Source organism: Pollachius pollachius (genome assembly GCF_949987615.1).
Source record: "Pollachius pollachius genome assembly, chromosome: 10".
Classification (NCBI taxonomy): Eukaryota; Metazoa; Chordata; class Actinopteri; order Gadiformes; family Gadidae; genus Pollachius; species Pollachius pollachius.
In genome coordinates, this window is record NC_136943.1 from 17,888,180 (window position 1) to 18,032,358 (window position 144,179).

Below are 144,179 nucleotides of genomic sequence, written 5' to 3' on the forward strand. Positions count from 1 at the left end.
CACTGATCAGGAGACGTCACAGAGCACACTGATCAGGTGATGCCACAGAGCACAGAGCACACTGATCAGGTGACGTCACAGAGCACAGAGCACACTGATCAGGTGACGTCACAGAGCACAGAGCACACTGATCAGGAGACTTTACAGAGCACACTGATCAGGAGACGTCACAGAGCAAACTGATCAGGTGATGCCACAGAGCACAGAGCACACTGATCAGGTGACGTCACAGAGCACAGAGCACACTGATCAGGTGACGTCACAGAGCACACTGATCAGGTGACGTCACAGAGCACACTGATCCGGTGACGTCACGCTACTGAGCACACTAAAGCACACCAATCTCTACAGTATGTGTGAACACGTTCATGTGTGGAGGGTCGATACAAGGATTAGATTACAGCCTTACTATCTGGTCGAGAAGATGTAGTCCAGGAGCATCTTTTTGAAGTTAGAGGGTAGAAGGTAAACATATTTATACATCTAAAAGTGTCAACGTCAAGTTTTGTATGTACGTTTTCGAGTGAGAAAGAGAATGTACTGGTATTAAAGACTAAATCCACGTCCTCCTCATAAAGACCGTACTGGTATTAAAGACTAAATCCACGTCCACCTCATAAAGACTGTACTGGTAGTATAGACTTACTCCACGTCCTCCTCAGACTTCAAGAAGGGGTTGCAGGCGGGGCCCATCCGGGCCGTGGACATCTACAACCTCATGTGCTCGACGGCGGGCGTGGCACCGCTGCCCAACAACGGATCCTGGGCGCGGGTAGAGTTCCTGCTGAGCGGCGGCAGCCCCCCGCCCTGCCTGCTCCTCTGGAGCCTTCTTACCACCCTGCTGCTTGCCCTGCTGGGGGTGGGCCGCCACTGAGGGGGTCTCAGCCAAGAAGACCTCAGTGGTGGGCCGCCACTGAGGGGGTCTCAGGCAGGAAGGCCGTCTCAGTGGTGGGCCGCCACTGAGGGGGTCTCAGGCAGGAAGGCCGCCTCAGTGGTGGGCCGCCACTGAGGGGGTCTCAGGCAGGAAGGCCGTCTCAGTGGTGGGCCGCCACTGAGGCGGTCTCAGGCAGGAAGGCCGTCCCAGTGGTGGGCCGTCACTGAGGAGGTCTCAGGCAGGAAGACCCCCACCGGGGAGGAGGGAGGAGCTGTGGAGAGAAGACTGACCGGGACTCGCTATCAAATACTGTTAGATGACAACGGTGTAGAAAGACCGAGAGACATCACACATTGAACCACTGATTTGACAGATTAAAGTCGTGGCCACGACCCCTTGTATGAATATCGAACATTCGTAACATCTGAGAACGGCCCCAGGCTCCATCGGGAGGCTGCAGGTTTGAATCCCATCCCACGGCGGCGCAGAGCGATTTCACGGGGACGTGCTGACGATGACAGACTGTGAATATCTGTCTTCAGTGGAGGATCAGGGCTATAATGAGCTATACATCTTCTAGTGTGTTCCCAGCTCCACTCTTGCAAGACAAAGAATGTTTAACCCACTGATGCACTTTTTAGTGTGCTGACCTCGTGCCACCCCTCCCAAAAGAAATCCTCCATCAAGAAAGGAAAAGGGAGCTGGACATGGGGTGAGAGCGTACAGCCTGGCCCCCCCCTAGTTCTGTTCTGTGTTCTACTCTGACCTCAAGCCTTCAATCCCTCCAACAAGAGTCAGAAGGTCTTCCAGAAGAGAACAGGGCGCCTTATCAGGACGTCGTACCGCAGTTGTCCAGAGAACATTGATTTTCAAGCAATGACATTGAATTTAAAAATAAATCTGAAAAGCAATTTCAACATTTCTAGATAGTGTGAAAAGATGCAGGCTCTCACATGCCATGACACACACACACACACACACACACACAGACCATCTCATATCTCATCTGTTAGGTTCATGTTCTCTTCTCTTGTCATTAACTCTGTAAATGATTGAATGTTTTGTAAGAAACACTTTGGAAATAAAACTAGTCTTAAAAAGATGGGCCTTATTCAATGTGTTTTCAAAAACATGAGGTTGTTGGTGTCTAGATATATTTAGGCATAGTATTTTTGAATTTAAAATACTTGAATAACAATTTAAGATTTAAACCTAAATATTCCTTGTGTAACCTAATACCTAAACTATGAACCATATTTAATCTAATAGGCCTACCTTAATACAACCATATCCAACCCAATAAGGCTACCTTTACAGCACCATATCTAATCCAATAGGCCTACCTGAACACAAACATATCTAACCCAATAGGCCTACCTTAACAGCACCATATCTAACCCAATAAGCCTACCTTAACAGCACCATATTTAACCCAATAAGCCTACCTTAACAGCACCACATCTAACACAATAGGCCTAGCATAACAGAACCATATCTAACCCAATAGGCCTACCTTAACAGCACTATATCTACCCCAATAAGCCTACCTTAACAGCACCACATCTAACACAATAGGCCTAGCATAACAGAACCATATCTAACCCAATAGGGCTACCTTAACAGAACCATATCTAACCCAATAAGCATACCTTAACAGAACCATATCTAACCCAATAAGCATAGCTTAACCATTCATAGAAGTATAGCTAAACTTTAGGTGACAATATGTCAATTAGTTTTTCCATCAGTTGCCTTCTCTTGCCACGTTTTCCAGCACTCACTCCATAACAACCAGCAGCCAAATCCAACACTGCAGTCCTTTGTTGATTTCTGTCTCCCTCCACCATCGCCAGCATAATCCTAGTTGTACCCTTTTTTTTTACCTTGTCTGTTTTCTCATACACTGAGGTACACACACATTAAGGATCATTAACCCTGAAGAGGTTCCACAGTATTTGGAGGCCAAGCAATCGTCTTCCTTAGCTTGTCCTCACACTTCAAGAGACAAGAGTAAGACATGTGAAATCTATAGACAAATCATGAGATATCAAATAAAGTAATAAAATAAGTAGTGTAGGGGGAACCAAAAGTGTATACTCACATTCCAGACGTTGACCCCCTATATGAAGATGCAGTATAAAGGCAGAAGTGAACCGATTGGGGCAGTCTCCCAATCAACAGGCCCTCTTTAAAACGAGTGTCCTCTCGTGGCCTCAGAGGATTACTGCCGTTTAGAATCCATGTAATGATGAACCAAACACAGCAGCGTAACCAAACATTGTTAATTTTTATTATCTTAAAAAGTAACACAATCCCCATGGGGTAATATATCACATACACTACAACAACGGTAACACCAGCACTACACACAGAGGGACTTTTTTATGGGGTGCCCTTTGTCTAGTTGAGCATGTGCAAAATAACAACATTAAAGCTTCAAATTGCCTTTCTTAAAAATGGTGCATCAGATGGAGGTGTCAGAAGAAGAATTGTTTCTTTTTAAAAGACGCATTTTGTAGCTAAATGTGTTTTCTTTTTGCTGGACGTGCTTAGCTGGACAAACAACACCGCCCAAAAACCTTTTCCCCAATATTATAGACATTTACAAAAGAATCCCTCTTTTTATTGTTTAAATTATTCTGACTAGGCATGACAGATAAACATCATTTACAAGTATGACATTAACGTCACTGTTAGAAACAATGCTATTGTGGAACCTCCAGCGTTAGAACCGTTTGTCAATGTCAACGGAAGACATTTCATGGAGCGTCGAGTGTGGAAGAGGAGGTGGTTGTTGTCGTAGGTGGTTGTGGTGGTGTGTGCGTGCGTGCGTGTGTGTGGAACGGAGGCCTGGTGGGGGGGGGGGGGGGGGGGGGGGCAGTGCAAAACATGAGAAACAAAGGTGAGGGTTTGAGGGCCGTGAACTCAGACATTACAATCTCCTTAAGTAACTTGTTTAAGGTTTAAAGAAGAAGTGGGACCCCCTCACCTCCTGCATTGGCCACACTAGAACCACAACGTAGTGGTATCATTAACAGGGACCATAAAGTAGGGGTCTGCGCTATATTGCTAGTCGGGTTCTACACCCTAGTACACAGTACTAAAACTAGGACTAAGGAGCCAAGGCCATAGGGGTCTTAAGGAATCCAATCACAGAGATATGGTGTGAGGCGTTGCCCCACAACCAATCACAAGTACACTATGGTTATCCGACATGTTGGATGTGGTGCCAGTCCCTTGATTATAGTGTTGGCTCTAGAATATTCAACTTGTTCTCGTACACCCGTTTTAAAGCTAGTTTGGGACAAACCAGGAACTTTTCTAGATTGGTGACTTTCTATTGGTCATTTGCACAGAGGTGGACTCTCCTGTTCAGGAATGCCAAGTCCTTCTGCACGATTTGGAGTCAAACATCTGCACGTGCTAATTGGCAAACGTTGTGAATTTAGCTTTTTGTACCCGTTTCTATTTTCCTCTGCCGAATGCCATTTAAAGTTCAGCAAGGGGGAAAGTGTAAGGGGAATGTAGTTTTTCTAGTGTTCTACTGTTCACCATCAGAGGTTAGTAGGAAGAGAGGGAGATGTATGGAACGAGATGAAAGGACGGTCCAGCACTTAAATGCATTGTCTGTGTCTGAGTGTGTGGCGGCATCTGTGGCTATAAAAGTGTGTGTGTGTGTGTGTGTGTCTGTGTTTGTGTGTGTCTGTGTGTGTCAGTGTGTGCGTGTGTGTGTGTACGCAAGACATTCACAGGCTAGAGGCTGATGACAGTGTACTCATTAGAAAGGGGCTGGGTTGTGTTTTTGCTGCTTTGGAGGTAGTTGTAGAAGAGCCCGTTGGAAACGACGCGCAGTGGGATTTCAAATGATTGACAAATTATTCGACCTATAGAAGTGCAGGACTCAGATGGGCGGGTCCGGCTTTGCGCGGCACTGGATCACAAACTACAGACATTGGACGTTGGTGTCGGTTTTTTTTTGCGAGTTTGCCGCACATGCCCCGCGTCAGAGGTCGCCCGCGGCTTGTTGCAGGCCAGCATCCATCAGCGGGCCTGAGGGGTTGAGTCAGCTTCAAACGTCTTAAGCCTCACTGGTCAAGGGTCATTCGTTGTCCCGGGCAGACCGGGCACAGTGGCAGCCATGTTGGAACACGCGTGACGGGGCGTCTCGCCGCCGGTGGTTTGATCTGCTTTGACGTTGTGGTCGTCCCCATGGTGACGAGAGTACAGGATGGATCATTGTTAAATAACAACGACCGCAGAAGACATCCAGAGTGTCCTAAGCACCGGGAGGGGCCAGTGGCTCACGGGGTTCAACCCAAACACTAAAAAATAAAACTACAAAAAATGTAAATCGGATGTAAAGTAAACAATGAGTCCCCAAAAATTAATGAAAGAAAAAAAACAAAGTCAATTGTTAAAACAAGACAAAGGAAACAAAAGAAGATCCCTGTATGCTCCGTACAACACTGGACTGGCGCGGGTCGATCGGGTTGGCTCACGTCTTTGCATTTTGAGATTTGGAAACTCAGCCGCAGTACCGGCACGGTAACGGCAGCTTCATGTTCCAGCGTGAGTCTTCCTCTTTGCATCGACAGTAGGTACAAAAAGAATTACCATATGCAATCCTGCAAAAATTTCAGTTTCCTTTTGAGTGGAACAATGTTGGTTTGCGGTTCTGAGGGCCCACAGCAATAGGAGCCATTTGTTTTGTAATGACGGGACGATTCCAAAATCCATTGCTTTCCGAGCCCCTTCACCATGGTACAAGAAACACTTCCTCTCAGATTCAGCTGCTACAGCTCGCTTTACAACCTCAGAAACACATGGAGCGCGCTTACATGCTCACCATATTCTGATCACTTTAACAATCGGGTAAGGGCTTGAACCGACTGCCATGTTTATACGCACTCTGCCAATGCAATAGCTGGGAGTCTAGATTGAATGTTTATCCTTAAAGAGGAAAGCCAGTGCTGTACCAGCGCTCCCATTTGCAGGGAAGAGTATTGCCTGTTTATATAATATTTTTACAGTCATCTGTGTGCGTGTTAATGTGCTCAGGTGTGGTTGTAGTTGGTAGAGGTTATACTCTGACAGGCTGTAGCAGACAGAACAACCACCTCAGAGGTGTTAACTATTGCAGTTGTAGGCCGTCCAGAACAAATGATCTCAAGAGTTGCAGCTCTCTAAGCTGGTCCGTCTATCTCCATGGCAACACGTTTGAGGCAGTGCAGATGGCCAACATGATGTCAAGCAGGTAGAAGGAATGGTTACCTGGGACGGGATGAATATTGATATCAAAGAGGGCCTTGTAAAAAAATATTCTCAGTTACATAATGTTAGCAAAACTAGCCATCTGCATTGCCTAAAATGTGTTGTCTATGAATGGGAATTAACCCTCAAATTTTTCGTTCAAATATAGAAAATACATTTAGATACATCAATTATTTCTGTATAGCTGTGATGGACCTGGGTTACGTTATTTCCCTTGTTTCTACATACTGGTGGCGATGTCCGTGTGGTCGTGTCTGCCCCTCCTGGAGACGTTTTAACAGGAGCTATAACAGCTATGGTTGCCATTATCTTCCTGTAAGAGCGATGGGTCGTTGTACCGTGGGTCAACAGTAGGATTTGTACCGTGGGTGACAGAAGACAATCTCTGCTCCCCGTGCTCTATAGCAGTGTAATACTAGAACACACCACTACGGGAAACTCTTCCAATTTAACAGTGTATTACTAGGATATAACACTAGGGGGAACGCTTCCTCTATACCAGTGTAATACTAGAACACACCACTAGGGAGAAACCTTCCTCTTTACCAGTGCAATACTAGGATACACCACTAGGGGGAACTCTTCATCTATAGCAATGTAATACTAGAACACACCACTAGGGAGAAACCTTCCTCTTTACCAGTGCAATACTAGGATACACCACTAGGGGGGACTCTTCCTCTGTAGCAGTGGGGGGGGGCGGGGACACCCTTCCTCTGTAGTGGTGTAATACTAATTCACAACTTCGGGGGACACTTGAGTCTGAGCAGCGGGAATGAGTGGAGATAACATGACCTGAGATTACAGAATATACACACATATGCGCACACACTCACACATCCAGACACGCTAACACAAACACTCCCACATATATATTTATATATGTATATATATATATATATATATATATATTATATCTACAGGCAGCAGTCAGTCATATTATCCAAGTGAAACAACACAACAGCAGTGTGTAAACTAGAGGTTGTAGAATGACATGGTCAAAGTCTGCCCAGTGGCTTGGTGTGTGTGTGTGTGTGTGCGTGTATGTATCTGTGTGTGTCTGTGTGTGTGGGTGCGTGTGTGTGTAAACACATGTGAGAAACAAAAGCGGTTTAATTTGTGGCCTCGATTTCCATCTGTGTATCAGTCCATTTGAGGGAGAGAGAGAGAGTGTGTGTGTGTGTGTGTGTGTGTGTGTGTGTGTGTGTGTGTGTGTGTGTGTGTGTGTGTAATTGTAACAGCTGTAGTTCCATCAGCGGACCTCCAGGCGGCGCTCCACTGAGTTCATTAGTTCTGAAATGTAACAGTCCTTGGGCATCTTGGGACAGGTATATACATATAGATATATATAGATATCTACATGGATCTATCTATATATATATATATATTTCCCTTCACAACCATGTCCCAAAAAGAGCTCCACCTTCCACCTCCGCCCTCAGGGCGCGGTCAGACGCTGGTGATGGAGGCCAGGCAGGCGCTGGGCTTCTGGAGCTTCTCAGGCTGCGGAGCGGGCGGCTCCGGGACGGCGCGGAAGGAGAAGGGCGGCCCGTTGCCTGTGGCGAGGCCCAGGTGTCCCGGGCTGAGGGCCAGGTTCTGCCGGCGGTTGCTCTCCACAATGGAGGAGGTGTTGGAGGCCAGGCTCTCCCTGGTGCTGCAGGGGGGGGGAGAGGCAAACGTTTGAAGTGTGTTAAAGGATTTACCTTCAGTTACATTCAGTTTGTCTTTGATACGTGTGATGTGCAAGAGGGACAGACGGGGCTGTTGGCCGTTGCCCAAATTAGGTTTTTACTGGCAAAGCCACTAACGTGGTGGTGGATAAATTGGGCAAACATTCTTTGTTCGGGTGTTGGTGTTTGTTGGGGCGAGCGACGCACATGGACCTTAAAGGCTTAGTTATTGTGGCACGTTGACACAACGCAAGGGGGTTTACGGACCCATTACGCCCTTTCGGACCCTCCTTGTGTCCACAGCAAGGGCCTGACGTGCGCCTCCCAAAAGTGCTAGCCTTGCGTTGAAGCAAGCAGCAGCAAGGGCAATGATTGGTCCGCTTACTATAACCATAACTGAGCCTTTACTCTACTCTTTACCATGGTGCTGTCTTTGATACATTTCCTGTATTCAACATTTATCCTGTTTACTCTGCTGCTCTCCTATACTTCCCAAAATGTGATCCCCGGTTGGGATCAGTTAAGTATATCTAGTCTCATGCTCTGGCCATTGAGGTCATCAACGTTGAGCTATGAAGAAAAACTTCCTCATTTGGTCCGCGTCAAAAACACAGCCTGCTTTACAGCCTACACATTAGAGCAGACATCTGGCATCCATTTTCACAGTCTAACACCAGTGCGGTTATCCAATCAGATCAGATTCTGTTTCTCTAGTGAAGTCTACGTTTCTATCTCGCTAGTGAAGTCTACTTTTCTGTCTCTCTAGTGAAGTCTACCGGCATTAACATTGGTAGCCGACCACGGCACTATCTGGGATCCTGTCCCTCCACTCACAGAAAATGCCCCCTTAAGTGCACAAGTCTTTGCTCAGGAAAAGGTACGTGGTTAACGATCAGACTCCTCGTATCCCCGGATCAAACCTCATCAAACCTGAGTACTCAGAATGTTACCGCGTTTTGATGACTTCACAACTACCATGCAAACTCAAAGAAGCAGAAAATCCCTGGTGGAGATTCACATTTGACACAGGGAAAAATGTAACAATAATTCAATCGATACTTACGGATACAGAAAACTATTTTGGTCAAATGAATAGTTCCATCTCACTGCAGTAGGTATATGCGATGTGCGTGTGCACGCGTGTGCATGCGCGTGCGTGCGTGTGTGTCCCTCACCGTGGAGAGTTGAATCCACTGTCCACCGTCACAGAGCTGCTGTCCATGCTGTCCAGCCTGGCGGAGTGCGCCGACTGCTGGTTCTGGCTGGGCTCCGGGAGGTTCTCTTTAGCACTGGGGAAGGTGAGGTTGCGCTCAAACCTGCGCTGAAGGTCCCTCTCCTTCTCCCTCTCCAGCAGCCACTGCATGGTCCCGCCTCCGCCCACCCCACCTCCGCCCGCCTTTCCCCCCTCTCCGCCCGCCTTTCCATCTGTGCCCCGGCCCTTTGCGCCGCCCTCCTCCAGCTCGTCGTCGTCGGAGACGTTGTAGTAGTCGAAGGAGGCCTCGGCCGCTCCGCTGCCGCCGCCGCCGGGCTCCAACCCGGCGGGGGCGGCGCTGGCGGAGGGCGTGGCCACCAGGGGCTTGGGCGCGTCGAAGGCCTCCGGGGAGTCGAGTGCGTCGCACGAGGACGACAGCGCCGAGGCGGCCAGGGCAGGGGTCTTCCTCAAGGAGCTGTAGCCGGGCAGCGGCAAGCTGGGCGGGGGCTTGAACAGCGTGTCCTTGCTGAAGATCTCCTTGCGTTTCTCGGGGCCCGCCGACGTGCTGTGGACGGGCCGGCCGTTGGGCAGCGGGGGGTCGGGCACGGACAGCGGGATGGGCGGCAGGCTGCCCCCTTTGGGGCCCGGCTTCCCCACGTCCTCCTTGTACTCCGGAGGGTGGGGCGTCTGTCTGTCCGTCTGCCGGTCCACGCCACCCGGTTTGAGCCCCTCGTGGCTGCTCTTACCCAGGGAGCCGTGGGGGTTGGCGGCGGTGAGCACCGCCTCAGAGGAGGCGGAGCACTGGAAGTAGTCGTCTGAGGGGATGGAGGCGGCCGGGGGCTTTGGGGAGTACGCCGGGAGACTGTCCCGGCTCTTGTTCTTCTCCAAGCTTCTGCCGCCCTCCAACCCCAGCGCCTCATTGGCGAGTTTTGCTTTGCTGGGGGTGATCCGAGAGTAGTGAGAAGAACTCTGATTGGCTCGCAAGGTCCCATCGTCTGTGTAATAGCGACTGCGGTCGTCGTAGTAGTCTGGCGGTCCTATAAGCCCGGCCCCCAGGGGTCCTTTGGAGTTGTCCATGGATCTAGAACGTTCCTTGGCTTTGTCGCTGCGCTCCGTCCTCGACTTCCTCTCCTGGGTGTGCGAGTGAGAGCGGTGGACTTTGGAGTGCTGGGCAGAGGGGCCGTGGCTGGGTTCAGGGAAAGGCATCTCTGTCCGCCGCTTGGCCAGCTCGCCCGACACGTCCCACTCAGGCGTGACCGGCAGGTGGGCGGCGTCCAGGATGTTGGGGTTGCTGTGGGCCAGGTGGAGCCGCGCCCGCTGGCGCTCCATGGCCAGGGCGTGTTCCCGGGGCGAGCGGGCCAGGGACGACGAGTAGGCCCGGTAGTCCCGCTCCGTGAGCTCCGGGTGGGAGCCGTCGCTGGGCTCCCCCCGGGGGGCTCTGGTTTTACTGTGGGAGCGGCTGGGCTTGGCCTGCGACGGCTTCCTGTGCCTCCCGCCGCTCCTCCGGCTCCGCGAGCTCTGGTTGGCCGAGGAGGCCTTGCTCCTCTGAGCGCGCTCCTCCTCCAGGCGCTTCATGACAGCCGTGTGCCGGGCCAGGTTCTCCACCGTGAGGTCGGGGTTGATCCGGCGGATGATCTCCATCTCCACGTTCCGAGGCAGCTGGCTGGGAACCTCCTCGTCCCGGAGGGGCCACTCCTCCGGCGGGAACTGAGCCGAGAAGGTGGCCAGCTGCTTGGTCTTGTCCTTCTTAAAGCTCAGGCGGAACAGCTTGAGGCCGAACTTGCGGCTGGCGCTGTTCGAGCCGCTCCCGCCCCCCGACTGCTTCTCCGCCTCCCCGCCCCCGCCCCCCCGGTGCTTGGTGAGCGTGTCCGTCTTGAAGGGGAAGCTCAGGGCGCTGCGGCTCTTCTCGGCGGTGCCGCCCCCCTGCGTGGGCGGGGTCTGGGGGGAGTGGGGCGAGGAGTAGGCCTCCCGGGGGTCTTTAGGGGAGCGCCGCTGCAGCGTGGCGTGGTGGCTGGGGGGGTCGTCCACGCCGCCCCCGCGGTAGCTGTTGTTGTAGGACTCCCCGGCCCCGCAGTGGTTCTGACTGGGCTTGGGGTGCGCCCGGTCCCGCCCCGCTCCGGACGTGGAGGGGGTGACGGTGCCGGAGAGCGGGGAGGTGCACTGCGTCTGCTGGCTCTGGTGCTGCTGCTGCTGCTGGAGGCGGTCGCCGGCCCGCTCGTCTAAGTGGTACCACTTTGAGCTGGTCCTGATGAGGCTGGGGGTGATGAAGTACGTCTGGGGCGTCACGATAAAGTAGCCGTCCGGGGTCGGGTAGATTTTGCGCTCACGCACCAGCGTGTTCAGCGTGTGGTGCAGCACTTCGTCCGTTGGCGTGGGGACACCTGCCGTACCAGAGAGAGGGTCGTTAGTACGGTCACAGGCTCGGGGACGGACACCAAATACCACGACCATCTAGTTCTCCGATCCTCAAGCGTCATGCCAAGTTAATGAGGGCACTTGACGCATTATAAAACTGTAACACCTGTAGCATTGATTGTGATATTGCTCACAAAGTCTTGACCCCGTATTCACGTCACATTGTTCACTAGTAGATATTTCTTGAACCTAGGAAGGACCAATATAACAACAGCAGCCATCAAGGGTCATTAGATAAAGCTCAGAATGAGAAAAGAGTAGTATTAGCGAATATATTTGTGCGTCTCCATCTTAATCTTATTTCGGTCTTCCTCAGTAAATCTGTGTAATCATGGATTTTATTTGGAATTTTCTCTTTCCCATTCCGCAGATTTTAATCAGACTTTCTCTCAAGGTATTACTGCCTGTTACATCATGGCCCATCATACAGGCCGGCTAGAGTGATGCAACACTTATAATGACACACACATTCACGCGCACACACACACACACACGTCCGTTAGAAATGGTGTTGAATTTCTGAAATTGATGCATTCAGCAGTCTTGTTTTAGTAAATGTGGAGATTCCATCCAAGTGTCTGAAGGAGGGGAGGGAATAGCCTGGTGTTTGTGGGGGATTCCCCTCATACTATTGACACTTTGACATGGAGGATCCTGGGCCAATCATGTTAAGAATTGGCTAATGTTCATGATAGCATGTGGGGATAGTCGGGAACCAGTTCCCTTGAATCAAAGACTGTCACCAGATAATGCTATTTAAAACACTGTAAATTTATTCCTGCCTCCAGGTTGACAGTTATATTCAATAAAAAAAATATATTAACAATTGAGTCCTAATGAGCATCAGCCATTCAAGGTCTTCCCTCGATAGACCACATGGTCATTGCTTCGGTGGTGGTTTGTACACAACGTTGAGATTCCGTAGAAGGCATTTACATGAAGGTGGTGTAAGCCAAAGTGTCCCCTAATTGTTACAGTTTATGGTCCAAGCATTAAATGGGTTACGGCTGTACATTTACCCTCCTGATTACAAAACACTAGGTTTACTAAACATATAGAAATAAGTCTATTGTATTGAGTAGGTGGGCCCAACGTGGTTTAGGTAGAACTCATAATAAGCGTTGATGCTGGGTGATGGGCAGAGGGCCAGTGTAGCGGAGATGGTAGGAGGCAGAAGAAAAAAACTGTCAATAGAGAGTGATGCATGTTCAATCAGTGCTGAGCTACCTTCAGGTATTAACCAACCGCTATTTCCAGCAGCAGCAGGTTGTTAACTGTGCACGCCATGCCTGGGACTCATGCACGGAGCGGCACTAAGGAGCTTTGTCATCAGCAATACCGCGCTATTCTGGTTCTACCAGACTCTCGTACCTCATTTCATTTGCACAGAGAGTCTGGACCTACTCAATTGACTAACTCACTTGAAGGCGGGTGTCTGTTGAAGTTTAAAACTATTGGATCTTCCCAGTGCCACACTGGATCTGCCATAACCAATCGCTAACGTTTGGCCGGGAATGACGTTCCGCGCAGGATGTAATCAAACCAAACACCGTGCGTGAAGATGTCCGTCAACGAGAGCTGACTTTAACGTCATTGTTCTCAGCCACTTCCTCTGTTCGCTGATTGGACGCAGAGAATTTGGACGGAGAAAACCCACTAACATACCGCAGACCCAGACCTAGTACTGAAGGGAAATCAAAATTGAGTGGAAGTACTTAGGCGGGCGGAGCCAGGCTAATACTGTGCCTCATAAACCACTGAAATACTATTACTTTTTTAAGGTACAAGGAATATGCACAAAACCCACAGGATCACAGCATTTGATCAGCGGTGGCAGAACATCACAACTCCTGGTCACACTTTGATGCTCCATCAAAATTTCATGTTGCAGGTTCTGCGGGTTCATGCAATGTGCATCCTGACTGCAGGAACGTCCACCAGAGATGTTGCCGTGATTTTAATGTTCATTTCACTACCGTAATCCGCCTCTAATGTAGTTTCTGTACATTTAACTAGCCTCACAGCAACAACCAGACCACATATTAACACGCCAGCCCAGTACCTCGGCCTCTTCACCAGCAGACATTCTGACACCAGCCAACCGGACCACTGATGATGCAACATTTGGTTTGCACAACCAAATACCTTCCGCACAAATTGTCGGAAACTGTCAGAAATGGTGACCGGATAGGTCGCCAGCGACTGTCCGTCCTCGCCACGGTCTGGGCTGACTTCAGGTCTGCCACCTTAACAGCGTTCCATGGCGTCTGACAGCTGCGCTCTCATCACAGAGGAATCGCGGTTTTCCCAGAGAAATTAACATTAAATTAATTTAGGTGCAACAGCTCTGGTGGATAATCCTGCTGTCAGCATGTTGATTGCATACTCCCTTACAACTGAATACATCATGGACTAGCCATGCCATACCTTTGTAATAATCATGTTGTTGAATGAGCGTCTTGATATGCCACACCTGTCAAGTGGACGAATGATCTCAAAGGACAAGTGCTCACAAACACAGATTATAACAAATTCTTCCTCAGAATTTGAAAGAAATAAGCCTTTTGTGTGTTAGGAAAATGTCTTAAATCTTTTATTTCAACCCATGAAATATAGATACAAAAATGATTGTGCTCTGACATGAGACGAATGTCCCTAACGAACAGACCATCCATCACATTCAGAGAGGTTGTTTACCAACACCACATTGCACTTGTTGTCCTTAATGGAGTTGATTGGAGGCTTCATTCTTTTACTAATCAATGGGTACAGTGAATGGCTGATTGGTGTTTATATGGCACTATGTAGTCGATTCTAAACAGATACATTGATATGCTTTATCATACACTGTCTGAACCGCCAGTTCAGACTAATTGACAGACGCTGCACCAGACTGGCACACAGACGTCCTTGCATGTATGTGTGTGGGTATGTATATGTCTATGTGTGTGTGTGTGTGTGTTGCCTGTCATTACATCAGACCTGTGCAGTTGCTTTAGCGACATGATGCAAGAGGCCTTTTAAACAGGTACTCTGAATGACATGCACAGCAGACAAAAACACACAGGCTCACACATACACAGAAGTTCGGCATTGATGCTGCTCTGTGTGTTTGTGTGTGTGCGCGTGTGTTCGTGAGCATGTGTGTACTAAATAATAATTTGTTTCATGACCAAGGCTCATATTATAGAAGAGATATTGTTTTTATGCCAATGACCAACTACTTCATGAACTTTGTTCTCTGCTCCCAGATCAGGTCTGGTTCATGGACTGTTTGACATCACCCCGAAGTGACCCTGAGTGGGATGTCAAAGTGCCCATGACCTGAGCTCTGTGGAGCGATCAACGTTGTTGTGTCCCAGAGAGGGTTGAGTTTCCTGGGCACGTGTATGGTGCATTTCAGATGCAACAAGGGTCATTATAATGCTCCTCATCAAAAGTGCGTACTAGCTTAAAGAACACGAGGATAGCCCCTCTCCCTTCCTCCGTGGAGTCACAGCACACAACGCTGAAACAGGCTCACATACCCTTTAATATACCAATGTAACTCCATTTCTAATGAATGTAGTATATTTTTTTCTTTACTTAACTTACTTTATTTACACTCAGTGAATATTGAATATACACAACGCTTATAGTATGTTGCGATTATGCTTTTCTTTTTCTTTCCCTAAATTTCTGAATGAATATATGTTTAGCACAATTTTCACAACAACTATTTTTATTTTGGTTGAAATCAATACAAATACAACTAAACCTAACTATATTTCTGTGTTGCCTGGGGTATAAACAAACTTCAAAACTGTTCTTGATTCATGAGCAAACGACAGACTGTTTATAAATAAAGTCGGTCAATAAAAAGTAATGAGTGGAAAACAGGAGAGTTCTGTGATCTAATGGTGAGGGTTTGGAAGGCTAAACATGACATGAAGTGTCTCTGTCTATTACCAAGAAGAGGTGAATGAAATACCCTTTTAATGGTCTAGTCCAGTTGTCTTTACATTGCCCTAGTCCTATCGTCTCACCACAGTCTCTTCCTAAATAGATTTGAGGCTTCACGTAACCTTAACGCCAATTTAAGGAGCTTCTTTATTTGTGCAGGCAGCAGTTTCATGTAGCTACAACAACGCTGGCTGCTATTGTAAAGGTAATAGTGCCAATGATCTATAATGTCTGGAATCAGAAATGAAATGAATACAATTAAAATAGTAAATATGATACATACAGCGTACATAAGAATCAATTTGCTGGCGTGGCTCTCTGGGATAAAGGCTACACTTACCAAGGAAGCATCACAAGTATTCAACACATTTAGAGCATCCTCTGCCTGCTACTGAACTGGGACACTCTCCCTCCACCATATCACTGAGTATTGTCATCTGTATAGGACACTCTCCCTCCACCATATCACTGAGTAGTGTCATCTGTATAGGACACTCTCCCTCCACCATATCACTGAGTAGTGTCATCTGTATAGGACACTCTCCCTCCACCATATCACTGAGTAGTGTCATCTGTATAGGACACTCTCCCTCCACCATATCACTGAGTAGTGTCATCTGTATAGGACACTCTCCCTCCACCATATCACTGAGTAGTGTCATCTGTATAGGACACTCTCCCTCCACCATATCACTGAGTAGTGTCATCTGTATGGAAGGCCTCCCAGCCATTGGGATGCCAGCATGTACACAATTTTACTGGTTATATTGCAGTCAGGTTGTTGACTGCACATATGCATGGGAGGATGCACACATACATGCAAACCAATTATGTTTGGGGACAGATGAACAGGCAGCAGAAAACGTCTTGTGTGATTTGGCGTCATTACCTGGAAAGCATGTTTGCAGGTGTTCGGTGAGTGCCTCCTGGGTGACAGGTTTGTGGGCGGAGTTCATAGCAGAGATAGCCAATAGCAGCACCTCTCCCAGAGGGATGAACTGCGATTGGCTGATCGGGGACATGCTGATAGGTGACACATCACCTGTGGAAAGAGAGATATTGTACTTTGCGTTAATTATCATGATGGTAAACAAACAACAATAACCAACCAGAATACCTTTGTCATCTCCTCATTACAAATCCTAACAAGATGGTGGTCACGTCACCAATCAGGACGATGGTTGGTTGTACCCCGGCGAGGCTACAACAGACAACCTTGTCACGGCGTCCTTGAGGAAGAGTCTTAACCCTAATTTATAGTCACCGCGACTGTAGTGCTGCTGACGGGGCATGTGAAGGTAATGTAATCATGGCCCCAGTGGTCTGTTGTCCTGCAACTCCCCGTTCAAAGAAGACCGTCAGGAACTTTGAACCAATAGTTAAGAAATGTTAACAAAAGCTTCTAATTCTTTAGGAGTTAAATAACCACAACAACACAGCGATCGAAACAAAAAACAAAAACATGGAAATATGAGGTTTTACCATTTGTACGTGTGTGTATATTATTATAAACAGAGTAATGGGGCATTTCCAGTAGTTTACACATTCATTGCAAAGACTAGAGCCTAATCTAACTAGCTCACCCTACATGGGTTCACACGTACGTACACCCTAACATGGGTTCACACGTACGTACACCCTAACATGGGTTCACACTGTTCGTACACCCTGCCCCCAGGTGGCTTTCCCCTTCCATTAGGAGGTTGTCATCGCATACTCACAATACATGTATATACAAACAATACAGACTCCACCGGTCACTAGTGGCAAGGCCTAGGTTGGTACAAACAGAAGTGAGATCACTGAACGCTCAACATTAGGTATCCAAAGGTGCACTATACCAGGCGTATACAAAGGGAGAGCTTCAAGCATTTGAGAACTGAATAAAATAAGACAATTAGAGATAGAAATCCACGTTGGGATCCAAACACTGCTTCTGCTCCACAACATAGTAAACACTTTTAAAAGGATGTCTTGTAGTGATTTCACAGGCGACCGGACACTCTCAATGCATCCTTGAAATGCGCTTTAACATTAGCATGCAGTCCACTAGTATGAGCGTACGCCCTGTACTGGAAGCACTGGGGCATTGTATTATTTACAAATCAGTTGTTTGCAAGTTTGTGAAATTTCAAATATATGTGTATTATTTGGATTATTATCCATATCTTCCTGGTAGTAGGAGACAACTGTATCCCCAGACATGTTGTGAGTGCATTGACAGGTTGGGCCAGTCCTGCTCAAGTGGTTGCCTATGGCGATGAGCCTTGTTTCAGAGCACAGGAGACGTATGGAGTATGAGGGCTACCGGGTCGGCTTGGATGGCCCCGCTAAATGTATCCTACATCCTACATGTACTTTGAGGAAGGGTTCACTCAAGGGTTGGGTACATAATTCCAGTGCCACATTGAATCGTTTATATACTTTTTTTGGTAATAATAATAGCAAATTCTAACCCAAACTCTAACAAAGGCGCTATTTGAAGATAATTAATGTAACTAACATAAACCTAGTTACAAAAAATTCGAGGGGTATAACTCAAACATGCAAACGCATCGTTTTTTAAAAAGCACATTTTGGGTATTTGAATTCTTATCATGACAATACATCGTACACAGAGCTCTACCACTAAAAGCAGTTACCAAGCAACAGCTTTTGCTGAACTCTGTAACAAGTGTTCATCATGATCGTCCCAACAAATCCTTACCTAGATTCTAATCAAACCAAATGGATGCACTGGATGTAATCCACTGTGTTCCTGTGAGCCGTTTACTGTACTTTAGTTTAACATCAATTATCCAGTCCTTTCAGAGGGGGGATCGCACTGTCTCATACTTTAACCATTCCTGACTTAACTCCTCACCCTAAGAAGACGCTTGCACACTGGCCCGAATGACAGAAAACGTACCCCCACACGGGGCCATGTGCCGTTCATCGTGGTGGTTGGCTTTAGTCTGGTTCATGTTGGTGAATATAGTGTTGGTGGTTGTAGTGACCAAGCACCTAAAGGCTCAAGTTTACTCACAACTACATTTGAAATGGGGTGTAGGCACAGACAAAGCGGTCGGTTCGAGAACCAATCAAGAAACCACACAGGCTTTTAGCGCCCCATGGTGCTCATGGTGCCCAGTGGAAAAAGACTTTCCCACCGCCACCCAAATTCCCAGCTTTCAGCATTAGTCCAAATTAACATGTGAATGATAACATCCGTATCTGGTATCTGTTTACATTCAGTATCTGTCAAGTAGGGACTATTGCATCCTGCGCTATTTGTTCCAAGATGAACCAGTTGGAAGCTAGACCTGCTGAGGTTATGTTAGGGATTATGCACGTTTGAATGACCAATCGATCAGGGACTACAAGGACACGGAGATGTAAGGAAACACCTGAAGTCATTAAACGAAGACAAGATCTCAGTCACTCTGTTTCAACCGGTCAAAGATCCCCCAATTCAGCGGCCGCAAATTTCTATTCCGTTTTAAGCATGTAGGTGTATGTATTTAATATTTTAACTCAAATATTTCTTATCTAGGCCTGATACTTAAACTTAAAAATGTTTCATTAAACACCGGCCAGGTTTGACTGTCTGCAGAAGTCTATTTATGTATCTACCTAAAAACGAGTTTTCCTTAAACCTAAATAACATTTCTGCGTCAGAAGTTATGTCAAGATCTGCGAAGATCCACGTGGCTACGCAGACCCTGCTTTAGCCTGCAGTGTGTGGGGAAACAGGCAGTAGTGGTCAATGAAGCTGAGAGTCCCAAACCTGGTCCCAAACTCATCTCTGGGTCCCTTTTCTACAGCACAAAGAACCACCAGTATCAAGTCAACTATTCTCCGTCATAGAGAGCTGCCAGCACCCAAGGATATTTGACGAGTTTGAGTAAACTAATCAACCAAAGCTGGAGGTATTCTTCATATGCAAGTTAAGTGTTTCCATTTGAACTAGTGCTGTTATACCAAACTAATATTAAGATGTGATGACCCCAAAAACTCAAGGTTCCCTCCATCTGCTCACCAAATATGTAACGTAAAGTATTCAACCATCAATTGAAATGACCACGAAACAAGGGGAAACCGCTGTAGAAACCGCTCTAAGAACCGCTAGTAGAACCGCTGAGTGAACCGCTGAAGGAACCGCTGGTAGAACCGCTGTATGAACTGCTCTAGGAACCGCTGGATGAACCGCTGGTAGAACCACTGAAGGAACCGCTGGATGAACCGCTGGATGAACCGCTGGATGAACCGCTGGATGAACCGCTGTAGGAACCGCTGGATGAACCGCTGGATGAACCGCTGTAGGAACCGCTGTAGGAACCGCTGTATGATGGACTGTGGTGAGTACAACCTTTCCAGTGTGTGCCAGCATGCGGGAATAACTAAAGTTACTATGAATGAGGTCCTAGGCCACAGAAAGAAATATTGAAATAAGAAAAGTGAAAAGCAATTGAAGCGAAAAAAGAGATTGCTCGCATAGGTCATCTACATTCTACAATAATAGGTGAGTGACCAAATTTGTGGGTTAAGTTAATTGATCTTTAAGGTAACGTAATGAACATGCATTTGACCTCTTGAGACGAGACAGCAGCCTATAGACCACTGGTAGACCGGGTTGAAACACCCCCATCAGGCTTCCACCCAGCTACACCCATCAGGCCTCCACCCAGCTTCATCCATCAGGCCTCCACCCAGCTACACCCATCAGGCCTCCACCCAGCTTCACCCATCAGGCCTAGACCCAGCTTCACCCATCAGGCCTAGACCCAGCTTTACCCATCAGGCCTAGAACCAGCTTCACCCGTCAGGCCTCCACCCAGCTTCACCCATCAGGCCTAGAACCAGCTTCACCGCTCATCCTCACTGGGTAGAGTTGATAAATCAGGTTGCTGTGTTTGGCCAGAAGGACCACAGACTACGTGTGGATAAGGGGATGATCAGGTAAGGTATGTCTTGACTTCCACCACAACCACCAAATGCCAAAAGGACTACAGCAAGGGGCCGGGGACGGAGACACCCAGTAGAGGCTGCTAAGAAAACATCCAACACTCAGAGAAAATATCTACTCAATCCTAAAAGGCCCAGGATCAGATAGAAAGACAGACAGCTGTTGGCGTCGATGTGCTCTGTGCAAACAAACAGGGATCGGGACAGACAGGCAGACGTAGTACGTGTAGAGAGCATTTCTGTAGCAGCTGTTAGCTATCAACCGCCCCCCCCTCCATTACTATTACTGCACCATCCAGGGCAGAGCAGTAGAGGACATGTGTTACAGAGCAAGATAATTAAAGAGACAGGTGCATAGACAGACAGGCAGCCAACCAAAAGTGTAACACTGAAACACTGAGAGAGAGAGAGAGAGAGAGAGAGAGAGAGAGAGAGAGAGAGAGAGAGAGAGAGAGAGAGAGAGAGAGAGAGAGAGAGAGAGAGAGAGATAGAGAGAGAGAAAGAAAGAAAGAAAGAAAGAAAGAAAGAAAGAAAGAAAGAAAGAAAGAAAGAGAGAGAGAGAATGATGTAAGGGGCAGACGACAGGAAAGATGAACAGCAGCAGGGAGGGGGGGGCAACATCAAGTGGCAGAAGAACCAACCGGGGGAGATAATATGGAAGGGGGTAGAGGGAACGATTGAGGGGAAGAGGAAAATGAGAGGCAGAGAGAGAGAGAGAGACACTGGACATGGCAGAGCGCTGGAGCAGTTTGTCGTGGCTGGTCTCCCTTTACTGCAATGGTAGTAAACAATTGGCTTGCCTCCTTTGTCCAGAGCGCTAAACCACACCCCCTCCTTTTGTCATGCTCGCCTCTTCCCATTCTCTCACCTCTCTCTCTCCCTCTCTCTCCCCCTCTCCCTCTTCGCATTCTCCTTCCTCTCACGAGCCAAATACTACAGTTTCCGTCTCCTTATGATTCTGAAGATCTCCCCCTTCATCCCCCATTTTGGCTCTGAGAAGGTTTTACGATCCTCTCTCTCTCTCCCGCTCTCTCCCTCATCACCCCTGTGTCTCTTTCTCTCTCTGCAGAACAGTAATGCTACGCAGCTAAGCGCTAACTAACTAGCATCTGCCACTCACTCCCTAGCCGGAGAGAGCTATACAGACGAGACACTGGAAACGCAATCACACGAAGACGTAGGAAAAATATGCCAAACCTTGGTTGATAATATATCCTTTAGGTAAAAAAAATAAAATGTATATGTTCCAGATTGGCTTCCCAATGTAGCCTACGTTCGTAACACAGCTCTCTCTCTCTCTCTCTTTCACACACACACACACACACACAAGATTGTCCTGTTTCACACACACACGCTCTCTCTCTCACACACACACACACACACACACACTCTGCTCCTCCCTCTCCCCTCCCCTTTCTCTCTCTCTCTCACACACACACAAATGAGCATTCACTCAAGGGCCTACCCACAATGCCTTGCTCCACACAAAGACAGGGGGGTGTGACCAATCACACTGCCTCTCTCTGCACTCGTTTTCTCCCCCCTCTCCCTCCCTCCCTCGCCCGCTCCCTGCGTAATGCCCACTGACACACAAGCTTGTGGGCGGGCTGCCGAGAGAGTTGTCATGACAACGCATCCCCAGTTGCTCCTAACGCCTCCCGTTTCAGTTCTCTCTAATGTTCTCCGTCTCTCTCTCTCTTTCTCTCTCTCTCTCTCTCTCTCTCTCTCTCGCTCTTCATCTCTCTTAAGCTAACAAACATAAACACACACACACACACATGAAAACACTTCTACCTCAAACCATGTTTTACTATCTCTACCGCTCATTCCTGCTAACAGTGTGCACCACTGCACCGCTGATACAGTGTGTGTGTGTGTGTGTGTGTGTGTGTGTGGGGGGGGGGGGGGGCAGTGTTGCAGTGCTGCAGTTGGTTCTGATGTGACCCAGTTAGAACTCAGACTAGATGTAGGACATACACCAGCAGAGAGACGCATAACCAAGAGAATATCCCAGCATCATGAAATGAAGACCTTGTGAAGACGCTCCACATACCTAACAGTCACAAGGAGCATGGAGACTCATGTGTGGGGAGACAAAGAAGACATCCTAGGAAAGTATTACTCAATGTTGAAGACCCAAAGTCAAGGCAAAGGGACACAGACAGACAGATGGACAGATAGACAGACGGGAAACAGAGACATGGACACAGACAGACAGACAGACGAGAGACACAGAGACACAAACAGATAGATGGGACACAGAGACAGAGACACAGACACACAGACAGACGGGACACAGAGACCGACAGTCCGACGGGAAACAGAGAGACATGGACACAGACAGACAGACGGACGAGACACAGAGACACAAACAGATAGACCGGACACAGAGACAGAGACACACAGACAAGTCCGACAGACGGACGGGACACAGAGAGACCGACAGTCCGACAGACAGACGGGAAACAGAGAGACCGACAGTCCGACAGACAGACGGGACCCAGAGAGACCGACAGTCCGACGGGAAACAGAGAGACAGACAGTCCGACAGACCGACGGGACGCATAGAGAGACAAAGCAGGGGATACTAGGGCAGGGTTTGGGGTAAACAGGCCCATTAGCATGTGAAAAGGACAGGCCAACAGTGTGTGTCAGGCTGGTTAGTGCTTGTTGAACAAAGAGTCGCTGACACGGAGGGTAAACCACACAACTTGAGAATAGGTTGGTGGGGGAGGGTGTATAGATGTGTGTGTGTGTGTGTGTGTGTGTGTGGGGGGGGGGTCCCTAACTTCACACTAAGCCCATGTCCACATGGCGACTTCAACAAACACCACATGTTTTTAAATGTTCACCATCCTCTTGGTTTCTGCTTTGGCCGCATACATTAAAAAGCCAGACCTCACATCTGCGTCCTTAGTGAAGACCAGCGAATAGCCACGTTAGAGCTAGTACACCTTGAGGACTTATGTGTAGACAAAGGCCTGCAGCCCTGCTAGAGCTCAGCAACACACTGACCTCCTCAGGGGTAACATGTCCAGACACTGAACCAAAACACTGTTTGGTCACCAAACAGTAGTGTGTTTGACTGATACTGCGATATCTGATTCACATGGATAAAATGCTTTTTTACATCCTTTTAAATGACGAACATTCATTCGATTCCGGTAAAGGAATTAAACGTCAGTTTGAGTACATTTGGGGTCAACAACGCTACACTGCCCCCTTGTGTTCATGGTCATGTGACAATTGGAATAGTTGTTGCTCGCAGAAGTGGGAATTTATTTGCAGATTACACTATGGAAGATGTTGAAAGAAACAGCTCTCCATCAAAAGTCGATGAATGTTGAGATGGTGTTCTACTAGCCTGTCTGACCTCAGGAAACAATGACGCATTAGTGCCGTGAGATCCAGCCGGCATAAGGGTCTGTGTATGTGAAAGAGAGACATGTCTCATTGTGAACAGAAAAATGCAAGAATTGGTGCAACTTGATAGCTTGGAGAGCTTGGAGAGCTATCAAGTTGCAGCTCTCCAACGCAACATCCTCTCCTCTAACATAGGCATCTCTTTCCCCACGGACCACAATGATTCAGGAAGATCCCTGGGTTAATGGAACCATTTAACAATTATTATTATTTTGAATTAAGCAATTACAAATGAGGGCCAGTCAGGGCTATTCTAGCTATGAACCATATAAGGAAATGCTTTGGCACCCCTTTAAAAATGAATGAATACATCAATTTACGTTTAAAATTGTTCAGTGATTTTGATAAAGATTCATCTCCAAATGTGTTAAACTTTAGCTTTTGTGGAACAATTCTGAAAAAGTTCTCCCGGACCCCTGACTGGTTTCTCCAGCCATAAACGATGGCTACATCTTAAGCTTAATAAAGAAACTGAAAGGCCCCCAGAAGGTCAAAAATGGCGCTGATGACAAGAGTTGGTTTGATCAAATGTGAACAAACAACAAAGAAAGGTGCAATAAACAGGAAGATCCTTGTTCTCAAGTTACGAACAGATAACTAACATTGCAACCCTTTATGAAACTGAAACCGACCATCTGTTTTAACTGACAGCCATGAAGATTGTCAGCACACCTGGTGATTCCCATCTAAGAATAGTCCCAGGTGGTTAATGACAGCTAACAGCTGATTGGCCGCCACGCCGCCCAACCAGGTGGCCTTGCTACAGAGCACAAGCACCGTTTGACATCGGCCCAAGAAAGCAATAAAAGAAACATGAACAGTTGCATTTACTTAAATACGTTTAACTCCAGGACTAATATTGGCAGCGTATTTACAGACAGAAGGTAGTAATTTTAAAGACAGTCCTGTTGAAATTTTTAGGTGCTGAATTGCGCCCCATTTTGCCTGCTCGTGAACTTGAACATTCTTTTCCCAGCTATGCAAGTGCACTATTAAAATGTCAATCTTTCACAAAATATTTCACAAAAAATTGATACATTTAAATAACAGATTTACAATTAAAATATATCATTTATCTAATGTTGCATTTAGGATAACTTTCAAAGCATTTACAGTTGCCATCTCACTTTTGTTTGAACATGTCCTCCTCATTCAAATTAATGAGTTTGTGTCCTTGAGGATTTACGGTGATGTTTAGATCACCGTATCCAACAGGCTTATCCAAGCCATTTGCCTCTGTGGCAAACTGCTTCCTAATTAACTATACTACCCGCCTGATTCGCCCCCAGTGTACATTCCCATACACACAGGGTCACACTGCCTCATCACCTGACAGCTAGCTGGGCTTTTCTGGGGCTATTAAAGCAACATAAAGTCCAAAATTCAGGACAGAGTAATGAGAGCAGAGTTTACATTTTTACTACAGGCCACAATATTTTGCCTTGTTTGATGGAACTGTGCTAAGTCAGCCTTGCATCTGAGACTAATTATCATTCCTTTTTTGCAATATATTTGTATGTATTTTTGTATCATGGTCAATTTAGGCTCAAAGTTGTTAATTTTGTGTGACCATGGAATTGAACATGTTCTTGTTCAGCTCAATGCAATGTGATGGAGACATGTCCCCCTAGTGCTTCCATGTTGCGTTGCACTGTGCTCCACTGATCATTACATAAAAATGTACTTTTAATGTGAATGTAAGGGGCTGAATGTGCTGGCTAAGCTGTAGGCTACCAGGCCAACTGCCAGCTTCACTGATAACATAAAGAACACTAGACTTACACTTCTGCTTAACAGGTAAAATATATACCATCATGATAGGGTAAGGAATACCTTACAATAAGACAAGATAAGATACTTAGTTTATTTATTATTTTAACACTACATCTACTCAACACCCAGATACAGCTCAGTTAATTTTTGCTTGAAGACAACTTCTAACAATTCAGCCTAACAATTGGGAAAGAGTTACCCCATTAGTGCCTTAAAACTCCATTCCTGCCCTTATGTATGGAAGCATATATGTAGCAAAATTCAAATGGCAATGCAATTTGCAACTGCCAATTCCATAAGTCATTGCATTATGCAATTGACAATTTATTATGCAATTTAATAATGTAACTTGAAAATACGTTATTCAAAGTGTATTTTTATATGCAAAGTGACAATGAAATTAAATTAATTAAATTTGAAAAAGTTATAACAATAAAAATATAATTAAAATAAATTCTAATGTTTTGAGTGCCGTTATTCAAATGGAAAAGCTACAGTGCCCCCGTGATTGCAATGCACTTCGCCATGCTCCGTGTGTTGCAAAATTCAAATAACATTTCAATCCGCAAAACGCTTTGCATAAGATTTAGCAGCGAATCACTTCTGGGCAGGAACTATGTCGGCAGATGTTCCACAGCATTTGCAACCAAGCAAATTAAAATTCAGTTGGAAGTATATCAGTATATCAGCCTTGAATGGGCAGTTCAACCATTTAACACATTAAGGCCAAGTGAAAACTGCTCAGAAAAATCCAAATTCTTTGACATATAGCAACTTTCTTTTTTACAGTAATGCAAATAGTTACTTTCCCTGGTAACTAGTTACTTTTATTATAGAGTAATTCAGTTACTAACACAGTTACTTTTTGGAACAAATAGTGAGTAACTATAACTAATGACTTTTTTAAAGGAACGTTCCCAACACTGGTCAAACGATAGAATTATTTATTGCTTGTGTTTATTGAATAATACAGAACATGAGGCACTTTAAAAGTAAAAATCTCATACTAAATCGCAATCGCAATATTGGTTGAAATAATCGCAATTTGATTATTTCCCCAAACAACCCTACTATGCAACATCTCTGACCCAATACCACCTCTAACCACGGCCTAATCCAACATCTCTGACCCAATACCACCTCTAACCACGGCCTAACCCAACATCTCTGACCCAATACCACCTCTAACCACGGCCTAACCCAACATCTCTGACCCAATACCACCTCTAACCATGGCCTAACCCAACATCTCTGACCCAGTACCACCTCTAACCACGGCCTAACCCAACATCTCTGACCCAATACCACCTCTAACCACGGCCTAACCCAACATCTCTGACCCAATACCACCTCTAACCACGGCCTAACCCAACATCTCTGACCCAATACCACCTCTAACCACGGCCTAACCCAACATCTCTGACCCAATACCACCTCTAACCACGGCCTAACCCAACATCTCTGACCCAATACCACCTCTAACCACGGCCTAACCCAACATCTCTGACTGAATACCACCTCTAACCACGGCCTAACCCAACATCTCTGACCCAATACCACCTCTAACCACGGCCTAACCCAACATCTCTGACCCAATACCACCTCTAACCACGGCCTAACCCAACATCTCTGACTGAATACCACCTCTAACCACGGCCTAACCCAACATCTCTGACCCAATACCACCTCTAACCACGGCCTAACCCAACATCTCTGACCCAATACCACCTCTAACCACGGCCTAACCCAACATCTCTGACTGAATACCACCTCTAACCACGGCCTAACCCAACATCTCTGACCCAATACCACCTCTAACCACGGCCTAACCCAACATCTCTGACCCAATACCACCTCTAACCACGGCCTAACCCAACATCTCTGACTGAATACCACCTCTAACCACGGCCTAACCCAACATCTCTGACCCAATACCACCTCTAACCACGGCCTAACCCAACATCTCTGACCCAATACCACCTCTAACCACGGCCTAACCCAACATCTCTGACCCAATACCACCTCTAACCACGGCCTAACCCAACATCTCTGACCCAGTACCACCTCTAACCACGGCCTAACCCAACATCTCTGACTGAATACCACCTCTAACCACGGCCTAACCCAACATCTCTTACCCAATACCACCTCTAACCACGGCCTAACCCAACATCTCTGACCCAATACCACCTCTAACCACGGCCTAACCCAACATCTCTGACCCAATACCACCTCTAACCACGGCCTAACCCAACATCTCTGACCCAATACCACCTCTAACCACGGCCTAACCCAACATCTCTGACCCAATACCACCTCTAACCACGGCCTAACCCAACATCTCTGACCCAATACCACCTCTAACCACGGCCTAACCCAACATCTCTGACCCAATACCACCTCTAACCACGGCCAAACCCAACATCTCTGACCCAATACCACCTCTAACCACGGCCTAACCCAACATCTCTGACCCAATACCACCTCTAACCACGGCCTAACCCAACATCTCTGACCCAATACCATCTCTAACCAAGGCCTAACCCAACATCTCTGACTGAATACCACCTATAACCAAGACCTTAACCCAACATCTGACCCAATAACACCTCTAACCAAGACCTTAACCCAACATCTGACCTAATAACACCTCTAACCAAGGCCTTTACCCAACATCTCTGACTGAATACCAACTCTAACCAAGGCCTTTACCCAACATCTGACCCAATAACACCTCTAATCAAGACCTTAACCCAACATCTGACCCAATAACACCTCTTATCAAGACATTAACCCAACATCTGACCCAATAACACCTCTAATCAAGGCCTAAACCCAACATCTCTGACTGAACACCTTAACTGAACACCTAAACCATTTCAAACTTTACCTTGACATAACCATCACTTAACGACACTCAAGCGTTATTGCAAAACTGAAATGCCAGACTAAAAACATCTTTATACTTAAGGTTTTAATGGCATAAAGTACAATCATTAGTTTAATGTTGTACTGTGGGCCCAGCGATCAAATCTACTGCTTAGTTTTACAGACCTCGGGTGAATAATATCCATGGAAAGAACTATATCTGAAGTAAATGATAGGCTTCTAAATGATTACAATGGAGTTTCGGGGTACTGCTGATGCTTTGTAATGCGATGCTACTACAGAAGCATCTCCTCAAATCACTTCTTACCCGTTCTGCTGCGTCAGTACAACACCACACCCCCACTTAGCCTGCCATGCAGTCAAAACAACTCTGACAGTGATTTCCTAAGATGTTAACGACATAAGCCTTCTAAGACCTAGCCCCCGCCCCCCACCCCTTGTTTATGGAATCATCTTCATTGGGCCTGGCTTTAGGTTAAGGATATCACTTCCACAGATTGACAAGTTAGTCAGAGCCTGACGGTGGAGCATGGGAGTAAGTATGCAGCCAGAGTTAAAGAGTTGTCATTACCTCACAAGAACTTCTAGAGCAGTGTGATACCTTGCCTAAATAAAGAACATCATATACTCTATCGGGCAGGATAGTCTTTTGGTAAGATGGTTTGACTCCAGGTCACAGTGATCTGGATTTAAACCCAATTACTGCAGTCTACCTGTAAGCAACATAGAGCAAGATCCAAATCACTAGCAGCTCAACAACGACACAGAAATGAATCACGGTAAGACACTTTGCATGAAGGCATTTTCGAGAAGGTTATCATATAACATAGATATTTTGGTTAGATTTCTTTGGTAGGGCAACCACACATATAGCATGAGTGTCTCAAGCACTGATACTGACACTACGGAGCAAACCTGCTTATAACTACAGTGTGTACTGAAGTTGTGTTGGACAGTCCGTTTACGCCACACTACACAATCTGCTTATTACAAAAGTGTGTACTTGTGTTGGACAGTGCATATACGCCACACAACGTTACCTGATGATTTAGTTGGGCTACCTTCTAATCACCTAAATAGTTTAGACAGGCAGATTAAACATTTATTTTTGCTATTTTTTAAATGATGGCATGATGTCGTTGACACTTGTTATAACACAAGTCGTGGTCCAGAGTGTACAGGTGGAATGCAACATAGAGGATTTACTGATTTCAATTGGACTTTCCCATTGAATAAGTAGAATATAAAATCGTGTATGCTTTACATTTAGCAAAACATGAATCAAAATGTGTTAAAATGTATTAAAACTAGAATATGTTTCTCTCCCGTCTAGAGCGACGTTTACAAATAAGAATCTCCTAAAGCTACAAAAATGAGAGCAGAAACTCCCCAAATGATAAAGACACAAATCCCAGCGTCAACTAGTCCGAACATGTCCCAGTGCAGCAGGAAACGGTGTCAGTGTGTGTGTGTGTGTGGTTGTGTGTGTGTGTGTGTGTGTGTGTGTGTGTGTGTGTGTGTGTGTGTGTGTGTGTGTGTGTGTGTGTGTGTGTGTGTGTGTGTGTGTGTGTGTGTGTGTGTGTGTGTGTGAGCGCATGGGTATTGAGGACAGGCTGTCCGGTTGTAATCTGGAAGGCTGGAGCTCTGGCCACAACAGCTGGCTCACTAGATAACCTCTCTCTTTACCCCCCCCCCCCCCATCATCCCCATCCAGAACCCAGAGAAGCTGAGCTATCTAAAGAGTCAGATCTAGATAGTTGGTGGACACCTGCTACAACACTAGTTCTGTTCAGATGTGAAGACCCCCCCTCACCAGTAGAGTCGATCCCACAAGAGACATTTTGTTACCATCAACATAATATTGACAGACATGAATCAGTGACATCTTTGTGAAATAATCCATGTTCAGTTCTTCCTGGGGTCATTTCATAGGTCCACTACAGATATTTATCCCAGACAGTTCACATCAACCACTGGTTATATACGGCCACATTCATTTAAAACCACAGTGTTAAACTATAGAGTAGATGATCAGCTGTTCTAGTGTTGAACTATAGAGGGGTGATCAGCTGTTCTAGTGATGAACTATAGAGGGCTGATCAGCCACTCTGTCATAGTGTTCAAATATAGAGCAGGCGATCAGCTGCTCTGCCACAGTGTTAAATTATAAAGGGCGGGTGATCCGCTGCTCTATAGTGTTAAAACTATAGAGGGGGTGATCTACAGCTGTCAGTGTTAACCTATAGAGGTGATCAGCTCCTCTGTCATAGTGTTAAACTATAGAGGTGATCAGCTGCTCTGTCATAGAGTTAAACCATAGAGGAGGTGATCAGCTCCTCCGTCATAGTGTTAAACCACATAGGGCAGGTGATCCGCTGCTCTGTCATAGTGTTAAACTATAGAGGGGTTGATTTACTGCTCTGTCAAGGTACGGCCACACTGTGCGTTACGCGCGTTAGAGGCGTAGAAAATCGGCATTTTTGCATAGGGGACCATTGGTTTAGGCGCGTAGATGCGTTAAACGCACTAAAGCAGCACGTTAGGCGCGTTAGATGCGTTTTAAGCACCTAAATAACGCGCCCAACGCACCTACGTGCGGAGTTCAAAAAATGGAACCTTTTACGCTCCCACGCGTGACGCTTAGCCGCGATAGCCAGTCAGCGTTGAGCTTGACCCAACGTCACTGGCAGAGAGACGGAGGACAGGCGCTCCGCAGCTTATATGGAGCACCTGTAGTTGGTGACCTGATGGGAGATCCTTGCACTAACCCGGGCTAGCAGGTCATTGAACATGGCCCCAGTCAACCGAAAATACCACTGGAACCGGCCGTCATCCAGGCGGAGTTCCTGGAGGAGGTGGTGAAACTCACCCAGCTGTGAGCGCCTACGGAGGATGTCATGCACGACGCACCCAAATACGGCGGCGTTTGGGTTTCCTACTCCCCTCGAACTCCCACAACAAATACAGCGCAGCGATGGTGGTGATCTCAGCCGTATTTGTGGAGCAAAGGAAAAGAAGCGGGGGAAAATAAGTTTTGGCCATGCTCATCTAGCTGCGTAGACGCGTTAGGCGCGTTGAACCATTTTTGTGACACACAATGATCAAGCGGCAGGTTAGGCGCGCTACGCGCGTAATCGTACGCGCATAACGCGTTCAGTGTGGCCGTACCTTTATAGTGATAAACTATAGAGGGGATCAGCTACTCTGTCATAGTGTTAAACTATAGTGGAAATGATCAGCTGCTTGATTTTGCGGTTCAATCTGGACTTCTGCAAGTGAACGCTGATAGGCTGTCAAGACAAAGCATCAAGCAAAATTTGTGGGAAAGTTAAAATATTTAAGTGTTTGCGGGATTCGTTGTTTGTATTCGTGCCTCCTGCTTGGCCGCCGAGAGACGCACATTTCTCACATGGCAACTTCACGCATCCAAGGGAAAAGGCATATATTAAAAGATTTATAATGTGATTTTATTTATTGATATCGGAACATTCAAATGAAGATCAATTTGAATCAGAATTTTCGATTATTTGAACCCAGCCCTACATGTAACCTCAGATCAATTTGGGAAGCATAAAACCATTACCAGTCCACGCGAGTGGACTGCTAGAGTTCGCAAACGGCAACCATCACCTTCTCCTCCATGTTGTGGTTCAATCTGACTTCAGGGAGTGAACGATGATAGGCTGTCAAGACAAAGCATCAAGCAAAATTCGTGGAAAAGTTCAAATATTTCAACTCGAGGGAAGTGTTTGGGCGAGTAGAATCACGCAAAATCTGAGTGAACCAAGATTTCGTGCCGCGCCATTCACACGCTGATTCCCAGGGAAAATCTGAATCTATTTGCGTCTTTGCATGGACTTTGTAAGGATTCCCGCTGCACCTTTGTTTTTGATGTGAACACACCTTTCGGCCAACAGGTAGTAGCCAACAGGTAGTAGGCCTACAGATAAATTATTGTTTATTTTTCTCATTTGTTTCAAGATTTTTCAACACAAATACAGAAAAATTGTCTGTGATAACTAACAATGTGACAGCTTTTGGCCACCCGTTTCTACTTTCACCTTTGATTCTGAGAAATTGTGACAATTCACAGATATATTTAATGCAGGTGCGCTGCTCCGTAGGCAAACCGCGACGGAAAAAAAGGTAGCTGCTTCATCTCTTATTTTTAGAATTGTACGCCTATGTCTTAATGTTTATTTTATCTAGCCATCTGTTGTCTTGTTTATTTGTAAGCTATGTGAAAGACAGTCCGCGTCAATGCCTCAGTGTCGCGAGCGGACGTTGCCATGAAATTTGTTTTTTGGCACGAAAAAATTGAAATGACGTGTCCCAGATCACGAATAAATAGATTAAATGACGTGACAGTGTCCCGTATTTCTGTGAGACTGGGTTGCGCAATCTAGAGGTATGTGCCATGTACACGTCAAGAACGGCTGCGGAACACATTGGACCAAACTCTACCAGATCCTCGGAGTGTAAAGTTCTCGGAGTGTAAAAAATACTTGTGGAGTGTTGTACACTAAATGTGAATGTTGGATGTTTGCGTTCAATAAAATGTATGTAACCATCCACAATTTACAGATCAGATTTCTGGTTATTCTTTATTCACGCATGTAAACATAAATGGCAACAGCCATGTGTTCGTTATTGAATTCAGTATTTTACTATTTTACTATTTACTAATATTATATATAGATCTATATAATATAATATACATTTTATCACAGCCAAAAGTTGTGTGCGCCTCCGGACGATATTATGAATCTCAAACGACTGGGTCTTGTTCTCCGATGTCTTCCACTTCCACATCAATCTGAAGTACAGACTGAACCGCGACAGGGAGGAGAAAGGGATTGTTGCCGTTTTCAGACTCCCGGTACTTCCACAACAAGACTCGTAGTGGTGGTTATCTCGGCCATGGTTGAGAAGGAATTGGGGGAAAGGAACTTTGGCTTTGAAGTCCAGATTGGACCGCGACAGAGGAGAAAAGGATTGTTCTCCCAGATTGTTGCCCAGGATTTTCTCCTCCTTGGCTCCTCAGGAGCGGGGCTCAGGCGGCGGTGCCCCGGCAGCAGGGCTTCGGCGGGAGACAATCACGGGCAACAATCCCTTTCTCCTCCATGTAACGGTTCAATCTGGACTTCAGGAAGTCAAAGCCAAAGTTTTGTTCCCCCAATTCCTTCTCAATCATGGCCGAGATAACCCCCACTACAGGTCTCATTGTGGAAGTAGGCTACCAGAGACATCAGAGAACCCGACGCGTCTAGCCTTTTCACCAAATGGGAGCTTTATACAAGCTTGCGTTATTGTGTTGCGTGTTATGTGCCATAAAACCAATAGCAGAACGGTTATCCAAATAAAATAGAAGTTTACAACACTAAAGTTACCGTGTGTGGCGCCCGAACGTCGTAGCTCATTGGTTGGCCAAATTCTCTGGGCGGGCAAAACAGAGAAAGGGGAGGTAACCTCGCCAAATTCCAAATCTGTGCATCTGAGCTTCGTTTTTTCAAAGGCGGAGCAGGATACCTAGTGATCGTTTTACACCTTCACCATTTCTAGCCACTGGGGGACCATAGGCAGGCTAGGAGTACTCATATTATTGTTAGGAAACCTCATAAAGTGCATTTTCATGCCATGGGACCTTTAAGGTCTTCATCCCACCTGGTCAGAAAACACAGCCACACATTTCAATGAGGTTCTCCAAAAGGCAAGAGTGAGCTATAAAGCCATTATTATTTAATTTTATTTGTTAACAAACCATGAGGAGTCCATGTCGATTCCGATTCCAAAGACCCTTGGGGTTCTGGATGTCATAACTGGTTGAGAACAGAGATGTGGCTCTAACTCCCCACAGCTGGGCCAATTTGCCCATTTCCGTAGACCTTTAGACATTAATAACAAAGGCCACCAATAACCGCTTAGGTTAGGTACCTGGTAATGTATCAATTTAACATAGGATAACATAATAAAAATAATATTTTGAGAACAATTATTGTCAATGAGAATCAAAGAAATTAATAGATATCCCCAAATTGATTATCAGCATAATAATATTGGGGCTTTATTATTATGGCAGGGCAATTCGAGAAACACACTATCACTTTCAATCAAACCTTCCCCCTAATGCATTCAGACATCTGACACAGTTTCATGAAGAACACACAAACACAAAGCTGTCAGTCCGTCGTCAGCCAGATGCTGAGGATTTTACTACAAACCACTACAACCATGATCCACTGAGTACGTGTGTGTGTTTTTTTTTTCATTTTCGTTCATGCGCACATGCGTTGTCCTGGACAGAAATAGCCAAACGCCTGGGAGAGATCGGGAGGGGGGGGCTACACTAGATATGATTGGGGAGGAGCAGAGAGAACTACATGCAATAATGTGTGAAAGACAGAGGATGTCATGTGTGACAATGTGAGTGAAGGCAAAAGCATGTGCGTATAAAGGGTATGTGTGTGTATGTGTGCTGGTATAAAGGGTGTGTTTGTGTCTGCGTATGTGTATGTGAGTCGGTGCGTGTGTGTGTGTGTGTGTGTGTGTGTGTGTGTGTGTGGCAGCAGCACAGAGCATCGCTCAGCAGACATTGGAGGAGGAGCTACTACAGCTGCCATACAGGAGTGGAGAACCCATTACATCAGCCTGTGTGTGTGTGTGTGTGTGTGTGTGTGTGTGTGTGTGTGTGTGTGTGTGTGTGTGTGTGTGTGTGTGTGTGTGTGTGTGGAGATGGGGGGGATGTCACGCCGCGAGCGGTGGCAGCTCAGCAAGGGTTAACAAGTTCACAATCCCAGCATGCAACACTGCTGCTACGCGCTTAGAGAGAGCACTGCGCATAGCATAGAGGACAGAGGGAGGAAGGAGGAGCCAAGTGTAGGAGAGATGAGGACACAAGAGAAAGAGGATGAGATAGGAAAGGTAATTCAAAGAATACTGACCAATTTGGCATTGCCCCGTATTCTTACACTAGTAAAACCAGTATGGAGGTTATACACTCCTGACCATTGCATTCGATACCTTATAATTTGTTATGAAAAAAATAGATTACACTGCATTTTTTGGCCTTGGTCTAGTCTAGAATATAACTGCACTCAAATAGGGACACGTTAATTTGATGGAATAGTAGGATGTCATCTTGTGGGTGTACCTTCAACAAAGTCTCATTGCCTGTTAGAACTAATGGTCTTTATAGGGCCTATAGTGTCTTTATGGGGCCTAACTGGGCTTAATAGGACATTTAGCGTCTGTATAGGGCCTGAAGGGTCTTTATAGAGTCTCTGGCGCCTCCATAGGGACTAAAGGCTCTTTATAGGGCCTATGGTGTCTTTAAAGGGCCTATGGTTTCTATATAGCGCATAATAGTTTCTATAGGGTTTAATGTGGTTTTATAGGGCCTATGGTGCCTATACAGGGCCTATGGTGTCTTTAAAGGGCCTATAGCTTCTCTATAGGTCCTAAATGGTCTTTATAGGGCCTATGGTGTCTTTATAGGGCCTATGGTGTCTCTATAGGGCCTAAAGGGTCTTTATAGGGCCTGTAGCGTTTCTAAAGGGCCTAAAGGGTCTTTATAGGGCCTTTGGTCTCCTTATAATGCCTAAGGGCACTTTATAGGGACTATGGTGTCTTTATAAGGCCTAAATGGTCTTTATATGGCCTAAAGGGTCTTTATAGGGCCTATGGTGTCTTTATAGGGCCTATGGTGTCTTTATAAGGCTGAAAGGGTCTGGATAGACCCTATGGTGCCTTTATAGAGCCCATGGTGTCTTAATAGGGCCTAAAGGGTCTGGATAGGTCTTAAAGGGTCTTTACATGGCCTATGGTGGCTTTATAAGGCCTGAAGGGTCTTTGACTGACCTTAAGGGTCTTTATAGGGCCTATAGTGTATTTATAAGGCATAATTGGTCTTTATAGCTTATAAATGTTTTTTAAAGGACCTATGGTGCCTTTATAGGGCCTATGGTGTCTTTATAGGGCATAAATGATCTTTATAGGGCCTAAAGGGTCTTTGTAGTGCCTATGTTGTCTTTATAAGGCCTAAAGGGTCTTTATAGGGCCTATTGTGTCTTTATAGGGCCTATAGTGTCATTATAGGGCCCAAAGGGTCTTAGAGGGTCTTTACATGTCTTTATAAGGCCTAAATTGTCTTTATATGGCAGCCTTTACAAGGCTTAGATGGTCTTATAGGGCCTATGGTGTCTTTATAGGGCCTAAATGGTCTTTACATGGACTATGGTGTCTTTATAGGGCCTATAGTGTCTTTACAAGGTCCAAATGGTCTTTATAGAGCCTATGGTGTCTTTATATGGCCTAAAGGGTCTTTGCATGGCCTATGGTGTCTCTATAAGTCCAAAAGGGTCTTTATAGGATGTGTGGTGACTTTATAGGGCAGAAAGGGTCTCCATAGGGCCTATAATGTCTTTAAAGGATAAGTCAAAAGGCACTACAGTACTGCTTTATGTAAAAAACACGGATATGGTGTCAGTATATGGCACTACACATGCCAGCCACGCATGATAGACAGGGACTGAGTGAGAGGTACTTCCAAAGATGGAAACATATTAACAAGACAAGAGGGCTGATAGAAACAAGGGGATAAAAGGATAAAGCAGAGGATATTGAATATGGATAGGGAAAGGAGAGCATTTTCTTTTTGACCCAGGGATAAATATGAGATTGAACAAGAATGACTATAGGCCAACAGCTGAATAAACCTCAAACCTTTTCTTTTTTTTGCCATTGTACAATAAATGGTGTTAAAAAGACATCAAAAGACGCTCAACGATTGGCTGGTTTGAGAGAACATCCACTAGTTGTGTGGATGTGTTGAACCTCAGCAGTTAAACAGTCTGAATGAATACAGATTAGAACACCATATCACAGGGATACTGTTTACACTTCAAATGCTAAGAGTGAAATGTTCGGCCAGGCACTCCTTCAAAATATTAAATATTTAAAGTTGCATTCATTTTATTTATATTTATAATACGAAGGGACACTGGTGGCGAGGTGTGGTTGTGTGGCTGTGTGGAGCTCTGTCTGGGCAGCGGATGTTAATCGGCGCGTCCAGGAGAGGGTATGCCTCTTGGACCCTCGGCAGAACACCTGTGTGTGTGGATGTGTGGAGCTCCTTCCGAGCAGCGGCTCTTTTTAACGTTTAAGTCTGAGAGAGGAGAAGGCTGTCCGGACCCTTACAGTAAAACGTCAGGGGTGTCAAGCAGTTCCCCTCTATTAATCAACCAGCACCCGGTTGTATTCCTTACCTTGCATGGGTTATTTTATTTCTTTATTTTTATAATCGTACACTGAGGATTTGGTATAAGCTGGGTCCCTACAAGGAATACTGCATACATGGTTAGCACTACCAAGATGAGCCATCCATCGACCCCAGCAATCATTTAATATAGGCCATTTCACGTGGATACTTGAAGCTTTAACACGGTTAGTCTCGCGTGTTCAGCGTTTGGGCAGGAATTGCACGATATTGTTGGACTGCTCCATTGTTTGACTGCATGATATTGTGAAACTGCATGGTATTGTTGGTCATGTTGAAGAAAAAGTACATTATGTAAATTATTTAGCAACCTTTATTTATGTAAACATCTTTGTAATAATGAACCAGGTTAAAAAGGTGTCTGAACAATCAACAGCATTAGCTCTGAGAATGTCTTTCATATCAAAGCAAGATTAGTATTGGAACTGACAGATCCTAACCAAATCCATATCGAATCTAATCAAGTGAATTGAATCGAGACCTTATGAATCAAAGTTATCAAATGGACTCTTTTTTTGGTACATAATATTTAATTCTGAAAGTGATCGTGTATCAGTAGCCTACAGCAGACTGATTCAAAATGTAGCCAAGAACCAAATGGGCCACACCAACATGGTGGTGTGTCACATCTATCAAAACGCTGTTTGGTTCAAATTGTTGGAAAATGGTCAGAAGGAAAAGTGACATCATCTGGAACCATCACATTAAGTCAATTAGGAACAGCATTCAGGGAGATTGTCTTAAATTGGTCCCAGCTGACGGCATTGGCCAAACATATTAAAGAAAGTGACATCATCTGGCATCAATCTGGTCAAATTACAATAGCCTTTGTCTCACAAGAGGGGTCCCTGAGGTCAGATATTAGTGTTGCGTTTCTACTTAGGTGCTTTCAGACGCTAATGATTGCATGAAGGTGGAGTCCACACAGAACCAGCACTAAGTGGAGAATAAACTACTATATGGGGAGGACCAGCGCAGACTGGAGGATAAACCACTACATGGGGAACTGCTACAAGAGTGTGTCAGCCAATGCAACAGCAGAAACATAAATCCAATCCTTAAATCTGTAGAGTAAAAATCATGCCTAATTTAAATATCACCTCTATAAACTAATACCTCAAGACCATGACCAACACTGCTCCAACACAGGCTGTGCAGAGACCATATAAAGGCATCCTTATAGTTTCCTGATCAATGCAAAGCATTTTCTTGACTTGGCAGTCTTTGTTAAAAGTGTTGTATTAATGCCAAGCCCCAAGAGCACTCAAAGCAAGACTCTTGCGGAGAGGTTCCTAGTTTGATTCTAGTCTCGTCGCCCATCCGGGGGCGAGGTTGCTAGGGGAAGAGAGAATGATCTGGGTGCATGCGCTTGTGTCCTTCCCATTCACACGGCCATGAATGAAATGTGTTACAATACAAACATAACACTGCTTTAAAACTCCCTTGTTTGCCATCACACTCTCTCTGTTTTCAAAGAAGAGTAGCGAATCACTCCCCTTCCTCCCAAGTAGCTGCTGTTAGCTACCGCGAGAACACTAGTTCCTACGGTGTTACATCCCTGCTGACAACAGAAACCATCGATGTACCTTTCACAATAGGCCAGTTTACACACAGTCCTGCATACAGAATAATTTGAGTGCATTGTAAATGTAAGGTGATGCCATATGTCATTTGTTCCACCTTTACCCACTAGAGGCTGCCAATTGATCTCAACACGTAGCTTTCTGTGGATCAAGGTTGACTTGGTTTGGTGTGCCTCTAAATCTTTGCAGTAAATGTCCAACCATCGTCAGTACTAAATCCAAAATACAGAACTCTGAGGATTGAAACCATTTTCTGACGATTACTAAATAATACTTCAGATATGAACTACTAGAGACACAAACTCCTACAGACATGAACTACTAGAGACACAAACTCCTAGAGACACAAACTCCTAGAGACACAAACTCCTACACAAAATACTAGACATAAACTACTACAGACACAAACTACTTAAGACAAAAACTATTAGAGACGTGGGCACAACTCACAGAATCAGCCCTATTCACGTTATTCAGCAAGTTTCATTAGCAACATACCAGTCAGTAAAAAAGGAAACTCTTAGCCGTAAGTATAGGACAGAGAAGAGTTCTTTGAGTAGCCCATCCTTCGTGAGCATTTAAATGTTGATTCAGGTGGATACTGAGCCGCTAACATTGTTATCCTCCTTTACTACTCTCTTGCGTTATCGATTTCTGCCTCTGGATATATATTTCAATGACACTGCATTGCCATCCAGGAAAGTAAACCAGCTACGTAGATGGTGGTGGGAAACGGTGATGCGGAGTTACATTCTTTTCGTGGACGAGCTTGAAACATTTCTAGGTGAGGTGTTACTGGACTGCTGCCAATAATCACTTCAGAAACCATTTCAAACCAGTTTAGACGGATCCGATGCAGCACATCGAGGACCTGAAACACGACACGCTCTGCAGCCTTGATCTGTTGGCGTACAATACCTGGTTGCACGTAGGCAGGCGGGCTCTGACACATATACTGCGGGGGGTGTCGGTGGGGCTTGCTGTGTTTGTGGCTCCTGTAGTCCTTCTCACTACGGGAGCGCCTGGAGACCCGCTGAGGCTCCGCCGACACCGGGGGGACCGGCACGAAGCGCTCAGAGAGGTCGGAGCTGGGCCAGCCCCGCCTCAGAGTGGCGCTGCTTGCCTTCTTCATCGTCCTGTAGTTCGCACGGCAAGATGACTTGTCGTGCCGCTGGGTTCTTACAAAAGTGTTTCAAAAGGAGTTGTCTTTATCTAGCGTTCAGTCGGATGTGGGGAGCGCGTGGACGGCAGTCCTTTGAGGTCACGTGAACTCCATCCTGTTATGCTTTTGGTGGAAAAATTAAAGACGTAACAAAATAAATGTGGTGAAGAGAGGTGCTGTGGCCCCACGGCAGCTCCGGTTCCTGACATATCTCCACATGGTCACTGGGGAGGCTGACCTGGAGGTCACTGGGCCACACGCAAGTTATGGAGAGGGAGTGCTGCGATTATTCCTCATGCCGTCCCCCAGTCACGACAAAGCCGCGGTCGACCGGACTAAGCCTCCATCAAGCTAGGCTGCTCCCATCTGGGGTCAAACGATCCCTTTTACACACAAACATCCACGCAGCGCAAACAAAACGCACAAAACCTTTCTGCACACACATAAACACACACACACACACACACACACACACACACACACACACTCAAGTCAAGGAGACCAGAAGAGTCCTTGTGTCCTTGTACCTTTATGTCCTTGTACCTAAAGAAAAGAAGGGAATAAATCCAGTCGTGGCTTCGTTCACCCTCACTCTTTGCTGGGCTCCCTATTCATGTGCGGTTAGCAGCATTAGCATTAGCCTCAGTGCTAGTGAACCAGATAGCGTCATCGTGTGTAAGGGCAGCGGTGGGGGGGTTCTCCCCGCTTACGCTGGCCACGGGGGTCAGTGAGGGTAGCGCTACTACAGAGAGACACGGGCAGCATGAGGGAAGGAGAAGCCTCCAGAAAGCGGCCGGGCCGGGGGGAGGAGGGAAGCAGCGGAACGGGGGGGCGCTGCTAACACAAAAGAGTCAGGCAAGGAAGAGGCTGAGCGGCCATTGGAGGGAGGAGATACAGAGAAAGAATCTCCCTGGGAAACGCAGACCGCACTCCCTCCCGCCTCTCTCCGCCCGCCGCTCTAGCTCTCCATCCAGAGTCCTTCCAGCCTAGTCCGTCCGTCTTGCAGAAACCCCACAAACACTTTGCTAGAGAAAAGACCCCCCTTGAAAAAGGGACAATTTGGAGTGACAACAGATGTGTGTTTGCGTGCGTGCGTGTGTGCGTGAGTGAGTGAGTGAGTGAGTGAGTGAGTGAGTGTGTGTGTGTGTGTGAGCATGCGTGAGCTTCTCTACCGCCTCTGAGCAAAGGTGGAGGATGGAGAATAACGTTATAAAAGGATGGGAAGGAAATCCACAAATCTAGAAAAAGAGCGAGGAGAACCAAAAAGATTAATTCCCGGGAAAGAAAATCCGCCGTGGTTCAGTGCTGCTGTTTTTCCCTTTGTCTTTCCTCATCTCTGTTCCGTCCATTTCCGAGCGTTTCCCTGCCTGCTCCCTCGCTCGCTGGATCTGCCGCGCTCTCCTTCTCTCGCGCTGTTATTGTGCTGCTGTCGCGGAGGAGGAGAGGGAGGGGGCAACAGGAGGGAGAGAGGCAGGGAGAGAGAGCGGGAAGGGCAGGAAACATGTCAGTCAAACACTCGCCCCCCCCCCCCCCCCCCCTCCTTTTCTCCCTCTCTCTCCTGTTTTTTTGCTGGGATTGTGATGATGTCAGGGTCCATTCACAGAATACAGCGCTCCCACCACAACCTCTGAACACTGGTGTATGTCACATAGTAGTTAGCAGAGCACTTTGAGAAGGAGGGTCAGGTCAGGGGACTCAACTGTATGTTTATGTGTCAAGCTAGAATTTATCGCTGGCTGACCGCCAGGTCCTCAAGCCAGCCAATCAGCTTCTGTCTCTTAGCTTTGCTCTTTAGTTAGCACCGCGCTGACCAAATGCTGCAACCCACACGGCAACACAGGCAACAGCTAGCAGTTGTAGAGAGCCGCAAAGCCCTCACCTTTGGTACCCCCACGACACCTCTTCAAGTAAAATGTTTGGCTTACTGTCTATAAAATCCGGCTAAACATTCACTCCCTCAGCATCGTCACGTGAAATAACCCATGTCCTCTCTCTAGGCCAACATACAGCACATTCCTTCACCAGCTCAGTTCAGGCTCCTGCAACCCTTAGCAGAGCCCTACCACACGCCCCAGCCTGGTATGGAACACATGACAACCATTAGATATCCATCCTCAAGTAAGCTACCCTGTACAGTCCCCAACCGAACCAGGGGGGGGTCTTGCAGTAGCTTCTGCAATCCACATGGCAGGACCAAAACAAAGCTGCTCCCTAACCTGAACACTGCTAGCCCGCAGCTAGCCCAATAGCTAGCCCCAGAACTTGCCCACAGCTATCCCACAGCTAGCCCACAACTAGCCCACATCTAGCCCCACAGTTAGCCCACAACTAGCCCCACAACTAGCCCCACAACTAGCCCACAGCTAGCCCCACAGCTAGCCCACAACTAGCCCCACAACTAGCCCACAGCTAGCCCCACAGTTAGCCCACAACTAGCCCCACAACTAGCCCACATCTAGCCCCACAGTTAGCCCACAACTAGCCCCACAACTAGCCCACATCTAGCCCCACAGTTAGCCCACAACTAGCCCACAGTTAGCCCCACAACTAGCCCCACAGCTAGCCCCACAACTAGCCCACAGCTAGCCCCACAACTAGCCCACAGCTAGCCCCACAGTTAGCCCACAACTAGCCCCACAACTAGCCCACAGCTAGCCCCACAACTAGCCCCACAGTTAGCCCCACAACTAGCCCACAACTAGCCCCACAACTAGCCCACATCTAGCCCCACAGTTAGCCCACAACTAGCCCCACAACTAGCCCACATCTAGCCCCACAGTTAGCCCACAACTAGCCCACAACTAGCCCACAGTTAGCCCCACAACTAGCCCCACAGCTAGCCCCACAACTAGCCCACAACTAGCCCCACAACTAGCCCACATCTAGCCCCACAGTTAGCCCACAACTAGCCCCACAACTAGCCCACATCTAGCCCCACAGTTAGCCCACAACTAGCCCACAGTTAGCCCCACAACTAGCCCCACAGCTAGCCCCACAACTAGCCCACAGCTAGCCCCACAACTAGCCCACAGCTAGCCCCACAGTTAGCCCACATCTAGCCCCACAACTAGCCCACAGCTAGCCCCACAGTTAGCCCACAACTAGCCCCACAACTAGCCCACAGCTAGCCCCACAGTTAGCCACAGGCTGATCACTGACACTAAGGCTATTGTTCATATGCATTGTGTTACCATTACAGGTCATTTCCAAATGTGGTAAATGGTAAATGGACTGCATTTATATCACCCTTTTCTAACTAGTGGCCACTCAAAGCTCTCAAATCCATTTGCTCACCGTGTATGTCTTATAGAGTACACCACGTGTCCCTCTGCATGTTTGGAGAACTTGACATGGGTGCAATAGTGCAGACATACTATCTAGCTCCATGTATCCAGTTTAGCTCTAGAGAGATAATGACATCACAGCCCTTCTCTAAATGGGTAGAAGGTTGAAGGTCACCGACGCAACTCGGCCCACAGCCCACCCACCCACCTAAACACCACCTCTAGAGGGAAACGTTGAAAGATGTAGAGTGTGCGTGCAGTCATTCTTCTTCCAGCTATAGCAGCTGTGAGGATAGCTACTGAGGTCTCTCTGTCCAGGCCCCTGGATATTTTGAAGAATCATACCGATGATTGTGAGAACAGATTTACTTGTCGATTGTTGTTTACTCAGGCCGCCATCATTGTTGAGAAAACGTAACTTTGTCTGGGCTTAATAGCAAAAACAAATTGACAAAACAAATAGGAAAAGTAAGTACAATAGTTTCTGTCTCACAACCATAAACTGTACCTCAATTAAACTTAGTAAAGTATTAAATAATATTTCACATTATTATAAGAATCTAATTTTATTTCATGTTAGCCAGCAATAATAAAGTATTGATTTTCTCATAGCCTGCCATTAAACCAATAATAGCTTCCTACAAAACACAAAAAGTACAGTAATACTAAAAACACTGGACTGAATCACTGAACATAACCAGCTGCTCCTATTGACAAAGGCCCTTCTAGATGCTAAACATTAGTATATTATTCACCAGGATGTGTTGAAAGACTGTAGGAGCAACCTTGGCAGAAGTAGTTACAGATATACTACTGAGACATACAAGTAAAAAAACAACACAAACACTAACACAGCATTGAACTTGGGCCATATTGATTCCTTTCTGGCAGGAGCAAACACACACACACACACACACACACACACACACACACACACACACACACACACACACACACACACACACACACACACACACACACACACCAAAATGTTTACACCCAAAGGATTTCACTGCTCTAAATAAGCCTATGATGTAGACTGGAAGAATACAATGCACAACGTGGTCCAACATGGTTTAGTCTACATTTAGATGGTTTACATAATTGTAGATTGGATTAGCAGAACCATTTCGGTAAACACACTCAGCTGTAATTACAGCGACTTGGACTTCGTTTCCCGTAAATGTATGAGCTGTTTACTTTCTAAAAACTAGTCACAGCATCAGTCTACTGTGGTGTCATCCAGGGAACTAGTAAGCCAGTGAGGAGGTCAACCAGGGAACTAGTTAGTCAGTGAGAGGAGGTCAACCAGGGAGCTAGTTAGTCAGTGAGAGGAGGTCAACAAGGGAACTACTGAGTCAATGAGGAGGTCAAGGGGGGAAAAATGCCAGCTGTCCTTTGTCTTTCCATCATGGTATCCAAACCTGCAGCCCCCTATTAAAACCCCTTGTCTGGTCTGAGGTGGGGAGCAGGGGCCGTAAACGAGACCCACTGAACACACAGGGGGTTAATTGTGATCCAATATGTGGAAATATAAATTGTAGGGCAATTCATTCTCTACACACATGAATGCAATGCAACCAAAGTTGGTCCCAAGGGGCTGTAAGACACATTTGTCTTCACATTTCTGCTTTCTGTACCACCTCTGATCTTAACTAATAATTCTATGTGATTATACTTTTCAAATATAGTATTTTCATAGTTTATTTTTTTTAACCTTTATTTTACCAGGCAAGAATTGCCTGAGATCAAATGACCTCTTTTTCGAGCAAGGCTTGGCCAAGATGGCAGCGGTAAAATAAAGTGAAATTATATGACAAACCTAAAAAGAAAGTACAGACATGAGAAAAAGAGACAAATACAGTCCAGAGGGTGAAGAAGGAGGAGGCAGATACACAATAAAAGCACAATTTTGTGATGATGATAAAATACTATGCAGTGAAACATTAACACACTCCAAACATTTGCCATTAAAAAACTCTTGAGCTGAGTTTTAAAATCATTAATAGTGATAAGTTCCTGCAATTTTTGTGTTTTTTGAAAACTGTTCCAGGCAGAGGGAGCAGAGTACATGAAGGCCCTCTTCCCATTCTCAGTACGAGTTCTGGGGACTGAGGTAGATAGAAAGTCTTGAGAGCGCAAACTGTATGATGGATTTGATTTAAAAGTGAGGTAGGTGCAGAGATATTAAGGGAGTAGAGCAGTAATTGCTTTGTAAATGAAGGTGTACCAGTGAAGAAGCCTACGAGCTGACAAGGACAACCAGCCCACTTTAGAGTACAGGGTGCAATGATGGGTGTGTGATTTACAGTGCGTAATGAATCTTAACGCACAATGATAAGTAATATCCAGCATATGCAATGGCTTCACCAGGTTGACAGAAGAAAACAAGCGGCAAAATCAAAGCGGTGTGAGATCATTTTAGATGACGGTTTTGCCCCAGCCACTCCAGTCAGGCAATATAATTAAAATACTGTTGAGATGTGGAGTTTTAGCAGAGTCTGTGTATTCAAACAATGTCACTCCCCTTTAATTGGCCTGGCAGGCCTCACATGAAGCCTTCATGTGAGGGGTAATCTGATGCTAAGATGTTTTTGTGTATACACAATGTAATTCCTGTGAAGATCTTACTTCCATGGATGCTACTTTGTTTTAATGTAGGCCTATCAAAAGAATAGTTTGCTCAAGAGATGTGTTATGTGATAAGGAAGCAGAAAGGTTAACATACTCTGCAAAAGGGACATTCCTGTCAATCTGCCCTATTTGCTTGGAACAAATGTCTTTTTATTTTTTATGTAAATTGTTTTAAGAAATGCATTAAGAAAATGTGAGATTACACCATCATGATGGAAGGAAATACAGCAGGACAACTGCTGTTTTCTGCCATCCTGTACTACAGAAACACAACAAATTCTGTACAGCTAGCCCGTAGCACAAGGAGCTAGCTAAACAAGCTAAAATCTTAGCTCTACTCCTGTTCCATTCCCTTGCGAATAATCTGTATCTGCCCCTGATCCCAGAAAAACCTCTACTCTTCATCCGATCAGTCAAGATTTGGAAAATTGAATTTACACATGTATTGGCCCACATAATGTAATCTGTGCCTTGCTGGCAACTAGCATGTAGATGTAGTTTCTGACTCAACTTCAAACTAACCTCCAAAAGAAATCAATCATTAAAAAATGAACAGTGTGTGTGTGGGTGTGTGTGTGTGTGTGTGTGTGTGTGTGTGTGTGTGTGTGTGTGTGTGTGTGTGTGTGTGTGTGTGTGTGTGAGACAGCAATGCCAGTTTGCCAAGAATCAGTGTGTAGTCATTGACTTATCATGGCAAACGGTCAGATATAGCCTGAACTACTGTACTGCCACAACTGTATGGCCTTTATGTTCTCAAAAGCGCACACACGGACATACACACGCACAACCAACACGGGAATTAAGGGGGCATTGTAGGATAGTTAAGTAATCGTACAAAGAGTACTGTCTATTGCAGCACAACAATACATTAACCACATGACAATATTTTACAAATGTTTGTGTTTGTCAAAAAATTATTTAGGTATAGAATGAGTACTGTCTCCCCCCCCAGGAGGTAATGACAAAACTCCAGAGATGAGAGGTGGAGATAAAGCCCACACCGCTCTCTCCACCAAAAGCTACGCTGGCTCTCTGCAGGTCTGATTTAGACCATGGGAAGAGAGAGGCCACGGACATGATGATAGCCTTCAATTAGCCTTGGTCAAGTATTGGTAGGGAAGAGATGAACAACAATATGATATGATATATGATATGAGGAGGAAATGGAGGGGTGGAGGGGGGGGAACATGAACAGAACAAGCACTTTGAGCATCAAAGACCACATGAGATTTATAGGGCGGCATGTCATGACATTGATAGAGTTTATAGGTTTTTAAGGTTCCAGCTTTCCGTAGATGATGTCATTACAGTTCAGCTTTTGATCCATGCTATACAGAGAAATGTTCATTACTGTGTAACACTTACACCTTGTGGACAAACAATGCAATTACAAGATATGGATTATATCCATGTTTTATATTCACATCAGATCTACGCTTTACAAGAATAGAGAGTACTGATTTGAGTGTCTTTGACGATATTTGCAACATTTAAAAAGGCAACTGTCAGCAAGCAACACGAATGTGAGACATTGTATTGAATCATACACATTCAACTTCTGGACTTCTCATGTAATGTTCCACATCTTAAATGATCCCTTGAAGTCAGAATGCTCCTCCCTGTCATTCTGATGTCCTGTGTAGGTGTTGGACCAGCATACAAGAAGGGCCTATTTAATTGCCGCAGGGTACAATAGTCATGTTTCAACTACCTTAGAAGATTTTAGACTTTTAGGCTATAAACCTCAGAAGCCTCCCAAGCCGCACAAGGGCTGCTGGCGACACAGTGACCACCAGAGTCTAACAAGCTGCAAGCACATACTTATTTACTGAAGACCATATTTAACAATGGTTGAAGCAGACAACATGAAATGGGATTCCGTTTGACTTCTGGAGTATAGCATATTCCTGAGTGAAAAGAAAGGCAATAGATGAGGGAGAAAACATTGGCCAAATTCCATTGTAACATTTTGCAATAGTGACCTGTTAGCCAGCCAGCTACTACAGGCTTTATGACAGGGAGCGCGACATTTAGAAATGATATTGTAGGGTATTACTATATTTTTTTTAATAGGGGAATAATATGTTCATGGATATGAGCTAAGAGGTTCACCAAGCTATCATTAGAGATCCAAATTGTTGTCACCGCTAGTCAAAACTGCGTTCTTTCAAATTTGGAGGGGTGTGCTGGCACCACATGACCACAGGGTAGCAGCAGTTAGTAGATATTGTAGGACCCAGACCGCTCAGAAAGCAAAGAAACATTTCAGACTGCAGCACTGTCCTGTGTGTAGCATGTATTCCAGAGATCTGGAGATGGGGAGATGAGAAAAAACAATCGGGAGGGTCTGTTATATTTATATTCTTTATTTTGTATGTGTACAGGCTTTGATTCAGCTCCAATGAGTTTGCTTTGGCCTCACAGCTAGAACCCAGACAGGCTCTTTGAAATTGATGATTTTTAATGAATAGCCTTATAGCTGTAGATTGAGAGAGAAGAGAGAGAGATACAGTGGTAAGGAAGGGGTAAGAACCCTGAGCGGCTGCAGGCGATGGACAGTTGGCACCGCCTCAGACAAGGGGTTTGGCAGACACGTATAGACACACACAGAAATGAAAGGTGCCTTCAAACACCATTACAAACCGCCTCAAACACACCATCTATTCGGGGTTTGTGGCCACACACACACACACACACACACACACACACACACACACACACACACGCACACACACACACACACACGAGGGGGAGAGAAAGTGCAAAAGACAATTACGTTGGAAGTATTTGTCTTGATTAAAGGCTCAAATCAAAAACTATCTTCACTTTGTGTGCCCAGAACAGACAGAGACAGTAACAGAGACAGAGACAGAGACTAAGTGTGTGTGTGTGTGTGTGTGTGTGTGTGTGTGTGTGTGTGTGTGTGTGTGTGTGTTACATAAAGAGAGGGAAGGAAACAAAGCCAGGCAGGGAAGAACCAAGGCTGTAGCGCCGGGTCAGGACTGAGCTGAGAGGAGCCGACACTAACCACATGGTTGTTGTAACTTGATCGGCTGACTAATGGCCGCTCCAGAGACATTCCTTCAACGTTAAGGGCTTCATCCCACAACTGCATTCAGAAGGTTTGCTGATACATATCGTTTCTGTAATAGCTTGCAGAGCTATGGCCCTCCGAGGGCTAAACCTAACCTCAGCAAGAAATAACAACAATGGGCTACTGGAGGCGTTTGAAGACCCGTCTAAAGTTAATAGCACGACAAAATAATCATATCAGCATAAAGTATGACATATCCTAGCCTCCTTTGTGCCAACTCGAATGTTGAAGGGGCATAGGACTACTGTGCATCATTACTCTGTGATTAGTAAAGTATTCTGCTTTTACCAAGAGAGACCCTGTGTTATCAAGTGTTATCAGACATAACACACTTTGCAGTCAGAGAAGACTTCTCCCTCTGCTCCGTTGAAAGGAGGTTCCAGTGGAAAGGAGGTGGGTTATGCAGTAATGTGCAGTGTTTCTTTTGTCCTTTGCTCATTGATGGTATCAGTACCATAGGCAAAAGGTAATCATGTTTGGAAGCATGTGCATGTACATACAAGTGATATTATACAACTTCCTAGTGGCTTGCATCATATGAACACAATTTCTCAATCTGTAAACGTTACTATCAGTATTAATTCAGGATTAAAAAAAGGAAATCCAATTGATTCTTACAGGAAATTGACACAGCTGATTTGAATGACATAATCCTTGGATCGTAGCGGAAACCTTTTCTGCATTAGAGGTTATTGTGGGAGTGACTGATGGGGGCTGCACACCTGTTGAGTGATCAGTGATCACAGGTTAAACCAGCCATCACCACACACACACACACACACACACTTGGGAGATCTCCTCGAAGGCTGCAGATCACCAGGCCATGTTAAGTACCAAACAATTGTGCGGTAAACCGGATTTACAACACCTCCACCATTCCTCCTTTCTGTGAAGGAGTCCAAAGAAAGTCCCCGAGCATTGACGCCATTGAACTTTGCTATGGTCATATTCATGATATGTGCGACATGCTGCGGAACATCCGGAAACCCGTCCTGTTTAAGCGATCTTGAATTAGGTCTAATTTTTCAAGTTCAGGATTGATTGTATGCGGATCTGATCTATAGGAGCATGTGTCGTCAGAATAGCCTTCCTCAGACCTTTGGTAATATCAGCCCTTTCATATGTACTATCACCTCATCTATAAAAGGCTATCCGAGGGTTATTTGTTACGAATACCATAGCCGACGATCAGCTGCCTATTAGTGAGTGAAACGCCCTATGAGAACGTCTGTTTCAATAAGACTGCATCTATAGGAGTCAATTCAACCTTAGACTGCTCAACTTTATAGTTTGGCCTCATTTCTGACCAATCATGGCATCTCTTCCCCGATTCCTTCTGGGAATCCATCCTGCCCGTCAATCACTAGTGAAAACAAGCCTTCTCGATGACGGAAATCCCAGGGAGGGAGGGAGGGAGCGAGGATTAGTTTTTAGTTGTTAGGTTCAAAACCTTGCTCTCTTCAACTCTCATTACAAAACAAACCACCTTTTAATCGAAAGCTTTTAAAGACGGTCCAGGCATCTCCATTACTCTTGTGATACGGTTGAAGTAGCAGCTGATACCAAACATCACCTGTGTCAGGCGTCTCTGTGAATGACTCAACCGTTCAGTCACACGTTTCACCCAAAAGAAGATGATGTCTCCCCTTGGTATGGTTTATCCAGCCATTTAAATAGGGTTGTCTTTAACGCCCTTCACATTTCAAAACAAAAGGGTTGAATGATGTTTGGTTAAATAGCAGAGAAGTATCCACGTCATGCATGTGCAGCACTGAACACAACAAGGTGCTGAACCTCAGGGTCATCAGTCTTTGTGTTGACAGAAATGAGTCTGGAGACCACATGTGAACCGACCAAGTGTTTTCTGCTCTGATTATGGAGAAGAAAGGCAGGAATGCTGTGAATAAAGGGATCCTCTACCAGGAGTCCAGGCTCTCCTCACAGAGCTGCTCTTTCCAGTGACCATCGTCTACTTGGAAACATGTTGAACACACCAGATATTCTGAGCGTATGAAAACACCAACATTTAGGCCAACAGCCACATTGTGCTCATTGATGATGACAACAGGCTTCTACACTAGTGACCACCACCAGGGGTCAGATAGCATCATTGATGAGCAGCTCATGGGATGAGATGGACTGAGATGTGGGTCATCAAACTATAACTGTAGACATGCAAGTGAACGTACACACACTTAAGGTCAGATGAATGTTCTGGCTGGAGACGTTAACCTCTGACAGCAGCTTCACCTCTCCTGACCGCACTCGCAGCACAAGGCGTCACCTGAGTGGACCTTACCGAGGTAGGTGATGGTGAAGCCTCTGGGCGGGTTCAGGGACCTCCGCATCCAGCCCTCCCGCAGCACCTCCAGGTGGTCCTCCTTCCCCTGGATCAGCAGGACGTGCTCGTCTATCCATCCCAGGAAGAAGGTCTCGCGCACTGCCTCTGTGACCCGCCGGCTCCACATGTGCTCGTGCGTGTTCTCCGCTTTAAAGTCCGCGAAGATCTCGTATCCGGTGTGGTGCCGCGGCAGCGCGTCGCTCTCTGACACCCCGGCGGCGCCGCCTGCCTCCCCGGCCCCGACCCGGGCCAGCACGATGGCCAGGGAGTGGGGGGCGATCTGCAGGAAAGACTCCATGGCGCGTCGCTCCTCCTCGCGGTTTCACGAGCGCACTGTGATCATGGCGGTTCCGTCACCACGCGCCGCTACGCGCAACATCAGACGTCTGTGTCGGTGCTCCTAGCTGAGGCTAGGCTATGCTAGACTGGGCGACAACAGCATAGCTCCCTGCAGCCGTGAGGCTAGCCTGCTAGCTCCCGTTAGCCGAGCATTCCTCCACCCGTCTTACCTTCGCACCACCTTCCTGCACGAGCGCGTCGCCGCTCCGCCTCGCGCCGCATCTAGTGACGCCTCTTTCCCATCCGTCCCGACCGGAAATCACAGATGACAGCGGGGGTTTGAACAGTAGATACCCCCGCCAGGTGTGTTAGCCGGCCGCTAACAGCAGCGAATGAATTCACCCGGGCGGCGGACGCAGCGCGCGGCGAGCCCCTCTCCTCATCCCCAGGTCTCACGAGACACCTGCCGCCCTGCTCTCCGTTCCGCGGGAAACAGACCGCCGCGTGGTCCTCCAGGCGGCAGAAGTGCGTCCTCCTCGAGACGCCGACTCCAGTAAAGGGACGGGTTGCGAGACGCGGGAAACGGCGGTGCCTTGAGCAGGTAGCTCGCCAGCGGAGCAGCGGGGATGCGGACGCACACAAGTCAGGTTCGCCTGTACCTTCTACTTCCGGTCAGGTCTGTCCTCCTGGCCCACTGATGTATTTTTAAGACTTGAAATTAAAGACCCATTTTATTTTTTTATTTGTATCAAACTATTTTCTACAATCCGAAAAATTATATATCTTACCTTTTAATGCTATATTAAGAGGTCATAGTGTTCATCTGACCCCGACTGCAGCCACCAACCAGCCCCCTGTAGGGACCTCATTCATCCTCCAGGTGTATCTCCTGTATCCTCCAGGTGGAACACAGTCCTGAACTAAGGGATGAGGCCGCCTGGTCCCCTGGGGTCATGACCTTTTACTCCACATGCGTCTTTTTGGTTCCGAAAATTATTATAAACTGCAGGTTCCCAGGTTTCAAAATGTCATCTCAGGTTACACATGGAGAGTTTAGTCGATGGACGATACAGTGTTTGTTTTCAAGGTTCTGTTCATTCTGACCTCTAGTGACCAGATATCATTGATATAATTCAACCATGGATGGAGATAATCGATGCCCAGAACTGCTGGTCTTCACTGGCTCTTTGTCAAACTGTGGCCTCCACTGATGCATGCAACTTAATGAAATGCCGTGATGTCTAATGTCATTTAAATCCCACTTTTGTTAAATATAATTGCTAGAAAATGCATGACATACTTGAAAGAAAGGTAATCAGTCATGGCTCATGTTAAACGAAACTATTATGACCTTTGTGAAATGTCCTCAGAAAATGTTAAAACAATTATAATTTCATAAAAGTTTCATATTTTCATACTTCTTTAACCCTGCATGTTTGTGTGGTCAGCTCCAAGCAGACACCAAGCCCACAAGGTCTCTGGACCTTCAGACCAGAGACCAGTCAGAACGACCAGTGTTTGAATCAAAAAGGCAGCACAGCGAACACTGAGTGGATTTTTTTTTTATTGAACAAACTGTAGTCAGACACATTTTCTCATCTGCATTGCTAAAGTAATAGTACAGATGTTCTTATTGTTAATCAAATATGCAATTAATATGTCATTACTAATATATGCATTAAGCATTCAATGATTATTGGTTCAGGGCAATGTTGACTGCTATAATTAGTTTATATTAAATAAACTGTCAACTAATGGCTAATCCTAAATAGGTGAGAATAAACGTTTCTCATTTTGAGATGCATCAATATTGTACCAATAGATCCACACTCAAATCATCTGGAACACGACGACAATATAACACACACACACACACACACACACACACACACACAAACACACAAAAACTGCCTTGTCCATTCAATACTTAAAATCTGTGCAAGAGCAGTGGCTAACAAAAGCCAAATAAACAAGAAATCTCCAATCAATCCTCTGTATTTGTAGTTGGACGCGGAGCGAGGGATGCGTGTCTCTTGGTGCCCGGCTGTCAGGCTGCAGCGATGTCCTGCTCTCGACCTTGGGGCTGGAGAGCAGACGGTCACCATGTCAGCAGACTGAGCAACTTCTACCAAGAATCACTTTAAAGACCTTTTCTAAGTCAACTCACTAAACTGCCAATATGTGCACCATGGGAACGTTTGTCCTGAATGCATCTCTACACTCTATTGTCCTAGTTCTGCAAATGGTTGTATGTTGTGTAGCTTATAATACAGGCAAATCAACAACTCAAACTTAAACTGTGTGTGTGTGTGTGTGTGTGTGTGTGTGTGTGTGTGTGTGTGTGCACCTTGACGAAGATGCGCTTGGGCAGGAAGCAGCGCAGCGTGTGTGTGTTGGTGGCGGGGCAGCGCGGCAGGCTGATGTTCAGCTGGGGGAGGCTCTGGTAGCCCGCCATCAGGGGGTAGTAGTTATACAGCATCTGCTGCTCTGCACCGGGCAGGATGTGGAGACGCACCTGGACACACACACACTCCCTTTCAAAAAGGTTGCTGACGCACAAGTTTGGGAATGCTAGCCCTCCACACCGAAACATTTTCATTTAATTGAACGTGAGATTCATAATATATTTCATTTTTTCTCAAGAATCAAAACACTGTAGAACAGAACCCACAACGGCTTAATAGGATTGAAACTAGGATGTTACACACAGCCACACACACACACACCAGTTTGAGGCCGGAGAACATGAAGGCATCTGAAGGCTCGATGGCCATCTCCACCTGCTGGACCAGGGCGGTCCTGTTCTCGATGTGGTAGCGCACGGGGAGGGTCTCTCGCACGCGGCCGAACGAGGGCAGCTCTGGGGAGGCGGGGTTTGAGGCACATACAGTCAGTATCTTGGATTCAGCGTGGGGAAGATGGAAAACCATATTGAGGGGACATCTCCATGATGCGTTGACATAATGAATAAAACTGCCAATGTAGACCTGGATTTCAAAGCTTGTTTGTTCTTGAGTAAGAGGACGTGCTTTGTAAGATCAGCGCATTTCCTTTATGCTATATCAAGTGTTTATTCCTAATTTTGACCATCTGGCTCTAGCTCTGCACATGTGTTTGTGCCTCAGTCAGTCAGTCAGTCAGTCAGTCAGTCAGTCAGTGGACTCTAAAGTTATGTCATAGTTGGCCCATTAGAACATGTCACTTGTCTCTTTTGTTTGTCCAGCGGACAAACAAAAATGCCTTTCCTTTATTATTAAATGTGATGTTTTCAGACATGTGCAGGATGCGTCAGTGTCCTCACCAGCGTGGATGTACAGCGGGATGTTCTCCAGGGGGATGTGGGGCAGAGGGACGGTGGTCTGGACCAGAGGAGTGTCCAGGCTAGGAGACTCCCTGAGGCAGAACAAAAGGTACCCGATCATCAGGGTCCAGCCCTCCTGATGGAGGTACCAGGCCCACCTAGACCTCATGGGGGCCTGCTGCCGTCTCATGCTATGACCCATCTATAAAGGTTAGCTTTAGAGCCCAACACCCCCGAAGAGGATATGACCCCACATAGTGCCACTTACAGTATACCGGTATGCATCCTGTTTCCTCTGTTACCTCATATGCACTGGCACGCCAAGTAGGCAAGGCAAGTTTATTAATATACCCATTCACTGTAATAACAAAGGCTTGAGTTCTGTTTTAAGGGTAATCAAGGACAATAAGGCAAAATGGCTGAATTCTCATCATGGGGAACAACAGACGGGTATTTATGTCTGCCTGTAGATGCATGGCATGCTGCCTACCTCCTCCATGAGATCACGTACTGCCCGGTGGCCACGGTGCCGTTGGCCTCAGCGCCCCGTGGGCACTGGAGGCAGAAACACTCGCTGGCACATTCCCCCGTTTGGAGAACCACTGGAGGAGGGACAAGGGATGCAGAGGAACATCTGTCGGCTACAGACGATCGCTGCCATGTGGCATTTGCATCATATCACCATCGAACTGGTGAACGTCCCTTCCCTCCCAAACGTTCTCTTTCTATCTGGCCATTGACAATCTGGACTCCCCGTACCACTCAGAGAAGAGGACCTCCCTGATTGGTCTAAAATGGAGCTTGTTTCACACACAGGCAACCATAACAGATCATCTCACAGAGCATTTATCTCACAAACAGCTGATGGATGACTCTGGCTCTCTTACAAATGACACTCAGATTCTAGCTCTTAGATCTTACCTACAGCACTGTAAACATCTTGTTAAAACATCCTATAGGGACTGATTAGGCCAATGTTTGGTGTTTTTATTCAAGCTCCCATCTATCGATACATCTAATACCCTGCCACTCTTACCAAAGCTAAAGCCACACTGGAGCGGGCTTTACCTTGCTCCAGCTGGGACTGGGGCTGGGGGGTGCAGGTCGCCATGGTGACCAGCTGGAGGGAGGAGGAGTGGAGTAGCAGGGGCCAGGGGGAGGACGACAGCAGGTCCGTCATCAGCACGAAGGGGATGTCTACCACCACGCGCTCCAGGGGCTCCAACTGGGGGGGGGGGGGAAACATCGAAACATCACCGACACAGCACGGTGCCGCCGTCATCGAGATACTAAGAGGAGGACAGTTCAATCCTCCTGCTTCTCTTTTTTAACTGCAATATCGCACTGCTTTTAAAAACTAAAAAGGAACATCAGGTGAAGAAAACGATTGAAGAGTATATTTATGTTGTAAATGGCAGATGCTATGACCCCTGTAAACAGTGTATATTCAATGTTACATATTGAGATTGGCAACCTGTTCTAAGCAGGTCTTTACTTTCGACCTGCATTTTTGCCAGAGGATTAACTGAATTGCACCCGCTGGAACGGTGACGATCTAGGGGGAACAGACTTAAACTAAGCAGACCATGATATCATACACAGGGGCTGAGTCACTAGACCATGTTACCACACAGGGGGTGATTCACTAGACCATGTTACCACACAGGGGCTGAGTCACTAGACCATGTTACCATACAGGGGGTGAGTCACTAGACCATGTTACCACACAGGGGGTGAGTCACTAGACCATGTTACCACACAGGGGCTGAGTCACTAGACCATGTTACCATACAGGGGGTGAGTCACTAAACCATGTTACCATACAGGGGGTGAGTCACTAGACCATGTTACCATACAGGGGGTGAGTCAATAGCAGACCTTGGTCGACACGAACTTGGAGGAAACATCAAAGGGCTCCACGGTCTCTATGGCGATGGTCTCATCCTGGAAAGCACCAATTCGAGGAGAGAGGAATTAACACTCAGCTCAGCAGTACTGACGACAACGTCATTACATTTTCCAACCGCCAACAGATTCCCAAACCGTCTGACCCAGGAGAACGCTGACCCCGTGTCAAGGGGCACGCAACATTTCATTGTTAAATACCTTTTCAATATTGTCGTAGAACGTAGCACATTATTGATACTTATACATACACTAATGTATGCAAAAGATTAAATCATCGAGTGTAACCGACAGATTAAATATAGGGTAAAAATTATTTCATTGGCTGGTGGCTGGTGGCCAAGACCCATGGCAGCGTTGCCGTGGTAACATTAACAGCACATGGAGGCAGAGCCTGGAGCAGGTGTGTGAGGGGAGGAGCCTGGGCCAGGTGGGTGGGGGGAGGAGCCTGGACCAGGTGTGTGGGGGGGAGGAGTCTGGACAAGGTGTCAGGGGGGAGGAGCCTGGACCTGGTGTGATGAGGGGGGAGGAGCCTGGACCTGGTGTGTTCGGGGGGAGGAGCCTGGACCAGGTGGGTGGGGGGAGGAGCCTGGACCAGGTGTCTGGGCGGAGGAGCCTGGACCTGGTGTGTTGGCGGGAGGAGCCTGGACCAGGTGTGCTGGGGGGAGGAGACCGGACCAGGTGTGTTGGGGGAGGAGCCTGGCCCAGGTGTGTTGGGGGAGGAGCCTAGACCTGGTGTGTTGGGGGGAGGAGCCTGCTGCTGTGCTCTTGACCTCTCACCTTGTGACAGTTGCAGTCGATCTCCTGTCCGTCCACACTGGTGTTGATGCTGTAGGCCACATGGAACAGGAAGACCCTTGGCCCCGTTGACACACACCTCACATACACACGCTGCTCCACCTGGGGACACACACACACATACGAAACGTGGGGCACACATAAACACACAAAACATGGGAAAAGCTGTAGTTTCACAAACTAAATCGCATTATTCAGATGAAACAGTAGACTAAGTAGAGTGTGAGTGTATTTGTATGTGTAGGTGTGGTCTCACCTTGTGGCCTGGGTTCAGATCCCCGATGGGTATATCTGGGAGCAGGGCGGGGTCGCTGGTGTCACACACCCGCCCGCGGTCCAGGGTCACATGGGTGGCCTGGCTGAGGTTTGCATCCTGACCTGAGAGAAAGAAGACAGAAGGAAGAAGAATGTAACCGTGTTCAAACCTCTCATTTTGAGACGCTGCTCTAGACATTATGCCTCATAATGTCATTAAAAGGGATTCAACTCAACAGCTACGGCTCCTTCCAGAACACCACTCAAAAACAAGAACATCATGAACCATTCCACCCATTTCCGTACCGGGCTTGAGGCCTGCGGTGAGCCGGACCTCTCTGGCCACGCCCTCCTCCTGTGATTGGATGCTGAGGGTGATGCAGTACATCTCATTGTTCAGGGCCGGGGGCTGGTGGCTGAGCTGAACAGAGATCTTGGGAACTCTGGGGATGATCCTAAACAACAAGAGCAACAGAGATAGATATTGGTATAACTTCAAGAATCAAAATGCATGCGCGTGCATGTGTGTGCGTGTGCGTGTGCGTGTGCGTGCGTGTGCGTGTGCGTGTGCGTGTGTGTGTGTGTGCCTCACATGGTGCTGTGCTGGATGGTCAGAGTGTCCCAGGCCCCCTCCTGCCGGGCCCCTGGGCCCCGGGGCCGGGCCGAGCGGCTGGCCTGCAGGGCCTCATGGGCGGAGGCAGCGTCGCCCCCCGCTCCCCTCCAGCTGAGGAACACCCAGCGGCCGCTGCCCAGCATCAGCTCAATTCCCGTCATCTACACACACACACACACACACACACACACACACTAAGCGCCAACACAGGGTGCAACAATAGCGGGCCCCCGACTGGTCCCCCAGTACAGCGTCACATTGACGTTGAAATCTTCAACCCAGTCATAGCAGTGCTTAAAACGATTTGATATTTTGACGTGTGATTAATGTAACAAAACAAGGATATATTTCTTTGGGTCTGGTTTCCTGACATTGTTTTAATGCAGTTGTATTGGTGCTCGTAGCTGGCTTGACTGACATGTGACCTTCGACCCCTCCAACCCAACAGCCGGCCACCTCGCGCTTCTCGCTCCAGGCCTCACCTCGATCTTCTTGCCCACATCTTGGGTCTTGGCTACGAAGTTGAAGCCGAAGCAGGAGGTCTGCCCAGGGGTCAGGAGCATTTTATCCTGGCCCGATGCCTCCACCACACACCACTGGTTGTAGCTCTGCACCCACAGATTAACACCGATTAGAACGACGTATTGCACCTGAGCAAGGTGCGGACAGCAGGACTTTATCATCACTAAAGCATAAAGAATCATTTAGAAGATTTTTCTTTAAAGGTTTTATTTGCGCGTGTGTGAGTGCATTTGCGTGCCTTTGTGCATGTGTACCTGGTTACTGAGGCTGACGGACAGCTTGTTGAAGCTGATCGGATGGGGACAGTCGGCCCGGAGGAAGACCTGGAGCTGGATTGGTTGGTCCACATGGAAGCTGGGAGCCAGGAAGCGGGCCTTACACTGGACTGAGGAGTCAGACAGAGAGGGGGGCGTTTGTCTCAGTTACATGATTAACGATCAGGAACTGAAGAACATTTTTTTATCCAATTGAATACTTTTTGTGGAGAGAATAATGGGGGAGGATTTCATTTATTTTATACATGCAAGTATCACAATTGTATTATTTCTCTTTATTTAGTCTTTAAGCCAGGATGTCAACATAAAGGAAGCTTCTACCGACCTGCAGAGGGCGCTATAGTGGATGAGCTGTAATCAATTCAGATCAGAAACTCATTCTGTTCTGTTGGGCCAGATCCACTTAGGAAATAGCATCAGACCTTCTACAACTTAAACCCATTGCAACATCGTATCTCACTGTCCGCACAGCCCAAGCATCTACGCAGAATCCCAATGCATTTCATGTGGGCCCTCAGAAGTCCGACCCTGGGGGGCCGTCCCGATGTGTGACTCACTGAAGGGGACGTAGTCCTGGACCTCGATGCTGAACTCGTTGGAGCCCGACAGCGCCATGCGGTCCCTCCAGAGCCCGGCGGCAGCACTGGACCCGCTGGGCTCACAGTCCGGCTCTGCATCCGGGACCTCGTTCTGGAGCAGCAGGGTTCTCGTGTTACGCGAGGAAACACAAGGAGCATCTCCATCTTTGCTAGAACCCCGGCCTATTGTCCTGTGGTTCCTTAGCTACATCTACCGGGCCTCAGACACTAGCTCTACGCCCGTTTCCCTGCAGTCAGCCAGCAGTGACAGACCCTTTGAGGACACTATGGCGTCAGTGTTTAAAGTCTGTTGCAGGGATGGGGCGCGTTCCATCTACGTTTACCTTCAGGACTTTGAAGAGGTTCTTCTCTATCCGGGACTTCTGCTCCTCCTTCAAGGTGGAGGCTGGTGGAGAGGGAGACACAAGCATCACTCACCCCGTGTGGCGGTACCGATCTGGATGGGTGACTGCATATGCATGCTGTATTCATCTATCACCCTGTGTGTGAGGGCAGGACGGTCTAGACGTCTAGACCGTCCTGCCCTCACACACAGGGTTATAGATGAATACAGCATCACGTTCAGCTCACATCCCTATGGTTCATGTTTGACCGGAATGGGGTTCAAAACATCGAACACAGTACCGTAGTCAACTCATTGTGTGCGCGTGCGTGCGTGCGTGTGTGTGTACCTCTGGCGTGTGTGTATGTCTACCTCTGCTGTGTGTGCGTAGCTCTGCCGTATATGTGTGTGTGTGTGTGTACCTCTGCCTTGTGTTTGTTTGTGTGTGTGTTTGTCCCTCTGCCATGTGTTTACCTCCGGCGCGTGTGTGTACGTGTACCTCTGCCGTTTGTGTGTGCGCGCGTGCGTGCATACCTCTGCCTTGTGTGTGTGTGTACACGTGTACCTCTACCGTGTGTGTGTACCTCTGCCGTGTGTGTGTGTGTGTATACACGTGTACCTCTGCCGTTTGTGTGTGCGAGTGAGTGAGTGAGTGAGTGAGTGAGTGAGTGAGTGAGTGAGTGTGTGCACGCGTGCGTGCATACCTCTGCCTTGTGTGTGTGTGTGTATACACGTGTACCCCTACCGTGTGTGTGTACTGGTGTGTGTGTGTGTACGTGCTCGGGGTGCACCTCTGCCCAGCAGCTCCATGCAGTAGGCCATGTAGTCCTTGACGTTGGCCATCAGGTAGGCGCAGCGCAGCGCCGTGCTGAGGATGGACGTCAGCAGGGCCCACCAGCGCTCTGTGCGGTAGTCACACATCACGTAGTCCAGGAGCCTTGGACACACACACACACACACTTTATTGATTCCTGAAGTTGATCCATTCGATTCACACACACAAAATGACACACAATAAATCGTACATGTCATGAGTAAATATATGCCACATGTTTTTGGCATGTAATGACTTACTTGAGGGCTTTAGTGTAGTCTTTAGCATGGTAGTACTCCTCCCCCATTTGGACCACTAAAAAACACAGTGGGGATCATTTAAATGACGTGAAAAAGCCTTGATTACAGTAACTTGAGCAGTTGTAATAAGTTACTTTACACCCCTGGTGGGTTTCAAGTGACTTAGGGTTCACTCGTGAAAAGAGTTGCTGTTGTTGAATCGTAGAATCGTTACATAATCATGCCTGCTACTTGCCCGATAGTCAGGCGACAATAGAGGCCAATTACAAGTTTGAGATGGAAAACAACCATAGTCAATGGCAGAGTGGATGAGTCAAAAGGTAAGGTCCTGACTGAGGCCCTTGGGGTCTGGAGACGTAGCGGGGCGAGGGCCCCGGGGTCTGAAGAAGTGGCCAGCCGAGGGCCCATAGTCCTGAGGCCCCGGGGTCTGAAGAAGTGGCCAGCCGAGGGCCCATAGTCCTGAGGCCCCGGGGTCTGAAGAAGTGGCCAGCCGAGGGCCCATAGTCCTGAGGCCCCGGGGTCTGAAGAAGTGGCCAGCCGAGGGCCCATAGTCCTGAGGCCCCGGGGTCTGATGAAGTGGCCAGCCGAGGGCCCATAGTCCTGAGGCCCCGGGATCCGGAGGCCCCGGGTTCTGAGGACGTGGCGGGCCGAGGGCCCCTACTCACTGAGGTGGCTCTTCATCCGGGGACACTTGTACTTCTTAAACTGGGCCACAGCGTTGCTGAGGAGCGCAATGATCAACTCCTGCAGGGAAACAGACGCAGTGTAAGAGACAGACACACAGACACACAGGCAGACATGCTGACAGACAAACACAGGGAAAGTAGAGTGTGCACCCGGATTAGGGTGAAAGGTTATCGCTCTCTGTGTGATCCAAGAGGCTGACGACTGCTTCAGGTTCCTGTAGATACAGTGGGGCAAAAAAGTATTTAGTCAGCCTCCAATTGTGCAAGTTCTCCCACTTAAAAAGACGAGAGAGGCCTGTAATTTTCATCATAGGTATACCTCAGCTATGAGAGACAAAACGAAAAAAAAAAAATCTAGAAAATCACATTGTCTGATTTTTAAAGAATTTATTTGCAAATTATGGTGGAAAATAAGTATTTGGTCAATAACAAAAGGTCATCTCAATACTTTGTTACATGCCCTTTGTTGGCAATGACAGAGGTCAAACGTTTTCAGTAAGTCTTTACAAGGTTTTCACACTGCTGCTGGTATTTTGGCCCATTCCTCCATTCAGATCTCCTCTAGAGCAGTGATGTTTTTGGGCCACACGGATTTTCAACTCCCTCCAAAGATTTTCTATGGAGTTGAGATCTGGAGACTGGCTAGGCCACTCCAGGACCTTGAAATGCTTCTTACGAAGCCACTCCTTCGTTGCCCGGGCGGTGTGTTTGGGGTCATTGTCATGCTGAAAGACCCAGCCACGTTTCATCTTCAGTGCCCTTGCTGATGGAAGGAGGTTTTCACTCAAAATCTCACAATACATGGCCCCATTCATTCTTTCCGTCATACGGATAAGACGTGCTGGTCCCTTGGCAGAAAAACAGCCCCAAAGCATGATGTTTCCACCCCCATGCTTCACTGTAGGTATGGTGTTCTTTGGATGCAACTCAGCATTCTTTCTCCTCCAAACACGACGAGTTGAGTTTTTACCAAAAAGTTATATTTTGGTTTCATCTGACCATATGACATTCTCCCAATCCTGTTCTGGATCATCCAAATGCTCTCTAGCAAACTTCAAACGGGCCCGGACATGCACTGGCTTTAGCAGGGGGACACGTCTGGCACTGCAGGATTTGAGTCCCTGGCGGCGTAGTGTGTTAGTGATGGTAGCCTTTGTTACTTTGGTCCCAGCTCTCTGGAGGTCATTCACTAGGTCCCCCCGTGTGGTTCTGGGATTTTTGTTCACCGTTCTTGTGATCATTTTGACCCCACAGGGTGAGATCTTGCGTGGAGCCCCAGATCGAGGGAGATTATCAGTGGTCTTGTATGTATTCCATTTCCTAATAATTGCTCCCACAGTTGATTTCTTCACACCAAGCTGCTTACCTATTGCAGATTCAGACATCCCAGCCTGGTGCAGGTCTACAATTGTGTTTCTGGTGTCCTTTGACAGCTCTTTGGTCTTGGTCATAGTGGAGTTTGGAGTGTGACTGTTTGAGGTTGTGGACAGGTGTCTTTTATACTGATAAGGAGTTCAAACAGGTGCCATTAATACAGGTAACAAGTGGAGGACAGAGGAGCCTCTTAAAGAAGAAGTTACAGGTCTGTGACAGCCAGAAATCTTGCTGGATTGTAGTTGACCAAATACTTATTTTCCACCATAATTTGCAAATAAATTCTTAAAAAAATCAGACAATGTGATTTTCTGGATTTTTTTTTTCATTTTGTCTCTCATAGCTGAGGTTTACCTATGATGAAAATTACAGGCCTCTCTCGTCTTTTTAAGTGGGAGAACTTGCACAATTGCTGGCTGACTAAATACTTTTTTGCCCCACTGTATATACGGACCGGTACCAACAGCTGTAGTTGAGCAGTTATTATAGCATTATTAATTGTCTGCGGTCCAAAATGTACATTGTCTTTTTATGTGTAATTGTGTGTGCTTTTGTGCATGCATGTGTGTGCACACAGACATACTGAATGGGGGACGTCTCTCTCTTTGATCTGAAGGGCCAGTATTCCCGTCCTCTCTTTCTCTGGGTCCGGTGGATCGATACCTGGGGACGGCAGGGAACCAATAACAGCAGAGGTTACACTCCACCAACTAGGGTCTCAACAGCCCGGTGCAACACCAAGTTGCAGCAGCTGCACACTCACCATCTCTCTCTTAGCTGGTACAAGAAAGCAACGGAAAAGCAATCAACTTATCCGAACAATATACTGTAGCAGGTGGTAAACATAAAATATTGCTAATAAAGTTAATAGTATCGTTTTTTTTGTCTTATTACTTTTTCAAAGTAATAACAAAGTACTAACAATATGTTCAACGTGGAACTGGCATCACCTTTCCAATGTGTTTCAATCTAACATATTAGCTTGGATGCCAGCGTGTGTATATGTGTATGTGTATGTGTCTCTGTCTTTACTCTGGTGTCCTTGTCTCCAGGGTCTCTGGCCGTAGAAGTCCAGCCCCCCCGTGGGCGTGTCCAGGGGGTCAGGGATGGGACAGATGGCCCCAGCCTGCCAACCAACCAGAGGCCACCGCATAAACACACTTTGCTAATTGACACTGAGACAAACTAGTAGCAAGTGAGGAAGCAAATCAAATACACTAGAAAAGGCACTTTTCCCTTTGTCCCAGTCCAAAGATAGAGGGAATACATTTTCTTTATTTCTTTCTTTCTTGATTTTTATTTTAACCTCATCATTGTACATTTTAGCAGTAGTTCTATACCATCTGAATGGGCCTCTCAAATAATATTTCTGTTGAAAGAAAAATTTGTGGAAAACATATTTGTACCAAAGGCTGTGCGACGACTCAGAAAACCTAAAATAAAGGAACTTCTATTGTAATGAGGCATCATAGTGGTAGACTGGCAGCAACAGCAGTAGGCTGGTGGTACCTGACAGAGCTGCTGAGCAGTGAGCTTGCGGTCCTGGCTGTAGCAGGCAGCCTGCTGGTAATAGAAGCCGGGGTTCTGGGTCTGGATGGCTGTCAGGCCCAGCTTGATGGCCTCATCAAACAGCTCCCCAAAGGACTGGAACCTATGCAGACACAAAGGTGAGGGGAACAAAGATGCAATGAGAAAAAATAAATCAGCAAGAGTTAGATTTGGACTATGATTTAGACTATATTAAATGGTACACTATCCCTCTACATAATAAAATAAAAGGGTTCCGTTGCACAGTCTTCCTATCTCCAGTTTTAGTTTTTCTCGTCAATGCGGACTCCCACATTAAACATGTAAACGAGAGAAGGACAGACGAGGGGCTCACTGTTTGGACATCCAGGCTGTGTGTTCGAAGGCCAGGTCAGCGCTGCCCATCTTCTTCTTGCACAGGTCGATGTGCTTCCTGAACTGGGCGATGGCATCCAGTGGGGTGTTGTGCTGGAAGCACAGTCGACAGATCTGCAGGGAACAGTAGTGTGTGTTAAATACACCTGGTATGGTGGTACGGTGAGATTGAACAAAGCTGATCGGGTTATACCTTGTAGTTGATAAATCCAGCCATTGTTTTGATCTCCAACATGTTAGTCTCGTGGGCTCGAAGCTCATGGACCAGGCTGTATGCCGTCCTGTAGTATCTACACACAAACATACGCAGAAACACAACACAAATTAGCATGTGCAAATTAGAAGTGGTTGAATTTGAGCCAAATTTTTCCTTCGGCACCGTCCCACCACAGGCAAAAACGTTGTGGACGGTTTGTTTTGGACTTACTTGAGTGCATTCTGGGTGTCCTGTTTGAGTTCGCTGAAGAAGGCGATCTTGAACTGGTGTCTGACAAACAGCAGCTATGCAAAAGGAATGGAGAAGAAACGTACATTTTAACCCAATATTAGTGAGAAGAACTGTGGTCCGTTCTATTGAGAAATAAAACCGTGGGTTCCCCTGCCACTTAAAAGGTGCTGAACGCAAGAGTTGAGTTGGAAAGAAAGAAAGAGGTAGAGAAAAGGGAAAAGCAGAATAGAACTTTGAAAGAGTTTTGAAACGAACAACCAAAAAGACGTCTTCTCTCTATTTGCTCTTCTTTCCCAACATTTCTTCACCTAAAAAAATTGCACCTATGAAAAGGTTGCATTTCACACACCTAGGATTGACAGGAAACATGAAATCCCCAAACCGTTCTGGAAAGAGTTTTCCTGAATGGTCAGAAATGAGCCGACCCAAGGTATTCTAAAAGGTGCTCTTGAACCGTACCAGAGCACCTTATGAAACACAACTTTTGAGCATGTATACGTGAGAAGCCTCTAATCTCTGGAGCCCAACCTGGTGTGTGGTCTTGTTCAGGAACTCCTTGTGGGACTTGACTCTGCGGATCTCTGTGTAGTAGTACGTCTGTGCGTGTTCGTAGAAGGCGTTCTCCAACCTGACCACCAGAGGGCATATGTGCTTTAGGAAATTGTGATATTTGGTTTAACAGATATATGTGCCATTATGTAAAACATCAGATTTAGTTGGAAAACATTGGTACTAAACTTCTTACACATTTTTTGTCAAATGTATTGAGATTTCAAGGTCTCCATAACATCATATTCAAGACATCTATTGCTGTTCTAATCTTGTTGTGTTGGTTCTTGCCAAGGAGGAAATAGATGGTGCTTCAGCGGTGGTACGATAGAGGGTACCTGATTATGTAGCCCACCAGGTGGTCTGTGTGAGGCAGGACAAACAGGCTCTTTCCAGACAGGTCACAGGCGTTACAAAGAGATGATGCCCTCTCGGATGCTACCAAGTCCTCTCCTGGAAAAACAAACAAAGAATTTATAATAGGACATACATTGCCATCATAAAGTTGATCCCAAAGCTGTGTTACCTCTTCCAATGTGTATACAGTGGAAACAAAGTAATGCTGCGCAAAAGATGACAGTACAATTTTATATCTAAAAACAAAATGTATGTAACACGTGTACGGAGTAATTGGAGGGCAGGGGCTTAAATTCATCTGGCTTTAAGATGACCAAGATACCAACAAAAAGTCACTCCATGGATGGCTGCACTCACCAGGGGGCAAAGGGGTTTTCTTCTGGATCAGAACGACTGCAACTTTCGTATTCCTTCCTTGTAGACTGGTCCTAGAGAAATTGTAAAATTTGTTAGAAACCTGTCCGGTTACATCAAGAAATGGGTCGGATAAATTGGAGAAATTCTTCTCATGCTTCTCCAATACCAGTCAATGCATTGCAAAGTGTTTGATTGTTATTTTACGACAATTAGAAAGTAAAACCCCATGGGGAGACAGAGCGACAGTGAAGACACACACCTGACTATCTCTACTTTAGTGGCACACTCGGACTGTTTCTCCTTCCACTGCGGGTCGTCCCAGTCCAGCTCGTAGAACAGCACCACCAGGGCGGGCACCAGGTTCAGGTGCTTGTTCATCCAGCCCGTCTTCAGGATGCCTTTGGGGATGTACCACTCATAAGAGGTTCTCTGGAGCGCAGGAAGACGTGTGAGGGCACGAGAGGGATTAGAGTGAGAGACGGGGAACAACACGAGAAAGAAACGTATCCAAACAGTGCCATGTATTTTTAAAGGGCACCTATTTCACCCCCGGGTGGGAGTGTGATCAGCCAATACGAGCCGTTTCAAATCTTCCCTCCCCTGTGACATAGTGCCATCACAGGTGGGAGTGTCCACCTTGATGGATGATAGATAAATAAGCCTATCAGTTGCCATAGTCCAATGCATGTCTGGCTGGACACTCCCACTTGTGACGTCACTATGCCACAGGGCAGTGAAGATTACAAAGTCGCAGGAAATACCTACTCACAATCATACCTAGTGGTAAAATAGGGTCCCTTTTAGATTTCTGGCTATTTATTTTTACACATATTTTGTCTACTTTCTGCTTCCATTTTTGATTCATTCATCTCAATAAAACAAATCTACTTGAACTGTTGATGCATTGCATCGATTCATAACCAATACACATTCTGCTCGCCCTACTCTTTCTGTGGATATAGTGGATAAGTTATCAGCCCCTGACATACCTTTATTCTATCCCACTTCTAAGTCTGTCTTCTAAATCAGAAGACAGACTGTGCAGCAGCAGAACGGTCCTGCCTACCTTGGTGCGACACTTGGGGTACTCGTGGTCCCCGGCGAGGACCTTGAAGGAGATGGGGACCCGGTCGGCGCGGCGGTTGGCGCAGAAGGCGTCCCAGATGGCGCGGTGCACGGCGTTGTAGGTCACGTCCAGGCCGGTCAGCGCCACGAAGGCCATGGGCCGACAGCACAGCTCCGGGGGGAGCTCCCACTGGGACCCCGACATCACTACAGATCAAGAGGCTCAGCTGGGGGAGGAACAGAAGGGGGACTTCATCCCTGAAGCACATTGATCTTCACCTCATGATTGCAATATGCTTCATTTGGAAACAAGTAAGGAATCAAATAGGGTGATTTTGATGCGTCTGTGAATATTAAACTCATTGCCCTCCTCTTTGCTACTGTTAACAATCGGAGTAAAAACAAAACAATATACCGGAACTCCCCCATTATCCTTCGATTCCTCCTTATACTATCCTAATCGTAGTTATTCTTCAACCAGTCACATTACTCACTTTTGTTTTCACAGTAGCTAATCCACCAACAATAGCATATGAACAATTGGTCTACATGGTCTTTCTGTTTTACATTATTAAATAATAAGCGTAACATGAGTTCTGACATCTATGTGGACTCATTCTGCCTCAGGCATCGGGCTCTACCGGCATGGTCTAATGTAATGGGTTGTATCCTAGTAGTTGTGTCCCTTGGTCCAACAGCTGGGCTATACGAACAGAGGACGTTTGTAAACATCTGCATGGAGTGTTGATAGTCCAGCCGGTGCCGGTGCCGGTGCGTGCGTGCGTGCGTGCGTGCGTGCGTGCGTGCGTGTGTGTGCGCGCGCGGAATCTAAACAGCTTATATGTCATCGCCTGGCATTAGAGCATGTCACTTGTCTCTTTCGTTTGTCCAGCGGTCTCATGCATTGTACTTCGATATTAAATGTGACGATTTAAGATATGTGCAGGATGTGTCAATAAACCAGCTGTAAGGGCTAACGCTAGCAGATAGCTGGTGACATGTTACCGTCTGCTGTCGTGCACTTGGGTGACACCGGTTCCTATTAACATCACAAAGCAGAACATGTCATATAAAAGCAACGATAAAGAAGTACACCGTACCTTAAAACATGTCAGGACCAAGCCTGTCAAAACACTGCAGTTAACGACTAGCTGCTGTAGCAACAGCGAAGCTAGATGAGTTTAATGCCGCCTTCAAAACAGCTCGGAGGTTCGGAGCCCTTACGTGTCTTTACGTAAACATTACCTTCTTCCGGAATGGGAGCGTTCAGGAAACGCCCCTCAGAATTGCGTAGTCTATGATATAAAACCGGAAAAACAGATCGTTTGTGAGACTAGAATTCATAACTTCTTTAATAGGTCCATTTCATAACCATGTTCATGATGCAAATGTTAGAACGGGTGTTAAGTTCGCCCCTTAGTGCTTCCTGCAAGTTCACTTTAGTCATTCAATAAAATGGGCAGCCATTGTTACGAAGTAAACTTGAAGGACTGGGGTAGCTCTACTTCCGCACCAAACTCCGGGCGAAAACTCCGACCCAACAGAGTGTTTAAAGCACTAAACTCCGAGCTGAAGGTCCGAACCTCCGAAACGCCCGGACATTCCGAGTGTTTTGAAGGCGGCATAACCTGCGATGTGGGTTTGGTTCTGAGTGAAGCCCCTTAGCATGCTGGGAAATGTAGTCCTGAACAGCGCATCTGACCTGGGGCCTAACGGAGGAAGATAACATCAACAGCTACAAACAGACAGACTCGCTCGGAGCGTTGTGGCTGTCACGAGGGACTACACATGCCGCCTTCAAAACACTCGGAGTTTCCGGGAGGTTTGGAGATTCGGACCTTATGCGGCCTTCAATGCAGCTCGGAGGTTCGGGAGCTCTTACGTGTTTTTACGTAAACATGCCTTCTTCCGGAATAAGAGTTTTCAGGAAACTCCCATCAGAAGTTTACAGGCTATGACATAAAACCGAAAAAACAGATCGTCCTTGAGCCTAGATATCAAAACAACCACAAGTATGGATTCCCACATGGACCCTTTTGCGCTTCTTTGCTGAATCAATTAGAACTGCTTGCGATGGTTGAACATGAGCGAGAATTTATCAGGTGATATTTATAATTGTAAGCTATAATGTATCGTATTGCAAGTGTAAGAATGGGTGTTAAGTTCGCCTCTAGTGCTTGCTGCAATTTCACCTTAGCCTATCAATGAATTGAGCAACCATTGTTGTGACGTGATCTCTGAGGACTCGGGATGCTTTACTTCCGCACGAAACTCCAAGCGAAATATCCGACCCAACAGTGTTCAAAGCACTTTCCTCCTAGCTAAAGGTCCGAACCTCCGAAACTCCCGGAAACCCTGATCTTTTTGAAGGCGGCCACCGAGTTCAGTAATGACGCTCTCAACAAAAATGGCAGCGCCTGTAAAGAGATTTATTTTCATTGTATTTGTACCACATTGGTCATTTTAATGTCGATTTTAAATGCTCTTACACACTTGATTACATTGCTACTTTATTCCGGTCACCAATGTATGCATTGTATGTAGTGGTGCAACGGTTCACGGGTTACCCGTGATCCGTACGGATCAACCCCCACGGTTCGGGACGCAAGTGATCCGCGGATCGGCTGATAAAAAAAAAAGTTGTGCGTTCACGTGATCATCGCATGTTTAAAGGACTATTCCGGTATTTACAACATCATCAAGTAGCGTAGCGAAATACAGTTTCTGTCATGTTTTATTTGGCGTTCCGTAAATCCCATTGAAACGGAAACCGGAAGCGGAAATGTTTATGTTTGGTTGTAGTCTTTTCGCTTGGTTCTCCGTATCAACAGTAGGGCTAGAACCGAGCGAAAAGACTACAACCAACCCCCCTTGCAATGAGCAATGAGTCTTCCAACCGAAATCAACGGATTTACAAAATGCCAAATAAAATACGACAGAAACTGTATTTCGCTACCATACTTGATGAAAAAAAAGATGAGGATGTCTGCATTGCCTGGGGAGAGTGTAGACTCTAAACTCTGCCCAGGCAATGCAGACATCCTGAATTTAATTCAGGATTATTTACTATCGATGTTAAAAAGAAGAAGGAATAATGCCTTAGGTTGCAATTCTTTTAAATATTGACTATGTTTAAAGGAAATAGGATTATTGCCTCATTTTTCACTTTATTTAGTTTTTACACATTTGAAGAATTATTTAAAGTCACATTTGTCTTGTTATCTTTTTTATTGTTGTTGGTCCGAAAATGATCCGACCCGTGACTCAAAAACCGTGACACGATCCGAACCGTGAGTTTTGTGATCCGTTGCACCCCTAATTGTATGCATTGTATGGCCTTACTGCGGGTGCAATAAAATGTAATGTGTTCGTTTTTTGAGCTGGTTTGCTAAAGAGGGGAATGTATTTAACAATCAACAACGAATAGCCAATTTCATGACACAACCACAAAGACAAACGGGAACGCTGTAAGTGCACCGAGACCCAAAATGACGAGTGCAACCCTGAACGCCGTGGGGCTCTACGAATTAGAGTTGTGACGTTCACCAACGAACCAAATCTATTGAACGGCTCTTTAACATGAATGATGGGAACCGAGTCGCAGTGGTGCGCCGTTCTTTTTATTTTTCGTTCTTTTCTTTTTTTTGTATCGCTGTCACGTTCACAGCATGCGCACACAAGCTCCTCCTCCTACTCCTCGGAGACGAGAGCATGCAGAGTGCACTCGTGGTGGAAACGCGTTTGTTTGTTTCACGTGAGTGCGTCCGAGGCGGAGGCAGAGTACTGCAACTATGAGCCAAAGAAAGCGCAGCAGCATCTCTTTCTAAAAATACTGTTAACTAAGATTTGCACTAATGTTACAAAGGACAGTTCAGGAGTCCTCTGCAGTGATATACTTGAAAGAAACTTTTTTTTTTTTACGTTTTTCTATTTTAATATATTTCTTATTAAGTATATTTTTGCATGGAAGTTCATTGTTCATTGCCTGCTTAGTTTTTATTGTGCTAAAATTAAAAAGATGATACATGAAGTTAAAAGAGCTGTATTTACTCTTCGACACATTGTATACAAAGATCCAAAATAGTGATCTGTGTCAAAGCAGAGGGATATAGCACCACCTTATGGAATGTTTACAATGAATGCAGATCAGAAATTAAAATCTAGTCCACACATGTTAAATTAAATTAGAATCAATATTTAAAATATATCAAACTCAGATATCCGATGTCTAAGTCTGAATAATTCTGATCCAAATCGTACCCTATCATTCCTCCCAGTGATTATTTCCCAGATAAAAAGGGTTACCACTAGGCTAGCTTCTTAAAAATAAATGAATGAGCCAGTCTTTTGAACGGCTCTTTGAAAAGAACGGCTCCTCAAGATCCGGCTCCCTTCAAAGAGTCATAAATCCCATCTCTACTACGAATAGTCAAAACTCCTATCCTTCATGCCTCCTTTCCTTAACCTTTGTGGAAAATGTCATCGGGTCAAGGAGAGAATTGTGCACATAATGTTATACATTTTGATTATAGAGCGCAACAGTGACCGCCCTCTTTTTGAACTGCTCTGTTAATGGAAGTAAATTTGCCATTCATTTTTTCCATTGACTTTTCGTAAAATCGTGATATAAAGAGTTTTAAGAATGGAACCAAGCCAATCATTCGTCACGGTAGTCGTATCCGTCAAACATTTGTTTTGGAGCAATTAGGAAAATGCAATACAAAGCAAAGGTACGAGACTGTGTACATTCCTTTTTGTCAACGAGTGAAGGAACTATTCATCCCATAAACCGTTGCAGCAACTTGCATCTTATAACCTTTGTCATTATCATATTGTTTATATTGTTAATACAAGTTGTGTCATATATTCTGTGTATGTGTGTGTGTATGTTAGTGATCATATAGTGCATAGCGTTGTGATCTACATGGTACGTTCCGTCGTTCCTGACTGCAATCACCGCGTAATAACATTACTTGTTTTTAATACATGTGAATTCAGTCTTGTATTCCAGTTACTTATTCATTCATCATTATGTATTCTGCTTTTATACTACCAAAATTATTAAAAAGCACTGCTAGTGCTATATCATATATTTGTACTTTTATTTTGATCATATATTTTATATCAACATTTTTTTCAACATGTAGAGTTAATTTCCTCTACAGCTCTAACCACAACTTAGCAGTTTGATAAAACCTGGTACAATGCATCTCTCCTTGCTCTCCTTGCTAATTTCATGACACAATCACAAAGTCGAACGGGAACGGTATGTGCTCCGAGACCGGAAATGACGTCACATCGTGACGTCGTGCAACTTGGAAGGCTGGTGTCCGAGGAATCTGGATGATTCCTGTCATGTCCCATGACTGGCTCTTATGACTTCTAAAGTTTGCATGTCCACCTTGTGATGGCATAAGAGCCAGAATTTCAAAACAGCTTGTAACGGCTAATCACACTCACACCTGGTGGCATGTTATGGGACCTTTAACAACCTATCAAACATGACGATTTCACACAGGAACCAGCAGCGTTGGTGCAACATCCGTAGACGGGCTATGGTGCCACGTCCTTTTCGGTGAAGACAAACTATGAAACATTGCCGTTGGAGGCGGGGCTTATTCTTTAGAGGTCTAAAACCGGGAAACAAAATAATACACAACAAAAACAGTGTCAGATTCTAAACTCTGCATATGTACTGGTAAACATTTTTAAACTTTGAAAATCTGTTGGGGAAAATTATGAGACAATAATACAATAATAACAATAGAAGTTCTTAATAAAAATAGAACACAAAATCATGTTTGCAGATGTTCTTAAACTTTTTTTCAGGCTATAGTCTCTTTTATCAATGTTGCAAACCCTTTCTTACAAGGTGTCGAGTTTTCAAACACCGATTTACAGGCCTTTGAAACTTTTTTTTTCAGGTTTGAATTATGACAGGATTCATAGGTGTTTTGAAAGGTTTCCGGGTGAATTACTAAAAGTGACCTCTAGGTGGAGCCCTCACCGACAGAGCCAGACACAGCATTTACTTTACCTAAAACATTCATTACCAATATATCCCTGTAAGATAGGGTTGATGGTAGCCTATCTTTTTCAATTCTAAATATAAACATTTTAATTCATTGTCTATACATTAAAGGCTATTACCGTAGTCGGATTATAACGTATCAGTATAGTAGTATGTGTGCATTTCCATTGTGATAGTATGGGCTGTTGGTATTAGGTCTATAATCTGTAGTCTGACTAATCAGATGTTAGAGGAGGACTGAGATGAGCCTGTAGCCTCTCAACTGACTATAAGGACCTTGGATTTATTCTTGATGTTATATTGTATTTGTACTAAATTGCACACTAATTTGGACTATTTTTGCTAAACCATGCAGGCCTTCTTGAAGATAAACCCATGTTGTTCTGGCCCTGCCCCTTTGGGTGGACCGGCGCGTCATCATCATCATCATCATCATCATCACCGTCAGGCTCCAAGAGCTGCTGAGTTGAGGAGGCGACGCGATGGCTTGGCTCTCCTCCTAACTAACCGTGAGTAGGCTACATTCATTTATATATGTATCAGCTGCATGTCGCTGCTGGGCTTATTGCATGTTATGGACTAGGAGCGGGAACGTCAAGTGTGTGGTGACGAAAGGTGGGGATGTTGTTGAATGTGGGATAAGGAGAAACAGAAGAGCCTCTGCAGTCTCCCTGACAGGAACGCGCTGTCTCAACATGAAGCTCACGGTGCAACCATCCGCAGTTGGGACAGAAAGCGCTCTGAGGTCGTTTCACCGCCTTAGTCAGGTTGGCCCATCTCGTCCTCTTAACATGCGCATTTGCCAAACCAAGGCGATGTATTGATCATCATTGTCAAAGTGATGTTTAATCTCAATGAGACTTCTCCTGGTTAAATAAAGGATAAATAAATAAATAAAAATAAATAAATAGGGATTGAACTTATAATACCGTCCCGGCCAAGAGTTCATATATCAGACAGACCCGGAAGATCAGGGACCGGGTAGATCTGGGACTGCGTAGATCTGGGACCAGGTAGATATGGGACCGCGTAGATCTGGGACCGGGTAGATATGGGACCGCGTAGATCTGGGACCGGGTAGATCCGGGACCGGGTAGATCCGGGACCGGGTAGATCTGGGACCGGGTAGATATGGGACCGCGTAGATCTGGGACCGGGTAGATCCGGGACCGGGTAGATCCGGGACCGGGTAGATCTGGGACGGGGGCGATCTGGGACAGGGGTGATCCTAATCTTGATCAGGATGTCCACCATACCCTTGCTAAAGGACCAGTGATGTGATGATGCTCTATTGGCTAATTAGTGACTGCGTGTGTAGTGCTGTTCACTCGCGCGCGCGATCGGCACGACCCAGAAGGCCATCGCGCGTCAAGGGCGAGAGGAGGGTGGTGAGGAAAGGCCGAGGAATGAATTTGTGGGTTGGTGGTTCTGCAAGGTAATGATGGTTGTGTGTGCGTATCCCTCTCTCTCTCTCTCTCGCTCTTTCTCTCTCTCTCTCTCTCTCTCTCTCTCTCTCTCTCTCTCTCTCTCTCTCTCTCTCTCTCCCTCTGTTGTAATGCAGCTGAACCCCTTTGTAATGCAACACAGATATCGGTTATTGAATAATCACAATTGATAAGCAAATTGTGAAATGTTTGTGAATGTTTCGTAGGCCTACTATTGTTCAAGTCCTACATTCCTTTAGTACAGCTTTGCTCAATGACAAAAAAAATGCCTTGCTCAATAACTATAGCATATTGAGAAAATAAAGTATACACTTTATTGAAATCATTGGTTAGTTAAACACTTTGATTGGTGTAGCTTGTAGCTACACATTATTAAAGTAAAGCACATGACTAACATTAAGTGCATACGATTCATGTCTATGCATTTTTTCGAGACTTGCTGATCATTTTAAAGGACATCACAGTGCACTTGGTTTATTTGGTCTTGTAACCGGTGATACAATATTTATTGGGGACAAAACAAGATCAATCAATTCTTAGGGCCGACCTTACTATAGCGAGCAGCGACAGCCATCTATGTTATGAAGCTGGTCTCTCAAGCAGGCACACTTAACACGCACGCACGCACGCACGCACACAGGGGCATAGAGTACCGTATTTTCCGCACTATAAGGCGCACTTAAAAGCCGGTAATTTTCTCAAAAAACGACAGTGCGCCTTATAATCCGGAGCGCCTTATATATGGATCAATTGGTTAATTGGTTGATCCATACTGGTTGTAAACGGCGCTCTGTCAAAATGTTCCAGTATGAAAAACCAATAAAAACAATTTAATAATAATAATAAAATGTTTCACTACGACTACGATAAAGCCACACCGCTTGCAGCATTACGGCTATCGTAGTCAGTGCACACAGCATTTTACTGCGCTTACTCACAGTCCCAGTATCTCACAGTATCACACTCACAGTATCTTCTATGCTATGCGCCTTATAATCCGGTGCGCCCTATTCATGAAAAAAGTTCTAAAATAGGTCATTCATTGAAGGTGCGCTTTATAATCCGGTGCGCGTTATAGTGCGGGAAATACGGTATATCACTGTCCCTGTGGGTGTATCCCTGGTACAGCCTCGTTCTTTCGCTCTGCCTCTCCTGCTCACCGGTTCCAGCGCGTGTGACTGCAGGGGACGGGGAGTGAGCTTGAGGACACTGGACATGAGGAGCTGCTGCTGTTCAGGGCACTGGGACATGTGGCACGTGTTGCAGAGCTTCTGTCTTCGCCATGTTTTAGGACGGGAGATGGGTAGGGAGATGACAAGCGTGTGTCTCGTGGTTACTCTGAGGAGAAGACATGTGGACCATGTCCAGCCGGAGCACATGCTGCTGCTGCGTGCTGTATACATGCATGTGGACACACAAACACACACACGCACACACACACACACACACACACACACACACACACACACACACACACACACACACACACACAAACACACACACCACATGTAGCAGGACATCCTTCCTGTTGAGGTCAAAATAAAGCTGGCTATCCCACATTCTTCTCAATGCAGAGTGTGTGTGTGTGTGTGTGTGTGTGTGTGTGTTGCTTTTCACTCTGCACAGCTCTGGCTGCAGCACGTCTCACACTTGCTGTGCAATAACTGAATACAATCTGAGCTTAATGCTGTAATGCTGCAACGGGTATCGCAGGAAGCCATTGGCAGCACTTTAGTAGAATGGAATCATTACTCATTCTGAACCCCAGACACAGACATCGACACCCCACAGCAGTTTCAGGTGTTGCAAAGGCAAGCGATCTACATTAGTTGGGCGCTAGGTTTCCTGTTCGAAGACACATTGACGCCAGCAGGTGCCATATAAAAAAAGGCAGATATAATGACACCCGAAAGGAGTGCAATACATGCATAATGGGAAAAAGAGCAAACCTAATAACTGAAGCGAAGCGATCGCTCTGCACAAGCATACATGGTTCAGAAGGAAGGCCTGTTGATTCAGTGAGAACAGACCGCACTGAACCAAGAGAGGTCAAGGGTCAAGAGACTATGTAGCAGTCATGGCTCTCTATGTTTGTGTGTGTTTGTGTGTGTGTGGGTGGGTGGGTGTATTTTTGAAAGGCAGAGATGGAGACAAAGAGAAAGAGGGAGAGAATATGCTTGAATACAAATGTAATTCTTTGTTGTAATGTATACTTTGTTCTCACAAAATGATACATACCATTAGTAAGCTCAGCACTGCTCCATTGGATAGTCTCTCTCCCTCCCTCTCTCTCTCTGCCTTTGTTTATCTTTCCCTCCCCACGTTTCCTGTCATCCTGCATTATATGCAGCCATTATTAAAAGAAGAAACTCTTTTACAAGAGCAATGGAAAGAGTGAGAGTTTGTACATGTTGAGAAAAAGCAGAAGCACATAGCAAGCAGCCAGCCACAGCATCTCTCTCTCAATGGATCATTTAATCATTACATTGGTTGGCTTGTGGTTACGGGGTGTCCCTTGGGCCAAATATCTCTGGAGCCTGTAAACACACACGATGTAGGGCTGCTTTGCTTGCTTGAGGTTTTTGCTTTACTTCCCAGATTATGATGTCAGGCGTGTGTGTGTCTGTGTGTGTGTGTGTGTGTGTGTGTGTGTGTGCGTGTGTGTGTGCGTGTGTGTCTGTCTTTGTGTGTGTTTGTGTGTGTGTGTGTGTCTGTCTTTGTGTGTGTGTGTGTGTGTGTGTGTGTGTGTGTTCGTGTGTGTGTGTGTGTGTCTGTGTGTGTGTGTGTGTGTGTGGGTGTGCACGTGCGTGTTCCATGGGGTGTGTACTCATATCAGCTGAGACAGCTTGATACTGAACAGCATGATGAATTGTTGTGGTGGGCCTGTACTATACAGACTTAAAGGAAGCCAGCAAATCATACAATATATGATTTGTATACTATTGTATACTAAAGATATTGAAACGCTGCTCCTTTCTAGCATCTGACTGGCCTCGACCATCCCTGTGCAAGTCTGCTGAACCCACTAAGTGCTGACCCTTGACTGTCCTATGTATTAAATTATGGATTAATTTATTATAAATATTTTACCGCCAGACCTGCAGCCCATCGGTATTCACTGGTGGTGGTGGTGGAGTACTGCATCCAGTTTACACGTTGCATGTACTGGATGTAGTGCTGGTGTGTCGCTGATAAGTGAGTGTGTGTGTATGTGTGTGTGTGTGTGTGTGTGTGTGTGTGTGTGTTTATACATGATGTCCAAAGCTGCCTGATAAGACACAGGGGGGGCCCTGATAAGCTGCTTCATGCGTTAAAAAACGGTCCCCATTATCTTCTGGTGGGATTCCCCTTTTCTGCACCTCCTGGTCTCTCCCCCTCCCGGGCCTCTTCTGTCAACGGTCCATTCTTCCGGACCGTTGACCTCAAACCCTAAAACGACTCACTCTCACCTCGTGGAAGGGTAGAATGCCGTCTCATCACCCGCCCCACCAGCCTCGCTGCGTTCCCTCTGCTTGGTTTGACAGGTCCAGCCTTCAGCATGAGCGACTTGGACGCCTTGGTGGTTGGGGAGCCCCCCTCCCCCTACATGATCTTCCTGGTGGTCTTTCTCTTCTTCGTCACGGGGCTGCTGGGCTTCCTGGTCTGTCACACGCTTAAGAAGAGAGGCTACCGCTGCCGCACCTGGGAAACGGACGAAGAGGAGGAGGAGGAGGAGAAGGAGGAGAAGGAGAAGGAGAAGGAGGGGAAGAAGGAGGAAGTCAGTGCAGAAGGTAATGGGGGAGGGGGGCGTTCAGTACACACACATACACACATAGATGTTCACCGTCAGCCGCACACTATGTTGTTAGACAAATATCTAAAAGGGCTTGAAATCAAAGAATCCACTAGCCTTTATATAATAATAATATGTCTGTAATTAATTCTTCAGTTCCCTTTGAACAAATGCTTTGGAATCAAGTAGACCCATGATGGTTTTGAAGAGCCTCTTGTTTTAATTGTTTGAATAAAGGTTTGTTTACGGTCTGGGTTGTAAATGACAAACGTTGCTAGGAGGAACCAGCACAGGCTAATGTTCACAATATTGAAAAGAAGACAAAGACCTTGTTGACACAAGTGTTTCAACCTCTTTTAAATGGCATTTAAAACTGTTGTGAGCTTCCAATGAAAAGAGACATGTTCTGCAAAGAGAAATTGTTATAGGACAGACAGAACTTGACAAGAGGTAGACTGTCTCGTGGAAGCGTTGTCAGGTCACATGCTTAGGTCCCGTGTTTTCGTTGGTCCACTAACATGAAGCACGGGGACACAAGGGTAAACATGCGTATTGTCAACATCAACGCAGCATGCCACAGCACTTCGCCCTTGAGACTGGTGGTTTCAAACACAACCATCTCTCACAAATCATCAACCCGTGCTCACAAATCATTTCACGATGGTGACGTCACAGCGCTCTGCATTGTCCTTTTCCCTACTCTCCATACCAGGAGATTTATATTTTTAGACATTTGATGAGAAGCGAGGAGCTTTTGTAAACAGAGATGGATCACTCACATTTTCCAGTGTTTTTCCAGAGCGTAGCTAGAAATAGAACATTGTGTTACATTTTGGTGGGCTAACACTGCAGCATAACAAATGGGCTATTTAGTTCATACTTAGACTTGCTCTTAAAGCGTGGATCTTAATCACTCAATTCTTCTTTGTGTTACAGATGATGACGAAGACAACCAGGACACTGTGGAGCAAATCCTCAAATGTATTATTGAAAATGAAGGTAAGAGTTGGCCTTAATCCCACTTACAGCAGGGACTATGATTCTGCTCTGATCTACCGTTGGTTAACTAATGATTCCCCTAATGATAATGATGATAATGATAATGATTCGAAGGACAGCATCATTGTGGTCTGAAAAGATGGATTCATGCAGTGCCGTGATAATGAATGAATGCTTGAAAGCAGCCTCTTCTTTCCCCAGCCAACATGGAGGCCTTTAAGGAGATGTTGGGGAACCAGAACGTGTGTGCTCTCCACGACCCCAGGTCAGACTATACAATGACGCCATACTCCGAAAGCTGTGGTTACAATGCAATACAATACAATACTTCTAATAGAAAACAATTATTCTTATATAGTGACACTATACTTAATATACATAAATAAATATCGGATTATGATTGCTAAATCATGGGGAATGGAGAATTTTGGGGGAATTCGTACACAAATTAGGCACAAGAAATCCATTGGCGTGGCGACAATTGGTCGCATAAACATATTCAACAAAGTGTTCCGCTTAATCAGCAGCATATAAACCACTTAATATGCATGCAATAGCATGTTATACAGGGGAGTCATATAATTCAAACAAACGTGGCGTTCTGCTTTAAGCGACCAAGTTTCTGTCCATTGTTGTCCGTTCCTTTTTATTCTTTCTTTGTATGCATGTGTATATCGTCTTTGTGTTCAATGCAGGTAAAACTATCTTGCTTTGTGTTGAGTTCCTCCCCACCAGCCCGTAACTCCAAGGTCTATTTATTAGGCCATTATATTAGTTACAGGTGTTAAAGAATACTTGACCCGGGTTTTCTCAAGGTGCTGCTGCAATTTGATCTCTCTCTGTCTCTCTCTCTCTCCCTTGCTCTCTCTCTCTCTCTCTCTCTCTCTCTCTCTTTTTGCTGCATTAGTTGACTGCAGCCCCACCTACATGACAGGGTGTGTCTCACACTTATTGGGAGCTTATACATCACGACCCAGGCTCAATGCTCAGTCTCCCTATACCCTTGGTACCTGTTTAGGAGTCTCCCTATACCCTTGGTACCTGTTTAGGAGTCTTCCTATACTCTTGGTACCTATTTAGGAGTCTTTCTCTACCCTTGGTACCTGTTTAGGAGGCTTCTATACCCTTGATACTTGTTTTGGAGGCTTTCTTGTCCGTTACCTACTAGGTGAATTTGAGCCACAGTTACCAGGTTGCATCGTGTGCAAAAAGGGCACATTGGAACTACGTCTTTTACTATGAGAATTAGTCATTAGTAATTAGGCAAAGAAACACAAGCGATTTTAAAGATTAACTTTAATTGGTCCTTGTGCTGCATAGCCTCATAGGATATCCTACACCGATCAGACCTAAGTGCATAGTTAAGATGTTTCCTATGCTTCCTTATTACTGGAACAAACCTACTCCCCCATATTGCCTATATTTTTCTCCTATTTAGGTTTAGGTTGTTGACTTTACTTAAAGTGTAGATTTTAAAAGTGAATCTGAAACTGAAATCTCCAGATATGTGGAGTGCTAGTTCTTCACCACGGCCACATGCCCAGGTCTGCTCTCTGTCAGAATCCCAATGAGATACTTAAAAATACAATGTTTAAATATGTTTTATTTAAGTGGTATTATACATTGCCAGAGGAATTAGCGCATACATTATTGACACAAAAAGAACGCTGCTGTCAAATACATGATCAGAAGAAAATGATAGCAATGAAGTCCCAATCTAGAAAGACAGAACGAGCATGGCCCTTTAAATCCCCCCCCCCCCCCACTAAGGGGAGGGGGGGGGGAGGCTGTCATTTTGCTGACTCATCCCTGCAGGGTGCTTCTGCTGAGTAAAGGTTATGATATATTTATGCTCTGCTACAGTTTTTGTCATGTGGAGGGACAATGTCTCCTATGGTAGATGTATTGACCCCCCCCCCCCAGTGATGTAATATATAGCTATAGAGCTATACTAAGATATATACTTGCATGCTCTGCAAAATCTCATATTCAAGTATTCGATATAGTATCAAAAGTCAAGTACTAAGTCATCCTTCATGTGAAGATACTGATTCAAAATGTGCCTTGAAATGTTTGTTCTGTATTACATATAGATATGTATCATATGTATAGATATATACAGTATAACCCTTGCTGTTGTGGCAGTTTTTCTTGCGGTTATTTATAGAAACAATAAACAATAAATAAGGACAAGGCTCTCAGTCAAAGTCATTGGGAGGTCTTAGCTGGAAACTGATCTGTTTGTGTTAGCGGTGACGCATGAAGCTAGGAACATGCCTGCCCAGCCTCTTTATTTTAACATAAATCACCTTCCAAACCATGCACCAACTGAAGTGATGAATCCACATGCATTCTGTGTGCTGGGAATCCCCAGGTTACTGCGGAAGGAGTCCATCGGCGGCATCCCTCCCCACCACCACACAGTGCATTCTGGGAGCGACCGGAACTCGTGTCACCTGTGTGCTCAGGGCCGCGTTAAGAAGGGCCGGCGCCGAAGCCGCACTCCCAAGCCCAAGAAACCCGGGGAGCAGACGGTGTTCTCCGTTGGCAGGTAGGACCAGACCACTGGTTATTAGTGGTGAATGTGGTCGTGTTTTAGGGTTAGATAATAAAGGAACAGACCCTTTCTCAGAGGTATCATCGGAGGTCAAACACATCCGTCTTGCTCATCACACTAGCTATCAGCTTTTTAATGTACCAGGGCACGGGTAGTAATATTCACTACTTCTGTCTGCTACCCGTGTCCTGGTACATAGCAGACCTAATCTTTGAGGGACACTGTGTCTTACAAAGATGCCTTTCTGAAAAGGCTCTATCTCTTATTATTCTTGATGAAATCTTTTGGAAACACGATGGGAACAGTGCAAAGAAGTGGAACATTATTATAAAGTGTATAACATAATGATATATACAGTACATACATACATTCTATCGGTTACAGGGTCTCCTTAAAGATCTTTCACACAGTTTATCAGTACGCAGTACACAGAAAAGTAATTTGAAAAGCAGATGCATCATGTAAGACGAAGAAATGAATGCAATGGTTATATTTATCACCATATCAAATAAGTTGTGTTGCTATGTCACTCTGCCATGAGGGCCTAGATCATAAGATATGATGAATAACTTATATTCAGTTTAGTGATCGAAAAAACCTATCCTGCATTCTTGTGTTGCGTGTCCCTCCTTTAGATTCCGGGTGATCCACACGGACAAGAAGCTCCAAGGAAGCCCTAATCCAATGGCCGACTCCGGAGACCAACTGAATCAATCGCAAGACAGCAAGGATCCAAAGGATGGCGCTGAGGACCCCAAGGAAGGGGGCTTCAACCTGAGGAACATGTTCAAGGATGTCAAGCAGCCCGCAGAGAGCTCCAACGGGGCCGTCCCAAACGTGGGGAAACGCAGGAAGAGTCTGACCATATTCGGCCTGGGGAGGCGAGGAAGTGACCCGGCGGGGATGAAGACGGCGTCCCTTCCTGGTGGACGGGTTTTAGGAGGTCTGAAGGAGGGCGGAGTGAAATTCTCGAAGCAGGCACCTGTAGTGTTTGAGGAACAGCTGCCGACTTGCCCGGAAACTGACTCAGTGACAGAGGTCCCTTACTCTGTGCCCCTGAAGGGTATTACTGAGGTTGGCTCCCTGAGCCCCCGCGGCCTCGAGCCTCCGGATGGGCTGACGACAGAATCCTCAGTGGGTGCTGCGGCTCAAGAGACCCCCGTCCCCAGTTCCTTAGCCATTCCCACCTCTCTTCCATCCCGACGAACATTAAAAAGTCCTTCCCCCGGGACACCAAGGGAAGAGAATAAGTCGGGGGAGGTGTACTCACCTGGGCCACAACAGACCTCAACACCCATAGCCCCCGGCTTTGGAGTTGCTTCGGGGCTGACATCTTCTGCTGCTGCCCCTCAGCGTACAGCCTCTTCCAGTGAAGGCCTTCTACCCAGTGGTACTCTACCCAGCCCCTACTCAATATCCAGCCTGGACGCAGATCCAGGTATTGGAGGGAGCCTAGCCTCAATGACTCTTGGCTTGTCTCCTACCTCACCTTTCCCAGTCCAAACCACATCCCCGGCGTCACTGAGAACTCCTACCTCAAGTACAGTTTTCGCACAGAGCCTTACCCTGCCACCACATGACTCAAGAAACACCCCTACGGAGCCAGTCAAAACTCCCTCAGCCTCCCCTGCTCTGAAGCATAGCCCTCAACTGACCTCAGTCTTGAGTAGGTCTGACCAATCTCCTACCACTTCTTTAAGCCTTGGTAGGATCCCTAGCCCATTACTAGCCCGCACCCCTTCTCCTGCACTCACCGTGAACACAAACGCCAGTGCCATGTCCCCCTCTCCAACCCCTTCTGCTATCCTCTCTCCGGGATCTTCCCAGACCTCACCACGTGATGCTTTGCCTCATGTTAGAGGAAGGTTCACTAGTATGGCCTCTCCAGCCTCGGAACCTGACCAGCTCCCGTGTGTATCCGTAGGAGATGTTCACAGTGCTTCTCTGGCTTCCCCTTCTGCCCCGCTGGGTAAGGACAGACTGAGCAGTCGACCCGTGTCTCCACGGCAGTCACGCTCCCCATCCTTGCCTCAAGAGGGAAGAATGAGTAGTGTGTCCATTGTCAAAGCTAGCCCAGATAGTAAAAGGGAATTTTCTGTGGTGACTATGCTGGAGGAGGAAGAGCCTTCTATTTTGACAACAAAAGAAGAGACCGGAGAGACTTCTGACCTTAAGAAGGACTTGGAAAAAGTTGATATTAGTCCAACTGTCACTAAGACAGGATACTCCTCAGTTTCAGGGTCTGTACAAACTACAACGCTGGACAAAGAGCTTTCTACAGTGCTTGTAGTGCCATCGGTAAGCCAAGGAAAGGATGACATTGTAGAGATGAAAGGTCTACAAGAGGTTGTACAGGATGATAACTAACAGGAAATTAGGACATGATGGGCCGCCAACATAGAAGACCAGGACTGACAGCCATGTGGTGCATTGCAAGTGAAGGAACAGAGTGGAATCAATAGAAGGCTGACCCTGAACAACACTATTAATCACAGCAGAAGAAACAGATCACAAATGTAATCTTGTGGGAACAAGGGTGTGGAGGGGGGGGTAAATGAATATATTGCCTCCGATGGAGATGGAAGCAGCTAAACGATGAAAAGTAAACAATGTATCCCACATAATCATGTATTTTATAAAATGTTTATTTAACAATAATATGTAACACTGGTGAGGGTTGTTGTGAGTACGAGCCGCCTGGCTGGCCAGCAGATTTAGGCTCTTTAAAGCTCTTACGTCTACCACTAGCTGCTAGCTTAGAGAGCTAATATGAGCTTCTTTGACCAAAAGTTGGAGCTACGGGGCTCACAACACTGTGAGTGCTCTGTAATAAATAATGACATAACCATGGTGCTCATTTATCAATATGTAAATGCAGTGATAGCATTGTGAGTGCTGGCACTGGTGTTCTTATGTATTGATAATCTTGTCTGAACAATAGAAGCTAGTTTTAAATTATTAAAGCTTATCTAACCCCAGTATAGCTTAACACATACCTATCAGAGGATCTGTTACTCCAACTAGTTTAACCTATAACTGCTACAAATAGTTCAGCTTTAACTGCTCTCATGGGACATAAACAAACAATGTGTATGGTTCCCCTGAAACATCAATCTGGTAAATGTATAGGTCACCATTGATAATGTATTGTACATTTAACACTGAGCCACAATTAAGTCTCAATTGGAAAACTTGCCATGTCCTGTTATTCCAAAAGGAACACATTGGTCTGTGATACGAGTATAGCCAGGCTATATATCAAGGCCAAAGAGGACTTCCCAATATTTTTCCTCCAATGTTTGTCCTCTAATTTTATCATAATATAATCCAGTATCCAGACTTAAAGATCAACACTAAAACTACAACATACCACCAAAGAGAAGAGTCTTTTCTGGAAAAAGTACTCCTCAACAATATTTGGTGGATGGGCCATATTTGTTCATTTTTATTACTTTTTGGATGTTTTCTTTTGCCATTTAATGTAATTTTAGACCTCTGCTAAATTGTCCGCAAATTGCTATGGCAACAGATAAAAGGAGAGAACCACCATGGATTTGTATTGTACCACCATGTATTATGAGTTATTGGGAAATAATTATCCAAGAATTCCAAACATGTGGGCATGGACAGAACTAAACTTGCTAAATGAAATAAAGGACCTCAGTTGAAAATAGAATCATTGAGAAATTGTGGCATATAAAAATATTCAAGACATTCAAATGAAATATCTGGTGGTTATGTCATATAATTGCATTATGTGTAGATTACGTGGCTACCTGGGTTCTAATCCCAATTCAAGATGCTGTATTAGTTTTAAACGCTATAAACCTGACTATCTATGTCATGCTGTAACACAAACCTGTTCTTTTTTTACAAACAAAAGGAAAGGTCAGCAATCAACAGTAGGGCTGAGGACAAGGACTGAGTTCACTATTCAACCTATTATACATCTGTATAGAAACATGACGATTGTCTTCATAAGCCCTCTATTGTACACTTTTGATGTAAGGCTCTTGCAAAGGAACACTTGGTGTTTTATGATTCTCAGGAAGGGTCCGAGAATAGGGCGAGGTACTATAACTCCATATAATCTGGTTGATAAGCAACACATAAACAAACGTCTCTTTGTAAACTGTGAATGTGTGTGCCTGCAATTTAGCAATCTGTAATCTGTCGATGTTTGAGAATGGAGTCACATGAACAAACATTTTTTTAATTCTTTTTTTAAGCCTCATGGTTTGAACATCGCACCTTTACTTAATCGTAAATGTACAAGTAAACACACGCATACCAGCAATTTGGGTTCATTTAAGCTGTAGGTTTAGTGAGTGTAATATCACAGTATTATCAGGGTGTCGTTGCTACAACATCAGATGTCTTTTGGTGTCCGGAGTTGTTGAAGAGGGTGTCTTGTAGGGATCCATCATTACTGAGGTTGGACATCATACAGTTTCCCAGCCTTTCTAGAGAAATCCTGACATTAATCTCTTTTAGCCTGCTGTCAGAATTTGTATGTGTTTCCTTTCTCTTAAGAGGTATTTTTATGCTGCCAGCAAACATCAAACAAAAAAGCTATAGTCATGTTTTTTACTTGGTATATTTCATGTTGGTATTCTTGCTCTGTGTCTGCATCACTATCAATATATAACTTCGACACAATGTCTCTCTTAAGTGGTTGTACCTTTGCATAATGGGCCATTTAGAGCAGCTTTAGGGGAAAAGGATTGATGCAGAAGACACTTTTCTTATACAGTATATATTGAAAGCCATTGTAACATTGAGATTATAAGGAATGAAAAGTCATATTTGTGTGCTGCATCAGAAATCATTAGAATAGCTTTCTTTTCTTTGTGTGAGTGTATACACATTTGGGGGGTAATAATCACACGTAAGGCACATGTACCACAGTCACATGTACAGTACACTCAGAACCCAAGAGGGCCGTTTCCCAGAGCCACCGTGGTAGTAGTAGACAAACAGCCATAGGGGATCCCTGTGTCTGTCCTAGATGAACGTCTGGGAACGGCTCTGTATTCACGTGCTGTGTTCACTGAGATATGAAGGGAAGGCTCTCTTCATCTAGAAACAGGTTTATCCAAGGATTTCACCTTAAGCACAATGTTCACAATACACTCAGCAATAACATAAAGATTTAATGCTGTTGAACATGACAATATAATATTTTTTATGTTTTGTCACAATGAAAGGAATTACATTATCAAGTCCACCTTTTCCGTGTCGATGTAAATATGCAATATACGTTTTGCTTTTGATTATGAAAATATGTTGGAACCTCCAGATTAAATTGTCAAGATATTGATCACAATGAAGTTGTGGTAATAATAAAGTGATTCTGATTAATCTGAACACTTTGGATTGGAAAAGGATTAAAGAAATAAGAGAAATGTGCAGATCTGATCCTTTTCATGAGTATGGGTGCTTTATGTTCACACGATCCACTGCTGTATTCATCTACAAAGACTGCAAGCAATTTGTCCAATATGTAATCAATTCAGCCTTCAGCTGAGATATTGGACACTATATCTCAGCCCATGGTTACCGCTATCGAACCGAGTTATTGATATAGTTCACTTTGACCGTTTGCCTTGTGTAATGGTACCATATTGAGCAAGGTGATTTTAATGAGCTCACAGTAACAGTAGTCTCAGCCTCTTCCTTTCAGTTGCTGTTATTAATTGACTTGAAACATATATTTTTGGTTTATTTATTTAAACAGGTTGGTGTCATTTAGGTTCAACATCTCTGGCTTCATTATCATCTATGCTGACAAGTACCAGTAGGGGTCGCCCAGCAGCAACCTGGAAACAAACCAAGCCATTATTAAGAATATAAATAGTTGTAATAATAGACGGTAAGAGTCAAACAGTCTAACAATAAGAGTGTGATGTACTCTGTAAACATCAAGGCAATAATAACTTAAAGATGAGCTTCATCGTCTGTTCACATTATGCAATAAGCGTTTTTTTTTTTTGTGAAAATGTCCTGAGGGTTTAAGGTGTTTGCAAACTAATTTCTTCTATGCAAAATCGACCAAAGCTTTACTGTAGGAACATTGTTAAAATAAAAACACAGTTTTATTAATAGACTAAACAGTCAGTTCTCCAACATTTCTAGTAGCATCAAAGATATACTTATTGTGCCAAGTCAAACCCGTATAAATAATGATCATGAAGTGGCCCATGAATGGGCAGCGGACCAATCAACCTGTCAGGTGTTCCAGGAAGCTTTTTACTTTCTGGAAACCGGTTTTATTTTCAGGCATCCAAGACCGTGGATAGTAACCTCCAAACCATCGATATGATGTGATGAATGGCACCTGTGAATACCAGACACGCATTGTTATAAGTCCCATTTTAATGAAATGGGAATAAAAGAAACAAGACAAAAATGGTGATAATAAATATTACAACTCACTCAGTGTGTCTCCTGTGCTTGTTCCCCTTACACAACCTTGTCATATACCGAGGAGTGATTGGACTCAATGACAGTTGCAGTGGTTTTGGAATATTTAGTCTACTACGTAAACGTGTCTTCGGGGTGTTCATCGTGGAAGAACCAGCTTCACAGGTATGTCGTTGGAAAGGGCAGTAGTGTCTTTAGGGCCAGGCCAAGTGTCTTTAGGGCCAGGGCCAGTGTCTCTAGGCCCAATGTCTTTAGGCCCAGTGTATTTAGGGCCAGGGCCAGTATCTTTAGGGCCAGGCCAGTGCCTTAGGGCCAGGGCCAGTGTCTTTAGGGCCAGTGTCTTCCTACCTACAAAATAGGAACTACTTATATCGGCTGTGCCACTGCATTGAGCAAGTCAAAGACTGGATGTGTCGAAACTTCCTTCAACTAAATGACGACAAAACCAAGATAATTGTATTGGTGCTAAAAAGGAAAGGCTTAAAGCAACCGAACACCTTCACCTTCTGTCCCTGAAACCTCAATCAAAGCCAGAAATCTAGGGGTTATCATAAACTCAGATTTTCATTTTGACAGTTACATCAAAACAGTTACAAAATCTGCATATTATCACCTTAAAAACGTTTACATGATGACGGTCTGAACAGAAGACGCAAAAGTGGCGTCGCGTCTTCACTTTTTATTCCACGTTTAGACGAGCGCTTTCTGGAGGAAACCTGCGTGCATACGGTGAGGCAAAAGTGTGTGGAATTCGATTGGGTATGCATGTCAGGCGGCTAGATGGTGCAGTGATACACAATCACGCAACACCACCATGTCTGAGCGCATGCGTAGAATCTTCCTTCTTCTCTTATCCGCGCCGCGAAAACCTAAAGGATCTTTCTCTGTTCACTATCTGTACATATCCTGTACATTTCGTGGAAAGACTCCTGTAAGTTTATTAGAGGTGCCAGAGCAGCTTGAAGGTCCGACGCATGGAAATAATCCAACATGTTTGTTTATTTCCCTGTACTGGCGCTGTATGCGACGTAGACGCGTAGGCGACGTGAGCAGATCTGAGCAGAGGTGTGCGTCTTGGCAGTCTAGACGGAAACGCTACGGCGGAGCGTATTCAAGTTTTCCACTCTGGAGGGCGGATTCAGATTTTTGCGTTTTTAAGCCCCAAAAACACTGTCACCGTCTTAACGAAAGGCACTTCCGGTTAAATATTTGGTCGTTTTTACCCACAAGCGTCCTCGTGTAAACGGGGCCTAAGGGCTCATGTCGAACGATTACTTACAAAAACATGCACATGCCTTTATCACTAGTAAGCTTGATTACTGCAATGGTCTACTTACTGGTCTCCCAAAAAAGACCTCTAAAGAAACTACAGCTTGTTCAGAATGCTGCTGCTAGAGTTCTAACAAAGACCAACAAATTTGAGCATATTACACCAATTCTTAAATCGTTACATTGGCTTCCTGTAGGTCAGAGAATTGATTTTAAAATCATGTTGCTAACCTATGAATCCCTACATGGTTTAGGGCCAAAATATTTAACTGATATGCTTCCACAACATAAGCTTTCTAGACCACTAAGATCTTCTGAGACCAATCTGTTAATTATCCCCAGAGTAAAAACGAAAAATGGGAAAGCAGGATTTAGTTACTATGCAACAAATGTTTGATGCACACCCCCGCGCGGCAACCGCCCTTATAACCGCCTCGCTGCCGGAGGGTTCAGCGCGGTGGTGTGAAGGGCCAGGCGTTTTCAAAAGCGGCTGCTGTTGCTGCTGCTGCCGCCGAAAATTTCAACACGGGGAAAGCTGAGCGGTAGGGCAAAATCTGTGCGCGTTCACGTGGGCGGCAACCGCTTCCTGGTTTTCAGCCGCTTCTGTAACCGCCTCCCCTCTGCAGCCCTTCCCCATTGAAATGGAGGCGGCGAGTTTCCGCGCGGCGGTGTGAAAGCAGCTTCCGGCAGCGAGGCGGTTATACGGGCGGTGTGCAAGCACCAGGGTGGTGAAAACAGGGCCAGTCCAGTTTGACTGAGATGTAGTCATTCAACACCTTGAGTATCTCAGCCGCTGTTGTGATATTTTGCCATGGCATGTAACACACCATATCCTAATGTAAATCATCTTGATTTGTAGACAAGCAGTATTGCTTTGTTATCCAAGTCTGTTGATTCATCAAATTGTATTGCACACCAGAGACTGAATGAGCCTCTCACACAGATGTCTCTGCGGCCATATCATCAAATAAATTGATCTCCGATGGTAAATGGCTTCTCGGCCTTTGCAATACAGTTAGCCACAAGAAAGAATGCAGGCAGTGCAACTACATTTACAGATGAAGGGGCTTTCAAAACCAGTTTTTTTTCTTGGCTGACTGGGAGTCACCACTCTCATTTTCGTGCATCGTGCATTTTATCTCCTCTACCCTTGAAAAAGCCCACCAAAGAGGTCTGTTTTATGGCCATTGATAGCTGTGTGTATCCACCAAAACAAGAGGGTTCTCTGCTCTCCAAAAATAAGTTTATACTCCAACGTCGGCACCAGAGATGGAAATTAACTTTTTTGCCCACCAGCCACTCATCTTTTTTACCAGCCAATTTTCATCCGGTCAATGATGGATTTAATATGGACACAAACGACTAAACATTGGATCTTTGTATGGATTTATATGCACGTTACGGGGTGAATTGATAAGCTCCTGTAAGGGCTACGATGGCACAGATGACAGCTGATTTGGAACGGAACAACAGCTAAGTGAGGAACCCCGACATTTTTACTGTTCAATTATTAATGTTGTTTTTGAACCAGTATTGGAATACTTGCTCGGAATATCCAACAAGTATTCGAAGCCTGTAGAATGGTATTCGGGACAGCCCTACGTCTTAGCACACACACTTGACATCTGTTTTGACCAGACTGACAGAAAGCAGCTGTTTGCCAAACAAGTGAGCAGAGCTCTAAGGTTACCCAACATGCTAGTTTTTCGACAGCAACAAACTATTGCATTAGGCCTAATAGAAAATAAAAAAATAACTTACGTGCAGTGCCATTGGAAGTCTTGAAATGGCCTTCCCTTTTTGGCAATTGCGTGTGCATTTCGAACTAACTTCTATCAAGCTGGGCTGTTTTGAGGCTAACGAGCGGCCTCATCGCTGCCGTGGTTTCGGGCGCTGATTTTCCCTTGGCAATTTTCAAAACGTGAAGGTGACTTTTTGAGGACTCGTGGTCCTCCACGGCTTCCAATTTTAGGTTTTGTGTCCCACTCACAAAACTATTGGACCTGTGGCCATCCGAAGCATGTTTACGACAGAGAGCACAGAACATTGTCTGGCTCGTCCCGTCAAACACCAGCCGGTCACGGTGTTGCCCACTGTCCGATGTTCGCCATCTCTTATTAAAACAACGCTTCTTTTTGGGGATGACAGCCGTACTATCATCCGCCACCTGTACCTGGCCTACACTCTCCCCAGCTGTTCTCTTTCCTCCGGTGAGGAAACCCAACATTGCTTTCTCTAGTATTTTTTTTTTATGTCAATAATTAGTCTAGCATACTATACCGAATGTTGATACCGGCATATTATCTCTATGGTTACCGGTATATTATCCCGGATGTTGACAGTCGCAGTTCAGCAAAAGAGGCGTAGAAGAAGAAGGGGGCCGGATGTTGAAAGTAATGGTTGTGGAACTGTGCAGCGCCGTATGACGAATGTATTAAATATGCAAATTTGATCGGACCTGACTGGAAAGTATTACCCGACACAGTGGCGGGTGAAGTGACACAATCCACCCGTAAATGGCGTGTGGCGGGTGTTCATTTCCATCCCTGGTCGGCACGTATGCGCCATTAGCAAGCCTCCCACTTTTCTGTTTCTACACAGCTACAATCTCCTCTCCAATGCACTATTCAGCATTTGAAAGCCACATTTTTTCTCATTGATACAGTGAGCACCCTCAATCCTGTAACGAAACCGGTTCCACACATAAAACACCAAGTATTTATTGAACAATAGTTGCATGAAGACTTAAGCATGATAGAGAAGTGGGGTTGCGACTGGTGTGACAGCCTCTCATTTGAATTTTGTGTAAGTCATTTCTAAATCTCTGCAGCCCTGTGGCAAATGCTCTGTGGCCCGGGACCAGTCCGCAGCCCGCTGGTTGAGAACCCCTGCTCTAGAGGACAAATCTCTAATTTAACAACATCATTTTGTGTGAATGTTATAATTCCACTCTCACAAAACATTTTCACATTTGAATGTTGACATGATATTTGCATCCCATCCCTTTTTTGCTGATGCGTTCCAATGTTTTGGTGGTTAGAGTTAAAAAAAAAGCAGTCACAGTACCTACAATTTCAATGTATTTGTCCAGTGTATCAAGAACTTTCAACCTGCAAATATGCACAACTCAAACACAAACTTGAGAATTCATCATTTCAACTAATTCCATAGACATCCAGATGAATTCCCCTGATCAAACACATTGAAACAGCTTATTGTCTTCCCTCAACCAAAGTCCAGCGACTTGTGGTTTGAACAGCTAATTGTATTTACTCAATCATAGTCCAGAGACTAGCACTTAATGGAACCCAACACAGCTGCAGGTGTTCACTTTAAAATACTCTTTTCCCAGAGGTAACGACCTGAGACAGAACAAGCTGTTGAGTGACCCTGATGGGTCTGCCTTAACAGACCCGGTACAGAGTCATCTCACTACTGGAGTCTACTACCCATGCCCTGGTGCAACAAAAGAGCAGACCGATAAGATAGTGATGGGCGGCAGCAGTGTTTGTCTGACGATGACCCTCTGTGGATATGATCTATAGACCCTCTGTGGTTAGGGTGTATAGCCCCAGAGATCTACACAGGTCTAGATCATCTCTTATCAGGGTTTTCTGTATTCATGTAACTGAGTACACAAGTAATGAAAAAATCAATGCTGCAATGTTCTTTACAATATACTACTACATACTACAATTATGTACCCTTTCTGGCATAGCCTACTATTATATACTATATATTTTGATATATACTGTATATGACACGCTATTTCTCTTCATCAAGCTACGCAGCGCAGGCTACTGTAATGTAGATATATATGTAATGAGGATTATTATGCAAGCTACCTCTTCATTGCGGTTGCTGGTCTAGTCTATTGGTATCAATTTCAAATTTCTATTGTCTACAAAAAGTACACTGGATCAACTGAAAGGCTACATGCCTCTTATCGTCCACCTGTCAAAATGTTTTGTGGGTCATCCAGGCAAATCTAGTGTCCAGTTTATACACACTAAAACATAACACACATTTGCATTAGAATACTGTGTGATGGTCTTCCCTATTGTCAAGTCTGCTGTATCAGATTCAGACGTTGACCGAGCTGGGATCTGTCACAGATCAAACAGACCTAATGTCATTCCAGGCCCAAGACATGTTGACCCTGGTGGGGGGGGGGAGTTAGGGCTGTGGAGAGACCCTCTGGGTAGGGGGTGGCGGTGGCGCTCGACACTGAAACACACAGACAGACAGACAGAGAGCCATAACAGTTAAGTGTGATGCTAATGAAAGAGACAACAATAACAGCATGCAACTCTGTACAATATAACCATCATGCGTTTCATGAAAATATTTCTGTGCATCATGAACTCACTGGTCTGAGTCTCCCAGGAGAGGTGTGGTTACTGCCTGCTGCTTCTGGAGGCAGAGACACATCAGGAGGTCAGAGACTCACACGCATTATGGGATGTAAGGTTAAACCTCCATAACACTTGGGAAGATAGATATAGTAGATATAGAGCCTCTAAACTGTGTGTGTGTGTGTGTGTGTGCGTGCATGTGCGTTCGTGCGCACGTGTATGCGTGGTTGTGTGTGCATGCGTGCATGCGTGGGTGTACCTGCGGGGCTATCAGTAATACGTCGGAGCTCTGTATTGAGGGTGTGTATTCGGACCCCCTGACCTCTGGACAGAGTAGAGGCAAGAGGGGGGTGCGTCCGGGGCTGGGGGTACAGGCTGGCCGGGGCCAGAGAGGGGTGAGGGACCGGGGGAGGAGGGGAGCAGGAGGGGCCCGGAGGAGGGCTGGTCGGGGTGGGCGGAGTCTGAGGAGAAAAGAAGAGAGGAAAACTAAAACCAAAACAGCGTCACAAAAAAAAAAAAATCACAAAAAAAGGAGTCCATATATTTTCACAATCATACCGATAACAGAATACTGATCCTGCTTTTGGTCACTCGTTTTATTACTAGTTTGGAATGTGTTTCCAATAAACCGGACACATGATATCATTGTACAGCCAACCCCTCCACCTCGTCCTCTTCCTCCCGGTCCTCTGTCAGCAGCTCTACCACGAGGGAGGGGAACACCCCCACCCGGCCGTCCAGCTCCCCCTCCCAGAAGCCATCATCCACCTGGACGACACACACACACACACACACACACACACACGTCCACTCAGAGAGGACAGAGGGGGAGGGGGAGCTGATCACTCTGGGGGTGGGTGGGGCTCCTGAAACAATGCTCTTTGAGGGTTTCAACTTTCTAAAATTGTTTTAAGTGTATTCAACTGTTCTCTTCTTTGCATGCAGTTGTCATTGTTAAAGTGTTTTATAGAATATATATTGTATAAATACATTTAAATATCCTACAGACTGCAAGGGGAACACCCACATCTTGGACGTAAATGTGCTCATTCTGCAAGTGTGTCAAATTGTTCAGCAGTGATTAAAATGATAAAAAAAAAATGGCAAAATGTATTTTTGAAAAAGGTAGCCCCTCCTTTTCACGTACATCTGACACTACCCGCAACACGTAACTGATCAACACGCACACACGCATTCACGCATCGGGTAATGTTGAGTATATGACGAGCGGTGCCGGCAACCGCGTCTCGTCATGAGACATAGCGACCATAGCGATCACAAAAGACAAAACCTTTCAGTTACTTACATGTAAACATCCTGGCAATCGGTTAGGTACAAGCAGATCTGCTCCACAACCCATTCTCTGCCGTTTATCCATACATTTTGCATGACACAAACAGACACTGACAGCCTCACTCACTTCCTGGGTCCCCAAACATTTTGAACCCCGGGCAACACAAGCACCTGATAATGCAACACTTCATTGCCTGATCGGGATGCAGGAATAGGCCTGTTTGTAAGGGGGGGGGGGGGGGGGGGGGGGGGGGGGACGTTATTTGCTCTATGTATGATTATTACGGTATTTTGCATTTTGCAACAGTGAAGTTCATAATCAACATTTGAACTGTTAAGATGTGTAATGAAGTGTATGGTCGAATATCATTTCATTGTTAAAGATAAATGTATTATGGTACATGGGTCTGTGAACCCCTATGGTAGTTGCTATCTACCAATTTAGTTAATTGGTTGGCTTTATTTAAGCCCGGTATTTTCTGCTTTCGAAGAGGGTTGGGGGAGGCAGAGTGAGACGGCTTGCTGTGAGGCTGGTACATGTTCTGTGATTCTCTTGTTATTTGACCTTTGCTAGTGAGCAACCCTCTGGTGGATTTTCTGTTTGTTTATGAAAGTATTTTGTTTGGCTTTGCCATTTCACTTTTTCAACCACGGTAAATAAATCACTATCTTTCCACGTTAACCTATGTTGCTGGCTGAATTTTTGTGGCAAGGACTCAAGGACATCATAGCGTGAGCATCACAGTGGTTTGCGTGGGGAAGAAGGAGGAAGCGGTCGAGGGTTTTGTTTTTCGTCTTCTTCTAGAACCCTTCAAAGGGAGTGATTTGGATACTGGTTCTAACGTTAACGCCCATCACGGCTCTACTCGTTGAATGTAACAGGACACTGGTAGTGGACACAAACCTCTCCCTGCCCACAGCGCAGCAGGCGGATCAGCGCCCCCTCCTGAAAGGACAGCTCCTCTGCACTCTGGGCCTGGTAGGTGTACAACGCTCTGGCCATCCCTGCTTCAGAGGAACAGGCACACAGAGAGATGGGAACTCGCATGCACACAGACATATGCATACGAAAAGATAAGAGGGACATGCTCCTTCCCAGTCAATATTTTAATTGTGTCGGTCTCCCTTATGTTGTGAAGTATGATCCAAACCACAGACCTGAACTAGGCCCACTTCTGATGTTCCCGATAGAGAAACAGGAGCTAAAGGAACAGTCCAGCTGCACAGAGTCTTCTGTTGGCAGACACAGGAACTGCACGTAGCGCTCCGGCACATAGCCCACCTGACCACTTGAGTTACACACCTAGGGAGAGGTGATTAATGGACGGAAAGAGAGCTGGGGAAAACGAACAATAATAGTTTAGATATCAATGGATAAAGATTATATTTCGAGGATCGTAACTGAATCCTAATCTCAATCTTCTCTAGAATCCCACGTTTTGAGGCTGCCTCTAGCGAGGGTATGACCGGAGTGCGATGTATGTTGATGTTAGGAACACCTCACAGTCAGCATAGAACAGGCACAGAACCCGAGACTGGAACGCAGAGCTTTTGTCGAAATGTGACTGCATCTTGATGTGGCGCAGTCAGACTCAGTTCACTCTGTCACAGAGAGTAGGAGGACTCTGTCATAGGCAGGGGCGTAGGAATGAGTTTAACATTGGGGGGGACACATATCGGAAACCTGACAGATCCGTTAATGGTTTGAACAGAAATGTCATAAATTAACTACACTGAAAAAATTCACAAATATATTTTATTCTACTAAAAAGATACATTTGTAAATGTAAAGGAAATCACATTTTGAACGGCAGTAATGAACTGATAAATATCTAATCAATTCTTTAATTGCACGCTCAATCATCCAGTCTTTTAGAATAAGAAGCGGTGACGTGACGCTGTGTTGCGCTTTCAAAATAAAATCAAACATTTTTCTCCCCTGGTATAATTTTTAGGTGGGACAGATGCGCCTGTTTCCAATATTGGAGGGGACACGTCCCCTCCGTCCCCCCCGGTTCCCACGCCCTTGGTCACAGAGAGTAAGAGGACTCAGTTCACTCTGTCACAGAGAGGAGGAGGACTCTGTTCACTCTGTCACAGGGAGAAGGAGGACTCTGTTCACTCTGTCACAGAGAGTAGGAGGACTCTGTTCACTCTGTCAGAGAGGAGGAGGACTCTGTTCACTCTGTCACAGGGAGGAGGAGGACTCTGTTCACTCTGTCACAGAGAGTAGGAGGACTCTGTTCACTCTGTCACAGAGAGGAGGAGGACTCTGTTCACTCTGTCACAGGGAGGAGGAGGACTCTGTTCACTCTATCACAGAGAGGAGGAGGACTCTGTTCACTCTGTCACAGAGAGGAGGACTCTTTCACAGAGTACATGTCATGATGTTTGAATACAGCCTTTACCTTCAGCCAGTCCTCCACGTCCCCTTCTTCTACCACCTGGAGCTCCTCCCCCTCCACGATGGACAGCTCATCTGACTGGCTAGCCTACAGGATCATTTAGTTCAGGTTTTATTGGTACCCTCAACCTTTCATTACATTTGGTTTCTCAAACTTTATTTCATTGCTTAAGGGTCCTAACAATCGTTCAAGGTGCTATAATATTTCTAAAACTATTACCGTATATTTATAAAATACGGTAAGCCTCTGCTTGTGAAGCCAGCCTCCTCTTCAGATAAAGCCAGACACCCCTGATTCTTCGTGGCTGTCCCTTTCACTCGTTTAACTTTATTATGTATCGGGAATGTCTGTCACCAATAGCCAGTATTTCTAACTGTGGCTTGGTTGGATTATGGGGATGTTTATGTTACATTTCAAGGCAAACAACTTATTTATGTTTCCAGACGAAGTGACCGATTACATTGTTATATTCAGTGTTCACTGCAGTTTTACCGTCTCCTTCATGGAGTTAATCACCTCTGCTTATACATGGATACGTAGACAACTAAAATGCTCTGGCATGCGTACAAACACAGATGGACATGCAAGTTTCTTTAGCAGTTTGCTGATAGGCTGCCATCTTGGCAGCAGCATTTATTGCTGGGGGGGGCGCCATGAGGAACCAATAGGAACAGGCCTTTCTGAGCTTCTGAAAAATGAAAACTGTCAATGTACAGACGGCTGCTTCAGGGGGGTAATACATTGGGAGCGTAACTGTGCATTTGTTGTGCGCACTACCTGGTAGTCATACACCACTCTGCACGCTGCTGGGTACAGACAGACTACAGATGCAGAGGACAGATCCACAAAGATGTCTCCGTCCTCCTCTTCAAAGTCCTCCAAGTCAGTCAGGTCAAACTCCTCCTCCTGGTAAAAAACCCGGAACTCATCACGTGGATGTCGTCCAAGCTCATCATGAAGACTTGTATGTACAAACAAACTATTTGTGTGCATGTCAGTGTGTGTGTGAGTATTTGTGTTAGTGTGTATGCATGTGTCCGCGCAATTGCCAGTGCATGGTTCCGTGCGTGTGTGGTTCTGTTTATTTGTGTGTGTGTGCGTGTGCGTGTGTACGCGTGCGTGCGTGTGTGTGTCTGTTTGTATGTGCGGTTTTGTGTTTTGTCCGTGTGTGCGTATGTATGCAGGTACAGTATGTATATTTGTGTGTGTGTGCGTGCGAATGTGTGCATGTGTCTATGTATGTGCAGTTTTGTGTTTTGTCCGTGTATGCGTGTGTATGTAGGTACTGTCCGTCCGTCCGTCCGTCCGTCCGTCCGTCCGTCCGTCCGTCCGTCCGTCCGTCCGTCCGTCCGTCCGTCCGTCCGTCCGTCAATCCGTCCGTCCGTCCGTCCGTCCGTGTGTGTGTGTGTGCACACCCTTACCGAGACATCCCCAGTTGAGCGTCGTTGCTCGCTGAGCCTCCTCCCCCCCTCCAGCTCCTCGTGGGCCTGCCTGAGGGCGGGGCCCAGCCACTGCTCCACCCCCACCCCACACCCCTCCAGCAGAGCCAGCCGCGCCTCCGCCCTCACCCTGCTCACCTGAGGGGCAGCCGTACGGAGACACACACGCACACATACACGTATATACACACACACAGACACACACACACACACATACACACACATGATGTGCACACACACACACACACATATACATACACACATAATGTGCACACACACACACATACATGTATGTACACACACACACACGTATATACACACACATACATACACACATAATGTGCACACACACACACACACACACACACACACGTATATACACACACATATACATACACACACACACATACACAGACACACACACACACACATATACATGCGCGCACACACACACACGCAAACACAAACAAGCACACACACACATACAATGAGGTAGCAGCAGCAGTAAATAGGGAGGAAAAAGGTGCTTGAATTGCAGAAGACATCTTATCATTCAAAACTAAAAAGGTATTTTATGCTGCAGACTAGTATAGAGAGCAGGTCTGAAACATCTATCTCTATACTTTGTCAAACTTTCTAGACCAGCGAACAAGCCACAAGGCAGAGATGAATCCTAGCAGATTCAACCCGACCCTACCACCTTGTGTCCTCACACAACATGGGGGCCAACCACACGTTCTCCTCCCAGCGGCGCTATGGAGGCTCTACCTTGGCCTTCCTGATAGTCTCCTCCACCTCCAGCATCCTCTGCTCCACACTGAGCCCTGTCTCCTTCGGTAAGAGCTGCACCCTGCTCTCTAGGCTCTGCAGGGCCTGTGTGGGGGTGGGGGGGGGAGACAGAGACAGATAGAGTGAGAGAGACCGAGAGAGAGTCAAAGAGAGAGACACGGTCCATCATGTATATTGCCCGCTGTGATTGTGTCACAAAGACGAGATATTAAATCTTTTGTAATGTCTACCCTTGTTCCGTGGCTGATGACCTTGTAGTCTTTAGCCACCTTGGTGGCCCATTTCCTGGCTTCCTTGTTCAGACCGCTTTCCCCCCCGGAGCCACAAACCTCCTGGAGTCCATTCACCTGGGAGAGAGGGTACATACCGGTCTCATGTGCTCCATCCACATGGTGATGGCATCTATCATGTCTGTACACTCTGGCCTTTCACGCCTCAGGACGGATTGACTCATAGGATCACCAGATCCCTTAACAGCGTGCAGGAAGAATCCCGGATAACGTGGGCACGTGTAGACTGGTCACCATAAACATACTGTATATGTTTAAAAATGTCCTATTTTCCACGTATTCTTGTAGACGAGCTGACGTCTGCGTGATATTTTTTGTCAAACGGTGACATCTTGACCTCGATTTACGAATGTTGTTTGACGTTTTAAAAATTCATTTTCTTGTGTGGTATTGGACACACTAGACCTTTAAAGGTCTACTGTGTCAGTTTGGCCAGGACGTTTGGGATCTTTGCATTTGTTTTGAAGACACGGTGGCCCCCCTTTGAGTCCAGCTCACGGGGTCTTCCTTCCTGCCTGTCCCCTGTGAGGTGTTGCTAGCGGGGAGGGACTTGGGAATACCTACCACATCGCTGACGGTCGGCTGGAAGGCCAGGCGCGGGGGAGCGCCGAAGGACAGCCCTTCCTGCAGAATGTGCTGAACACTGCGATCTCTGGTCACCTGCGGAAAACCAAACCACCACCGCTCGAGAGAGGGGAGAGGACTGACCCTTGGCCTTCCTCCTCCTCCTGATGGAGTGGAGGCGAGGAATGCCAGGGACGTCAAACAGCATAGAGGAGCTACTGTGGGGCTGTTTCTCATCCATGTGTTTGTGTTCTCAGATCAGCTCCTCTCTAGTGGCGTCCTGCTCCGCTCCCAATGACCACAGATATGGCAGAAGATCACAGACTCAGACTAAACCATTAACAACTATCTGGAAGACGATTATGGGACTAATACTCATATGGGTCATGACCAGTTACGTTATATTATATAGAATGAATGTCCATATGTTTCTCTTTCCTACTGTCCCTCTCTCGCACGCACACACACACACACACACACACACACACACACACACACACACACACACACACACACACACACACACACACACACACACACACACACACACACACACACACACACACACACACACACACACACACCTTGGCGGCAGAGTCCAGGATTTGGCTGTACTCGGTGTGTGTGGCAAGGCACACACTCATCTCTGTGTTGCAGAGCAGGTTGAAATGGCCCCTCAGCTGGTCATAAACATCACCGTCCATACGCTGGACCCCGGGCAGACAGACAGAGGCAGGCAGACAGAAGACAGATAGAGAGGCAAATAGACAGACAGGAAAACAGGCAGCCAGGCAGACAAATATAGATAAGTCAAACAGACGGTTAAATAGACATTGTCATGAATAGCAATATATTTGCTCCAAAAAATATAAAATAACGCATTATACTTTTCCTGTGTGTGTGCGTGTGTGTGTTTGTGTGTGTATGTGTATGTGTGTGTGTGTGTGTGTGTGTGTCACCTCCATAATGTGTGGCAGCTGAACAGTATAGTAGTGGTGCAGGTGAGCGTTCACAGCGGCCAGGGAGAGCAGATATTCATTCCGAACTTCATGCAAACGATCGTCACACTCTTTTAACCTGGAACTGAGCTGTGGCACAAACACACTCACACACACATCACACACACACACATATTCACACACACAAATTTGAAAATATTTAAAACGTAAGTATGCCCAACATTTACTGAAATTACTAATCCGACAAAAATGGTAGAATAAGCCATTTTTTTGGTCCATTGACATATTTTTCAGTGTTCAAGCAGTAGGCCGTTGACTATTAAAGAGTTTATTTATTCAACCCTAACCTTGGCGCTCATTTTCTGTAGTCCTGTTCTGAAGTGGAAGATTCTATGGTCACTCCTCCGGGCCCTGAGCAGATAGACACAAAACACTTGAAGGACGGCTTGGCATGAAAACAGAATGGAAAAGGAGAGTTTAGATTTGACAAAGAAAATGTCCCCTTAATTATTTTTTTAGCCAAAGGCCATGCTTTATCTGACATTTGCACTAGGCCATGTTTTCATTGTACTACCTATGCATCACATAATGATATGACAATTTCATATCTTATATTATAAAACTCTAAGATATTGGAAGAAACTGCTCCGTGGCTTATGATAATTATCACAAAGAGGCATACATGTGAAATATGTAACACGCACGCAAGCATGCACGCACGCACACACACATTCCCATGTGTATCTCACGTCCTTTTGTGTATGCTGCCTCTAGCTCCAGACCCTCGACTTCACCTAAACGAGGCACACCTGGAGACCTAATCAAGGGGGCTGCATGTATAAAGAGAGGAGCTGCATGGCAGTTGCTCTCTCCTCCATGCTCTGCTCTCGGCTCCATGCTCTGCTCTCGGCTCCATGCTCTGCTCTCGGCTCCATGCTCTGCTCTCGGCTCCATGCTCTGCTCTCGGCTCCATGCTCTGCTCTCGGCTCCATGATCTGCTTTTGGCTCCATGCTGATCGTTGTCTGCTGTGGCCTGCTGTGGCCTGCTGCCTGGTTGTATCGCTGCCGTCAACTGCTTAGCAGTTCTGTTTGGTCATTACTTATTTTGGGTTGAGCCAGGAAGCCGTGTAGGGGAGGCCTGCCATTTTGTTCGTTCCCCCTTTTTCTCCTGTTTATATTGTGGCTAGGGAGGATGAGCAAATGTATTTTTATTTACCCTTAGAAAGATCATTTCTTGTTTCTAGCCAGGGATACCTTTTATTTGTTTTGTTGGCCTGTGGGTCTCCCTTAATTGGCAATAAACACCTTTACTTTGGACCACCTGACTCCTACTTTCTTTTTGATCTGGTCTGTTACTCCCCTTACCCCTAGCCCACTTAGGGGACGTAACAAACACACACACTGACCTGGCCTGTGCCTCAGCGGCCTTCTCTCGGGCTGCGTCTGCGATGTGGCCCAGCTGGTGGTACCTCTTCTTGATCCGGTTCAGCTCCCGTATCGCCTCCACCACCTCCACTTGAACCCTCTGGAGCTGCTCCAAGCCCTGAGGTGGGCAAATGCACACACACACACGCACAACACACACACACACACGCACGCACGGGCACAAACACACACACAACACACACACATACATGTTATATAATATTAAATATATATAGAAGGAATTAAATGATCAAATATATCTTTTGCACAGAAATATAAAAAATGAAAATCGCTGAAATAAGAAAATAAAATATTAATTAGTTATTTAATTAGTTTTATTCTAGATTAAATTTGAGTAAAACTGTAATAAAGACAATGTACAGTAGAGAGTTTAGATTGTTCATCTACAATCTGATTCGTCTGATAAAAGTGTTTTTTTTTTCCAAATGCTTCTCATTACTTCTGGGTCTAGAAACACTTTAAATTAAAAAAATTACGTAAACTAATACATAACTCTTAAAAAGCTTAGCTTGATTCATGATTATGTTGTAACCTTTTAATTATTAGTGAACTTGTGAAATGTTAACTTATCAGTGGGAAACAACAGCAGGAAAGAGAGTAAACATAACCATCCAAATGTTCAAAAGCTAAACTAAAGGCCAGGGATGGGAGGTGTGTGGTGTGTGTGTGTGATGACAGAACACAAAGGGTCAACCCTGAAGTTATAACATCTGCTAGTCCACAACACTTAACAAGAATGACAAGTTATATAACAAACATCTTGTTTTGTTTATATTTTCATGAACATTAATAAAAAATAAAAGGGTTTAGGGTTAAAGAACTTTAACATAAAATAAAAAAGTCACCTGTTAATATCTGATTACCAACGCAGTAAAGTCCAACTGCACAGGCTGTGACTATTACTTACCCTCTTAGCTCGAACTTCCTTTGCACAGCGAAGGTTCCTCGACGTTTCTCCTAGGAGCGAGCGGTACTCTTCTGCTGCGGCCAATCGTGCCACAGCACTTTTAGCACTGGCGTCTAGAACGGACCGCCAAATACCGAACACACTGCTGGAAACACACAGTCACACACACAAACAACAATATGGATCAATGCAGAGTCGCCAGACATTCTATGAAATGTGTGTGTGTGTGTGTGTGTGTGTGTGTGTGTGTGTGTGTGTGTGTGTGTGTGTGTTTAGCATTATCTACCCAAACGTAACTGCATCAGTCTTTCCTCTCTGCCAGTCTCTCTTCTGGTACTGAGCAGCCAAGCGTTGCAGAGTCTGGAGAGGTCAACAGCTGAATGTTACGGTCATAGTTCTGTTCATTTCTATAGCTATAATAGTTTAAAACATCTGTAGTTATTACAGTTGGGTAATAGCTCCTCGACTTGATGAGTGACCTTGTTGTAGCCCTCAGTTGCTCTCAAGTTAGATATTTTTTAAAAACTATATATTTTAAAAGTCTTACTTAATGCGCCACACCAAACACAGAAACACACACTGACACACACACACACACACACACACACACACACACACACACACACACACAGACATCAATTCTTGTCTCTGAAAAAACTTCTCTGATCTAATATATTAACACACACACAAACACATCCACACACACACACTTCGATGTGACATTCCCCACAAGTTAAACAAACACACACACACATACCCACAAACTTTGCAACACACACACACACACACGACACACACACACACACACACACACACACACACACACACACACACACACACAATCTTGAAGAGAAGTGCGAACAAATGCTGTGCAGAAAACAGATTCCAATATGTTTGTATTGTGTACACTGGGCCATAGGAGTAGGGATGCAGGGTTAACCTGATCCAGGAGCAGCACTTAGTGCCCAGAATAGGTCCCTGGTCGATGGCTAATGACCAGTTCCTGATAAAATACCGAGTCGCTCGTCCTGCACCGAGTGTGCCTGTGTGTACTGTGTATATGTGTGTGTGTGTGTGTGTGTGTGTGTGTGTGTGAGTGTGTGTGAACTTGCCTGCCCATACTCTTTCTCTATAGCTGCTCTTTGTTTACTGAAAGACCTTCAAAACAAGAACACTTATGAGCACTTATGACACAAAAACACACTATTGAATGCACAACCACAGACACGCACGCACAGACACACACATACACACACACACACACAGACACACAGTATGTGACCTCATCTCCTCCAGCAGTTCAGTGTCCAGCTGCTGTTTGGTGTGCAGTTTCCCCAGTTGCTCTGAGAACACCAGCTTCACCTGCTGGCTTTCCTTCACCTGGATGTGCACATCAACGATGGTACGCAAACATCCCTTAGATCACACATTCTTTATTTTCTTGCCTGTCAAATAACCACCGCAAGTGTTGTTTATTCTGCATCCGTTTACTCTTGTATCTTTTTGGTAGGTCTGCTCGTATTCACCTTGAGATGGCTTGAAATTAATCGCGCAATACAAACTAAGGTTGTTATAGTTATTATTAAAATACACTGAAAGACAGCAAACATTGAAAACAGAATGAAAAATATAGAATGAGGAGTTCACCTTTGAACTTTTCTTTGAGATTTTGACTGGTGCAACTTCGCGATTATTTTTAAGGCTGACTGATGCTGACCAGATTCTCACAAACAGCATTTCCATTCGGGAGAATTATGTTGAAAACCGGTGTGACCAATCGATACACCAGGAAGTGTCCACATCGTCCACATCGTGTGCAATCTATCCCAACATTCTGTTGATTCAGCTCAAATATTTACTGTCATTCAATCCAAAATTACCCACATATATGAGTGTGCATGCGTCAGACCTACCTTCCTCGGCGGTGGCTGCATCGCTCTGGAGGCACATGCACGCGCTCCTCAGCGCAGCTGCGTCCAGCTGTCTCCACATTCACGCGCTCCTCCGCGCGCGTGAGCGGCGTCCTGCCTCATCCACGTTACGAGCTCCTAGGCGAGGAACGGGTGCGTCGCTGCGTCCTCCTATCTCCACTTCACGCGGTGAGCGCGACTCTTTCCGGTCCTCGGTCCCCCCCGCCCCCACCGGTGAGCGCCTCGGTCCCGCAGGTCGTCGTTTTTACGTTGTTTTTTCTGAAGTAGAAAAGTAAAATGTGCCACTTATTTCAACTTATTAGCAGGCCTATCATTGATTGTATTCTGTCAATTGAAAACGTTGCTGTTTACGTTTGTTTTGAGAAGAGAAAAGGTTTTCATGATCATCAGCGAGAACTAATTAGCCTCGCGATACCAGACGGTTGGAGATCTTCGCTGCTTCCCGAATGTCAATTTACTAAAAATCCTATTGTCACTCCTCGTCCTGTCCGACCTTAAGTGATGTGCTATTTGGACTCTAGTCTAACAGCCTGTCGTATATTGAAGTGTGAAATTGAACTGTTTGCACCGGCGTTACACCTATGCCCTTTTCCTAACCTCTGAGGTCTGGTGAAATGTGAGGGATCAGTCCTCAGGACAAAATGGAATGTGATGGGACTCAAGATAAAGTCCAATGGGTGGACTTTATCCCGCCCACTCATTTGCATTTGAAAATCGTCCACTTTGTTGAGGGTAGTGATGTGATGTCTAAATCTTTTTCAGGTACAATCGAGCAAAAGATTTGTTCGAAAAGAAAGAATTGTGCATGAATCAGCATTTGGGGACATGTTTTGAAAATGCTAATGAAAATTTGATGATTGCATTACAATTCTATTTATAACTTAAATAATGAATGAATTTTTCACTTGTTCACCGTACTTAAACCAAACCATACATAACCAAAATATGTTAGATATCAACGTTTCTAGATACGAGTATATCAACGTTTATAGATACATGTATATCAACATTTCTACTTGTATATCAACGTTTCTTGAAGCGTGCATATAAATGTTTCTAGATACGTGTATTTTGTATATCAACATTTCTAGAGGTGTGTGTATTAACGTTTCAAGAAGTGTGTATCATTGATTCTAGATGATTTATATCAACATTTCTATATACGTGTATATCAATGTTTCTCGAAGCGTGTATTTCAACTTCACTAGATGAGTGTATATCAATGTTCCTAGATATTGTGGCGACCCTGCGCCGTCGCGCCTGGACGAAACGCGCCAGCACCCTGAACAGCGCCCTCTCCGCGGACAGGTAGTCTGAGGGAGATACGTGCCGTTCAGCGCGGCTGCGCTAGATCGCGCATCCCACAAACCCGGGCAATCATGGACATTGGAATCACCTGGCGGAAGGAGACGACAGAGGGGTTTTAAGGGCCGGGCACGCTCCAGACGGGGGAAGAAACGAAGCTGGAGAGACGCAGTAAGGAAAGAACGCGCCATACCGCATTTAACGCCGGAACACCTCCTTCCCCAGGACTGAGCGGGAGAAGCCGGGAGCCAGGACCACGCCGACCTCACCGACGGACCGGACCTGGAGACGCCTCCCCCTTGATTGCCCCATCGAGGAAGAATTTCAGCTTCTTTATGATTTCCTCTTTTTGAGCTGCAGGCATTAAACCCGTTGCACTGAGCCCTGTTTGAGCGTTTTCATTCGTGTTCCCAACCGCCGACGACTGGGGTTGCCACAGTGGTGGAGAATGCAGGCGACGCGATCCCTTGACTAACCCCAAACCGAACCAGGATGCAGCCAGCAGAACAACCCGCAACGAGGGACGAGGAGATCGAGATCCTGAGGAGATGTATGATCCGGATGGCCGAGCACCTCGGTCGGGAACCTGCTTAGGCCACCCCCACGAAGCGGCTGACCAAGATGGGTCCGGCCGACGACGTCGAGGCGTACCTCGAGATCTTCGAGCGAACCGCGGTTCGTGAACGGTGGCCAGCAGACCAGTGGGGCCACATCCTAGCGCCCTTCCTGACGGGGGAAGCCCAATGAGCCTACCGGGATCTCACCCCCCTTCAGGCGGGGCATTACCCCACGCTCAAGCGGGCCATCCTCGCCCATTAAGGACACAGCCTCCCAGCCCGGGCGCAACGGTACCATGACTGGACTTACGACCCGCTCGGCTCAGTGAGGAGCCAGATTTCACACCTCGCCCGCCTGGCCGAGCGGTGGCTTGCAGTTGCTGGACCGGCTCGTGATAGACCGCTGCATCCGATCTCTGCCCCCCCCCGTGGCCAAACGCTGGGCCTCCGGGAACCAACCCGGGTCGGTGAACGACCTCGTCGAACTCCTGGAAAACCATCAGGTCACCCAGCGGCTGTGCTGAGGAACAGTCCCGCCTCCCGGAGGGGGCGAGATGCGGACCGAGCGACGCGTACGGACGACGGAGACCCAGTGCTCCCCGGCCCTGCCCATCCGTGCCTACCCAACAATGACCACCGTGGCCCGCAGTGGCCCCTGCCACTCAGACCCCGAGAGAGGAGTGGAGGCACTACACCTGCGGCCAGCAGGGCCACCTTGCACGCCATTGTTCCGGAGCCGGGGACGTGTCTATGCCCACGGCCAGTCCGTCGGACCGGAGAGGAGGAGCCTGTCTCCGTACCACGTGCTGGCCTCACGAGAGAACCGTATCCCCAAGCCTGCCGGTACGGGTTGGGGCGGCAAGATACCCACGCCCCCCTCGACTCAGGGTGCATGGGCACCTTGGTCCGACCCGGTCTGACCGACGGAACTCCCGGACGGAATATCGAGGTGCGCTGCATCCACGGCCAAACCGAGACATATCGCACAGACTGGATCACCGTACAGACCCCGAAGGGGACCTTCACGGTCCAGGCTGGTATGGTGCCAAACCTTCCCATGCCACTATTAATTGGACGGGACTGCCCCATTTTTAAAAGACTATTAGGGGCAGAGCTTCGGCCACCCCGACATCCCAGAACCAGACCCCCCGTTTTTAAGGGCCGGGCACGCTCTAGAAGGGGGAAGAAACCGAGCTGGAGAGACGCAGTAAGGAAAGAATGCGCCATACCGCATTTAACGCCGGAACACCTCCTTCCCCAGGACTGAGCGGGAGAAGCCGGGAGCCAGGACCACGCCGACCTCACCGACGGACCGGACCCGGAGACGCCTCCCCCTTTTTTTGCCCCATTGAGGAAGAATTTCAGTTTCTTTATGATTTCCTCTTTTTGAGCTGCAGGCAATAAAGCCGTTGCACCGAGCCCTGTTTGAGCGTTTTCATTCGTGTTCCCAACCGCCGACGACTGGGGTTGCTACAATACGTTTATATCAACGTTTCTAGATACGTGTATATCAGCGTTTCTAGATACGTGTATATCAGCGTTTCTAGATACGTGTATATCAATGTTCCTAGATACGTTTATATCAACGTTTCTAGATATGTGAATATATCAACGTTTCTAGATGCGTGTATATCAGCATTTCTAGATACGTGTATATCAACATATGGGTTTGAATTAACTGCTGGTTACACTTTCTGTGTTTTTAGGGAATCAAATGGGCAATGGCGGTTCTACACGGGGGCCCACGGGGGCCCGTGCCCCTGTGGACATGTCCCTGGCCCCCCCTGTGGCCCCACCGTGCTGACCAAATAAAACAATTATGAATTGATTATGATTTTACACGCGAGTGCCAAAAGCGGAACTAATGCGACGCAACGTTCTACACGGGTAAATTAGAGCGGCGCACCCAAACGGCGCACCCAAACATTGTTGCTGCACGTTCTACACGGGTAAATTAGAGCGGCGCACCCAAACGGCGCACCCAAACACTGTGTTGCTGCTGCTCGGTGAATGCGAGCTCAGCAAATACTCCTGGAGAAAGAAAGTAGCTACGATTTCTCCTGTTGCAAAAGTCGAAGGTAAGCAAAACGATTTAATCTTTTATGTGACTTGTTGTTCTTGTTGATCTTCCCGTGTTAAGTAGGGAGAGATGGTTATGCAACGAAGTGTAATGCATGCACCTACGATTTTTTCTTCTAATAGCAGCTATCATGAAACGAGGAAAGAATATAGCATCCTTTTTTGCCCCAGTAAACAAAAAAGTGAAAGAAACAGCAGTGAGAGAAACAAGTCAAGGTATTGAGAGAGCTGAGGAGCAGGAAGAGGGAGAGTCGGAGGAGGTTGGAGAGAGGGCATGTGATGAACGTGAGGGCTCTGACACAGAGAGGGAAATTTCAGAGAGTGAGAAGGATGAAGAAGAGGGTGAGGAGGAAGAAAACATACAGAGACAGAGAGAGAAACAGCCAGAGGTACAGCAAGTAAATCCATGTGGATCAAGTACTGCAGGCTTGTGATGAAGAAGGTTATTTCTGTTTGCAAAGTAGTGCAATTACAATTTCATTGTAGGTCTACTGTGTATCCTTAAAATTATGCTTTCTGCTGTAAATTCAATTTGTGCCAATATGGCACAAACTTGAACTACATGCAGATATACATGCGTAAGTAAATAAATGTTGTAGTTGTGCTCTATGTTTACTGTACATCTTTCTACAGATATCAGCAAGTCCAAGAATGATGCACCAGTACAGCCGAACTTGAATATATTCCCAACCACTTTGATGGGGGACAGAAGACGGTGCTTCAGGCAAAACTGGTATACTCTTCATCCATGGCTTGAGTATTCTGTCATAATGGACTCTACATATTGCTATGCATGTAGACATTTTAGCACACCAAAGGCCCGTGACACTGTTTTTGTTTCAACCCCTGGGTTTAGAAACTGGAAAAATGCAACTATGAGAAAGGCAGGGTTTTCAGTTCATGCAAAGTCTGAGCGACACAAGTGTGCGATGATAGCATGGCGGGATTATCAAAGTGCTGTTAAAAATGATGCAACACTAGCAGATATCCTTAACAAAGAACACACTAAACAAGTACAAGAAAATCGGGCATACATTAAAACAATTGGGGAAGTGCTGTTACTTACAGCTACACAAAACATAGCACAAAGAGGGCATGATGAATCTGAAGAGTCCAATAACAAAGGAAACTTTAGGGAAATTCTTAGCACAGTTGCTAACCACGACCCACTTGTTAAGAGAAGATTAACTTCTATTAACAATGCAAAGTACACAAGCGAGATCATCCAGAATGCGGTTTTGGGTTGTTTGGCAGAAATGGTTTGTTCTGAAATCATAGAAGAAGTGAAGAACAGTGAGGTTTTCAGCATCATGGCAGATGAAACAAAGGATGTTTCAAAAAGTGAACAGATTTCTTTCACACTCAGGTACTATTACAATGGGGCCATTAAGGAGAGTTTTCTCCATTTGGAATCTGCAGAGAGGTTAGATGCAGCAAGCCTAACTGGAAAAATAGTGAACTTACTGGAAAGTTACGGCCTGAACTACAAAAATAACCTTGTAGGCCAAGCATACGATGGCGCTGCCGTTATGAGCGGTAAACATTCAGGGGTTCAGGCAAGGATCAAAGAACAGGCTAAATTTGCCTTCTACATTCATTGTAGTGCACACTGTCTCAATTTAGTGTTAGTTGATGTAGTCAAAAATGTCCCAGAAACAGAGGAGTTTTTTCCTTTTTTACAGAGCCTTTATATTTTTACCTCTGGCTCATATGTGCACCCAAAATGGCTGTCTCTCCAAAAAGAAATGTATGGCAAAACAAGAGAGTTGCAACGTTTAAGCGACACACGTTGGGCATGCCGATTTCTAGCACTACGCAACATAATTGACACTCTACCTGCCCTTAAACGACTACTGCAACAGATTGCTCAAGAACGCCACGGTGAAAGAACTGTTGAGGCCCGAGGTCTTCTGCCTCAAATTGACCTACAATTTGTTGTGCACCTTGTCACTCTTAGTAAGTTGTTTGGGGAGACAAAACTACTGTCTGACATGTTACAGTCACAAACTGTTGATCTGGCTAGAGCTGTTGACTTGGTAAATGCTTTAGTCCAGACATTGAAAGACCACAGGCAGGAGTCTTTCTTTGATAAGTTGTGGGATGAAGCATTGACTATTTGTGAGCACTGTGATTCTGCACCATCAGTGGCAAAACGTCAGACAATGCTGAGCACTAGGCTCAGTGGCTACTGCACACTAAGCACTGTTGGTCAGAGGGAGGTAGAACGTGACAAAGCTATGTTTTGCACATCATTTTTCTATCCTGTAATTGACAGCATGCTCAAGGAGTTGAACAGACGTTTCTCCAATACCAACTGTGAGCTCATGACAAGCATACAGTCTCTCAACCCCCAGAGTGATGCCTTTTTAAAGGAGACAAATGTTTTTTCATTTGGCCGTTTGTACAATGCAGACATTGATGATTTAGGGCATGAGCTCCATCAATTTAAGAGAGTTTTGGACAGAAAAATACAGAGTGGTGAAATTACAAAGCCATGCAATACAGTTGAGCTGGTTTGTTTTATTGAGCCATACAGGGAAGTTTTCTTTGAACTCTTTAGACTGTGCAAGATTGCCGTAACCCTTCCTGTAAGCTCAGCCTCTTGCGAACGCAGTTTCTCCACACTGAAACTGATCAAAACCTTCCTGCGGTCCACCAATACTGACATGAGACTCAGTGATCTTGGTGTCCTGAGCATAGAGTCCAGAAGGGCCAAGGCTCTGGATCTGGATGCATTTGTGGACCGTTTTGCCAGACAGCACAACCGCCGTTTGCTGTTGTTGTAGTGTAGTGTTTACATTAATAGGTAATGTCACATTTTTATACCCTTTGTTGTACCCTGGAGGTTTGTTCACATTGAATTGAAACACTGTATTTGTACCCTGTACTGTATTTTTCATTTTTCTACGGCCCTACCTCCTTTAGCTTCAGGATTTAGGGCATGAGCTCCATAAATTGAGTGGTTAAGTTAAAAAGCCATGCAGTACAGTTGAGCTGGTTTGTTTTATTGGGCCATACAGGGAAGTTTTCTTTGTATTTTACTGATTTGAAAATAAAATAAATAAATCTTTAAATATCATTTTGTGCCTTTTTTTTGTGCCTCTCTGGTTGAACACCGGCCCCTCTTTGGCCCCCCTAGTAAAATTTGTCTAGAACCGCCACTGCAAATGGGAGTAGGCTTAACCGTTTTATAAATAACATAAATTATTCAAAGCTTGTTTCAAACATGGGACAATGAGCTACATGTTTGTTGGGAACCCCGCCGGTTCTCGTATATATAGACCTTTGGCCTTCATTTAATTTCCTGTAACATGCACTCATATATCTGACCAGCCCCCTGAAAAGATTGATTCTAGTTTCTTGTGATAGGAGCGGGACGCTGTGATGAGGAACTTTAATTTACACAATGTAAGCAGAGTTCACGTTGCTTACAAGTTAAAGTTCAATCCATCGGCTCAATCATTCAGAATGAAGCCTTAGATCTGTGACTTGCATGTTTGTTTTGAGAGGCATTCGTCAAATAATGCTGAGGTTTGGTTCTTGTTTTATCTTCGGGGGGCAAAGTAGATTTTCTCGGCATGTCAAATTTTAAGATTGCTCGCCAGCATTGAAACGTGTGCATAAAGTGACCCCAATACTAATAATTGATAACTTTAATATAATTTGTTTTATAATAAGGGTTGATGAATATTGTTTCTCTCAGTTTTGTTGATTAATAGTGAAGCATATTCTAGATTTGCTCACTAAACTAATAATAACAGAAGGCATTCAGCAACGGAAACCATTAAATCATGTCTTAAGTAGTCTTTATTAAAGAATATGCTCGGCCAGGACACTGCACAGAGCGGATTCAACCTCAACAACACTGTGATTAATAAATACATATACAATATATTTTAACTTTTAAAACATAGTTTATGATAAATAACAATATTTCAAGTTCAGCATTCAGATAATCAATAAGTAATTAAATAATACATTTAACACTAAAACTTAGAAGGCAATTCCATAAATATAAATCTTTATTAAAAAGATATAAATCTTTCATCAGTAGGCTATTTCATAAATATATTCAGTATTTAAAATATAAATAGAAAACTTTCATCAGTTGGCTATTTCATAAATATATTCAGTATTTAAAAATATAAATAGAAAACTTACATCAGTTGGCTATTTCGTAAATATAATCAGTATTTAAAAATAAAAATAAAAATCTTTCATCAGTATTCTATTCCATAAATATAATCAGTATTTAAAAATATAAATATTAATCTTCCATCAATAGGCTTTTCCATGAATATAATCAGTATTTAAAAATAAAGATTGTAAGTGGTTGGTTTTGTCGTGGGCAGGCTTCAGTGTGTCAGTTCAAACAGTGGGCAGGCTCCTGGTTCCAGACTGATCTCCGCCTCCTCCCCCTCCTCACTTTGATCCCGGCCTTGTTGCTCAGCCGGGTGGACAGTTCAACCAGCAGATCCAAGAAATGGTTTAATTTTGGGTTATCCTTACACTTCAGGTCCTTAACATCACTGAAGTCCTTCAGTTGGAGACAGAAAATACTCAATACTAGTGAACATACACACACACACACACACACACACACACACACACACACACACACACACACAGATTTACACTCACAAAAACACACGCATACACACACACACACATTGACACACACTAACACACGCAAACACACATTTACACACACACACACAGATTGACACTCACAAAAACACACAGGCATACACACACACACATTGACACACGCAAACACACATTTGCACACACACACACACACACACACATATTTACGCACAGTCATGTTGAGTAATGGGAATCTTACCAGGCATTCTTGATGCTGGATTGTAGAAGACAGTGCCTTAGAATATTTATTCTGAATTTGGTCCACGCCAGTCTTAAAGTACCACTGAGTGCAGTTTTGCTGTTGATATCCAACACAGAGCCATATATAAGCAAGTGGCCAAACAGTGTACTGAAACATCAACTACAACTTTGTCTCTGGGGAAAAATACATTATTGATCTTGCTTTTCCTGTTAAGTGCAAAATGACTGTAAAGATGAAAAACCTTGACTTGTATGCTGTGACTTTAGCTCTAATCTTTAACATTATTTTTCTATCGCATTCACATCCAGTGTAAATGGTTACTAAACATTTACCAATTATTTAACATGAATCAACCACCTTTTTGATTTGTCCTGTGTCAGTTTAGTTTACCTGTTCTGAAGACGTGATGTTAAGGGTAGTGTAGGGAGGCTGCAAACAAGAAGAAGCAGGTTTTACATGCATGGTACTTACTGCCGTACATGGTCCTAACTGCCGGTTTTAGTTAATAGCCATTTGTGTGAATTCAGTGAGATTCTTCTAGCTCACATCTCCTAGCCCACAATCACCACAGATGCATAAGTACATAACGGCTTAAAATTAACAGACATATTGACGTCTACTGTTCAAATTTGTCAATACAGAAATGAAAGTAAATCTTTCATAAATAGGACTAGATGTGAATTTCTATCTCATTCACATCCAGTGTAAATGGTTACTAAACATTTACCAATTATGTAACATGAATCAACCACCTTTTTGATTTGTCCTGTGTCAGTTTAGTTTACCTGTTCTGAAGACGTGATGTTAAGGGTAGTGTAGGGAGGCTGCAAACAAGAAGAAGCAGGTTTTACATGCATGGTACTTACTGCCGTACATGGTCCTAACTGCCGGTTTTAGTTAATAGCCATTTGTGTGAATTCAGTGAGATTCTTCTAGCTCACATCTCCTAGCCCACAATCACCACAGATGCATAAGTACATAACGGCTTAAAATTAACAGACATATTGACGTCTACTGTTCAAATTTGTCAATATAGAAATGAAAGTAAATCTTTCATAAATAGGACTAGATGTGAATTTCTATCGCATTCACATCCAGTGTAAATGGTTACTAAACATTTACCAATTATTTAACATGAATCAACCACCTTTTTGATTTGTCCTGTGTCAGTTTAGTTTACCTGTTCTGAAGACGTGATGTTAAGGGTAGTGTAGGGAGGCTGCAAACAAGAAGAAGCAGGTTTTACATGCATGGTACTTACTGCCGTACATGGTCCTAACTGCCGGTTTTAGTTAATAGCCATTTGTGTGAATTCAGTGAGATTCTTCTAGCTCACATCTCCTAGCCCACAATCACCACAGATGCATAAGTACATAACGGCTTAAAATTAACAGACATATTGACGTCTACTGTTCAAATTTGTCAATACAGAAATGAAAGTAAATCTTTCATAAATAGGACTAGGTACTCACATGTCGTCTGTGTGCCTATCGTCTGTGTAAAGACTCTAACTAGGCAGTCAGGCAGGCCGACGTGTTAGATTAGAGATAAATTTAAGAGGAAGTGGTCGATGGTAACAGTGATGCTTTTCAGTCTAACAAAAATTGCACCAATACATGCCTATATGACACAGCATTTCTACAACTCCAAAATGTTCCTGAGGATCTAATAATAATCAAATAAAATACAGTTATTAGGCAGAAACAAGTTATCAGTCTGTTATCCGCCTCCCCTCTCCCTGCTCTGTCTCCTTGCAGGAACTTTTGACACACCAGTCACTAACCACTCACAATATCTAGGTGAGCTACTCTCCTTGAACAACACAAGTTGCATTGAATAGATTTCATTGAGTCACCTTCTTCAATATTGCTTCTCACGAGTGGTGAACATTGAAAAATGTAAAGGATTCCCAAACTCACCATCATCGTCTTATTCACTTCCCTGAATAAGGCGCATACCTGACACCTGAGTTCATGCAATGCCTGCTCGCCGCAATTCGTGGCAGTGGAGGAGCCTACATTGTAAATGGTTAACAGCATCAGGACCAGCCTCAAGCGAGGAGAAACCACTAGGGCCAACAAAGCCATGGCTAGCTGCACAAGTACTTCAGTGGAGCTTAAAACGCAAGTAGGCTACTAATAATAGAGTATTTTGGTGGTAGATGGCAGGCCCTGAATGTGGACGTCTCAGTTCACCAAAGGATGCCTTGAAGACAGTTCTGAAGGGTTTGACAGTGAAGATGGTCCATTTCTGAGGCTCTTTTTAACAATCAAATTGGGGAATCCCTCACATATTGTAGATCATTGAAACATTTGTTGTGGTTGATGTGCTCCCACACAGGGTAGACCCATTCACAGGCAGGGAACCTCAACTCTTTGAGATCGAGGTGATATAGATTGCGGTTTGCCATGACATGGGCAAGGCCTGGGATTCATGAAACGACTTAGATTTATTCCAACCTTTTTTGGACACTGTGAAGATATAAAGTATTTAACAATTTTGAATCCCTCTTTCTCTTCATAAACACTTTTTATCATCAAACCAGCAAGTGGCTTTTAATAAATTAGGAAAATAATTCATGAAATGTTATACGTTATTGTGTCACAACCATGGTTATGGTGAGAGTAAACCTTTTGAGATCCTGCATCCTGTGTGGATGATGATACAAAGAAAATAAGAAATATTTATATTAATAATAATAATAATAATAATAATAATAATAATATATAAAATATAGTATAGTATAAACTTTTCATTTTATTAAATATTCTCGCATCATCAATGTCAAAACCTGCAAATGTGACTTATCTTGATTGGAGCTGCACGTATACAACGTTTTGCTTTAGTGAATCTGCCACTTCAAACAGGTCTACCAGGCTTTCCCCATTCGTCTGTTTCCTGTACTGCGTCACTGAAGGCGAACCCTTGGTATGAGAGAAGTAGTTTCCGTTCATCACTTTCTATGAATCCAGTTTTTTTTTCAAACGCCTGATGCAAAGGATCCCAATCACCCGGAACATTTGAAAGTGTTGTGCGTAAGGTAATGGACTATCGGAAACAGATTCCCAAAGTGCATTTAAATCACTATCAGATGAAGGATGGCTAGGCCGTTTCTTACAAATTACACTCAGATAATGGCTATTAAATCTGACCAATAGCCCGTTTGATCTAATAGAGTATTTAAAATAAAAAAAATGTTTTGTGTGCACTTGGTTTTGCAACCTCTTTGAACGATAAAGTACAGAGTAAAGTTCTGCCCTTTAGATCGCCCTGCTCGGCAGTGAACAGATAAGAGACAGGAAGAAGCACTCAGGAACCACACATCGCGGTGCAATGTAGCGCTGTAATGTATGCACGGCTCTTACATTCTCAGTGAAGATAGACTGGCAGCTTTAGTGACGCATTAGAGCTCTGTACTCTAGTACCCAGGGAAAAGGCAGGCCTGTTGGAGGGAGATACCATAATCCTTATCTGTAACTTTGTATTTCAGTCATTAGGGGAATATGTTGACCTTCTTGAATGCCCATTCCTTTCACCAATACAATATCAAAGGTAGGTAGATGGCTGCTAATTGGAGCCAAGAGCAGATGAAAGCATTGAAAACAGAACTGAAAAAAGCTATTTACTGGTAGTAGATACAAAAGAAAGCTCTCAAAATGCCAAAAGGTTAATATAAAAAAAATAACAAATGCATTCCGCAGCTGTGATTATGGCAAGGGTTTGAAGACGAGCAAAGGGAAGGATGGAGGATGTGTCTCAGCGCTGTGCGATGCCATGTGCACCTAATGAAACACAGCTGTAACGAATGAGGTGGTATGGAGAAGATCACCCTGTGAGTCTTCTCTCAAGAGCTCCCCTTCTGGCCAGGAGGAAGACCCCTTGATCAACAGTAATGAGAGAACAACTTTAGATGGAGCAAGAGGGAACATGCTCTCCTGATACCGGCCACTTAGACTTCAATGTTATCATGGATAGCACAGGGATTATCAGAAGTTCTTTCTCTGACCTCTGGCTCTCTGGAATTAACTAGGTTTGAATTAACAATATACATGAGAAGGACATCTTTTCTGGGTCCTTTTGAATTGGTAATAGTTTACAATATAAACAACATTAAAGTGATCTTCACAGGCCTTTGTGAAGGGTTGGTCATAGTAGGGGTGAACACAGGTGTAACTCATGATGCTAATGATGGACAGACACTGGGCTTCATCCTCATCTTCAGCTGATTTTGTGTCAGTTATAACATTAATACTTTACATTAATAATGTTAACAGTTTTCTCTCTTCATAAGGTGATAGCTAAATGAAGAGGTGGCACCATCACCTCACTTTTTGTCAATGACACAACACCATCCATTACTTTGGCTGACCATATGTCTTTCAGTGAGGCTAAATACATTTTAAATTATTTTGAATTTCATTCGAAGTTATGGAGAAGACCAAAATTTGACCCCATTAGCCAATTATTGGCTAAAAATGTGTTTCCATTGTATAAATGGGGTTGTTATCTGTCGAAAATCTTTGAATGAAATCATGTTTAACGGCCTATGTCATGGCAAACCGCGCAGCCCACTCTATCAGCGGATCTCCCTGAATTGAGGCGCCACAGCCACGGCAGGAGGCGAGTGGGAGCACATCGACTATGACAGAGATGACGTGTGTGCGTGTGTGCGTGTGTGTGTGTTTGTTTGTAGTAGAAGGAGTTATCGCTTCTTTCGGAATTCTCCAATGGCTAGGCTAGGCTACTGCGTCCATAGAGCTAGACTCTTACAGTGTATCAACACAATAAAGAAACTCAACAATAAAGAAATAAAGAGATTTTTTTTGCGATTTTGATTTAACAAGGTCAGACATTCTCAGTCAATGTATTACTTAGAGGTCCAGTGTGTAAATGTAGTAGTAACTAGCGGTGAGGTGGCAGATTGCAACCAGCTGAATACCACCCCTTACCCATCCCTTTCCAACGGCTACGGTGGCCTGTACTGGCCTGGATTATGAAGGTACCATTGGGTAGGAATATATCAGTTTAACCAATAACAATTGGATATCTTTCTCAAAGTCAGTCAACATGGTCACTGTATTTTGAGGGACACAGATTATTTACCTTTCTTACACACAGTCCTCTTATTGCATCCTTAATGATAAACTTCATAACTTAGTCCTATAGGACTTGCTATCTAAAGATCATTCATCTCGATTGCAGTTGGTGCTTCAAGCCAATGTTTACTTGCACTCAGGTGTGTGAATATAGGTTGCTTTTCATGATACAATGGGGTCGGCATTAAAGCAACAAGTACCCTTTGGATCCAACTCCCTCCGAGAGAGTGACAGCCTCCTTTTAGTTATTGAACAGGAAAACAACCTCAAAAACAAACATCTCCAGAACATGGATGCTCTAAAGTGTGCACAAGGATCAATCATAATCCCTGTCATCTGCAAACTGCCATTTGCTGCGCAAATTTGCACTCAAATATGAAACTTTGTATAATTCAAATTTAAGTACACTGGACATTTTGATGAAAGTACAGAGTATGCTCGTCTTCACTGAGGGAATAGCTTCTCTGACAGGGTCCGTGTGGATTTGTGGAGCTCCATCTTTGCGGCGTTTGATGTCCGGTTGAGCTTTTAGGACACTTTTTATGCATATATAATGCCACGGCGTGTGTGTATGCAGGGGTGTAGCACAAAACTATAGGCCCTATACAAAAGAAGTCTCTGGTGGGCCCATTCCTTTCTCGATCCTTTAAAAAATTATACTAATAATTTGGTAACTAATAATAATAATTATATACATTGATCTGTAGAGGTTATTAGGGTATACACCAATGAAACTTCCATACGACATTTAAACAAGTCCTAATAATCTGTGAGGTGTGTGTGTCTGTGTAAATCTGCACAGTTTAAAATCTCACACATTTCCCACCCTCTTTTCTAAACATACTGAAGCCTACAATTACATTACATGCTCCTTTCAGTTTAAATCGCTGCAAATAATTGGAATAACTTCTAGTTAAGACTATATGAGTTCACCTGTCTCCCATCCTCAGCAACATCAGGCGATGAAGAGGGACCTGCCGCTGGCCCACTCGCTGTGGCTGTTTTTGACCTAAGCGCCATGTGTTTTCCTGGTGTTTCATGGTGTTAAGCTTTCTAGGTGTTTCATATAACAGGGCAGTATGAGTTGGAAGAAGTCTCGGCTTTATGAGCACTGGGACGTTGAAGAGGCACCCGTACACCAAAACAAGTCATTTAAAGAGATTTGTTTGTTAATTTCCCCCCATCACTAGTGGTGAATATAGTACTGGTGACCACAGCTTTTGAGTTAAACAGCAATCAATCATACACGGTAAGGTTTCAACGGCAATAGGCTTGAACTCTCAATGTTAACACAAATCCCTCTACAGGGGAGGGAGAGAAAAGCGATATGGCGTGTGTCAAAACTGTATGACTCTATGGTTGATGGCTTTGGTGACAAATTTGAACATTTACTTTGTGAGCACACATTTGACCTTTGACCTTATTAGGAATTAATGTCCTGCATATCCATTTATGTCTGGCAAAGCCAAAGTTTCCTGTAATTGGTATTTTATGGGTGAATAAGTTTGAATCAAAATGAAAGTGACAAAGCGGTGACAAAGCTTGGTGACCTTATTGTTCCCTTTCAAGTGTCACGTTCATGACCATACTACCCACACGCAGCAGGTGCAATCCATGTCCTGGCAAAGATAGCCATGGGGGCCAACCTTTGTGTGTGACTGATTCAACACCACCACTGAACTTAGTGGAATCTAGAGCTTAGATCGGGCCTAGGAAATCAAGCCTGACCCGACCCGAGCCCGTGCACGTTCTGTCCGAGCCCGGCCCGGCCTGAAACATTAACTGTAATTATGAGCCCGAGCCCAATTTCAACCCGACATTTATTTTAATATATGGGATGCGTGCGAGTGGAGGAGACACGTGAGCTGTAACATGTGTGGTTTTTTTTGTTGTTTTTTTTTACTTTGTTTAACTTTGTACACATTTGTTACTTAGGCCTACTCTGCTAAACATATATAGGCCTATGATATTTCTGTTCATGGCATAGATTTCTCCTCAGATTAGGCCAATAAAGCAATGATAAGGAAAAAAACAAAAAACACAAATGCTCGATCAAAGGCCCGGCCCGGCCCGGCCCGTCCCGACCCGGCCCGAGGATAGTGGTGGGAAATATCGGGTTGGGCTCGGGCTCAGGCAGAGAATCTAAACTCTAGTGGAATCATTTTTAAAGAGGAAGTCACCACAAAGCCCTTTTTGTTTTTTTTTAAACATGGTCATATGTCTCATATGACCGCCAATATTGTAATTTTGTGCCATTTAATCAATTTTATTGAAACAGGACTTTAGAGTAAAAAATTGGAAAATCCTATGTTTCACGAGTCTTCGCCAAACTGTGTCCGAGGGTCCTCTCCAAACGCAGGTGGCATTCAAGGTTGGATATCGACCATTGAAAAAAGGCGCTGATAAATCAAAATGGATAAAGATTGTGAAAAAAAATGAAATTAAATGAATGAAAATTGTGAAGCAACTCATATTTTCCTTTTGCAATTATTGAATAATTATTTGTATGAGACCTGATGCCTGTGTGTCATCGAATAAAATGAATTGAATCCCAATGATTCAGAAGTCACAGACTGTAATGTACGGTGTGTCAAACTGGTCTGAACCTACGGTGGAGGGCTTTGGAATGAGAAGTATTTAATGCACCCCCCCAATCCCCCTCCAAGGGGCATGCATGTGGGAGAGTACAGACAGGATGGACGCAGGGACACCTATCACTTTCGCTTTACATACCATAGTAAGTGGTTATTAACACTTGTATTTAATCAACAATGATTCTCAGAATAAATGTCCACAGTAGAAAATATATATATTATATTGTCCGAAATAATTCCAAAGCAAAATGAGCCCCTCAATATTGCCCTCGGTAAAGACAATCATTTTAATTTATATATTTAATTTCTACCAATACAGGTCATTAAAATATAATTAATTGATACACACTTTTTGATTTCTCTACTTCTCTATTGAAGAGGAAAGCGAGAAGAAACCCAACCAAAGGCTTCCTGTTGGTCTGCTCTCCAAGAACAGAGCGTTCAGAGAAGAGTGACGTGAGTGTCAAGACTTTCATCAGCAGTAAACTGGAAAAAACTTACAAAGGAGCATGAAATAAAAGACTCTTCCTAGCTACATAGGCAATGTTATACAATTGTATACAATAGTGGATTTATTGAAGGGAATTTAATAAAAACATTTATTGTGTTTTACCATTTTATTTCTAGCAATAAATTGATTCACGAATCATAAACTTTGATGATAGTATGATTCAATCATCCCTCATCAAGTATTGTGTGACAACTGGCCCATGTTGGGACATATGAGGGGAGAAATAAAATACCAGACATGAAAACTGTCTGGGAGAGACTGTCAGCTTTAATGCAGACATTTGTCAGTGGTGAACTCTGTATCCCAAGTACGGAGCAGCTGGGAATGATAATACTGTCCTTGAATGTCCTCCACAAGCATAGGTCTGTGCTGCCCCTTGTGTGGAAGACCCCTTCCACTCTGTGGGGAGTGGTTGGACCTCAGGGGCCACTGTACGCACACTCTTCATTCACTCCTACGTGTTCACAAAACCATTCAGATGATTGGTGAAGGGTCAGGATGAGAGACAAGAGAAAGAAGCTCAGATGAAGGTAGCCCAGAGACTCACACACGCGCTCGCACACACGCACACACACATACAAACTAACCCTTCGTTGGAGGGTGACCCTCAAAGGACCCTACAACACATCTCTTTGGTACTTCTCTCTGAATTTAAACTTTAGAGACACACACACACAAACACACACACACACGCACGCACGCACACACACACACAGCCCCACTCAGGCATCCATACACACAGTCCCTGTAGTATGATAGCGGTCACAGCAGGCTTGTGTGTAGGATGACACCCTGAGTCTAAGTGAGATGATATAATAGAACATGCAAAATTCTCGCCAACTCCAAGCCAACCTTCTGCTTTTTACGACAAATTTTTGTACTAGAGGGAGCGATAGTTTTCAGTGGTGATTTCTGATTACATTACCCTTTGACGACCCCACAATTAACTGTGCTTAGTCGAGGACTGTCTTTCGTCCCGACGAATAAAGCGAATGCATTTAAATTAAAAGTGGACTCACTCAAATGCAGCTGTGGACTCAGCTGCATTTAAAACATTTATTTTCATGCTAAACCTATATGTGAGACTTCTTGAGGTTAAGTTACAAATCCTTTGAATAAGTTTATGAAGAAGTCTACTTTTATGGCCCCTGGATTCCCAAATGCCACTTTTAGGAAACTGCTGGAGAAAGACCTGGACAAAACGATTATGTTCGCAAATAGAAAGAATAATTGTAACATCAGTGGGATAGAAAGACAAGCCCTAAGTGAATTAAAAGAGAACATCAACATGATCGAGAGAGGTGGTGGATACCGCCGATATCCACAAGTCGGAGCCAGAGAGCGTCCATTGCGTCACCCTAATCGGCGCAAGGGAGAAAATCTGTGGCGGAGGACGAGGAAGGCGAGGTACCCTTTAAAAGGCTGTGACAGGTTCTCTTAGGGAGGAGAACGGGGAGCACAAGTGAACCAGGGAACCTCCAGGACCCGAGACCGACGGGTCGACAAGTGGACATTTCCCCAGCGTTCCCGAGGGAGCCCGCACGCACGGACTACGTTCGCCGACGAGGAACGCCCCGCCGGCACAGCGTTCCAGACGGTAGCGACCTCCCTCTCCAGGGGCAAGACCGGCGCGGCCGGAGAGACAATCGCGTTGACTGTACCATGGCTAACGGAGCCAATAGTATTATTTTCGTTTATCCCGCGTTGGGCACCGACCAACACGTTTTCTGTTATTCATTGAATAAATGCCTCTTTTGGCTTTGAACGGACCTGGGCGTTTGGTAATTCCTGAGTAAGAGACCTTCCTGGGGCCGGGTCGCCACACTACCAAAAAACATAAAAAGGTTATACAATCCCCGAGCAGACCCATTGTTGCGTGCACAGACTCTTTGACAGAACACTTGAGCCAGTTTGTTGATCATTTCAAAAAAAAAATTGTAACATCACTTCCATCTTATGTTGCTGACACTAGAGATCTCTTGAAATTATTGTCTGATATTTGCATTCCAGAAAGGTATTTTTTGGTAGCATTTGATGTGGAGAGCTTATACAACATTCCCCATGAGGGTGGACTAGAAGCCATGGACTTCTATCTAACATCCAAGAATGACACTCTTCCAGTGGAACTGCTAATGTTGTTAAAGTTTAACCTAAAATCAAACTACTTGTCTGTATGTGTATGTATTAGTGATGGCTTCAATGATTATTTTCCTTGATTCAGTTCGCCAAGAAGAGTCGTTGAGAATCGTTCGTTTGTTCAGTCGATTTTCCGGTAGCGGTGAATCTAATCATGGAATCCACGGTTCTCAGCTAAGTCAGTCAGACCCAGCTCCTCCCTCGTTCTCATTCTCAAACGATCGTGGAAGTCGGTCATCAATCAACACAACATTGCAACTTTAAAACGCAGCGGGATGTGTGTGTGTGGGGGGGGGGGGTGCAGTTGATTATTGGATGTTTAACATATCAACATAATATACTTGATTTAGCATTGATGGGGGGGGGGGGGGGGGGGGTGCAGAAAGAACCATGAAAGAATGAGACAGATTGACGAGACATTCAAATATTTGATTAAAGGGACACTTCACCGGTGGAGACATGAATGATATAAGTAAATAATTATGTGCTATAAATGTGCAAATCGGTGAAATCGGTTCATCCTAGCCTGAGAAAAGGCAGAAAGTGACTCACTGCCTCAGAAGTAAGAAACCCTCCAACTACCACAGTGCATTGCGCCCGCTGCACCGCCCGCCTGTTTCCGTTCATGTAAACATATCCCGATGATACGTTGACTAGTTGAGACTTCTGCCCTCGTTTTTTCAAACGCATCATTTGTATATCACTGTACAGCTTAAAAACATTTGCTATTTACAGTAGCTCAGCATATCAAGTATTTGTGCTCAACCTTTTCTCCCCAGTTGAAATGAGTGTTTATCTTATACGGTAGACCTACTTTAGTATAACAGCACTTGGGTTAGTAAACAAATCACAACGACCAACATGAATTTGTAGTTTTATTCATGAAAAAATATGGACTGTTTACAAAGATAAAATGTGTAGGGTGCGTTTGCTAGAGTCAAAATAGTCACAGCTCATCTTGAGCATCTACTGTCTTCTGGTAGCCACGGTTCTGCCCATCTTGTACTGGGTAATTAGCTCCGATGACCTGGACAACACAGGAAGCCGATACTGTCTAAGAAAGAAAGAGAACATAAGCAAAGCAAGATACATTATGCCTTGAGTAGCCTATACAGCATTACACGGACTTCAAGCGTACGTAACGTAGCCGATGCTCTGCCCATAAGATCGGCTACTTTCAGAAAACTCCATTGTCACGTTCCCCGGGACTCACAACTATTGTAGCCAAACCAACACTTAGTCTATGCTCAGACGTCTGCTTCTCCCGACGGGCTTTGGCTGGCGTTTCCAGTTCACTTTCTGGGTCCGGAAATATGTATCCAATACTGTCGTGTTCTTGAAGAAAGTAGTTCAATCCGGGCCGCTTTCAACTCACTTTATTTGTTAAAGTATTTCGGTATGGTAACTATGAAGCAAAAAGGAGGGAATTGTATTGAACACGCGTGGAGAGAAATACCTCAGAGCTATCTTACAGCCCCGGGGGTCTTTCCCCGGGGCTCTCACCGGGTCTGCCATATATCTCTGACCGCATTTGACTCACGCTCCCCGCTTGTATCAATTCAGCGTGGCCTATGTGAAGTAGGCGTGGTCTATGTGACTTTTAGGCTCCGGCTTCCTCACCCGTGTAAAGGTGCTGCCATCTGTGGCTGGAGTATTTATTGCAGCTTATTTGTTGGTCCTGCTCCCATTGTGGCTATGTGGAGCTAATGAAGCTTGTGTATTCGATCCTGCTTCCTTGTGGCTATGTGGGGGCAGCTTATGTGCTTAAAATACGTAACAATACCCAACTGTTCAGATGAGGCGTTTAGCCTGGGTGAGAGGTTACACACATGGCCCCGTCCTCGCCAGATTCAGCCATTTATTCTTGATCAGTGGTTCCCAAACTGTGGTACGCGTACCCCCAGGGGTACGCCACGTGACACAGGGGGTACGCGAAAAAATGCAAAAGAAAAAAAATAAAAAACATCGTTTGTAAAGAGCGTCATTACATGTTTAAACCGGCGGATTAATAAGCGCCTGTTCACTCACTGTCATGCATAGACATGTATAGGCTACCCTCTGGTGGTCAGTGAATTAATTGCACTGCCGAAACAAACACGTTGCCCGCCGCCCGGCTAACCGCCGTAAATGGATAAATGGCTAAAAAGGATAAATTGCCCTTCCAGAGGGACATCCACTGCTGCCACCAGTCAGCTAACAGTCGAAGGTGCACTTTCCAGCGACAACAACCCACATTATTCGTCACCTTCAACGTCGTCTACCTTTGACCGGGATGCTAGCGATGCACCTGTGGCTGGTCACGCTGAGAGCATAGCCACGGACAGTGGTGAGGAGTCCGATGCAGAGCCTCCTGATGCGGGAAAGCATGCAGCGACGGGCAAAGGAACAACCTCGTCAAAGTGTCACAGTGTGTTATATGTGCAAAAGTACTGTCTCACAACTCAATGAAACCGTCACTGTTGCGCAGACATTTAGAAACAAAACATGCTAATTTGAGAAACAAGCCACGGGAGTTTTTTGAGCGAGAATTGAGAGGACTTTCTACCAGTAAGACTTGCATACGGGAGACAGATACCGTTAATAGGAGCGGGCTACAAGCATCTTACATGGTGAGTTACAGAGTGGCTAAAACTGGCAAACCACACACTATTGTCGAGGACTTAATTGTCCCTGCTGCCATGGATATGGTCGGGACGATGCTGGGGGAAAAAGCCAAAAAAACTATACGACCATGCCTTCATCCAATAACACTGTTTCTCGGAGAATCAGTGACATGGCCGAGGACGTGTTAAAACAACTACTACGTCGTGTACGAACCAGTGAATTTTACGCGCTACAGCTGGATGAGTCGACAGATGTAGCCGGCCTGGCACATGTCCTGGTATATGTGCGATACATTCATGAAGGGACAATTAAGGAGGACATGCTTTTCTGCAAATCTCTGGAAAAAAGGGCAACTGGAGAGGACATTTTCAAAATGCTGGACACCTTTGTGACATCAAACGGACTTATGTGGACACATTGTGTTGGTATCTGTACCGATGGCGCACGGGCCATGTCCGGGAGACACAGCGGAGTAGTAACGCGCGTGCAAGCGGTTGCTCCTGATGCCACTTGGATTCACTGCAGCATCCACCGAGAGGCTCTTGCTGTCAAGGGAATGTCTGCCAGTCTGAAAAATGTTTTGGACACAACAGTGAAAATGGTGAACTTTGTGAAGGCCAGGCCCCTGAACTCTCGCATTTTTTCTGCATTATGCAGTGAAATGGGCAGCGATCATGAGACGTTGCTACTTCATACAGAGGTGCGCTGGTTATCAAGAGGCAAAGTATTAACACGTTTCTTTGAACTCAAAGATGAACTTAAGATTTTCTTCAGTGATCACAACTTTCATTTGTCTGAGCATCTGCACGATGAAAAATTTCTTACACGCCTGGGTTATCTGTCCGATATTTTTTCTCGTCTGAACGAACTTAATCTTGGATTACAAGGGGTTTCAGCAACCATATTCAACGTGCGAGATAAAATTGAAGCCATGATAAAAAAGTTTAACCTCTGGTTAAACTGCACGGAGAACAACAACACAGAGGTCTTTCCCACGTTGCATGAATTTTTATGTGCAAATGAACTCTGCCTGACAGACAGCATGAAACACGAGATAACCGCGCACCTCCGTGAGCTGGCTGCACAGCTGCGCAGGTATTTCCCCGAATCTGACAGCTCAGACAGTTGGATACGTCATCCGTTTACAGATGTGCCTGCTTTCTTATCAACATCTGAACAGGAAAGTCTCATTGAGATCACAACAGATGGTTCCCTGAAAATGGAATTTAATCAGAAGCCACTGTCGGATTTCTGGATCGGACTGTGCACAGAATACCCCGTGCTGGCCAAACGCGCTGTTAAGACTTTGATGCCCTTTGCCACCACGTACATGTGTGAGAGTGGATTCTCAGCTCTGACAAGTATGAAAACAAAATACAGAGCAAGACTTTGTGTGGAGAACAATTTAAGACTCAGACTTTCTCAAATTCCAAATGCCAGATATTGCAGACCTATGCGCATCCTCTCATGCACACCCTTCTCATTAAAGCTGCGGTGAGTTTGTAATTTAGTTTCAAGCGGTTTATAATTGAATATGTTCTAGAAATGTAGAAATGTTTGGTAGATTACTTTTTTCAAAAGTGAACTGGTGTTGCACACTAAAAATGCTGGTAAGAATTGATCCATTTGGTGAAAAATAAAATAATATAGAAATGTATAGAAATATGTGTGTGTGTGTGTGTGTGTGTGTGTGTGTGTGTGTGTGTGTGTGTGTATGTGCGTGCGTGCGTGCGTGCGCGTGGTGATGGTGGTGGGGGGACTTACAGACAGGTTTTTTGTGTGTGTGGTAGTAGGGGGTACATGGCTGGAGGTCAGATGTCTAAAGGGGTACGTGGCTGTGAAAAGTTTGGGAACCACTGTTCTAGATGAAACTGGCATCGCTGAAATTCGCTGCAGCACAGGGACTCTGTGTTAGTGTCCATAGGCGAACAGAGCAAACCGGCGCGCTCCGGCTCCTCGTCTGCGGCAACAGGCAAGGCTTGTTCAGCTGCAGCCGCAGCAGCCACCTCCTCTATTGGTGTCAACTCTTCCTGGCTGTATTCTGGCTCGTACTAATAGCCCTGAATGTTCGAATCCAACAATAGATTTTCAAAATCCACTTTGGCTGTTTCACATTGCAAATTTGTTCTCTAGCTAAGCGGTGAAGAAACATGGTGGATATTGTGTTCACATCTCGTACGCGAGCTCCCGCCCCCCCTCATTCCTTATTGGTGGGCTCACAGATTTGCGGAACCAGTGGTTTGTAGTCCTCGTCCCTTCTAGCAGTAAAGCAAAGTTCTCCTGAGATGACGCCAAACGCGTCATTTGGCGTAATCTCGGGGGAAAATTAGATCAGGAAAGCTGGGCCAAGGGAAGACTGGGTTATACTGAGGGATTATTATTATTTTTTTATATTACAATAGCAATTTTATAATGATAGAACGCCGGTTCTGAATGGGTGAAGTATCCCTTTAATCTGGCATGAAACATAAAGTACAAAGACAGAATGCATTTACCTTTTCACTGATATTGAATCGTATTATTGTACGCTCTCTTACTAAGCCTCTTTCCCCTTCAACCCTCACAGTCAGTGAACAAACAGCGAATCAACGAGTCAGCGACTAGTGGGTCTGGGAGGAGACGAGTCTGGGAACGAACGAGCAAGAAGAATCAGTTCGGTTCGTTCTATTTAAAGATTCAAAACTCAAATTCAAACTTCAAACTGATTCGGTCGCGAACGACCCATCACTAGTATGTATGTCGAAAAGAAATTGGAAACATCCATTTACAGAAAAACAACTGATAGAAACACAACTCTACATGCGGGTAGTTTCCATCCAGATCATACAATTAAGTACATTCCTTATGGTCAGTTTGTCAGACTAAGAAGGATATGTAGCAATGAAAACAATCATAAAATTAAAGCACATGAAATGTCCCAACGTTTTGACAAAGAGGGTATGATGAAACGCTTATTGACCAAGCAGTTGAAAAGTGTTATAGATTGAATTAATGTTGCATTCATTTATATATTGCACCCCGGAACCTTTGTGCCTTTACCCGTATACTCTACCGGCCGGTTTTAGTGTTGCACCGTCTAAGGAATGCATGGTCCATGCTGGGCTGTTGTACGGTGATATGTTTTCCAGTAAAGTACCCTAACTGAGCTCCAAGTGTGCGTGCGTCATTACCCTCGGGTTACCACACTTTTGGCGACGAGGATTAAAACATATATGACGGAGTGTCACCTACCTGGGTCATATGATTTCAGCTCAGGGGCTTTCCCCCATGACGGAGAAGGTGAGGGCGATAAAGGAGGCTCCTAGCCCAAAGAATGTGGCAGAACTCAGGTCGTTCTTGGGCTTAGTGAACTATTATGGGAAGTTCTTGCCTGAACTGTCCACTGTGCTTGCTCCACTCTATCAGCTTCTGCACAAAGACTGTTCCTGGAGTTGGCAGCAGGATCAGGAGACAGCGTTCCAGCAGGTAAAAGGACTATTGCACTCTGCAACGCTGCTCGTGCACTTGACCCAGACAAGGAAGTTGTTTTGTCCTGTGATGCATCACCCTACGGCGTGGGGGCGGTCCTTTCGCATCGTATGGACGACGGAGGTGAGAAGCCTATTGGGTACGTGTCTCGTACTCTCACATCAGCAGAACGGGGTTACTCTCAGCTAGAGAAGGAGGGGCTAGCTGTAGTTTTTGCTGTGAAACGGTTCCACCAGTACCTTTATGGTCGCCCATTTACCATTTTCACAGACCACAAGCCTCTGCTGGGCCTGTTTGGTGAGACTAAAGGTATTTCACCCATGGCGTCAGCAAGAGTGCAGCGCTGGGCATTAACTTTGTCAGCGTACCAGTATCACATTGTGTATAAAGCAGGAAGTGAAAATGCAAATGCAGACGCATTCAGCCGTCTTCCCCTCCCAGAGTCACCGAGCCAAGCTAACCTCCTTCCAGAGACTGTGTTTTTGTTAGACAGGCTGTCTGACTCTCCGGTGTCCGCAAAGCAGATCAAACAGTGGACTGAAAGAGACCCGGCACTGTCACAAGTAAAGCAGTGGCTACTGCAGGGCTGGCCGGTAACAGTTGAGCGGGAGGAGCTCAAGCCCTATGTCCAGCGTCAGCTGGAGCTCAGTGTGCTGGATGGCTGTATCCTCTGGGGCTCCAGGGTGATTATTCCACCTGCGGGTCATGCTCAGGTAATGGAAGTGCTGCATGAAGCCCACCCTGGGGTGTCAAGGATGAAGAGCCTCGCCAGGTCGTTTGTGTGGTGGCCAGGGATGGACGGTGCGTTGGAAGAAAAGGTCAAAGCATGTTCACAGTGTCAAAGTAACCAGAAGATGCCCGCACCGGCGCCTCTCCACCCATGGGAGTGGCCGGTCCGTCCCTGGTCCAGGCTCCACCTGGATTTTGCTGGTCCGTTTATGGGTCGCATGTTCCTTGTGCTGGTGGACGCTCATTCAAAGTGGATGGAGGCACACATCATGTCAAATATCACAGCCCCTGTTACCACTGACACGCTCAGAAGCATCTTTGCCACCCACGGGCTACCGGATACAGTGGTCAGTGACAACGGGCCCACTTTCACCAGTGAGGTTTTCAAAGAGTTTGTGGAGAAGAATGGAATCCGACATATTGATTACTCCACACACAACCACTGGCTTGCCTCCAGCAGAGATGTTGCTGGGGAGGAAGCCCAAATCTCATCTGGACCTCCTTCGCCCGGATGTGGGGGCAAAAGTTGCCCGGTCACAGGAGAACCAGAAGGTGAGACAGGACCAACATGCCAGGGAGAGGCTGTTGCAGCAGGGGGACTGTGTGTATGTGAACTTTGCCGCTGGCTCACCATGGCTGCCAGGAGTTATTCACCGCCAGTCTGGTCCAGTTTCTTTTGTGGTGGACCTGTTGGATGGCAGGCAGGTTCGCCGGTACCAGGATCACGTGCGGGCCCGCACTGATGCAGAGGGGGAGGGGTCTCGGAGTGTTGCTCACAAGGACAGTGTGAGCGGCTCTACGGACTGTGTGGCACCGGTGTGCATTGATGGACGGTTGCTGCCTCCTGAGGAATTGTCTGAGCAGACTGCCTCACCTGCCCCTGCCCAACTTCCTCCCAGTGGAGCACCGTCTGTTGCCCAGGCTGTGGACTCTAATGTTTCACTAAGAAGGTCAGAGAGGCAACACAAGCCTCCAGAGAGACTGAACTGTTAAACTAAAAGAAAAAGAGTGTTATGCCATATCGGTCGTTGTTGCCTGTTGTGTTAAAGAAAAATGTTGTGCAATACCGGATGTTGTTGATGGCTTGTTGTGAAATGTGAATTGGAGTTGGTTTAAGTGCAATAGTATTTATGTATTGGTTACAAGGGTACATACATGCAAAGTCAGTTTATTTGTTTAACCGTATTCTAAGTGTTTACTTAAAGGGGGAGAAGTGTTATAGATTGAATTAATGTTGCATTCATTTATATATTGCACCCCGGAACCTTTGTGCCTTTACCCGTGTACTCTACCGGCCGGTTTTAGTGTTGCACCGTCTAAGGAATGCATGGTCCATGCTGGGCTGTTGTACGGTGATATGTTTTCCAGTAAAGTACCCTAACTGAGCTCCAAGTGTGCGTGCGTCATTACCCTCGGGTTACCACAAAAAGGCTTACAAAAGAGACGGAAAATTACTACTAAACACTACACCTGCATCAAAGCAGGTCAAACAAATTGTCAATAAGCATTGGAAACTTTTAGAATGTGACCCCATCGTCACTGAAACCTTGCTTATGTTTTAAAAGAGGAATGAATATTAGGGATATGGTGGTGAGTTATGACACAGAGGCCCTGAAGGCCCAGGGGGCAGGTGGTGCAAGGGGTATACCACCCATTTCCCCCAGAGGGCGCCAGGGACCGCATTAGCGCGGCCCCACTCAACGCCAATGGGAAACACCTGCGAAGGAGGAAGGGGATCAGACGCAGGTGAGGGATTAAAAAAAAATAAAAAGTGGAGCTGAATCGCTGCCGAGGAGAGAACGTGTGGGTCCAGTATAGGATCGCGGACCGGAGCAGTGCTCCAGAGACACGTTCGAGAGGAGGCCGACAGACCACACGGACGGACCGCCGCGTCCAAAGACCGGGACAGCGTGTGACGCCTTGCTCACACTACATGTGTCCGTCGGCGGATGGCCAAGGGCGTCTCTGACGTATAGGGGACTAGTCTTTGTAGACCCATACTGCAGCCAATCAAATCGCCTCCCTCTACAAAGCCAAATGTGTGGATATTAATACAAAAGAGGACACAAACAACAGTTGTCTATAAACAATCCTATTAGTCCACATTACTTTAAAAATATATAACGCCCCGATTTTTCCTGCTTCTTCCTGCTTGTTATTGCAAAATGGATCCAGGAAACGCGTGGATTGTATTTGCATTACCGCGATCTGACTGGCCGACGGATCCGGCACTGCCTGAAAAGTTGGAACATTTCTCAACTTTTTGACGCAGGCCACGGAGCCAAATGGACGGACGGACCCACAATGCATTTCGCGAGCGCCCCATGCAAAGTCAATTAGATCCGTCGACGGACGGAGGTAGTGTGAACAAGCCCTGAGAGAGGACCGGAACGTCCACAGGGGCTCACGGAGACCAAACTTTGATTCATAGTTTTGCCGTGACGGGAGATTCCCATTTTATGATTTGGATATAATAATTGTGCCTTTGCCGGCTGTTTTCGCATCAGAGACTTGTACTGATTGGGGGAGGCCGGGCCAACGGAACCTGGTTACCACAATAAATGGAAACCCCAAAGATTAATTGGCTTGCTCAACAAGTGTACGGAAAATTATAGATGTGGGAAATGTGCACATTGTTTCCAAACATTTGACACAAAAACATTTAGTCACCCACACTCGCAAGAAATATCACATAAAATAATTCATTGTCTATCGACACACGTTCTTAAATGCCCGTGTGGGTTGATATACATCGGTCAAACCAAACAGAATTTAAAACGGAGAATTGCAGAACATAAAGGGGCAATAAGAAATGGCAATATTGATTACGCCATTGCCAGACATTATAAAGAAAATAACCATGGACCAGCCACCTCCTTAAAATGCATTGGCATAGAGCGAGTGCTACCCAGCCCACAAGGGGGCAACTTGACTAAACAACTTTTAAAGAGAGAGACCTACTGGATAAATCAATGGCAGTGGCAGTTTAAATCTTCTGGTGTTTGAGCATCTACATTTGCACATTGTTATTTATGATATGTGAGCCTGATATTTAAGTGTAGCCTATCCTTCTTGAAAGCTTCAACGAATATGTGCTTTAATTTGAACATTGTTATTGATATGTGAACCTTGGATGTATGATGTGGCTCAACGTAGGACAAATGATCCACAGGTCCTGCATAGCCAGTGGTGACGTTGGTGGGGAGAAACATCTCTTAAGACGCAGGTCTCAGGTTCCCCGCTGGTATCCGGTACAGGTTCAGGCAAGACCGCACCAGGAAGTAGTTGATGGAGGGGCCGGTCAGGAGGGCCCAGACCCCCTGGACAGCTCACCTTGATGAACGGCTTGTGGTTTGTTTGTTTCGTCAACAACATATCAACCACATATCAACATACCAACAACATATCAACCACATACCAACCACATAACAACATATCAACCACATATTAACATCATACAAACCACATACCAACCACATATACCAACAACATAACAAAACATCAACTACATATAAACCACATATCACAAAATACCAACCACATATCAACAACCTAACTTACCTCCAGTAACGCCTACTTTTCCAGTGTCATCAACTTAAATAAAAAAATAAAAACTACTTTATTTTTGATACTGTGAGGAGTCTGACTCATAAACAGATTAAGAATGTGGGCTCCTCCCTCTTAAAAAGCCAATTAATATAATTATTTGAAAACCAAATCGAATCTATTAGAGAAGAAATCGATGCTTGCCAATTTCTTGTCTTCCCCATCTGACGAAGCAAGACCCACATATCCACCCTTAACTACACATGTCCTGTAGTTCAACACAATCCCTTTGGATGAAGTTGAAAAAGTAATAAAGCCATCAAAAACCACAACCTGTTTGCTGGATCCTTTCCCTACAAAGGTTCGCAAAGAACTCCTTCCAACTGTGGGACATTCCATCCTCACCATCATGAATCATTTTCTGTGCACTGGAACTGTTCCCTGTAGCTTCAAGACTGCTTTGATAAAACTACAACACAAAAACCCTGGCTTAGACCCTGAATTAGTCAGCAACTATTGATCTTCCTTTCCTCTCTAAGGTACAAGAAAGGAAAGCAAACCACCTGACGACAATCAACCTATTCAAACCTTTACAGTCTGGAACTCGGGTTCAGGATTTTCAACTCAACTGAAACTGCTGTGACAAGAGTTGTACATTATCTTCTTCTTACTATGGATACCAATGCAAGCTCCATGCTTGTGTCACTCGACTTCAGTGCTGCCTTTGACACAATGGACCACAGCATCTTCTTCATTGTCATGAATACTACCTTGGAATCAAAGGTTCTGCTCTTCACTGCTTTGAAACCAGTGAAGAGCTGGTTTGAAAAATCTAAATCTACAGATAGAAAACAATTTCTTCTCTGTGAAGGATCAATATCCAAACATTGCAACCTAAGCTTTGGTATCCCACAAGGGTCGGTCCTTGGTCCATTGCTTTTTGCAATCTAAATGCTTCCCCTGGGCAACGTTATCCCCAGCTAAGGAGTCAGCTTCAGACCTTCTGACCCCTGCAAAAAAGTTTTTTGTTGACTGCAATAAAAAATTAGATGTCCCACAACTACCTGCAGATCAATAAAAGGAAGACCGAGTAGATAAATATTGACCCAAAGCAAGACCAAACAGAATTCAAAGCGGTCTCACTATGTATCGAAGGCTCTGTCATCAAGCAAAGTGCCTGTGTTAAAAATCTAGGTGTCTTGTTTGACCCTTTGCTTTGTTTTGACCAACATGTTAACATGTTAGCTAACTAAAATTGCATTCTTTCATCTGAGAGATATTGCTACAACCAGACCAACGTTTGCAGATGCAGAAACTCATTCACTCATTCATACCTTCTAGACTGGATTATTGTAATTCACTGTTCTCTGCTTTACCTAACTCAACCACGAGAGGCCTTCACTTGTGCAGAACGTTGCAGGTAGATTATTTACTAGATTGAGTCTGTCTAGATATGTGAATGTTTCTGTTTCTAATTGAATCAATGCCTGTTTGTGTAGTCAACCAATTAGCAGTTGTCTACATCTTTAGTTTGCACTTCTAATTCATTATCCGTCTGTTTTAGCGTGTTACAACTGGATGCCTGGACTCCCCTTACGGTTAACCAGCCGCACCTCCTTACCATAGACCATGGCTAACAATGTTTGGCCCCGCCGACACCCCGCATTGCCCACTGTATAATTAATTAATTTATTTTAAATATATCTATATATAAACTTAGCACAAAAAGTAAAGAAATTTGTGTTTGGTTGATTATTTCTCTGTGGTAACAATGCTTTCTGGCAATAAATCTTATACCGTTGGAAAGCCTGTATGGTTCCCTTTCAAATGGTCCCCCATTTGCAAGGAACATGCACTTGTGTGATGAGCAGCCGAGCTCAGTATGTGGGTTGCGCCCATGAAAAATTTGCCAAATCTTCTCTGCCAATGCCAAACAGCTTATTCTGCCATTGACTCGTTTGGTGTTTGGTGGATTGGATGATTGAAGTTTGAAGAAACAAGACATATTGGCAATCAAACAATTTATTCATTTCACAAACAGGAGCCTCAGTAGCGTGTGGAAGAACCATACACAGCCACAACAGCCTGGCACCTCTTCCTCATGCTGGTCACCAGCCTGGTCACACACTGCTGAGTGATGGCATCCCATTCTTCAGCCAGCATTTGTCGCAAATCAGCCAACGTGGTTGTGTTGGTCACTCTGGCACGAACAGCACGCCCAAGCTGATCCCACAAGTTTTCAATGGGGTTGAGGTCAGCACTGCTAGCAGGCCATTCCATCCTCTCCACTCCCACATTCTGGAGGTAGTCTATGATAAACCCCGCTCTGTGGGGGCGAGCGTTGTCATCTTGGAGGATAGAGTTCGGTCCAAGATTGTAGAGATATGGGATTGCCAATAGTTGCAGAATCTCATCTCTCTCTCTTTATATATATCTCTCTCTCTCTGCATTGAGATTGCTTCCAATGATGACAAGCCTTTTTCCAGTGAAGGAGATGCCACCCCACACCATCACACTGCCTCCACCAAAATATGTTATTCTATCGGTGCAGCAATCAGCATAGCGTTCTCCGTGTCTTCTCCACATTTGGACCCTACGATCCAACTGCCATAGGCAGAATCTGGACCCATCACTGAACATAATGTTCCTCCACATGTTCAGGTTCCAGTGCACGTGTTGCCAATCAGGCACCTGATTGGCAGCACGTGGGGGTACCAGAGGCTCAAAACAAGTGTCAATAACAACAGCAAAATAACCTGTTTGGCAATGGCAGAAAATTTTTCATTGGCGCGACCCACATACTCAGCACTACTGCTCATCCAACCAAATGCATGTTCCTTACAAATGGGGCACCCTTTGAAAGAGAACTAAACAGGCTTTCCAACGGTATAAGATTTATTGCCAAAAAGCATTGTTACCACAGAGAAATAATCTACCAAACACAAATTTCCTTACTTTTTGTGCTAAGGTGTGTGTATATATATATATTTATTTATTTATTTTTGTGCTTTTTCTGACTCTCATCTACTTGACGTTCTTGCTTTGTCAGTTAGTCAGCTAGAGCCTGATATTGAGAGACTTTTAAAAATCAAGGACAGGCTTCACGTATCCCGCTGATAGGCCTACTTCAGGCAGAATGTGTAGGCCTAGGCCTCCAATGTGTCACCTTGTATGAGTATGTTCTGCTGTGTAAGATTAATGATGGCATGTTTGTCCCATGTTATTTTGTTTATTGCACTAGTAAGTACAGTACTGGTTTCTACAAACCTTCTCAAGCTGTTCCAATTCTACTACTACAAGCTGTTCCAATTCTACTGATTTAAAAATGATTGTTCAAACCAGTGAAGAATGTGTCAGGATTCTCGCATGGACTGTTGTTTATGTCTCCCCCTACCTGTTGTTTCTCTGCTCACCTGTCTCTCATTGGGTATTGATTGGTGGAGTATTTAAACACTGCCCTTTCTGTTCAGTTTGTCAGATTGTCACGGTATGTACTGTTTGCTACCTGACTGCCACGTGAGTGAGACTAGCGTGAAGCTTTTTATAGTTTACTGTTCTTCCTGGTTTTGAACCCTGCCTGTTTTGGACTGTCTTCTGCCTATCGGTTTTGGATCTCTTGCCCGTACCTGTCCGTCTGTATCTGTCTGCCTGCCTGCCTGTTTATGAACCCTGCCTGTACCTGGAATCAAATGGAAATAAATCCTTTTGATCTGCGATTGATTCCCGCTCTGAGTCGTGACAGTACGATCTGACCAAGATGGAATCAGCAGATCTGATTCAGGTGAAGACTGCGCTGGAGAGACAAGGAGTGCTTCTCGGTCAACATCAAGCCCAGTTTGAGACACTTGAGAGGTGTTTGGAGGCCATCACCACCCACATCGGAGACCTGGCTGCCCAGCTGTCGCAGGTCCAACTGGCCCTGGTGCCGCCACCCCAGCCTCAACTGCCAACACCGCCCGACCCACCCGGTGCATCTGGTAACCCGCTCCGAGAACCCTGACTGCCAGCTCCTGCACTTTATGCCGGGGAACCAGGAACATGCAGATCGTTCCTTTCACAATGTTCGCTGGTGTTCCAGCTGCAACCCGCCACCTTTCCGTCGGATCAGTCCCGGGTTGCATATATCACAACCCTCTTGACGGGTCGTGCAAGAGAGTGGGGAACTGCAGTTTGGGACTCCAACTCCCCAGTCTGCCTCAGCTATCAGGCATTCGTAGGTGAGATGAAGAAGGTCTTCGATCGCTCGGTGCATGGGAGAGAGGCTGCCAGAGTGATGTTGCAGATCCGTCAAAGGCAAGAGCTCTGCTTCTGACTATGCTATAGACTTCCGCACCCTCGCCACCACCAGCGGCTGGAATCCAGATGCACAGTATGATGCCTTCCTCTATGGACTCTCTGAGGCCATCAAGGATGAGATCGCCAACCGCGAACTACCTTCCACCTTTGGCGACCTTGTTGAGCTTGCCATCCGAGTGGACAAACGCCTGAAGCAACGCGCCGGGGAGCGAGAGTTCCGTCCTCCTCCGAGGTCATCCTCCTCGGGGGTCCCTCTCCCATCCCTGCCAGTGCCAGCTGACCCCAGCGTACCAGAGCCCATGCAAGTGGACCATACCCATCTGTCCCCAGCCAAGAGACAGAGAAGAAGGGACACCAATTCGTGCATGTATTGTGGTATACCGGGTCACTACTCCGCCCAATGCCCAGCAAAGAGGCAATGCTCACCCGTAGAAGGGGGATTACTGGTGAGCGTCATTCCTCTTCATCCCTCTTCTACCGTCCGTACCCTTGTCCCTGCCACGCTCATTACAGGAGCTCATTCCCACCTCGTGTCCGCACTTATTGACTCGGGAGCTGATGGCAATTTCATGGACACCTCTCTGGCCTCTGAGCTACACCTCATCCCAGGCCAGCTGAGAACACCCCTGGAGGCAAGAGCACTAACCAGAGAAAGGTTCTCCCAGATAACCCATGTCACGCCCCCGGTGAGTCTACTCATTTCTGGCAACCATCAAGAGAACCTACTGTTCTATATGTTAGACTCACCGACTGCTCCCATCGTCCTCGGCCGGCCCTGGCTGGTAAAGCACAATCCACATGTGGATTGGGCCAATAACACCATCCTAGGCTGGAGCCCATTCTGTCTGAATAACTGCCTTAAGAATGCTCTTACCCCCCTGCCCGCAATCTCACAAGCCACAGATGATTCCATGGCTCTGTCTGATGTACCCCCTGAGTACCTGGATCTCAAGGCCGTGTTCAGTAAAGCCCGTTCAACCTCCCTGCCACCACACCGACCCTATGACCTGGCCATCGATCTTCGACCTGGTACGTCACCTCCTAGGGGCCGTCTCTATTCCTTGTCTCCCCCCGAAACCGCAGCGATGAACAAATACATCGGTGAATCACTAGCTGCCGGAATCATCCGCCCCTCTTCCTCGCCTGCTGGTGCCGGGTTTTTCTTTGTAGAGAAGAAGGACGGCGCCCTGCGTCCTTGTATAGACTATAGGGGTCTAAACAACATCACGGTGAAGAACCGCTACCCTCTGCCTTTGATGTCCTCAGCTTTTGAGCTGTTGCAGGGGGCCAAGATTTTCAGCAAGCTGGATCTCCGCAGTGCTTACCATCTGGTCCGAGTAAGGGAGGGGGGATGAATGGAAGACTGCATTTAATACTCCTTCAGGTCACTATGAGTATTTAGTCATGCCTTTTTGTCTCACCAACTGCCCAGCTGTGTTCCAGGGTCTGATTAATGATGTCCTGAGGGATATGCTTAACAAGTTTGTTTTTGTTTACCTTGATGACATTTTAATTTTTTCTCTGTCGGTTTCCCAGCACTCCCAGCACGTTCGGAGTGTCCTGCAGCGCCTTTTGGAGAACCAACTGTTCGTTAAAGTGGAGAAATGTGAATTTCACAAGGAGACTGTTTCCTTCCTGGGGTATGTCATCACAGCAGGAGGGGTCCAGATGGATGGTCCGAAGGTAAAAGCAGTCACCGATTGGGAGCGTCCAACGTCTAGGCGGGAGCTACAAAGATTCCTGGGATTTGCTAACTTCTACCGGCGATTCATCCGCAACTATGGGTCAGTGGCTGCTCCCCTAACCGCTCTAACCTCCCCCAAGGTGAAGTTCTCTTGGACACCAGCTGCCGAAGCAGCATTCAATGACCTGAAGAGTCGGTTCACATCGGCCCCGATCTTGAGCCAACCTGACCCTGACCATCAATTTATCGTTGAGGTGGATGCCTCAGATGGTGGGGTGGGTGCTTTTCTCTCTCAGAAGTCTGGGGCAGAGCAGAAGATCCACCCCTGTGCATTCTACTCCCACAAACTCACCCCCACTGAACGCAATTACGGCATTGGGGACAGAGAGCTATTGGCAGTAAAATTGGTCCTAGAGGAGTGGCGTCACTGGCTGGAGGGAGCTAAGGAGCCATTTTTAGTTTGGACGGATCATAAGAATCTGGAGTATCTCCGTTCGGCTAAACGTTTAAACCCAAGACAATCTCGTTGGTCTCTGTTTTTCTCCCGTTTTAACTTTTGTCTGTCCTTCCGACCTGGCTCCAAGAATGGTAAACCGGATGCCCTGTCTCGTCAGTTCCCAGATTCGGATCCTGCTCCTGCACCTAGCACCGTCCTGTCTCCACAGTGCCTCATAGGAGCTGCTAGATGGGATATTGAGACCATTGTCCGCACAGCCCTGTCTGGTGAGTCCGGCCCCAGGGCTTGCCCTCCTAACCGTCTTTTTGTACCACAATCCGTCCGCCCCCAGGTCCTGCAATGGGGTCACTCATCCAAGCTGGCCTGCCACCCGGGTGTCAGACGCACCACTGCCCTTATCAAGCGACGCTTCTGGTGGCCTGCTATGGAGGGGAGTGTGCGTGAGTTTGTGGAGGCCTGCTCTGTATGTGCCCGGAATAAACCATCACTCCAACCACCTGCCGGCTTACTGCAACCCCTACCAGTACCCAGGAGACCCTGGTCCCGCATTGCCCTGGACTTTGTCACTGGTTTGCCACCTTCTCACGGTAACACAACAATCCTCACTATTGTTGACCGCTTCTCCAAATCTGTGCACTTGGTTCCCTTACCCAAGTTACCCTCTGCCAAAGAGACAGCGGACTTACTTGTGCAGCATGTCTTCAGGCTACACGGGCTCCCAGTGGATGTGGTCTCAGACAGAGGTCCCCAGTTCACCTCTAATTTTTGGCGTGCTTTTTGCAACCTTCTCGGTGCTAAAGTCAGTCTGTCCCCAGGTTTTCACCCCCAGTCAAATGGCCAGACGGAGCGAGCCAACCAGCAGATGGAGACAGCATTGCGGTGCCTGACGGCACAGGACCCTACAGCCTGGAGCCTTCAGCTGCCATGGGTACTCCATGAACTCCTTGC

The 144,179-nt window shown here is 45.6% G+C and overlaps 5 protein-coding genes and 1 long non-coding RNA gene across 10 annotated transcripts in view; 2 read left to right on the forward strand and 4 right to left on the reverse strand.

Moving 5' to 3' along the window:
• The window catches only part of enpp6 (ectonucleotide pyrophosphatase/phosphodiesterase 6), a 10,416-nt gene extending 9,492 nt beyond the window's left edge, over positions 1–924 (forward strand). The window contains exon 8 of the mRNA XM_079745056.1: positions 663–924. Within this exon, the coding sequence (XP_079601182.1) occupies positions 663–874 (212 nt within the window). The 3' untranslated portion in view covers positions 875–924. The remainder of the gene's footprint in view (positions 1–662) is intronic.
• A 2,304-nt stretch (positions 925–3,228) lies between these two features.
• On the reverse strand, positions 3,229–52,672 carry LOC307081169 (storkhead-box protein 2-like). Of its 2 annotated transcripts, none has more exons than XM_079744249.1 (4): positions 51,724–52,672; positions 16,254–16,406; positions 8,991–11,388; positions 3,229–7,799 (listed from the first exon to the last, which is right to left on the reverse strand). In XM_079744249.1, the coding sequence occupies exons 1-4, from the start codon at positions 52,061–52,063 to the stop codon at positions 7,595–7,597; spliced, it is 3,096 nt and encodes a 1,031-aa protein (XP_079600375.1). In that variant the 5' UTR covers positions 52,064–52,672; the 3' UTR covers positions 3,229–7,594. The 2 variants fall into 2 exon arrangements, with proteins under 2 accessions (XP_079600375.1, XP_079600376.1); XM_079744250.1 differs by lacking the exon at positions 51,724–52,672 and adding an exon at positions 21,506–21,582.
• A 928-nt stretch (positions 52,673–53,600) lies between these two features.
• trappc11 (trafficking protein particle complex subunit 11) lies at positions 53,601–69,670 on the reverse strand. Of its 2 annotated transcripts, none has more exons than XM_079745228.1 (30): positions 69,547–69,670; positions 68,448–68,673; positions 67,641–67,810; positions 67,382–67,446; positions 67,006–67,120; positions 66,647–66,746; positions 66,098–66,171; positions 65,864–65,960; positions 65,651–65,784; positions 65,278–65,419; positions 64,801–64,894; positions 64,352–64,431; positions 62,374–62,452; positions 61,709–61,763; positions 61,426–61,571; positions 60,636–60,697; positions 60,271–60,403; positions 59,693–59,823; positions 59,399–59,524; positions 58,896–59,077; positions 58,610–58,758; positions 58,305–58,426; positions 58,031–58,150; positions 57,224–57,289; positions 56,414–56,570; positions 55,836–55,947; positions 55,346–55,437; positions 54,771–54,904; positions 54,392–54,559; positions 53,601–54,127 (listed from the first exon to the last, which is right to left on the reverse strand). In XM_079745228.1, exons 2-30 carry the CDS (start codon positions 68,649–68,651, stop codon positions 54,092–54,094), a joined length of 3,345 nt encoding a protein of 1,114 aa, XP_079601354.1. In that variant the 5' UTR covers positions 68,652–68,673; positions 69,547–69,670; the 3' UTR covers positions 53,601–54,091. The 2 variants fall into 2 exon arrangements, with proteins under 2 accessions (XP_079601354.1, XP_079601353.1); XM_079745227.1 differs by having other exon boundaries at positions 67,382–67,452.
• A 5,268-nt stretch (positions 69,671–74,938) lies between these two features.
• rell2 (RELT like 2) lies at positions 74,939–88,860 on the forward strand. 3 transcript variants are annotated; one of them, XM_079744617.1, is made up of 6 exons: positions 74,939–74,986; positions 79,447–79,692; positions 80,631–80,693; positions 80,895–80,958; positions 83,068–83,244; positions 83,886–88,860. In XM_079744617.1, the coding sequence occupies exons 2-6, from the start codon at positions 79,461–79,463 to the stop codon at positions 85,615–85,617; spliced, it is 2,268 nt and encodes a 755-aa protein (XP_079600743.1). In that variant the 5' UTR covers positions 74,939–74,986; positions 79,447–79,460; the 3' UTR covers positions 85,618–88,860. The 3 variants fall into 3 exon arrangements, with proteins under 3 accessions (XP_079600743.1, XP_079600742.1, XP_079600741.1); XM_079744616.1 differs by lacking the exon at positions 74,939–74,986 and adding an exon at positions 75,011–77,225 and having other exon boundaries at positions 79,187–79,692; XM_079744615.1 differs by lacking the exon at positions 74,939–74,986 and having other exon boundaries at positions 75,011–79,692.
• A 4,994-nt stretch (positions 88,861–93,854) lies between these two features.
• Positions 93,855–107,323, reverse strand: LOC307081344 (F-BAR and double SH3 domains protein 1-like; the record flags this gene model as incomplete). The annotated part of the gene is made up of 21 exons (XM_079744489.1): positions 93,855–95,169; positions 95,312–95,355; positions 95,557–95,758; positions 95,964–96,065; positions 97,495–97,595; positions 97,749–97,893; positions 98,999–99,082; positions 99,773–99,901; positions 100,417–100,572; positions 101,203–101,307; positions 101,454–101,570; positions 102,078–102,173; positions 102,662–102,784; positions 103,037–103,165; positions 103,384–103,447; positions 104,443–104,579; positions 105,390–105,534; positions 105,676–105,749; positions 106,502–106,538; positions 106,660–106,769; positions 107,303–107,323. The coding sequence occupies 21 exons, from the start codon at positions 107,321–107,323 to the stop codon at positions 95,119–95,121; spliced, it is 2,172 nt and encodes a 723-aa protein (XP_079600615.1). The 3' UTR covers positions 93,855–95,118.
• Positions 107,324–115,484: 8,161 nt separating this feature from the next.
• Positions 115,485–117,607, reverse strand: LOC307081352. Its single transcript, XR_013812140.1, has 6 exons — positions 117,583–117,607; positions 117,291–117,329; positions 116,896–116,934; positions 116,501–116,539; positions 116,108–116,206; positions 115,485–115,798 (listed from the first exon to the last, which is right to left on the reverse strand). It is a non-coding gene; the product is annotated as an uncharacterized lncRNA (long non-coding RNA).
• Positions 117,608–144,179: the final 26,572 nt, after the last annotated feature.

Coding starts and splice junctions, on each gene's coding strand:
- LOC307081169 (XM_079744249.1), bottom strand. CDS start 52,063: ATGGAGTCTTTCCTGCAGATCGCCCCCCACTCCCTGGCCATCGTGCTG. Junction 11,389..16,253: donor CCTGCAAACATGCTTTCCAG/GTAATGACGCCA, acceptor CTGGTACGGCAG/GTGTCCCCACGCCAACGGAC. Junction 7,800..8,990: donor AGTGGATTCAACTCTCCACG/GTGAGGGACACA, acceptor CCCCCCCTGCAG/CACCAGGGAGAGCCTGGCCT.
- trappc11 (XM_079745227.1), bottom strand. CDS start 68,651: ATGTCGGGGTCCCAGTGGGAGCTCCCCCCGGAGCTGTGCTGTCGGCCC. Junction 66,172..66,646: donor TGAACAAGACCACACACCAG/GTTGGGCTCCAG, acceptor CCTTTTGCATAG/CTGCTGTTTGTCAGACACCA. Junction 59,078..59,398: donor ATGTGGGCAAGAAGATCGAG/GTGAGGCCTGGA, acceptor GTGTGTGTGTAG/ATGACGGGAATTGAGCTGAT.
- rell2 (XM_079744617.1), top strand. CDS start 79,461: ATGAGCGACTTGGACGCCTTGGTGGTTGGGGAGCCCCCCTCCCCCTAC. Junction 79,693..80,630: donor GGAGGAAGTCAGTGCAGAAG/GTAATGGGGGAG, acceptor TTTGTGTTACAG/ATGATGACGAAGACAACCAG. Junction 80,694..80,894: donor ATGTATTATTGAAAATGAAG/GTAAGAGTTGGC, acceptor TTCTTTCCCCAG/CCAACATGGAGGCCTTTAAG.